The sequence below is a fragment of the Talpa occidentalis genome, unplaced genomic scaffold (genome assembly GCF_014898055.3).
Source record: "Talpa occidentalis isolate TD23 unplaced genomic scaffold, MPIMG_talOcc4v2.1 talOcc4.3, whole genome shotgun sequence".
Lineage (NCBI taxonomy): Eukaryota > Metazoa > Chordata > Mammalia > Eulipotyphla > Talpidae > Talpa > Talpa occidentalis.
Window position 1 is genome coordinate 112,522,470 of NW_023603184.1, and position 144,179 is coordinate 112,666,648.

Consider the following 144,179-nt stretch of genomic DNA (forward strand, 5'->3'; position numbering starts at 1 on the left):
GATAGACTAACCCCTGAGAACTAGTTAAAGTTTTTAAAGGTTATCAGGCGAAGTAAGCAGGGAGTAGGTATAATAATTATATCAGATAAAATGGCTTTAAATACATAGCTCTTTTCATATTTATATGATTTTTCAGCAAAATTGTATTTATTTACTTCTTAATATATATTTATTCATCATAATTTAGAAATTAATGTGAATTAATAATAAAAATTTATGTATACATTATAAATTCATATATATGTGCATTGTAACGCACATACTGTGTTTGTTTGGATGGAAATATATCATACAAATTATGCTTTTTTAAAATTTTATTGTACTTCGTTTGTAAAATATCAAGTCAAATCTTGACAGTGAATCAGCAGGATCAGTCACCATGCAAACCAGAGATGTAAAGAAATAATGTAATAATTTCAAGAAGTCATGTTTAAAACTGCTAGATGTATCTAAATTTTTGCTCAAATCCTCAACTTTTTTGTATTTTGCTGTTTTTTATTTTTCAATATTTTATATCATTTTTTAAATAGAGGTAATATTGATTCACAAAAACTGCACCATTCAGAAATACAGGGTCACAGTTCATCAGATGTATGTTACCACACTGCACCCACCACCAAGACACCCAGACTTGTCAACAGTAGTCCAGTGTGTCCCCTCACCATCTTTCCTCTCCACCCTATACATCATGATGATGCCATGTCACTGATAGACATAATAAAACTTCAGAACAATTATCTTAAAAAGCAGTTTTGATTGATGTTTTGGCTTAACTGATTGCAATAATAGTTGCCTACAGGTAGCTCCCAGCAAATACTCAAATTGTTTTTTCTAATAGTGTACTGAACTAAATATATTTATAAGATTTATGGTCACCATAGTTTCTTGAACTACTCTGTGTGTGTGTGTGTGTATGTGTGTGATTGCATGTAGATAAGTAGGTATGTATGGCCCAGTAAATTCTCACAAAGATTGTCATATTTTCAGGGGATACCTGAAATACCTCCAAGTTGTTTCTGGCATAAAAGCTTCAAATTATATATCCTGCTCTTATGCATTTTAAGTTATAATTACACAAAATGCATGCAAAAATAACATGTTGAGTAAAATGATTTGCTCTCACTTACTAAGAGAAATTGCTTTGCTTCATTCTAAATGCATCCATAAAGATTTAGGACCCATCCAAGCAATAAGCATGTCTTTTTTGATCATTGTGTTGCTCACAATGTTAACATTTACATGAACTAGAAGCTCCCTAAATATTTTTTGATGCCATTGATTATTTTTTATCAACATAGATGTAGATGTAGATGATCTATCATCTAGCTATCCAATCTATCATTTCTTTAATTTTTTTTTACTGTTTATACATTTCTTGAAAACAAAAAAAATTTACAACCTTGAGCTGCACAGGAAGTTTGAGTGTGAATTCAGATGCACTTCACAGCATTTTGTTGGAAACTCATGTGAAAACTGAAAATTAGTTAATATTAAATATAATTCAGGAATAATACTGAAAGGAGAGAAAGATGAAAGGAAAAAAGTAGAAATAATAAAGACACTAGAAATTTGTGGCTTATAAATACATATAAACAAGATGAATTTATTGACACATCAATTGAGAAAAAGGTAATTCTAAAACATTAAAGACATAGAAGCAGGAACTATTGATGATTATAACACCAGAGATCTTCATTCTCTGAATAAACCATTCATTTAAGGTTTGCTTGATAAAGCAAATGTTTTATTGTTAGAGAAAAAGTGAAAATAAATACTCTCTGGTGGTGGCTGATATTCAAATCAATAATTCCCATGGAGCTCTCCATTGAATACTGAGGAATCTAGATCTATTTTTATATATAGGATGAAAAAAGGAAATACATAGTGACAAATGTAGGACTCAAGAGAATTTGAATCACTTATTTCCAGAGCATAGTAAATCAAACTATGTGGGCTAACCCATTCCCCAGAGTGTCTTTTAATTGGAATCATGTCAAAAGTATACTTTGGGGGAGATTAAACATCTTAAGGATATGTAGTCTTGTTCATGAAAAGAAATGTTCCTGTTTTTAGCAAATATTCTCCATTTCAACTCAGAGTTTTATATATCTCTAATATGTATTATTTGGACTTGATTAAGTATACGTAATATAATTTTAAATATGTTGTCTGTTTTAGTAGCATACTATTACTACTGTACTCCCTTCCATGTTAGAGAAATAATTGTCTTTAGTAATTTACTATGTCAAATAATTTTGGTTTTCACATTTAAAGAAAACATTTTCATTTCAGAACAGAATTTTGTGACCTGCTTGCATAAATAAAGATATAGTCTATATTTTTCTCCAGGACTTTATATTATTTTATTTTTCTAAGTCATCATTATAATCCATTTTAATTTAATCTTTGTGTATGCCACTGAATTGAAGGATATCATTTCATTACAGATAAACAACAGTTTGAAAAATGCTTTTTTCCTTAATGAGTTTCTATGGCACCTTTGTAGTAAATTAAGTGACTCTCTATATACATACATACATACATATATATATATATATATATATACACACACACACACATATTTACTCTGTGGCAATAAATAAAATTTATGCTTAAGATTTTTCAACTGTTTTATGTTTATTTTAGAGAAATATTTTAAATAATGTTTTGTAATATTGGTATTTTAAGTAATCTTAAATTTTATATATGTATATATATATATATATATGTCTATCTTCAGAGCTTTTATTCTTTTGTAGCCATCTCTTTGTCTCTCTTTGCACTAATACACAGGTTCACACCTAGTGACCTTAAGTTAATCTTGATTATTTGGTCCTTAAATCCTCCAACTTTATTATATGTCCCATTGTATATTTCCTTGTCTGACCATCTACATTTTGTGTTTGTGTGTGTGTGTAACTCATTTATTTTTTATTAAGTTATATTATTGAGACAATGTTGATTTACATCACAGTATATGTCTTAGGGTTATAGGTTTGTACCTCTGCAATTTTATGTTACTTCACCACACACCACCAAAGTCCCAGTAATCCTCCATCAGAGCCCCTTTCCCCTTTGCTCCCATCCCATTCCCCTTCTTCTGTTAGCCTAGTCATAGTCCAATGGCTCCTCCCCCTCATGTTTTCATCCCTCTGCTTCCCCCCTCTTCTCTGCTGGATATCTCAGATGTATGGTCAGTTTTCCAGGTTTGCCTTTTACTGTTTATTTGGTTTGTCTACATTCCACATATAAGTGAAACCATCATGTATTCATCTCTCCTTTTGACTTATTTTGCTTAGCATACTCCCTTTCCACTCCATTCATTTGTGACAATTGGCATGGATTTATCTTTTGTGATAGCTGAGTTACAGTATATATATATATATATATATATATATATACACAAAATGGAATACTGTATATATATATATCACATCTTCTTGATCCACTTATCTGTTTTGGGACATTTAGGTTGTTCCCATATCTTGGCTATTGTAAATAGGGCTGTAATAAAAACAGGAGTGCAGCTTCCCTTTTGAATTTCTGTTTTTGTGTTCTTTGGGTAGATTTCTAGGAGTGGAATAGTTGGGTCATAAGGCAGACCCACTCTAGTGTTTTAAGGAACCTCCACATAGTGGCTGTACCAGTGTACATCCCTACCAGCAGTGTAAGAATGTTCCTTTTTCTCCATATCCTCACCAGCATTTGTTGTTTCTGTTTTTTTTTTTTTTTTCATTTTTAATATGGGCCATTCTCATTGTAGTTTTGATTTATATTTTCTTGATAATAAGTGGTGGTGAACATTTTTTCATATGCCTATTGGCTATTTGCATTTCTTCTTTGAAGAAGTAACTATTTTTCTCTCCCAGCCATTTAATTTTTTTTTTGGGGGGGGGGTTGTGATTTGATTTGTTTTTGTTGAATTGTGTGAGATCTTGGTAGATCTCCCATATCGATCAGTCCCTTATCAGATGTACGGTGTGTATTTTGAACCCAGCTTTTTGGCAGCAACTGGAAAACCTCTGCAGCTCCTAGAGAAGGCTTCTAAATCTGTATTGAAATCACCAGAGACAAGAGAGGAGGCAGGCATGACTAGAATATGTGGAATGATAATTAAACAATCTAGTACAGTGCTGGAGAGGTTGTGTCGCTTAATAGTAAACACATGTCATGCAACAACAAGCTATTCTCACATCTTCCCCAAAAAGCTACATGCAAGTCTACCCTCTCAAGATTAGAATGTTAGAAAATCCAGAGTAGTCTCCTGTGCTGTAGTGAAAAGGGCATAGTTTTGAATACTTACATATAAGTTCATGAAAAAGATATAGAGAGGGCCTTCCTGGTGGCCAAGGGGGTAAGCACCCCACTATGAAGAAATCCGCAGCCACTGCAGCACAAGTTTGATCCCCTGCCGGCCAGAGAGAAACCCACATGGTAAGGCAGACCTCTCCTGACTTACCCGCTGCCCGCCTCAGCAGTGTATTTCAGTCAGTCGGCCTGTTCTGTTCCCCACTCTGTCTCTGGTAAATCCTCTCACCCCCTGCATCTCTGGCCTGTACCCCAGCTCTTGTATGCATAGATAAACAAATCTTTAAAAAAATATTGAGAAATCAAATTTCTGACTAAAGGAGACAACAATGAAGTTGGTGAGAGCGGCTCATACAAAGAAGGCCAGAACTGTCTCATAAAGAAGGACATGGTGGGAAAAGTCACAGAGTTGTTATTATGTGTTGGCATCATCACTATAATAATGAATGACTATAAAAAATTCAATTACGCTCTTTTGGCTGAGATGGGTGCATATGTGTTACTAAAATGTGAATCCTAAAACGAAAAGCAGTTCCTGACCATACTGAAGTGAATTCTGCTAAAAAAAAAAGTAATAAATTTGAAATGTTTCACTTTCTGTATAAAAGGAAACAATGTGGAGATATTTTTGTCTTGGCTAAACAAACAATTCAACAGCTATATATATATATATATAGCTTAGATAACTATTTATTTTGCTTACATTAAACCCCACAGCCTAATATGGTATTTATCGCAGAAAGGATGGTCAATTAACAAGGGATATCAAATAACATATTATTAATAACACTTGCTTCTTGATTACCAGATAAGTATGCAAAAACTTAGAGATATATATAGATATATAGATATATAGATATATAGATCACAATTCTATGAGTCACACAGTGACATTTGTAAATTGTAAAATTCAGATTAAGATCTTAAATATTACCTATGAGCTGAAAATGAAACTCTGAGGAACAGGTTAAAATCAACAACTCAAAATTGTATACCTTTTCCTTGTATTTCTCTGACATCCTCTAAAACCAAAATCCTCTTTTTTTCAAGAAGATGTATGAGCTTGTGTTAATGCCAAAATCATAGAAAATTACAAAAACATATCTAGAGTGGTATTTGACAATATTGCTGGTGCTTGAGTTCATGTTGATATACTGGCTTTTTAGTTCTGTTCAAGATTTAAAATGTTTGAGATTTCTGGGTAACTGCCAAGAGATACGTGTCATAGAAACGACCAAGAATCTTTTGTAAATAATCAAGTTACCATTAAGCTTTATTGGTTTCCATGGTAACACACCTATTGCTGACACTGACAACTTAGAGACAGGCTGCTGCTTCTAAAAATGATGATATTATTTCATTGCTTTTCAACCCTTTCTGACTCACTTGATCACAAAACTTTCCAAGATTTACTGCATACTAACAATTCATATAACTGCATCTTTCTAATATATATACTTCACCTTATTCATCTTGTGTCTCCAAAAAAATCATTGTCTCTCTTTTTATAAATGAGTATATTCCCACATATTACAATTGGAAATTACTTTCTCCATGATTTTTCTCTAAGTATTTTATTTACCTTTTCTAAACTGTCGATAACAGGAGAATTTGATCCCTGTAGATTGATATGTCCTCATCATTTATTGTATGGAATATTATTCTATAAAAAAGATAGTCTAAATATCTGTCTTACAGGCTCCTCTTATAGGATTTGTAGCTCCACCATTACCTTCACATTTTTTTGTTCCTTATCTCATGAAACTGTTGAATTATTTTAATCTTTATATCATTGTTGTTTTAACTATGAAATTATTGTCATTATAAATTAAGCTTGGGTTTTTTATTATTGTTTCTCACATTGATATTATTTAAGTCCCAAAGTTGAGTTTTTGATATATTTTAAGGCGTACAAATTAAATATAGTTTTGTAAACCTAATTTAATCATCTTAATTAATTGAGAACATCCTAAAGCCCTTGTTCTCATTATACATTTCAGAGAATGATCTTTAATAGAAATATTCTTCTTTATAATTGACATATAACACTGTATACATTTAAACTGTACGATACAGTGATTTGCTATTTGTATATATTGAAGAAGATCACCACAATAAGTTCAGTTCCATCACCTCACATAGTTACAATTTCTTTCCTGTGATAAGAACTTTCAAGACCCACTGTCCCAGCAAGTCATCTATGCAAATCAGTATTAATCATAGTTGCCCTATTTTCTTCTTTGGGATAGGAGTCTTCAGAAGTTGAGAGCATAATTATTGAAAGGTCATTAAAATGGGATGACATTCCACATAATAAGCTTGCTGTTAGTAGCTTGAAATGATTTGTAAGTTCTTCACATTTGGAAGAAAAATTGACTGAGCTTAAAACATTCTTTAAGTATTTAAACCCACCTTATTCATGTATATATGGCTTGCCATGTTATCAGAGTACCTGAGCTGAATTATTGCATGTATTTTTAGTACTGACCTAGGGTAGAATAAGACAAAAGCTGGTTAGGAGTTGAAAACCAGTGCCGAATGGTGGATCACTGAGAGGGAACATAGTTTTTCATCTCTGACAATCACTGTCTTCTATAATTATCCTGGTAGGTGCCTTAGACTGACTGTAAGGCAGAGAATGAGACATGTGCCCCATGAAGAAACAAATGATAAGATCCTCTTACCTCATTGCCCATCTCGGACACTATAATCTCTAATGAAACAGTTAAGCAGAGTCCAACTAGTCCAAATAGCTATTTGTTCCAAGGCCAAGAATTTAAAGCCAAATCCAGCAATTTGCAAGACATGCCTAATTACTCACAGGTGAGGTTGCTAGGCAACCACTTCACCTTCTGATTCCACTGCTTCACCTAAGTGTGGTACTCAGTTTGCTTTATTGTTACTGAATGTTAAAAGAGATGGGGAAGTGCAATATAAAGAATTTATTTTAAATCAGGTGTAGATAGTTAGGAAAAGAGACATTTAAAATTCAGTTCTGAATCACAAGATTATATACGTGCAGTTTCAATTTTGTCCCTTGTTTGAGAGATTATTTTTTAATGTAAAGACATTAGGATGGGATCTCAGTAAGAATGGATTATTTGAAGTTATCAATAGTTTAGAATAGATGTGTCAGACAAGCAGATCAACGAGCTATGCGTTTGGATAGACCAGGGCTTACTGCAGTTGTCGATCCCCACTATTTCAATAGAATTACCAAGAAAAACAGCTCCTAAAGATGGTATCTCAAGCTTTCTCAAACTGAATGTAGCTCTCATGTTGTCCTTAATTTTTAGTCATCAACTGTTGACCTTATGTTTAGAATCTTTCAGTCTTCTTGTTATGAACTCCCTATTTCTTTTTTTTTAAAGATTATTTATGCATGTAAGAACTGAGGTACAGGCCAGAGATGCAAGGGGGTGGTAGGGGTTGAGAGGATTTACCAGAGACAGAGTGGGGTACAGAACAGGCAGACTGACTGAAATAACTGCTGAGGGGAGCAGCAGATGAGACAGGAGAGGTCTGCAGCGCCATGTAGGTTGCTCCCTGGCCAGCTGGGCACTGAACTTGCACTGCAGTGGCTGCGGATTTCTTCCTAGTGCTGTGCTTAACCCCTTGCACCATGAGGGAGGCCTGAACTTCCTATTTCTTGTTGAATAATGAATAATTTACCCATCAACAGGGCCTTGGTTTTATTGATGTGTGCTTTAGTGGTGGGTATCTGTGGACAACATACATCTATGGGTATTTTCCTGTACCTCTGAATCATACACAGTGTTGTAAGCCAATGCTACCTCCATAAAAGAAAAAATATATATAAATTTTTCAAACTATTATGGAGCTATTTCAGCATGCCTTTTCACAAACCAACTTATTATTTTCCCAGATCTTCAACAAAGTTACAATTTACACACTGATACTACTTTTTAAGGTAGCCTAGATTGGAGTGGGCTTCCCCAAATATTTGATATGGTCAGGGTACAAAGGATATCATCCCATACCCTTTTGAGTTATTCCAGGCTGGCAAACAGTCTAATAAGGATCAGACTTCTTGGTAAGAGAAAAAGTGAAAAAGAAGTTTAATAATGACATGTATACATCTTGTATACATGTGCCAATCTCAGAAAGACTATGTGATTAGCCAGATGGCTTCAGATGCCATCTTAAACAGCTAAGGTAAGTGAAGTTGTGGGAAAAAAAATAGGTCAGTAGGGAGTTTATCAAGAAAAGTGTGATAAATAATGGTATGCAGATTTACGTTCCACTTTCTCCATTGAAAAAACTGGAGGAAATCAGGTCTAAACAGTTCTGTGAGTGAGACACCCTTCAGAGATAAGTTTACAAGAAGTATCTTTACAGAACCAACCTCTACCCAGCCTTGGGAACCTTTCCCCTGAAATCAACCTTTTCCTAAAACACTTTGGGAGGCAATTTTTTGCTCCCTTATAAAACCTTGGGGTAGATCCATGTTCATGTTCCCCCAGTTTGATAATGGCACTTATTTGAATTCACCTCTAAATTCCTTCCTGTAGGATAGTTAGATCAGGGAATATAGACATTGAAGATGATTAGCATCTCTCCATTATATTAATAAAATTCATAAATTATCAATATTAAATAAAGCTTTCAATCATTCAGTCTCAGCAGATACTAATTGTCTAATGAGTGTCAAACACTACCTTCAGTCCCTGTAGTTTGTTATCAGATGACTCTGCCTTTATATAATATACCCTGAAAAGTAATGTACCTGCCCATTTCTTACTGATATTTAGATTCTTTGTTACTTAACTAATATTTAACATTATATACCTGTGTTACTGGGCAAAACACTGAACTAATATATTGGAGATTCTCTCTAGACTTCTAGTTACTGGACTTGAAGATTACCCAATGTCTATTTTACTGTAGAATATTATGTGCTATGTCTATTGCACACTAAGCCTTCAGTTTGTAAGTTTACTAGGTCTATACCTGCAGGCATCTACACCTGCTACTTGAAATTTATGCTTACCAAAAATCACATCCTATTTATGCACAAGCTGTTTACTCACAATCTGTTTACAACTATTGCATTTGTACTGAAATTTTATAATATCCTAAGATGTATGAAAATAAGAATAATAAAGGCAAAAAAAAGAGATTGTGCTTACCTATGGCAGAACTATGACTTTTGATTTCATGATTTAGGAAAAGTCTAGGAAAAGGTATGTAACAAATATAAAAGAAAGCAGATCATACTATCTAAAAACACCCTCTAGAAAAACTGTTTCTCAAATATCTGAATCCAAAATCTACATTAAAAAAAATGAAATGACATATCTAAACAATTAACTCTGTGTGATTTATATTTTTGCTGAAAGCACTGCATTGCAAGATGTGCTGGTCATAGGTACATTTTATATTAGAATTTAAAGTTTAACATCAAACAAAAAATACTAATTTTTAAACCATTTTCAATTAACCTAAACTATAAAAATAACCCTCCTGAAAGGTACAATTGGTGTAAAAGTATATTTAAGACTTACTTTTAAGTAGGCTGTTAATCTGGTTAGAAAAAGAAACAAATAATTGTTCAATAAATTTAAGAGCCCTACTTGGCTATTTTTCTCTTAGTTTTTCACAATGCAAGTTAATTGTTATGGATAGTTTTAAAATAATGAAAACTGTTAAACTTTGTTTACAGCTCAACATTTACCCATCATCTTTGACCTTGGCTTTTGGTTTTACATAGAAACTAATTACGCATCAAGAACTAGGGACAGTAAAACATAGTTTTAGAAATGCTGAGGTACAAAATGCCTGTGCATTTACAGATTTTAGTAGTTTATGTAAATCACTGCGGATTTTACACACTGGATGTAAGTGAAAATGTGTAAAGTAACCATATACTTTACATTAACAACCCACTTAACAAAATGAAAATCTTAAAACATCCACTATTTCTCTAAGTTCACAAAACTAAGCAGGTATAGCATATAGGGCATTTGTTTTTTTTTTTTTTTAAGCCTGATTAAAAACATTTCACCTTATTCATTCCTCAGCTTTTAGTTTAAAAAGTATGGTAAACATACAGGTAATGTAATAGAGGAATCCTCATAAAAGGAGGAGGTTCCAGACTCCCTGACCCACATGGAGAAGGTTCCAGATTCCCTGATCAAGTGAAGATCTAGAACACTGAAGGAGACACAGGAGGAGAGACAGGTGAAAAGCAGTCCCACTTCTGTGCCAGGTACTTGAGGGACATGGAAGAAACACATGGAGTCGAGACACGTACACATGCTTGGAAGAGGTGTGGGTGAGAGACGTGGGGAGGCTGATAATGGCAGTTATTACCTTGATTCATACTTTGATTTTGTTCCTTTTGCCCCAGACTTGCCTGTTCCCTTTTCCCTTTCCTATAGTTCCCTGCCAGAAGGTGCCTTAGACTTTTAGCAACCTTTCATGCCTGAGTAGACCTGCTTTGGTCAACCCTGTTTGGCTGGGCATTTACCCTCTAGAGGATGGGTAACTGGGTGTTACCCATCCTATCTCTTCTTCTCTTTCTATGCACAATTATGCTATTAAAGATCTTACACACTAAGAAAATACTTACATATCTTAAATATCTCATACACTAAGAATATACTTGTTAAAGCATCCAAGTCTGGGTGTCCCAGGGTGCCCCTCAGTCTGCTTGCCAACAATAAGAACAAAGAAATACATGTATTTTGCATTGGTATTACAGGGTGTAAATCTGGGAAGATATTATAGTAAAAAAGTATAAAAATGAGTTGGTTTTTTTTCATTAACCCAAAATGCTTTAGATAAGATTTAAGATGTTAGGAGCAAATGTAGGTGAGGCTTTACCAAATAAAGCAATATGAGAAGTATATGGATCAGCGTGTTCAGACAGGAATCAACCGCTTTCATCAATCTTTTCACCCTTCTCTGCATGCAAATGTAATTAATAAATACAATGTACAAAAGAATAGAGGTATGTCTTCCAGACAATAAATATTACATTATCAGTATTCAACAAAAAGAATATAAATATGCCTACTCTTATGTCAGGCAGATCCAGGTTGATGTAAAGTGCTTGCCAGAATAGGCATCCACTTGAACATAACTACTGCTGCTGTCACATAATTCATATTCTTAATGTAGGAGTTGGCACAGGTAGATTTTTCGTTGAAGGAAGAGGGGGTCAGAGCTTATATTCTAGGCAATAGCTTTTTGATGAATAGTATGAAATGAACTACCCTTGGCATGATGGTGCATCATTTAAAATTCCAGGAATGAGCCTGCACAATCATCAGCATATCCCACACTGTGGACTTTTTTAATTTATTCAACAACAAGCCCAAATAATAGGTTGTCATATTAATTCACATTTTCATATTAAAGGTAATTTTATATATCTGATCACATTACTGATAGCTTTTGCCTCACATTTACAGTTATACAGCTTGTGTGGAAATGTTGCAAACACTATTCATAGTGGTGTCACCATAAGCTCTCAAAACTGCTCAATTTAATTAAAGTTAACACACAAAAAAGTTATCTATACTGTAAAATCGCCTATTATAAGAAGCCAGGAGAGGTCAAAGTAGCTCAGACTCAGGAACAACAAATGTGACCCTGGTAGAAGGCATTTTTAGAGGTCTCAGCAGAATCAGTCAGTGAATTTAAGCTTTATTTTTCCTTCACTAATATGAATGACTTACACTATAGGTGTCCATTTATTTTGATTTTTGTAGCAAGGGATTTATTCTCTCCACCAGGACCAGACAAGCAAAGTCTACTAATTGTATAGTATCTACTGGTTTATATTTATTTGTGGGTTAAGATGTTAAAGAGATGTTTTCTAATCACTTTCTTTGCATGTATTTTATAATTTTAACTTGTAATCATTCATATGTATATGAGAAATCTGAGGTACAAAGATACGCTATCTTAAATGACACACCATTGGTGAGAGGTGAAGCCAGACAGTATGATCCAAAAAGTACTGTCATCCACTCTCTTTTACTGCTTTCATTTGGGGACTCATCAACACTCATGGACACATATAAGTGTTTTATGTTGTTTTATGGTGTCATGTCAAATTATAGGTATATTCTTGGGGAAATAAATTGTGAGCTGTAGAGTTACAATAGTGATACTGTGTTTAGCACTAGATTATGAATTACTTCTCATTTAAGGGGCCTCCTTGGTGGCACAAGGGGTTAAGCATCAGCACTATGAAGTAATTCTCAGCTACTGCAGCACAAGTTCGATCCCCGGCCATGAGGTGACCCACATGGCGCAGAAGACCTGTGTCTTGCCCGCTGCTCCCCTCAACAGTGTATTTCAGTCAGTCTGCCTATTCTGCTCCCCACTGTATCTCTGGTGAATCCTCTAACCCCCTGAACCTTTGGCCTGTACCCCAGTTCTTATATGCGTAAATAAATAAATCTTTATTTCTCATGTAAATAGGAAAATGAATCAAGACAACTTTTTTTTTTACCCATAGTATGCTGCACAAATGATTGTTGATTTTTCTTAAAATATTAAAGATTGTGACAATTTATTAATCCTGTTTCTGAATTAATACTAGGAAAGAGGGATATATAATAATAATAATGTAACCACAATGAAAAAATGAACTAGAACCAAATTGAAAAAGTTATAGCTCTGATGAAATTTTAAATATATTATTTGAGAACAATTTTATTTTTATTTATACTAAAATTTAAAATATGTAAAATTCAAGTTACACACAACATGAAATATGTTGTTTTACACAATCTTACTATTATTATCAATGGAAAAGTCAGGACAGTAATTTTAGAAGATTAAAAAAGGTAAGGTAGTCATAAAATAATTTCTAAGACAATGAATTATTCATGATTTCTCACTTGCTATCTATTTTTCAGTTTTTGTATAATTCTAATAAAATATTTATATTTCTGTAAAAAAATAGTTTTTAAATTTGGATTTGTATTCCTCCCTAACTGTGACATTATGAATTCTACCATAATCTGGCCAAATTTTATTACATTTTAATTTTGATTTGTATAGGTTTACAAAAGTTTATCACTTAGTAGAAAATTCAAAATTACTAAACAAAAGAGTGCAACTATTTACATCACCCAAAATTTTAAAAAGAGTTAATTTTTTTCTATGTGGGCAAAGTAAATAATAATCTTTTTAAAATATATGAATCATGCCTATCATATCCTCAGACTGGCTTGACATTTGGTATCCTTAATATTCATTGATCTTAGTGATAAATGGAAGAGAAAAAATTTGCCTTTCTACATTGAATTGATGGGGCCAATAGGCACATTTCCCTGGGTCTCATAAATTCAGCAAATTTATGATAACATCTGAGTATTCACCATTTAGCAAAGTCCTTAGATGATTCCAATTAACCTAACTGCTGCAATCATTAATACATTGGCTCAGTAGTTTCTACTCAAATAACTTGTAGCTTTTTGAAGAAAACAAATTATGGAACTGACCATAGTAAGCATAACTTCTAAAAGATTAAAATTCAGTGTTTAAAATCGTGGTAAAGAAACTGTCTATATAAAGGCTTTTCTTTATGTTTTAAAAAACTGTGTTTATATAAGAGCAAATACAATACTCTGAACCATGTTATCAAAGAACAACTTGGCCATCTGGTTTTCTAGCAGATGGCAAATATTTAATAAGGGAATGCCCCATACAGTCTCTAGTTATTAAATATAAACCATTACATTTTTAATATCCTCCCTGCTTATTCTCAGTATTAGTGTCTAGGCAGTATGCTGTGAGACAGAAAAAAATTTAATACTGTTACTTGCATGTACAATTCAGAAAGATATTTTCCAGAGTAAGATAATTTCATTAGCTAAACAAGATGTTAAATACACAATGACTTGACTTGGGAATTAGATTATTTTTTCTTTGCATGTCAAAAATTTTATCAAACATGACCCATTAGTTAAAATGAACATGGCTAAATTCCAAATTCCTTCTTTTCTCTACCATTAGGGAATGTGGAAATGGTTAAAGTAGAGTGCTGTATCCTTCTGAAAAATCATAATTAATATTATGCTGAAAGGTTTCTTAAGAAAAATGCATTTCATCATTTAAATCTCCAATGCAGCCCAGACATCTTATTTTACCTTACTTTTAAGTTCCATTACTTTTAAGTAACATTTTTAAAATAAATTGATAACTGTTGATGAAAAAAGACATGATCATACTTCCAACTGTGTTGGATCCCTATAAATAAAAAATTCCTAAGCATAAGCATCCATAGAGGAGGCAGATTTCTGTCTTCTCTCAAAAGGTTTAGGATATAAACAATTTAGGTAGTTTTATATCACAACCAATATAATTAAAATAGTCTTGGCTAGTAGGAACATTACATGTAATAATAAAAAATGGGATAGATGACAAGTTGGTTATTTCAAGTATTAGAGGAAGCATGTGGAGATCAGTTAGGATGTGGCCTTACTAATGGCCATCCTTGGCTTCTTAGTGAATAATTGCATGTGAGTGATACCTTAGGTGGAAAATGATTGGGAAGACAAGATGACCTCTTGTGTCATTTATTTAGCAATCATTATAATTTTTAAAATATTTTTAGATACATTCATTATGTATCATTGTGTAAATTTAAAGTGTACAGCATTTTGATTTGATCCACATGTCTACTGTATGTGATAGCCACTGTGGCCATGGTTAGCATCTCTATTACATCATATATTCATTTCTTTTTCTACAGTTTTGTTTTTAATTGGTCCCATCTATCAAGAAGAACTCATGTGTTTCTAGAACAAATTTCTCTAAGAAAATGTTAAAAATCCTCTGTTATGATAAAAAAAAATACAGTGTTTACTTGGAATTTCTCCAAAAGGATAACATAACATTTTGGTATTTTCTATGTTCAAAATCAAGCATAGTTGTTATTTTCTAAGATCTATAAATAAGAATGAACAAGACAACTTGCCAGAATCATGTAAAGTAGTTCTAAGTTTCAGTTTGTTGAAATTCTCCATTTCAGAGAAGTTGGTTTTATTTCAGTACATTCAAAGGTGAGTGCTGGATATGACAAAAAAACAAAAGCACTGTAAGAAATGTGAAGAAAAATATGGGAAAATTTAGCATTTTTTTGTTTTGAAACAACATAAAAACGGTGTTCACATATTCATATATAGTGTTAATTACTTTGAGATTACAGAAAGGGAACAGAGAATAACAATATGCTAACACAAAAGTCGAAATCAAATTGAGATTTGATCTCTAAGCTTGCAATATAAAAACACAGGTTGTTGTCCAATGAGGATCAGAAAAGTGAAAAATAAGCATATTTCTCACAAATATATATTGAAAGAAGATCAGATAATTCTTTTTCTTACAAAGTTTTAGCATTTATTTACATGTTTGGGCTTCACCCTAGAATGCATAACGTATTATGTAGAATAATCAAGAACTGCAAAGTGAGTAGAGAGGATTTGAGTTGAAAGCTATTATTGCTTTGTAAGTAAAGGAGAAAGAAGGTAAAAAACCAAAAAATAAGAAAACTAAAAATAAATAGTGAAAATATGAAAATATTTTTCACATTTTCTATGTGAAAATAATGCACTTTACAAACAAATTCATAATTTTAGCACAGATTTCATTTAATATGGATTGTGGAGGACTGTGGATGACTTGGTGGTAGATAAGGTATGATAACATATATTAAAGGATGGGACACTATACTTCTTTCTGTTTCAGAGAAGCTGGAATTATTTAGGTACATTCAAAGCTGAGTGCTGAAAATGACAAAATAGCAGAAGTGCTATAAGTAATATGAAGTAAAATATAGGGAAATTTAGCATTTTTTATTTTTAAACCATAAAAGTGATATTAAAATAGTCATATATAGTGTTATTTTATTCTATGGAATATTGTAATCAAATAAAGGTGGAGTAGTGCCTACTGTGCTATAATATAGCAGATGAACTTTAAAGAAAGGGGCTACTAAATGGGAAAAATATTTGCACATTATATATATCCAACAAGGGGCAAATATTGAAAAAGAAAGCAAACTAATCAAAAAATGAGCAGAATACTTAGACTCTTCTCCAAAGAAGGCACACAGGTAGTCAACAGGGATATGGGGAAAAATTGCTTATTATTACTTATTCTCAGGGGATGCAAAACCTCAGTGACATATCTTTCTCAAACATATGAGAATGGTTCATTTCAAAAAGTCCAGAAACAAATGTTGGTAATGAAGTGGTAAAAAGGAACAGTCTTTCGCTGTTGGTGGAAATGTAGACTGGCCCAGCTCTTAGGAAAATAGTGTGGATGGTTTTCAAAACATTGAAAACAAACCTACCAAATGATCCTTAATTCTACTCCTAATGCATCTGTCCAAAGAATGCAAAAATACTAATTTAAAGGGATATATGTACCCATATATTCATTGCAATATTTAAATAGCCAATGACACCTAAGCGCCCAAGGATAGATGAGTGGATTAGGAAGATGTAGCATATAGACACAGTGAAATACTACTCAGCAATAAAAATAGATGAACTCTTGCCATTGGTGACAACATGGATGCAACTAGAGCAGATAATGCTAATTAAATCAGAAGAAAAATGATAAATATCAGATGGTTTCACTTATTTGTAGAATATAGAGAAACAAACCAAAGCTTCAGACTAAACTAAAACAACAACAAACTCTAGAAATCTGTCTGTAAAATTAAGCCTACCAGACAAGGGGTGGGTGGGTGTAGAGCAAATTGTGGAAGGGGGGCCCAGTGGATGGTGGGGACTATTTGTGTCTTGGTGTTGGATGTGGTGTGAGATGGTGATATACATATGAATCACATACAGTGTTGTAAACCAGTGTTACCTTTAAAAATACCAAGGTATTATAAATTAAATTTTATCAAAGTAAAATGCTTCTGTTCTTTGAACAACATATTTAAGAAAATGAAATTTAAACCTTAAGTGTGAGAAAGTATTGTGTGTATGTATTTGATGTGATATATGTTTATCAATGTGTAATGGTACTGTATTATTATATCAATATATAAACATTTTGATATATGTTTATCACAGTTTTATATCCAAACCAATAAACTATTGCAGCAATCAGAACAAATAAATGCACTCAATTGAAAATTGACAAAATATTTGAAATGATAGTTCACTTAAGAAATTAATGACAGACTATTTCATAAAAGATACTTAACATAGTTAGCCATCATAAAATACAAAATAAAATCCATGAAATACCAGTTCAACTTGCTTGACTGGTTAAAAGAAAACAATATCAAGTTTTGGTTATACTGTAATGTATCTAGAAAATCAGACATTGCTGATGGAAATTTAAAATAACACAACCACTTTGGGACGCAATTGGACAGTTTCTCACGAGGTTAAGTATAAACACATCATAGGGCTAAACTATTTCAGTACAATGCATTTGTCCAGGGAAGTTATAATCTCTATGTACATTAGATTTGTACAGAAATATTCATAGTAGCTTTATTCATACTTATTCCAAAACTAGTTATAATCTAAACAGCTCATTGTATATACAAATCATGTACAACACAGTCTATACCTAGGAAATAAAAATAAACTACAGATTAATAACCAAAGTACTATAATATATATGAAATTCTAGATTTTGCATAACCAATTTATAGTAAATGAAATATATTAGTGGTAGTCAGGCTCTGGGTAGGAGAGAATGCCTACATAGAGTAAAAAAATAATGCTGTAGATATGTGATATGTCTTAATTTTTTTTCTCTGTCACATGTCCATCTGGGAAAAGCATTGTGAACAAATGCACAAGAGCTAGAGGGATTGAGCTGTTTTCCTTTGAATAATATTTTTTTTCTTTTAATTGGGATAACGTTAGTATTCTCCCCAACAGATATGACTGCCACCTTGAATGGAGAAATTCAGCTGTTTAAATACATGACTCTGGAAATGAGGTTTTGGATATTTCTCCTTTTGACATTGAATGCATAGACATGTAAATTTACGTAAGTTTAAGCTGCTTCCCCTAGGCATAAGAGGCACTTTTCTTCTGAAAATTCTTTTGTAATTAGGTAAATATATTTCTTTGCATCCTCACCACTCTAACAACTCTTTCAAAGTGTGGTTTTTTGATAGTGTGTTCAACCAGTACAATTTAATAATGTTGAACTACAGTCTCTAAAGCTTTTTGAATTAGTGGAAGTTTCCCCTCATTGATATTGCTTATCTTCATGTCCTTTTTACCGTACAAGCACCTTTCTAAGACTTGATATATAACATTAAATATGCACATATTTTGGTAGTGTTTTGTGCATTTGACCTTTAATTTTTATGAATAAAGTGTATTATAAATCATATTCTATTCTTTTTATTCAAATGTGTTTTGAAATCTTTTTCCCTTTAAAGGTTCTTCTCACAAAGTCAATATTTCAGAATAGTTTTCTATAGAATAATAACTTTATAAAACTTTTCCAATGGATTATTTATCATATTGGATTTAGAAAACTCTATATACTTCTATCCTTGGGATTTAGTCACAGTACTAAATTATTAATGTCACAAGGCATTCTTAAAACTCTAATTTACTCAGAAATATTTATAATTATGTATGATAGTATAACCTTTTCTTCCCATATTAATAAAGTTTCCACAGAAAATAAAATCTTTAGAAAACCTTGTCATAGGTACATGTAAGTATACATGTGCTCTAAATATTTCTTGAACTTTATTATTCTTATACAAATTGTACCCTACTTTGAAAACATTGCCCCAGTGAACTGAGTCTGCAAATCTGTCAGTTCTTCTTGGGCACAATAAATATGGAATTTTTATCATTGAACAATGTTTGGCAGTGAATCACTAATTAATTGAAAGTCAAAGTGAGTATTGATTAAAAATTGTGATGTAACTTGTTATGGGATTATGGGACAGACTTTACTTCCTGCCTGGGTTGGAAATTGAGATTCAAACTAAGAGTCAAAACTAAGAACAGAATGGCTTCATGTAACATATTTTAGTATTAGGCCCCACCTCCAGAATTCAATAGGAATAAATCAATCCAAACCAATTTTAATACCAAAACATCAGCACAGCTGTTCATTTTTGGAAATATGATGCTTGAGGAAAAATAGACCCTTGCAGTACAAAATTACTCATCAAAGGATAAATACAGTTGCTTTTGCAATGTTCTGCAAAAAAAGGGAATGGACTTCTCTCTAAACCAGGAAATACGATAGTGTTGTAAGGACATTAAATCTGAACTGTCACAAGAGGAATTGAATACAAAATACCTAAAGTGGAAATAATATTGTTAAATACAAAATTTTAAATGGTGGGGAAACTAATTGTAGAATCATCAAAAAATGTGTTGCCTGATTTTGGGAGTACAAAACTAGGATAGGACTGGTGAAAGTCTGTCGGTTACACTTGTGCTTTGCATTTGTGTCATTCAACATTATCCACTCACATGTATGTTTCTAAGATAAAAATATGCACATATGTGTGTTTAAAAGGAAAGAGCCACAGATTAATGAAGTATAGTCTTAAAGGAAAACTCATCTCTGAGAACAATTTTCTAAATTGTCTTGACATAGATGAGTTTTACACAGTACAACTTATGCTTCCAAGGTTTATAATTATAGGAAGTAGACTTTAAATATACACATATTTGATCTGAGTGCAAAGGAATGTTTCTAGTTACTAAGTCTATAAAATAGTAACATTTAAATTTAAACCTCACAATTTTCTTTTGCAAATTTAAGAATATAATCATTCACTGTATTTGCCAAAGACATATATCCACATTCAATAAATAGTATTGAAAGTTTTGTATTCACAAAATTTAAAAATGCAACCAATTGTCATATTTGAGAAAGAGACTACAGGGAATACTCCATAGAATAAGAAACCTAAATTCAATTGCCAATGTTAGCAAAGCAAAGAGGAAAAAGAACGTAACATTTCTAAATTGTTCCCTCTTCTTCCATCAAGCCAATAGCATATACTGAATCTTTTTCACTATCCTAAAATACAGTTTCTGACTGGCACTTTGTCATTTTTCCATTATTCTAAACAATTCCAATATAAATTTGGTGATAATGGCAGTGCAGTACCTGATGTGTCTAAATGATGAAACACCAATCCTTGCCAAAAATTATAAAATTGCCATTTGAAAAATAATTTTTAACTTATGATTTTATATTCTTACTGGAATGTTTGAATATTGAGAGTCTCTAAAATAAGTAACAATAAGCACCATCTGCAAAAATATTATAAGTTATATTGGGCCTCCCTGGTGGCCCTATGAAGTTATCCCCAGCCACTGCAGCATGAGTTTGATCCCGGCCAGGGAGCTAGCCACATGGCATGGCAGACTTCTCCCTCTCACCTGCTGCTCCCCTCAGCAATGTATTTTCAGTCAATCTGCCTGTTCTGTCCCCTACTCTGTCTCTGGTGAGTCCTCTCATCCCCCCTCACCCTATACTAACCCAGTTCTTATATGCATAAATAAATCTTTTAAAAAGTTATATTTATGGAAAACACATAGGTATTTTATCACTGACTAGTTGATACATATCAAACAGTAAGCTGTCACCTACAAAAGTCCATGTACTTTAGTCTGATGTGTGGCAATGAGATGCTAGACTCCATATGCTTTGTGACTACAAATGGGATTTGGGTTAAATTGTTACACTTTGAAGTCATGCTTTTAGTTTCAGTATTTCACATTAGTATTATATTAGTAAATTTGCCCACTTTATTATGGGATATAAGGAATTAACATTTTTAAAAGGAATACAAGAATAGTGGTATTGGTTAATAAGACCTGAAAATATATTAAAAGTATTATTTACATGATATATGTGGCTTTTGCATATTTGTTATTTTGAGTAACTTGTAATTTATATAAGAGATTTTCTATATGTATAAACCTTTAAATTTTCAATCTAAAGACAGGCATGTAATTATATCTTAGTATCTACTTATACAAATGTCAGTGAAAATACAATTTTAATTGTTGTATAAATAGCATTAACATATGTGAAAAATAAATTCTGCATTTTCTGACTAGATTTAATGTAGAAAAACACAATTCTTAGCATACTAAAAAACTTGCCAATTTCACATACAGCTGAGCTTCCAGTGTTAGTGTCAGGTTTATATGGTTTTAAAACCAAAGTTTTTTTATACCTATGTTTCCAGTTATAAAAGTGATACATTTGTTACTTGTAAAGCAATATAATGAAAAAATATATATAACCATGAAATTTCCAGTTTTGTGTAAGATGAAGTTATTGCATCCCTTTCTCACCTATAGAACTCAATAAAACCTGGGCAGAATGCATGGCACAGCTCTTTGAGGAGTCTGCAATGTAAACAGCAACAGGAGGATTGAAATAGAGCACCATAAATCAAAGTATCTCCAACCTAGTGGTGAGTTTCTATATCCATTAGTATTCCCTGATCTGAACTTTACTCTGTGGGGAATCTCAGATTAGCACTGTGGCACAAACAACAACAAACAAAACAAAACAGGAAAACTGTTTCGCTGTAGCCTGAAAAGTATGTTATTTAAAACTCAGAGGGAGAAAAAGGAAATAAACTTTTTTTTTCTTTATTCATTGGTCACTCATCCTATAGACTCTAGGTAATCCTGCAGACGTAGTAATTGTGGCAGCAAAGCAGCAATGGGAGCCTGCAGAAGCCAAGTCCACGGAGTGGAAACCTTTCTGTCTCTTTTCTCTGGAGCACAGATCCTGATGGTCAGGCCAAAGTCTAGCTGTCTACTTTTTTTCTCTTTCTATACCTTCTCACATTTTGGCTCCAGCTATGGATCAACAATAGCAGCAGTTGCTTTATGTCCTTAGAAAAAAGTCCACAGAAACAGGACAGTGCTGGGAAAATTTTGGAAAAGGGACTGGGAAATTGAAAGAATAAATCAGTATATGACCTGCTGGGCAATTTCAAGATTAAAATCAATTTCAAGATTAAAATCAATCATACAAAAGATCCTAGTTTTGTTAAAAAAAAATCCCTTTTAACTATTAAAATAATCAAATACATAATTTCAACTCTTTTTATTGTTGATCACATGCATCTTTCCCAAGAATAACTGGAATTATGAACAAAATGAAAATGCCATTTTTATTAACTAATTTTACACTAAAACCTCTACACCCACTGACCACATTCACTTATTTGCATGTACAAAATATTAGTTTGATCCAGTTTATCTCTAAGCAAATGGATCATATTAGTGTATAATCTGATGTTATTACAGGAAACTTGAATTTTAATGAGCGCTGTTTGATTTGGATGAGTCAAGACAGGCATAACACAATTGAGTCAATTAGCAAGAATTTTGCAATCAATGTTGATTAAGAAAATGGGATGATGGTATGAGCATAATTTGGAGGAATTCCCTGGCTTGAACATTAATATAATGGGGTAAACATTGGCATTTCAAAGGTAGCACATTGCTCTGAAATGAAATGATACATTATTCTTGATTCATATAAATACTGATCTGTATACCTTTTATTATACATGATTGGAAATCCATTTAAAGCAGTTCTAAGATCAGCAAATTGTTCTGCTTTCATCTTCAGTAAAGATAACCGTAAAGTCTGCTATTGCTAAACATGCAATGAAATAAATCTAGAGTACTGTACATAATTACCGTGATTAGATTTTTATCCAATCATAACCTAGGGGTGTATGTCCTTGCTTTGGCAAATTTTTTTCCATATAATTTGCACATCACATATGGGTTCTATTCTATTGTTGTGCACATATTTTTCTGGTAACAAAACCAATGCACTTACCAGCCTGGGTTTACAAATAAAATACATGTTATCTATTTGTCATGTCATGTGGCTTTCTCTTTTATATATTTACTTTTACTTTGCAGGTTTATTGGGATAATTGCATTTTTCCTTCTCTTTATATTCTTTCAAATAATTTAGATGGCCCATTATCCTATATCATTTAGTATTCTTCTAGTAATGACTTTAAGATAATTAATGATTTCATATGACTTATGGTTGAATACTGCATTTTATGTGAATTTTCTTGTAATAAAGTCTTCAACAAAATAAAACCATTATATTTAAACTTTGAACTCATGTCAGAGAAAAGAGTCACAAATACATTAATCCATATAAAAAGATTTAATAAGTTGATCCAAACCAAACTGTTTTAATTGTTATGGCTTTGTAGTATAGCTTGAAGTTTGGAAGTGTGATACCTCCTTTCTCTTTTGTTCTCATCAGTAGGGCTTTGGCTATTTGTGATTTTTTGTGGTTCCATTTGAATTTCATCAGTATTTGTTCTATTTCTTTGAAGAATGTCATTGAGATTTTTATTGGAATAGCACTGAATCTGTATATTGCTTTTAGTAGGATGAACATTTTAATAATATTAATTCTTCCAATCCATGAGCAGGGGATGTCTCTCCATTTCTTTGTGTCTTCTTCTATTTCTTTTAACAGTGTTTTATAATTTTCTTTGTATAGGTCATTTACTGCTTTTGTTAGGTTTATTCCCAAGTATTTGATTTTTTTTTGTTTCAATTATAAAAGGGATGATTTTCTTGATTTCTTCTTCTTCAGATTGATTGTTTGTGTATAGGAAGGCTACTGATTTTTGCATGTTGATTTTTTATCCTGTTCCTTTATGAACTGGTTGATTATTTCGAGTAGATTTTCTGTGGAGTTCTTAGGGTTGTCTACATATATTATCATATCGTCTGCAAATAGTGATAGTTTTACTTCTTCTTTCCCTATTTGGATTCCTTGTATGTCTTCCTCTTGTCTTATTGCCCTGGCTAGAACCTCCAGTATAATATTGAAGAGCAGTCGTGAGAGAGGACAACCTTGTCTTGTTCCTGATCTTAAAGGAAAGGCCTTCAGCTTTTCGCCATTGAAAATAATATTGGCAGTCAGAGCAATAAGACAAGAGAAAGACATACAAGGAATCCAAATAGGAAAAGAAGAAGTCAAACTATCACTATTTGCAGATGATATGATAATATACATAGAGAACCCCAAAAACTCCACAGAAAAACTAATTCAACTCATCAATCAATTCAGTAAAGTGGCAGGATACAAAATCAACACGCAAAAGTCAGTAGCCTTCCTATACACAAACAATAAATCTGAAGAAGAAGAAATAAAAAAAAAACATCCCTTTTATTATCGAAACAAAAAAAATCAAATATTTGGGAATAAATCTAACAAAAGAGGTAAAGGACCTACACAAAGAAAATTATAAAACACTGTTAAAAGAAATAGAAGAAGACACAAAGAAATGGAAAGACATCCCCTGCTCATGGATTGGAAGAATAAACATTATTAAAATGGCCATCCTACCAAAAGCAATATACCGATTCAATGCTATTCCAATCAAAATTTCAATGTCATTCTTCAAAGAAATAGAACAATTATTGATGAAATTCATATGGAATCACCAAAAACCCCGAATAGCCAAAGCTCTACTGAAAAAAAAAAAGAAGGAAATGGAGGCATCACACTCCCAGACTTCAAACTATACTACAAAGCCATAATCATCAAAACTGCATGGTATTGGAAGAAGAACAGACATACAGACCAATGGAATCGAATAGAAAATCCAGAAATAAACCCACAGATTTATGGTCAACTAATTTTTGACAAAGGAGCAAAGACTATGTATTGGAGCAAAGAAAGTTTGTTCAATAAATGGTGCTGGGAAAACTGGGTTGCTACATGCAAAAGAATGAAGCTTGACCACTACCTCACACCATACACAAAAATCAACTCAAAATGGATTAAAGAACTAGACATAAGACCTGAAACCATAAAATACATAGAAGGAAATATAGGTGAAACACTACGTGATTTGCATATCAAAGACATCTTTACAGACACATCACCCAAAGCATTGATAGTGAAGGCAAAGATAAACAACTGGGACTACATCAAATTAAAGAGCTTCTGCACAGCAAAAGAGACAATAACAAAAACAAAGAGAAACCCCACCAACTGGGAGAACATTTTTGCACCCAACACTAATGATAAAAGACTGATAACAAAAATCTGCAAAGAGCTGATGAGACTCAACAACAACAAAGAAAATAACCCAGTCAAAAAATGGGCAGAAGAGCTAAAAAGAAACTTCTCTGAAGAGGAAATGCAAATGGCCAACAGACATATGAAAAAATGTTCAACATCACTTGTAATCAGGGAAATGCAAATCAAAACTACCATGAGATACCATCTTACACCAGTGAGAATGGCACATATTAAAAAAACTAGCAACAACAAATGTTGGCGAGGGTGTGGAGAAAAAGGAACTCTCCTGCACTGTTGGTGGGAATGCAAACTGGTCCAACCACTATGGAGAGCTGTGTGGAGATTTCTGGACCTACTAAACATAGAGTTTCCATATGATCCAGCAATTCCACTCCTAGGTATTTACCCAAAGGACACAAACATCAATTCCAAAGAACACCTGCACCCCTATGTTTATAGCAGCACTATTTACAATAGCTAAGCTTTGGAAACAGCCCAAATGCCCAAAAATAGATGACTGGATCAAGAAGATGTGGTACATATATACCATGGAATATTACTCAGCATTCAAAAAAGATAAACACATGCAATTTGCAGCAACATGGATGGCGCTGGAAGGGATCATGCTCAGCGAAATAAGCCAAAAAGAAAAAGAAAAATACTGGATGGTCTCACTCATAGCAGGAATCTAGAAAACTTAAATAAGGGATCAGGAAAATGAATAACTATAAGAAAGTGAAAATCAAAATCAACAAAAAACTATGAACCAGAGACACTTTTTGGGGGGTGGGGGCCGGGAGGGGAGGGATTGGGGTCAGAATGGGGCATGTGCAGTTGTATGGGGGAATATAAAAATAAAATTTATTATTTAAAAAAAAAAAGAAAATAATATTGGCAGTGGGTTTGTCGTATATGGCTTTTATCATGTTAAGCTATGTTCCTTCTATTCCGAGAATTTCAAAAACAGACACACAAACCAATGGAACGGAATAGAGAGCCCAGAAATAAAACCACACTTATATGGACAACTTATTTTTGACAAAGTTGCAAAGAACATGCAATGAAACATGGGCAGTTTGTTCAATAAATGGTGCTGGGAAAACTGGACCGCCACATGCAAAAAAATGAAACTAGACCACTACCTCTCACTGTGCATAAAAATCAACTCAAAATGGATAAGAGAATTGGACATAAAACTTGAAACTATAAAATATATAGAAGAAAATATAGGTAAAGCACTACAAGATGTGCATCACAATAACATCTCTTTATTGATTGATTTTATTAATACAAGCACTGTATTAGAAATAATACACTGTATTATTTATAAATAATTTATAAATATTATTTATAAATATTATTTATAAATATTTATAAATAATTTATAAATAATACACTGTATTATTTATAAATAATATAAATAATTATTATTTATAATAATACATTTATTATTTATAAATAATACACTGTATTAGAAATAATACAGTCAGAAGCGCAGGAGGGTGAGAGAATTCACCAGAGCTAGAGTGGGGAACAGAGTAAGCAGACTGACAAAATACGCTGCTGTGGGGAGCAGTGGGCACGGCAGGAGAGGTCGTGCACCATGTGGGACCCTCGCCCGGTGGCCGGGGATCGAACCATAGCTGCAGAGGCTGCGGGCAGCTTCACAGCCCAGCACTCAACCGCTGAACCACCAGGGGAGGCCCCACAATAACATCTTTAAAGACTCATCACCCAGAGCAAAGATAGTCAACCAAAAGATAAACACCTGGGATTACATCAAACTGAAAAGCTTCTGTACAGCAAAAGAGACATTAACCAAAACAGAGAGACACCCCATTAATTGGGAAAAAATCTTTGCATTCCAGTCAACTGATGAAGGACTAATCACAAAGATATACAGAGAACTCATATGACTCCACAAAAACAAAATAAACAATCCATTCAAGAAATGGGCAGAAGAACTTAAAAAACATTTCTCCAAAGAGGAAATGCAAATGGCCAACAGGCATATGAAAAAATGTTCAACATCTCTTATCATCAAGGAAATGCAAATTAAAACCACATTGAGATACCACTTTATACCAGTAATAATGGCACATATCAAAAAAAACAAGCAGCAACAAATGTTGGTGAGGATTTGGTGAAAAAGGAACTTTCCTACATAGCTGGGAGTGCAAACTGGTCCAACCATTGTGGAAAGCTGTCTGGAGGTTCCTCAGTCCACTGAAAATGGAGCTACTATATGACCCGGCATTTCCACTCCTAGGGATCTACCCCAAGGATACAAAAATATTGATTCAAAAGACCACCTGTACCCCTATGTTTATTGCAGCACTATTTACAATAGGTAAAACCTGGAAACAACCCAAATGCCCAAAAATAGATGACTGGATCAAGAAGATGTGGTATATATACACAATGGAATATTATTCAACAATCTAAAAAGATAAAATCATACCATTCGCAGCAACATGGATGAAGCTAGAAGGAATTATGCTCACTGAAATAGGCCAGAAGGAAAAAGAAAAAAAATATCAGATGGTTTCACTTATAGCAGGAATATAGGGGAACAAAATAAGACATCAGTGTAAAAAAATAATACCTGTACAAAACACAACAAAGCAAAAACAGACAATTATAAATCAGAGGCATACTGCAGGGGAGGAGGAGGGAGAGGGATCAGAGAGCGGGAGGGAGGAGCACAGGGTTGCTGGTGAGGTAATGGTGCATGGGTGCCTTGGTGAAGGAAACTCTATGGGGACTTTACCTGAGGGGTTAGGGGGAAGCAAATATTGTTTAAAAATGAACAATGATGTAAAAAAATAAAACAAAAAATAATTAATAAAAAAATTAATAAATTGAAATGTTAGGATTGTAATACTGAGAATATGATTTAGAAACTAAATATGAAAAATAAAAATAGACATCAAAATATAAGCTATTTTTAAGGGAGAATTAAGATCTAGTACATAAATGTTGTATCTGCCAAACTTCAAATCTGTTCTTGAGTAATAGCTCTTGATCTGATTCCACGGTTATATGCAATTTAGAATTCCTAAACCAAAGTAATTGAAAATCCATTAACTTATTTTTTTCTACTTATTATTTGAAATCATATTTGTTTTCCAAAATGTTATAATGTATCAGAAGCCCAATTTGAATATCATTATGTGCGTTCTCCACATCAACTTACAGAGTTATACCGGTATTTTCTTTGCCATATAAAACTATTTTTCCAGATGCTCCTTTGTATATAGTGGTAATCTTTATTTTCATTTATTTGCCTATTCAATGAATAATTACAGTGCATCCTCGTCTGTAAAAATAGTTACTATTGAGGGCCTCCCCGGAGGTGCAGCGGTTGAGCGCTGGGTTGCGAAGCTGCCCGCAGCCTCTGCAGCGCCAGTTCAATCCCTGGCTGCTCCCCGGCCACTGGAGGAGGGTCCCACATGGCACGCAGACCTCTCCTGCCGCCCGCTGCTCCCCTCAGCAGTGTACTTTGGTCCTTCTGCCTGTTCTGCTCCCCGCTCTGGCTCTGGTGAATTCTCTTGCCCTCCCGCGCTTCTGACTGTACCCAGTGCTTGTGTAAATAAATAAATAAATAAATAAATAAATCTTTAAAAAAAAAAACAGTTACTATTGGGCCTCTGTGGTGGCGCAAGGGATTATGCACAGCACTATGGAGCTATCTGCAGCCTCTGCAGCAAGAGTTCAATCCCCAGCTGTCCAGGGAGCTACCCACATGGCACAGCAGACCTCTCCTTTCTTGTCCACTGCTCCCCTCAGCAGCGTACCAGTCGATCTGCCTGTTCTGTTCCACACTGTTCTGTGGTGAATCCTCTCACCTCCTGCATCGCTGGTCTGTACCCCAGTTCTTGCACGCATAAATAAATATTTAAAAAATAATTACTATTATTTATTTTTCTAAAAATTTTTACTGATCTACCATTGTTTATGTAACTATATAATTTTAGGAGTACTGCTTTACACCTAACATCTGAGCAGTATTCTGTGTGTGTGTGTGTGTGTGTGTGTATATATACATATATATATATACACATACACACCACAATTTCTTCATCTGATTGTATGGGCATTTAGATTGATTCCTAATTTTGGCTATATTGTGAATAATATTGTTATAAACTTAGGGTTCATGAATCATTTTGTATTAGTGTTTTCATACTTTTTGAGTAAATATGTAGGATTAGCATTGCTAGATTATATGGCATTTCTATTTTTTTAAGGAATCTCCATTTCATTTCCACACAGACTGCACCAATTTATATTCCTATTAACAATAAATGAATGTTCCTGTTCTCCACATCCTTGCCAACATTTGTTGTTTCTAGTCTTTTTTTGATATAGGCCATTCTCACAGGGATGAGGTGATATTTCATAGCTTTGACTTGCATTTCTCTTTTAATTTGAGATAATAAGAGATATTGAACATTTTTTCATGTGTCTGTATGTGACCTGTGTGCATTCCTTGGAGAAGTGTCTACTTAGGTCTTTTCCCCAGTTTTTGATTGGGCATTTTTTACTATTAAGTTTGATGAGTTTTTTTTTTTTTTAATAAATTTTGGGAAGAAGCCCTTTGTTGGATGTATGATGTGCAAATATTTTCTGCCAGTCCATAGATTTTGTTCTCATGTTGATGATTTTCCCCCCACTGTGCAAAGCCTTGTAGTTTGATGTTATCCTATTTGTTTACTTTGCCTTTTGTCCCCCTTGAAGTTGGAGTATGAGTTCCTAAATACATGCCAGAAGTTGATGTTCAGATTGTATTACCTATTCTTTCTTTTGTATTGTATGGGGTCAGGTCCTGTACTGTTGTCTTTAATCCATTTTTTAAATTTTTTTAAAAAGATTTTTATTTATGCAAGAACTGGGGTACAAGCCAGAGATGCAGGGAGTGAGAGGATTCACCAGAGATAGAGTGGGTAGCAGAACAGGCAGATTGACTGAAATACACTGCTGAGGGGAGGGGAGCAGTGGGTGAGAAAGGAGAGGTCTGCCAACCCATGTAGGTATCTCCCTGGCCAACCGAGAATCGAACCCGCACTGCAGAGGCTGACAGCTTCTCAGCACTGTGCTCAACCTGCTGCACCACTAGGGAGGCCCTCTTTAATCCATTTTGAGTTAATTTTGAACACAGAGTTAAATAAAGGTCTATTTCCTTTTTTTTGTATTTGGTTGTCCAAGTTTCCCAACACCATTTGTTTAAAAAGTTTTCTTTCTCCATTGTATATTATTACGATACCATATTAGAGTAAGGTATAAATTAAGGTTATTTTTAATTTTACTTAATATATTCCTAAATTTAAGATAAATCAGTAGGGTTTAAAAATAAGTTTCAAGGTTTTAAATATTCCTAAAGAACTAAATGCATCAGTAAGTCCTGAGAGGTTTATTTTGTACTGAGACACGCATTTATTTTTTATTTTTTTGTGATGAAGATTTAAGATTTATTCTCTTAGCAACTTTCAAAAATGCAATACAGTATTAACTATAGTCACCATGCTGTTTGTTTTGTCCCATAACTAATTTATTTTATCAATGGGATTTTGTACCCTTTGACCTCCCTTTCACTCATTACAGCAGGGAGACACTCATTTATTTTTAACTGTTGCACTTAACATTGACATGCAAAAGAATTTAGTATCAAGACAGTGCTGTAAAATGTGTTTAATATAATGTTGGGTAATTATTACCAGTGAAGCTAATGTTCAATTTGATATTGTTTTTTCCTTGACAAAGACACCCTTAAAAGTAAAGATTTGACAGAATAGTCTACTAGTTAATTGCGCAGATTCAGAACCCTAACTAGCTGAGCTCTAATATATCTAGCACTCAGTAGCTGCTCAAACTTGGACACATTTCTTTAATATCCTATGTATCACTTTATTTACCTATCAAATTAAAATAATGGTAGTATCTGCTTCATAGGTTTGTGAGAAGGATTAAGTAATTTAATCTCTATCAATGATATACAACAATTATTGGTTCAATTTTCTCAATTCCTTTTAATATTTGATGTTCCATGTGAAAAATTTCAGCATCAAGAGTAAGTATTTTGCTCAAAATTCATGGCAGAATTAAGTGATTGATAGTGACTAAATTCAAACCCAAGTCTTGGGTACCCACAGATTGCCTTTCAATAACAGGGTGTCATTGGGTGAAATGACTGGTGCTGAATCCCACTGTCCTTTATCATTCCCTTCTCTAATTTACCAGCACTGGAATTTAATGAGTCTGAAAGTCCTACAGCTGAAAGTTTGAATCTTCTGTGTGACTTTACTACTTTCCAGATTCAATGACTATGACCTTCCACTTTTCCCTCCTACAATAGAAATATAATTATACAATTATAAATAGGCAGTTTCAATATTATGAAAAATTATTTCTGTGTATGTTTATCCACATATTTCTTTATGAGTTATTTAGGTATGCAGTCTCAAAAAAAATAAAAGTAATTATTTTTGTCTTTGATACTTTGTTTATATGGCATTAGGTCACTCCTCAGAACAGTCATTTGATGCATATTTGTTCATTCAAAATTTTAATTGAATCACTATGCATTAGAATTTAACTATACATTATCGGTTATAAAGATAAAATAAATGATATCTCAAGATATGCATTTTAGGGCCTCCCTGGTGGTACAAGGGGTTAAGCATAGCACTATGAAACAATCCACAGCCTCTGCAACACGAGTTTGATCCCTAGGCAGCCAGGGAGCTACCCACGTGGCACAGCAGACCTTGCCCGCTGCTGTCCTCAGCAGTATATATCAGTCTGCCTGTTCTGTTCCCCCTCTGTCGCTGGTGAATCCTCCCATCCCCCACACCTCTGGCCTGTAACCCAGTTCTTATATGCATAAATCTTTAAAAAAAAGATATGCATTTTATTTTTATAGAATTGAACAAATGGAGGTTTTTCTTTATTTTAAAATAGAGAAAAGTACAGAAAAAATTCAAACACACAAAAAGATAATGGCAAATATCTCATTCTATTTTGTCAGGATTTTAAAATATAACAAATTAATTACCAGCACATTTGAAGATTCATGGGCACAAGTAATATTTATAAATTCCTATATCATTTTCAACAATAAAAAATGCAAATTTGAATTTGTCCCTTTTATTTATACCTTAAATTATAGATCAACTAAAAACTTGTTCACCTTTATGTTTTTTGAGACCTATCTTGATTGTTATCTTGCCTTTGTTGATCTGTGAGTTTCAATATCTGAACTAGTTTCTAAAGCTTCCCTCCTGGCTCTACCTTGAATGGGAAAGCCAGATCTTACACCAGCCTCTCTCATTCCTTTCTCCAACCTGGGCTCAATTTCTTTAATATGCATTTTATTTCAGCATTTGTTTGTTTGTTTATTCACCTAGGTTATGGATTTAAACCTAGCATATTTATTAGCTCCATTTGGTTTTATTTGCATTGAGAGGAAGAATTCCATCTGTAATTATTCTTTCTTACTACATGGAACTGGGGCATCATTTCAAAGTATTGTAGCTCTGTCAGGAATATTGAATAGAAAATTCATGATGTTTGAAATGAGTTTAAAATATCAATTTCAGTATCTGAGAAAAACAACTTTGTATTAGCAGAATCATTTCTATAAGGGAAATGAGAGCTGATCTTGGAAAAATTGTTGACTAACTCTAGAAAGGAAAGGAACTTGATTTTTTATAGAACATGTTACATTATACTTAAAAGTAGAATCTTATCTTGCTTTGTAATTTGCACACAGAAAGCATTAATTTCTCTCTATAGCATATTTGAAGAAAGGAGCATGAGGTCTTCACCTAAAATGATTAACACTAGATCTAATGTCAAAAAACTTTAGTAAATTTATCAAAATATACTAAAAACAATTATAAAATGCTGACAATGTCATATTCATATATTTTAGAAATTGCTGACAATATAAAAAATGCTCATTTTTAAATTCCAGAAAAAGTTCCTGTATGATATGAATGATTCCTATATGGGATTTCATATTTTTAATTTTGATCACATATAAACATATTTCTTTTCTTATACAGGCATATATTAAATATAAAATTGAGGTATACACTCAAGATAAAATATCTGTTATTTATAGTATAAGAAGCGATAAGTGTACAATCTATTGTTGGCTCTGAATAATTTTTTATCTTCATGTTAACAGATAAGTATTAATGTAATACATGATATTACTTAAATATTTTACTTTGTGTTTTCTGTTACTACAAAGTTTTCACAATTATATTTTCCAATTTTAACTTTTTAATATTTCATTTTATTGATTTAATAAATATAAAAAAATGAAATTAATTATTGAGGATTTATCATTTGTTTTTATGAGATGAGGGGTTAAGTGGCCAACTTTTCTAAAATCTTTTAGCAACTTACTTTTACTAGCACTAAAAAAGAACCTAATTGAAATTTTATTTCACATTTCTTTAACAATAAGATTGAACAACCTATCTTTCTTTCCTTTGCTTTTTAAAAGCACAATGTATTTCTAACTCTTGTTATATCAGAAACATATTTACTCTTGACTACTTTATATCTTTCAAATACAAAATTTGCCTACAATCTTGGTAACCTGGCTATGTAATAAATTGTACAGTTATGAAAGTTAGTTAACTAAACAAATATTATAGTAGCATATTTTGAAAATAGTTTTCATATATATCAAGCAGGTGTTTATTTTAGCAGGTTTAAACTACAAATTCTATGTATAGCAATGGGAGATCTAAAATAGTGTGCAATTTCTATAAATATATACGTGATGGAAATAATAGCTAAATTTATAGCTAGTTACTTTTTCTTTACTGTAATGTTAAACTATTTCTATATTATTATATCATTAGTTGTTCACTTTGTTCATATACTTTAAAATAAAACATATTTAAGGTCTATATCATAATTATTTAATATACAAAAACATAGTGAATTGATTACTACAGTCACACTAATTACCATGTTATCTACTCACATAGTTATTACTATTGTGTGTGAGATGAATGTACCTGAAAGTTTAAATATTTCTTAGTATTTAAATATTTCTACTGCTCAATAAAGGGTTATCATCGATTTGTTCTATAGTTTCACTTATCAATAATATTATTAAATAATAATCACACTTCTTTTTTTTAAAGTTTTTTTAATTTTACTTTTAAAATCACATTTTTTTAAAGTTTTATTTATTTATACAAGAACTGGGGTACAAGCTAGAAGCATGGGAGAGTGAGTGGATTCACCAGAGAAAGAGCAGGAAGCAGAACAGGCAGACGGACAGAAGACACTTCTAAGGGTTGCGGTGGGTGAGACAGGAGAGGTCTGCTGTGCCATATGGGTAGCTCCCTAGCAGGTCTGGCATCGAACCTGTGCTGCAGAGATTGTGGACAGCTTCACAGTGCTGCACTCAACCTGCTGAGCCATCAGGGAGGCCCATGACCAGACTTTTAATTTGGGTGAAAAGGTCAAATATTAAAATAACAATATGGACCTGCCTGTCAGTACAAATTGTATTACTTCACTATACTGTAAACTGTCTGGCAATCTAGTTTTTTTCTACGGTATTGCTACTAGGTGTTCAGTAATTATTAGCATAAAAAATGGCTGTAATTTTTCAAGTTGTAATTAGTTATGGTGACTGATTCAAATCAAGCACTGGCCTGTCAGCTGTCTTAGATTATGAATGCAAGACATTACTTGCTCTCTTCCAGTCAAGGCAATTCATTAGTTATGCTGTTTGAAAGCAGCTGTACCCTTTGAGATGTGATTTATTCAGATTCCCTCAATATTACTGCAGAAGCATGGAGAGATAAGTGATTTGATGAGGCTATGTATTTACTGTCAAATACCATTATGTTTTGAATGTGCAGTAGCAGTGATAGGAAGTTTGTGTTTTAAAGGCAAAACATTAAGCCAAATGAAGAAAAACAAAGTTTGAATGTATCACAGATCTCCTATAGTTAGGAATGCATTTTTTGAAGGTTGTTATAGAGGTTATTAAATTTTAACTTGTCATTTGCTTATCAAAAGTAAAGACTAGATATACTGTTTAAAATATAAGCATAGAAAATAAAATTGTTACACGTGTAAATTGCTAAATCATTATCCTCTGAAAAAAAATTGTAATAATCCTCTATTCACTGCCATCATTTAACTTAACTAATGCATATGGATCTCTGAAGAAAATTAATGAAACAGGAAATTTGATTAAAGATGAACTATGCATTTAGGCAATTTGATTTTATAATACAGCCCTGAAATTGTATACTATAGGATAAATAAATACAGAGTTTCCAATCATCAATTCATAAGTCTGCTGGGAAAAATTATTATCAAAAAATTCATACATTATTCTAGTGACTGGAAACATTGAGAATAAGTATTTTAGTGATTTTCAAAATGTTTCATCATTGTCATCTTTATATAAATGTAAATTATAAATATATATGTAGAGAAAATATGTGTGTGTGTGTGTGTGTATCTACAGCAGGTTTTCAAAAAACATCCTTCCCATCAATGATGTTAAACAAGTATTTACTGTGTCTGTGTATATGTGTGTTTGTGTATGTATATGGTAATATGTTTAAAATAATAGATAATGGAAATCCTTGTCTTGCTCTGGAAATCATGATACAATTTTCATTATTTCACAATGAATTACAAAATTTTTGTATTTTTTTAAGACACCCTTATCAGACTAAGGAATACTCAGTCCTATTTTATGGATTGTTTAGTGTCGTTTTGTTCATTTTACTAATTTAATTGCATCAAATATTAATACTGAATAATTGCAATGATCATATAGATTTAAAAATTATGTCTCCATATGTAGGAGTAGATTAATTGACTTTTGCTTTGTTAAACAAACTTTGTATTACTGGAATGAACCTCACTTGGAAATTATGTGAGATCATTTAACTGTTTCTTTACTGCTTTTCCTTCTGCTTTTGTTTGGGAATTCCTTTTGTCTATTTGTGAAAGAGATTGACCTGGAATTCCTGGCATTCTCATTTCTTCAAATGTCCTTTTCGAGTTTATAATCAAGCCATTTATTTTGGAAGAGCTCCTCTCTTTTTCTATTCTCTGATAATTCATGGAATGTTTGTAGTTGATGTTCATCATTGAAAATTTCAGGGCCCAAAATTTACTATGGGTAGTTTTTAATCATAAATTCTATTTTAAAAATTGGTACAGCAGGGCCTCCCCGGTGGTGCAGCAAGTTGAGCGCCGCACTGTGAAGCTGTCCACAGCCTCTGCAGCATGGGTTCGATCCTGGCCGGCCGGTGAGAATCCCATATGGTGCGGCAGACTTCTCCTGTCTCACCCGCTGCTCCCTTCAGCAGTGTGTTTCTGTCGTCTGCCTGTTCTGCTCCCTGCTCTGCCTATGGTGAATTCTCTCACCCTCCATGCCTCTGGCCTATACCCCAGCTCTGGTATAAAAATAAAATAAATCTTCAAAAAAAAATTGGTACAGCATTACTAGCACTTACAATATATTGATGATCATATTCAGTTTGCTGTAGTTTTCCATTTTTTTTAATATTTTAATATTTTTTTAATATCTATTTTAAAGATTTATTTATTTATGTATACAAGAACTGGGGTACAGGCCGGAGTTAGGGATGAGAATATTTACCAGAGACAGAGTGGGGAACAGACAGGCAGACTAACTGAAATACATTGTTTAGGGGAGAAGTGGGTGAGTCAGGAGAGGTCTGGTGCACCATGTGGGTAGCTTCCTGGCCGTGAATCAAACTCATGCTGCAGAGGCTGTGGATAGCTTCATAGGTTGCATCTAAACCCCTTATGCCACCAGGGAGGTCCTTAACATATTTTTTATTTCTTTCTGGGCATTTTCTCTTAACTATCCTCTAGTTAAGTAAGAGCTAATTAGCCAGTTTTAATTTTTCTGTTCATTTTCTAGTTTTCTTGTAAAATGTCCCATCCTGTTCCCTTTCTTAAACAAATTTATTATCAATAATTTTAAAGTCTCTGTAAGTTACTTTCAAAAATTGGACCAATTTTGATTTGTTCCTACTTGGTTTTAAATCATGTATTAATTATTGACTGATGAACATTATGAGTGAAAATAATGAAGGCTATGAAGAGGTTAACATCCTCCTAAAGGATGTAGTTTCCTATGCTTGCAGTTAAAGTGTGGGGCCCTCCCTGGCTCTAATCAAAGACTTGTCTCCTTCAACATGTTTATGTTGCATCTTGGTTTAGCTTGTAAAATTAAAATATTATTTCCTTTTACAGTTCTTTCAATATGGAAAAGATATATGTAAAATGCTTTTACAAGCACCTGGTACATAGAAAGCATTCAATAAATGTTCACTAGAGTGTTGATTATAACTCCCTAGGTTAACTCAACAGCTTCAATAACACTAAAAAAATCTACCCTTGTAATTGGAAAGGTTTGTTCCTTCCAAGAACTTCTGCAACTGGCAGCTCCACCTGAAGCTCAGTAATGGTTAAGCTCAGCTGAGTTGCTGGTAACCCCAGTCACATTCTCCATAGTTACAGGGCCAATGACTAACATTACCTGCCACCACTGATATAGCCTCTTTTCTCTCTACAAAACTCTACTGTTCCATTCCATCAATGATTTAGACACTACACTGAACTCTTGTCTTGTAAGTTGCGAGCCTCACTGTTTCTGTAGTTTTCCCTTCTAAATGAGGTCATCATTGTCACACTAGCTGTGGATTAGTGGGGAATTCATACATACAACAAAAGTGTTACTTACATAAAACACGGGAATAATAAAACTGAATTTATTAGAAATATAGTGGAAAGTTTACAGAATCATATAAAACCCAGACAAGTAGCTTCTGCAAAACAGGAGCAGAAAATACAACTGTGATAGGGCACAGGAATTATTTGGTAGAAACATCCTGTTCCTGCCCTTGTATACTCTTTGTGCTGTTGTTGGACAACAAATGTCAACCCTGATCTGAGTTAGAGATGGTTTTCCTGGTTTCTCTGGTCAAAAACTCTAAATTCAAAGACTGATGTTCCAAGTGGCCAAGACTATTAAAAATAGCCATGCACTAATGTTTTGAAAGAAAAGGCAAAGAACAGTATTGTCCATTTCACTCCCAAAGTTGGAAAACAGACACTTTCACAAAAATGTATTCAAGGAAGGATGCATGGTTACCCAAACAACATGTCCATTCTCTATTCCTTCTCATTAAACATGGGTGGATACACCACTGAGGCTAGATTATTTAACCAAGTCCTCTGAACAATATATTTTTTTCTGTCAAAATTTTAGATAAATGTTGGAGCCTTAACAATGACACCATTATAAATGTCACCTATTAGATATTTATAGAATCCTCCCATTCTCATGGAAGAAGATATGAAAATATCTAAGAAAAACTGTTTAGCTAAAGAACTGAATAAGTTTTTAGAGTTAGCAAACATATTAAGTGGCAGCAAACATAATGCAGAAAATTATGAGTACTAACCTGTAACTGCTCTAATGTACTCAAGATTCTTATTCTAAAAAACTTTTCTTTTTTATTTTTAACTCCTTTCATTATTTCTCTATAAGAATCTCCCATCTAAGATGTTAATATTAATAGAGTACTTGATATCAGCTAGATATTATTCTAAGTGCTCTACATACATTTTTTAGGATAAGTCTCAAAATATTTGATCAGTTATTATTATCTCTTTCTCACAGATTGGGAAATCAAACTATAGATACCTAAATTAATTTAAGAACGCAAGTTAAGTAAGATGTAGATATGTATTTAATTCCAGAAACTAAGCTATGAACCATAAATTACACACAAAAACACATGTGTAGAAGAGGGAGACAGAGACAGAGAGATTGGAAGTCAAACACAACTTGTGATATAATCAAGTGAAAAGTGTTTTTGAACTAAAATAACAGCTCTATATTGTCAAAGTCAAATTTACTTTGCCAAATACCAAGGCAGTATGGAAAAACAGAATGGGCATCTCTGTATGTCCCAGAACTTCAATGTTTGATTGTCTTACAATAATTTTAATAAACAAAACAAAATTTTTAAAAATGGCAGCCTGACATCTTTTGAATTTTGTAGCACTGAAATATTTCTGCCAAGAATGAATTAGATTTAGGGGAAACTCACTATAGGAAATCACTGATGAATGAATTTCATACTAAGATGATTGTTTTTCTGACTTCTCTCTCAAGATGATTCATCGATCAACTGTGCACTTCAAGTATTTCAGAGCAAGTGTCCTCTCATTAGGGATCTCTCCTGTGAAAGCAGAAATGATGGACGCTTGGCAAACAGTTTAAATTTGCTTCTGCTCTTGCTTCTGAAATTGTCTTTGATGCCAAGTTTTTAAAAGTGGATGCAGGTATTCCATTGGGGTATTTGTCATTTCTTTGGTCTACACATATAATGTTTTGAGAGGTCCCTGAGTACAGTGACAGACTGACATTCCACGTAAATGGTAATAAGAAATTCATATCTGATTTGTAATGGCTGCCATTCAAGAAAATGTAAAAAACAACTTACTTTAGTCTGATGCTATTTCAAAGCATAGGAAATCTAAGGATTAAATATTAGTTTAAAATATTGGGCCTCCCTGGTGGCGCAAGGGGTTAAGCACCATACTATGAAGCTATCCGCAGCCACTGCAGCATGAGTTCAATCCCAGCCAGTCAGGGAGAAACCCACATGGTGAAGCAGATCTCTCCTGTCTCACCCACTGCTCCCCTATCAGTGTGTTTCAGTCAGTCTGCCTGTTCTTTTCCCCACTCTGTCTCTGGTGAATCCTCTCACCCCCACATCTCTGGCCTATACTCCAGCTCTTGTATACATAAATAAATAAACATTAAAAAAATAAAGTAAAATACGAAAGACATTGAGGTAATTGATATTTGGGTTGATGGTATGAATGTAAACTATTATATATTTTATTAACTGTCATTTGGTAGAAATGTATTAATATGCTAATTATTTTTAAATAAAAATAATGATATCTGACATCCACTAGAGATATTTATTTTTTATGTGTAAAAGAAGGCATGGGTATAGTTTTTTCAAATAGAAAATCTTTGTAAATTACTGTATATTAATTGAATAGTAAAAATTAATTGATCTATTTAAAGATTTTACTGTAGCTATCAAATATTATTGCTAATATAGAATTAGGGATATGCTAATATAGCACAATAAATTTTAGTCAGTGTCCATGCTAGTGATGCCATTTTCACGTAGATGTTAAGTTTAAGCTCTAGAATATTTAGGAAGCTACAAACCAAAAAATTCCATATATAATTCTCAGATCAGTAACAAGACTCATGCCAAACACTGAATTGCTGTTTCTTTAAATATTGAATTATTGTTATCATTACAAAAGCTTTGGCTGTAGTAGAATTAGGTATTATGTCTGCTAAGAACTTATGTGTACTAACTTAATATTTGATCTATGAATCATTTCTTGAATGCTTATGATCTTTAATGTATCACTAATGTATTGTTTATTCCAAATAACAAGTGTCTATTATCCAAATAATTATGCTTTATATCTTTTCTAAAAGCTGATACTGTAAATATAAATGGTTAAATAAACATTTGTAACTATGTAACACTGTAATAGAAAGAATCAAATAAATGTATAATTAGACTCAGTAGCTGATTTCTATCATTGAATCATTCCATACAATTTCCTTATTAATATTTTATAAACATATTATAAAGTACCTATTAATTTATATATATGAAAATATTTTAAAAATATTACTGCATGAATTCCGCTTAGCTAAAAATAATAAGACACCATGTTAAGTAGAAATATTCTAGTATCAATGTTGTTCAGGGATAGTAAACCTATTAACTCATCATGTTTCATTTTAAACAATACTTGCAATACAATCTCAAGAAAGCAACCCAAAAAATCTATATCACACCGATTCCTCATTACTTTTATTCCTCAGGAGTATAAATGTCAGGGTATTAAATCTATTTTAACAAATAATTCCCAAATATCTGTTGCTTAAAACAAGAAACACCTCAGCCCCACAAATCATTGTAGGAATCAAGTCTTCTTCTATTCAGGATGTTCTATCCAGCCCTCAATTAGATCCCCTGCATGCAGCTGAAAAGAGGAAGCAATGAGAGTGTGTGATAAAGACATAGAGACACATCATGTTTTATGAACATTAGCTCTAGGCCATATACACAAGTGCACTTAATGTGACAGGTATTTTCACAACTCTGTTTAATATGAGGAGCCTGGAAAACATAGTCTTACAGTTGACCAAGACAAAAAGAATGTAGACTAATCAGCAATCAAAAAAGATAAACTAATGCCATCGTGGCAACATAGATGAAGTTGGAAGAGATAATGCTAAGTGAAATAAGTCAAAGGGAAAAAAGATAAACACTGGATGTTGTTCCTAATAAGTGAAATGTAGAGAAACCAAAGTAAGAACCGATAAAGACAACCTTAAAAGCTAATCTCTGGAAAACTGACTATAAAACTGAAGCATGCAAAGTGCGGAAGTGTGAGGGAGGCATAGTAACTATGAGGAAAGGAAGCACCATGGACTATGTTGGTGGATTATGGGTAATTTGGTGGTGGGTGCTACATGAGGTGGTGCGACATGATGGAGAGAATCCTACTATCACAATTAAAAGAATATATAAAACAGTGACCCACCATCATCTAGAAAATTCAATTAGTTATGCCAGTCTATGGTTTGCTAACAACTTAATAAATCTATGTTTAATGTTTTGAAGGCAGAAAAGACATTGCATATTTTAATTTTTTAAATTTAACAACTAAAGGTAATGGATTTACAGAAATCTTTTTCAGCAATTGCTTTATATAAGGTATCATTATTGATCTTTCAATAGATTATAATTTAAGGGTTCTTTTTTCTAGTAACAAATGATCGATTTTTTTCTGATATTAATGAAAAGAACTGTTGATAATTTATTTCCTTAAAGAATATAAAATTTGGGTCAGAATAAACTAGTATGAATAAAAAAAAACATGAATTTAATTTAGAAAAAAATAAATAGATTTCAGAAAATAATTTAGCCAGTTTCTGTCAACTTACGAATTATAGGACTATTACTATAACTACTGTTACTGTAGCTATAACTATATATCTCATATTAGAGTAATTCCCAATAAAGCCATAAAAAATTTTATTGTAACAGTTGCTATTTAACCTTTTTGGAAATTTTTAGGAAAATTTGAATCATTTGAGTGGAAAATATAGCAAATGCAAATACCTACATGAAGGTATTATTTATACATGATATGATTATTTGAACATCTCCAAAAAACTAATAAAAATAATTTTAAAACAAAGAAAACATTAAAAGTGGAAAAGATGTTTTGCTTCTAGACTAGAAATAGCAATAGTATGATAGGTCAACAATTTGCTGTAAATTTTATACACACCCCAAAAACAATGAAAAACTTTACATGGGGTGGTTGAAATTTAACAATAGAAGTTCAAAAACCATGCAAAGAATTAAGTAAATGTGAAATCAAATAGTCATGATGAATATTTATGTTGCAAATATAAAATGAGTGGAAGAAAACATAATTATACCAAAATATTTGTCATGTTATACAACAGAAGTCCTCAAAATGTTAAAGGGTTAGAATGGAAATAGAAAATAGAAACAGTAGGTGATTTTTTTAATTTTTTTTTGTTATTTTTCTATTCTATAGTATATACACACATATAATATTATCTCTAAAATAAATCAGAGTAACAAAATATTTGGAATTTATTGCCAATATTTATATCTTAAATATATTTATACATATCTATTTTATGAATCCAAAAGAAAATATGAAGACAATTTCAAGCAACACGTAATTAGAGATCTAGCTTTTTGTACATTTGTCATGGGAAGAGATAATTTCCATTTTTAAAATATCCTGATGTCATATTTCTACTGTCCATTAAAATCCTTATATTCTCTCTTTCTTAAAGCCTTGATAGTTTATAATATCTAAGAATATTATTTTAATATAAAGCTCAAAACATACTGGTCATATGATAGTATAATTCTAATTTAAACAGTTTTACAAATTTAGAATATTTTAAAGACTGGAGAATTTTGACTTTTAATATTTTTAAATATATTCAAAATATTTCCTCTAAACATCAAGTAATTTTTCAAAACCTTTAATATTGACCACAATTCCAGCAGAGTTATTTTAAGTTGTTTAAGCTCAGCATTTTCATACTCTGTCTTTCAGACAACACACATAATTTGGGTTTTAAATACCACAGGGAAAAAAATTATGAAAACTAGAATGAACTAATATATACAGAAATGCATTGTTAATTTTATCTACAAACAGGCCACTCCATCTGTTCAAACATAATGCTCCAAACTAAGGAATATGTTCCAAACCAAAGAGCATGATATTTGACAGATGGAGAGGTCTGTAAGCCTGTCTGGAGCATGGAATACTATAGAGTTTGTAGCAGGGTCCAATTTTCCACACAAAATGAAATCTAATAGAAATTTCTCCCCAATAAACATCAAAATCAGCACCAACTTTACCATTTGCTATACACCACAGACCAACTCACTTTTATCTATTTTCTTTCTCATACTCAGGAAAGCCACCTCTACTTTCTGAGTTTATTTTCTATTTTCATGGCTATTCTCCTACATAAATAAGTACAAATGTCAAAAATATTTCATACAAGTAAGTCATTAATGGGTCAAACACAGACTATCTTACTCTTCAGCGTAAAAATGTTTCATCATTACTATTTTTAGAAATATTTATCATTTAAGGATCACATCAATATATCCAATATTTGGAAAAATTCTATAATAGAAATTTGATGTCTCTTCATTTGATTAAAATAAACAACAAAACAAGAGGCACAGGATATTTAATAGTCATCCCTACGCGTATGTGGTCAGAAAGGGGCTGAGTAAGATTTCCTTGCCTGTGTTGAGAGTTCTGTTCTAAATTCCAGCCTCCTAATGTGTACTAAAGAACATGGAAGATACTTCATGGTTATTTAAACTTCAGAGCTATTATGGTAGACAACAACTTTGCTGAAAGTATCTATATCATATGCGTCATTAGTGTTAACAACAATCTTACCGGCAAACTGAAATGTTTATTTAGAAATAGCAAAAAATTGCAACCCAGAGAACCCAGAGTTGAGTAGAAACTCATGTAATGTCCTGAGGAAAGACACAGATCAGGGGGTTCTTACTGACAAAAAATAAGAAAAAATTCATGGGTGAGGTAATAGCTGGGTGGAGGAATCATAATGTCTGATGGATGGGTTACAAGCTAAAAGAGGTAATAGTTCATTTATATCAGTCTTTTCAAGCTGGATATTCTCATTCTTGTTGGCTTCTTTGAAGCTGGCAATTGGTCCAGTCCAAAGATCTGGTCCAGTTTAAACAATACAGAAAAGTCAGTTTGAGAAAATAGAGCAGATTAGCAAGAATATAAATTCCTTAGTCAGGAAAGTTCTTATTTATATCTGCACCATCAGGTTGCCCCTATATAGATCTTCCCTCAGAATTCCAGATTCACATATATATGTTCCTGTTTAGCATGCCCACTTGTAAATCTAGTAGTTACCTCAATCAAAATAAAACCCTTGACTACTCCCACCCCAATAAAAAGTCACTCGTTGTGTCCCCATCTCAAAAATGATGCCAAAATCAATTAAAAAAAAAGTGAACCATGATTTATTTATTCTTCTGCACTCTCTACAGTTCTTCACATTCAATTCATTGCCAAGTTCTCTTAATTTCATTTTTGAAGTAGATTTCTAATTGATTTATCCTTTGCAAAACCAATACCCCTAAATCTAGGCAATTATTTTCTTTTTTATTTTAAAATTATTTACATTTTAATTGCAGTAATTTTTATTGAGGGAACTTTAGCTTACAATACATATGATTTAGAGGAATAAGGTCACACTTATTCAAATGTATGTTACTGCACCACCACCACCACCACCACCGTCAAAGCACCATCCTCCTCCTCCATAGTCCATTGCATTTTCTGACCCCTTTATTCTCAACTCCTCTTCAGTGGCTTCCATCTACACTTAGGTTTCTTTATTTTGTTTTATTTTTGTTTGTTCCTTGACTTTATTTCTTTTCTTTTTGGGGGCTACTACAGTAGACTTCTTCCTTACTGATCCTATAGATTATTTTCCATACTGTAGATCGAATATTAATTTTCCATCTGCTTTCTAACAAGGATAAACTCCTATATATTTTACTGTATACAAAGTATATATCTTGAATTAAACATTTATTACATATAAATACACCTTCATGAAACTTGAAGGCAAAGTTTGGGAATAGGAATGACTATTTATCATCATTGTAATGACCTTCTTGGGCAATTTGTGCTTCTCATCCCTACAGCTTTGCATTGTGTAGGATTGGAGGATTTCCTTGTTCACTAAAGCTTCTTCAAAATGTCACTATGTTGGCAGAAGATACTGAACTTAACAGAAGAAGAGATAGTTTTGAAATCAGACACCTTACTATGTATCTTGGTGCCTTATATAAATAATGAGATAAATTACTCTTGTCCTGAGAAGAGCACATTGACAAGGATTCAGATTCCTAGGGGTCTGTGTATATATTAGGCAATTAGAAGGGGTAGCTGTTAGTGAAAGAGCCCTGGAACAAGTAGCAGAAGAGTGAAGTGCCAAGCACTGAAATTTGAGCTCAAAGGCAGTGTGCTGGTAGAATTTTCTCTACCTCAAAGAAGGTCAGTCTTATTCATAAGGAATTTAGCTGATGGATGAGTCCCACCCACATTATGGAGAGAAATCTCTTGGCTCAAAGACTACTTATTTAAGTGCTAGTCTCATGTAAATAAGACTATCACAATTACATCATACATTTTTTATCAAATATCTGAACTATTGATACATAGCCTAATTAACTCAATACATAAAGTTAATTATCAATACATACACAAGTATAACATGGTATCAAAAAAAGTAACATGTTGAAATTTACATTTAAATGAGATAAGTATAATTTTATTATTAAAAGTCAGCCTCAGTAGCAGGAGGCACATTACTCACGTTAACTTTAGAAATGTAAAGGTTTAGGGTTAGGGTTAGGGTTAGAAAAAAGAAAAAAGAGAAATGTAAAGGAAAAGTGATGACAGTTTTCATATGCTGCACATATTTCAGTGTAGGTGTAAATATACATCTAGTTGTAATGCAATTTGGCTTTTGTAGTCTCATGATGCAATTAACTAGGGTCAAAAGAATCTAAATTCCAGGCTTAGTAATGTAAGTAACTATTAGTGTCACGAATATTGTTTAGGACAGAACTGGTCATTCACAATACTGCAAACAGAAATGAATAACTGATGGCTTTAAAAATGTATACCTTCTAGAGATCTTACTCATATAGAGTGATCTTACAGATTTGGCACAGAGCCTAAAATCAAATGATTATATTACTATGCATTGCTAAATGAGAATCATTGAAGGCATGATGTAGAAGAATAAAAAACAAATAATTTAGAATTAATAATAATCTGGAAAATAAAAGTCAGCCTTCATTTGGTGGTTTGAAGGATTAAAATTTTTAAGTTCCCAGATCTATTACTAATACAGGATAGACAGAGCTTCAGGGATTGAAAAGCTGTTTAGTCAGGGGATAAAAAAACAAACAAACAACAATCAGAAAATGGTGCATTATACCTAGAAAGTATGGCAACTAAGCACCAAGTTAGTGGATAAAATTGAAAATCCATGTCCAACCAAATTAGCAGTTAGTATTTATTAAAGTATCTGACAAACATAAATTCTAGACATATCATAGTTTTCAAGATAATTTCAAAGGAAAGAATGAAGCTTGTGAGAAGGGCTTCTGAACTTGAGAGTTAAGATAGAGATTGAGTGAAATGTGGAACAAATGTGAAACAATGAGCAGTTTGTCAAGTTGAAGACATATATAAAAGAACATTCATAGCTTACACAAAATTAACTCAAAATGGATAAAAAGACTTTGGATGTAAATCCTGTAAATACATGAAGAAAACACAGGCAACACATAACATAGCATAGACTTCACTGATGATGTCTTTTGGATTCCTCTCCAACGGCAGGGGAAACAAAAAAGAATATAAATAATGGGGCTTATTTTAAACTAAAAAGAAATTTTCACAGCAAAAGAAACTATCAGTAAGGCAAAAAGATATCCTATTGAAAAGGACAAAATATTTTCATCCCCTGCATCCAACAAGGGGCTGATATCCAAGATATATAAAGAACTCTTACAACTCAACAAAAAGAAAAAAAAAATAACCTAAACAAACAACACCAAAAAAAAAAAATGGACAGAAGAGGTAACAGGTACTTCTCCAAAAAAAACATATTGATGGTCAATAAGCACATGAAAAATGTTCATCATCACTTATCATGAAGGAAAGGTAATTCAAAACCACAATAAAATACCAACTGATACCTCTGAAAATGGCCCATAAAAAAAAAAAAAAAACAAAGAGAAGCAAGTATTAGCAAGGATGTGGAGAAAAAGAACCTTTGTATACCTTGGTGGATATGAAAAGTGATTCACCCGCAAAAGTATACAGAGATTTCTCAAAATATTAAAAATGGATCTACCATATAATGCAGCAATTCCATCCATAGGTATCTAGCCAAATAATACAAAAACACTGATACAAAGGGAAATATGCACTCCTGCCTCACTGCAGCACTATTTATAATATCCAACCTATACATACAACATAAGTGCTCATAAGCAGATGAGTAGAGCAGGAAGATGTGGCATATATATACAACAGAACATTACTCAGCTATTAAAAAAGATAAACTCTTGCCATTTGTAATAAAATGGATGGAATTGCTGGCATTATTCTAATTAAGTCAGAAGGAAAAAGCAAATATTGGATGGTGTCATTTACATTTGGAATATAGAGAAACAAAGTTTCAGATAAACCCAAACCAATATCAAACCCTAGAAATCTGACTGCATAACTGAATCTTCCAGACAGGGAGGTGAAGGAGAGAGAACAAAGTGGAGAGGGATCACAGTGGACTATGGTGGAGGACTATGGGTATTTTGCTGCGAATGTGGTGTGGCAACACCACCTGAAGGGGATGATTCTATACCCTTAAATCATATAAGATGTTGTAAACCAAAGTTTCTTCAACAAAAAGAAATTTAAAAAAGAAAAAAAAAGGCTTATTTGAGACAAAGAAAAGCATGACAATAATGGTAACCCTTTTTTCTATATTCATAAGGGTTTTGGCTTTATTTTCTAAAAAACTTGTTTCTGATTTGGGGGTCTATGTAATGAGTGAGAAAATCCATCATTTCATTTTCTGAAAGTATTTTGTGGAATCAGTATTATTTATTTTGTTTAGATTTCTCTAGTGTAAACATCTGGGGTTATTCTTAGATTATTGTAAAATTTTTAACTATGAATGTACTATCTTTCATAGATACATTACTATTTAGATAATCCATTACTGAAGTTATCGTTGGCAATTTTTAGGCTTTCATGATATGTATCCATTTCACATTATCAAACTAATTGGCATAACGTTGTTCATGAGGCTAATTTTTTTTTAATTAATTTATTTATTTATACAAGCACTGGGTACAGTCAGAAGTGCGGGAGGGTGAGAGAATTCACCAGAGCCAGAGCGGGGAGCAGAGCAGGCAGAAGGACCGAAGTACACTGCTGAGGGGAGCAGCGGGCGGCAGGAGAGGTCTGCGCGCCATGTGGGACCCTCCTCCGGTGGCCGGGGAGCAGCCGGGGATCGAACCGGCGCTGCAGAGGCTGCAGGCAGCGTCGCAACCCAGCGCTCAACCGCTGCGCCACCGGGGAGGCCCCCATGAGGCTAATTTTTATAAAATCAGTTAATTCTGTTATTTCACCACACCCACCACCAAAGTCTCAGTAATAAGACTAATTTCCCCTAACAACAAACTTTTAATTTTACAGACTTTATCTGTTGTTTTCATGTTTACCTTTTACTTTATTTCTGTTTATTTTCACTCAAGTTTTTCTATTTGTCTTAAATTGAATTTAATTTGCACTTGTTTCTCTAGTTTTGTAGGGTGTGACTTTTTTTTAAATTTTGAAAATTGGGCAGAATTCCAGCTATCAAAGCTTAGATATATGTTTCAGTAGTTAACTACATGGATCAGTTTGTTCTGAACTATTTTAATTAAACTTTCTAAGATGAATTACTCCAATCTCTACAGAAGGGGAGTTTGTCCTGAACACGGTCTGAGTAGATCAACTGCCTCCACCTTAGTGTAGGGGACAGGAAATCACCTGATCTTAGTCAAAAGGCCCAGAAGCAATGGGGACAGGGAATCAAACAATGGAACATATATAAATAATAAAACACATAACTTATTAAGTTTATAACTTTCATAAAGTAATTTCTGCATGAGGATATTTTATGTTGCCCTACTGTTACCTTCTATATATGAAAATAAAAATATTTTCCTTCCGGAAGTAGAAGTAACCATTTCTTACTCTTGGAATGAAAAACAGCTAAGATTTAAAGGAAATCTTGGTTGAAAAATCCTAAGACTTCAATCATTTGAGAGCCCAAGTCTACTTGAGTGTGACTTTAAGTTACTCTTAATTCACAGGGGCATTCCTTCACAGATTGATCTTGATAAATAGGCAGTGCAGTGTTGACATTCAAAGACGGTATTTGAGCCATTTGCACCTTGAGCCAAGTGGCACATGATGTTTTCAGTAAATCGGTGGAAATATAGCTTTACTGTGAAGAGAGAATAGGTGTTTCTCTGTGTGAAGTTAATTGGCTCACAGGGGACAGAACTGATGATTTTGCCATGATTTATATAAAGGAAGCCAAGAGTCAATCTGTCTGCTTCATATCTCTAATAGCAAGTGAAAGGTAGATTGAAAGACTGTCTCACTTTGTAATTGCTAATTGAGAAGTACGTGCAAAAAAAGGATGCTTATACAGTCTTTCTTTAAAAGGAAAACTTTACAAGCAGTGGATTTTAAACTTGCAATAGTGATCTTTTCATTAAGAAACAATATTCAGGTATGTAAAATAATTTTTCAAGGGAAACATTTTAAAACTTATGTAGGAAATCAATATACTTGAAGCAAATACTTTTCGATTGTAGATGAACAGAAATACATTTTATTGTTTGTATTGAGATTAAAAGCAGTTATCAGAATAAGCATTTTGAATTCTAAAAGTTTACTAGCTACTCTTTTTGAAAGGTACTGCAACCAATTCATTAAGATTTTATTTTTTAATGTAAAAAAAATGATGTCATGACTCTGAAGACAGTAATGGAAGCTTTGAAATTGAATAGATAACTATTCTGTCCTGAAGCTCTGTATTACTTAAGTCCAAGTATTGCATTATTCTTACTAATGTAGAACATACATATCCAATACTAATATAGAAAAATTAAACCTTTTAACCAGATATACTTTTTTTAAAAAGATTTATTTATTTATTTATACAAGCACTGGGTACAGTCAGAAGCGCGGGAGGGTGAGAGAATTCACCAGAGCCAGAGCGGGGAGCAGAACAGGCAGAAGGACCAAAGCACACTGCTGAGGGGAGCAGTGGGCGGCAGGAGAGGTCTGCGCGCCATGTGGGACCCTCCTCTAGTGGCCGGGGAGCAGCTGGGGATGGAACCAGTGCTAGCAACCCAGCGCTCAACAGCTGCGCCACCAGGGAAGCCCAAGATATACTTTTAATGACAGCTTAAACTGATTATCATGTTATAATAGAAATAGAGTAAAAGCACTTGTATGATTTTAATAAATGTTAAAAATATATAAATGGAAGATTTTATTAACTTGACAACTTTGCATTTGACATTTACTGGATATCATATTAAGATATTTCTAGACAGAAAAAATGCCTGTTGTTTTTTTCAATTGTCCACTAATATCAGAACATCATCATTTGCACTGCTTGTCACACATTTTTGATGTTAAGGAAAAAAATATCTGTGACTTTTTTTGAAAAAGTTGAATAAACATGTGTATATGTACATATATATATATGCAAACACATGTTTCTTTTAAAGAAAGTCTCTGAAAAATAAATAACACCAAAAAACATTTAGTATAAGCACTTCATTGAACAATTCTGCAAATCTTAAATCATAAAAAGTTCTGATTTGAGCTTGGTATTTCTCTAGCATTGTCAAACAAGTTTTTTAAGTCATTAATTTCAGCATATAACTGAATGTATATTTACAAGCTAAAATAAGTTTCTCTTCATTTAATCTAATGTATAGTTTACTTCATTAGATCAGCAGAGAATTTGGCTAATACAACCAAAAAGAATATATGAATTAGCAAATCCCATCACAATATAATAACCAACATTATCTATTGGTTTTGTTTTCTATTGTCACATAGAAATATATGGAAACAAACTATTTAAATTTAGCTAAAATAAAACATTATTATGGAGGTGGTAGACACAAAGCAGAGGCTAATATTCAGTTTAGATTCAGGTAGGTACAACAGTAAGTTTGAAATGAGATCTGGTTTCATTTTCTCACTCCTGCTTCTTTCTTCTTAATCTCATTGTATTGCTCTTCTCCTTTCCATCCCTCATTATCCTTATTTGCCTATAGCAAGATATGATCATTCAGTTATCTCATAGTGTATCAACATATAAAAATTAACTGACTACTACACAGGTCAAAATTCCAAAGAAAGAAAATCATATAGGCTCAGCCAAGATAAGGTAGGGTATAACTTTTTATAAGCAAAATTTCAGGTATTAAAGTTGGATATAGGTCCCAAGAGAACTGTATGATTTCTCCTCACACTAATTGCATGGACAAGTTTGGTTTTTTTCCCTAATTTTCCCAGAAGGGGGGCTTGTCCTGGGCATAGCTGGGTAGATCAAATGACTCTGTGTGTAGTTTTCAGGGAGCCAAACAAGAATCTAGAGTAGTGTTTGGCACAGAGTCAGCAGAATTAACTTCTAATTCATTATTATTAATGTAACCATGTCTACTATTGTCATTTATAAGAATCTAGTCTATAACATTAGGCTACATGAATTCACATGCTAGCATTAGCATTTACATTACTAAAGATCACAGTGTGAGCTTGGAAAAGTTATGTATTCTGTCTAATGTTGACATTTGCATCTGTAAATTGAGGGCAATAATATCATTTTGTGGAATAACTATTATTATCATTCTTCTTATAGTTTCTTATCTTTCTTCTGGAGTAAACTTGTTTTGCACTCCATTCTTATAAATGTGGAGAACCATGCACTAATGTAATTTGCCAGAATTTTCTGGTATATTCAATCTCTAGCTGACCTGATTTATGAAGGTGGAGAAAAAAACAAATGTTGAGGAAACTCAGCACAACTACCATGGAACAAAGCAGCATGTGAGAGGTGGAGCAGCAGAATGGCTCAGGCTGGTTATGTCAAGTCCTGATTCCTGGAGTCAGAGGACACACTAAGAATGCCACAGAGAAATTACCTACCTTTTTTCAGGCTTTCTTTTTCAACATAAAAAACCATAGTTTGTTAACCCTGATTAAGTTTCTCTAAATCTAGATATGATTGCTTTAAAATTACTGTCAATTCCAGCATAATGGTTTCTGTCAATCTTGATTTTCAGTGTTATGAATCTTTGTTTATGCTTTATGTTGTTTTCCTTTTATTAGAAGTTGGAAACATTAGAGATTACTATCAAAATTGCACTTCAATTGCACTTATTTACTTTTAAAAGTCACTATTTCTTCATTAGTAAGTTTACAATAGGCTAATATTAGTGACTACTAAATTTTTAAAACTCAATCAAAAAATGATTCCATAAATGTTGAATATATTTTAAGTTTAACTGAATTTGTATTTCTGTCATCAAATATATTGCCTAAAATGCCTTATGGAAACAGATTCTTTATAACAGTATGATATTGGAAAACTGATCATCAATATTTAGTAAAAAAAATGACTCGATTCTATGTGGAAAAAAATGTGTTTTCTATTCACATGTAAGGAAAGAATCAAGAAAAATCACAACGGCACGTGGCCTAGGTTTGTTTTTGTTTACAGAAAGTTCCACAAATGCCTAATAATTTTGTTGTTGTGAGGATGTATTGGGTGAGTTGGGTCAAAGGTGCTGAGAAGACTAAGTGAACCTCCCAGGGCAGAAGATATTATCTCATCTGTACACATGTCACATTCAACAACATTCTGTGTGACTGCTGCTGAGCTCCCATCTGTTAGATCTCAATAGAAAGAACAAAGACTTTTGAAATTTGAGTAATTCAAGAAAAATTCTTTCACTGGCTGGCAAAAGAAATAAAATTAGGAAGAACTGCTTTCTTCCTACTGTATGTTATTGATAAGTATTCTACCTGATCAAATCACATATGTTACAATGTTTTAACCACTTAATTGCTATTTTCTTAACATACCTTATTTCTATGACCTTCATAATAACTAATGTTTGTTTCAAGTATATACTATGTTCTGTCATTATTCAACAATGTGCATTTTTATTAGTTTTACATCTATCAGTCGTCAGTAAAATATTCAGTCACTAAGAGAGAATTCTTATTTGGGAAGTGCAGCTTTGGCTTTTCATAATGCTTCAAATAAAAGAATAGGTTTTCTTAAGATATGAATTAAATTTAATATTTGCACAGCCAACAAACATGAAAAATACAACTATTTTCTCTGAAAGGACTATTAGAAAGAATTCCACAAAATCTATATCTGGGAAATTAAGCTCGAGGAATTTTCTTCAATTACAACAAAATTAATGATAATATGCTGCAGATATTTGAATTTCACATTTTATCTTCTAATGTCACCTCATCTAACAGTAGACCAATGAGTAGCATAGAAATCTTGTGACTTTAAAACATTTTTTATTCACTGACAGCTAAAGTAGCATTGATTTACTCTTATATCTTAGTTGAACACATGAAATGTTTATACAATGCATACTTTAAGATTGAATATAAAATAGATGTTTTGACATAAATGTGAATAAAACCATAAAAAATATTCACACAGAAAATTAATATACCTATGAGTTATGGCCCATTGTGCTCTAAGAAGTAACTGGCTTGGATTGAATTACTCCTCTACATATGAGACACCAAGAAGTTAATGTTTTATTCAGTAAGTATGAACAATTCGCTATGTCAAACTTAGTAGGATGGCAAAAAATAATAATAAATTAGATAGACATAGATTTTTTTTTTCCTCAAGGAGCTGAAAGGTAGAGGTAAAAGTAACAAGCACAAAGAAATTTACAATAATGGATATGTGGAGGGATAAACATATTACATGACTATGATAATGGTATTTAGGGATTAAAAATAAGTACCTATCTAAGTCTGGGTGTTTCCAATTAGGCATCACAAATGAAGTCATTCCTTACCTGTATGGTAAAAAATGATTATTAATCAATCAAAAGTTGAGGATGAGATTACCAGCATCCTAGACTTGAAAAAGAGAGAGATGTATTTAATATTTACAAACAATTCAATTTTGCTGGAGTAAATATATGAGTCTAATAATTGAGTTATTGCAGCTTCAAGCAGTTTGTGGAAATCCTTGTATAACCTAACAAGAAGTTCAGAATTCATCTTAAATTGAACAGTAGAGATGAAAGGGTTTCAAATAGAAAAGTAAGTGTGTATTATAGCAAATCCTGCTATTTTTCTGTACCACGACCTTAGATCTGAGATAGTGATCTGAGGTGACCTTTATATTCTCTCTTTCGGGCAGCTATCCCTGGATATAGAACTGACCTCAGAGTACACAAGGGACAGATGGAAGTACCAGGAAGTTATCTCAACTTCGGGGTAATCCTCAAGCAATGAGAGGTGTAAGGTAGGGAATGAACTTTTCAGGTTTCTTATCTCTTAGCAGAGTGATTTTGAGGTATGACATACATGTCATTTTATAGGGTCATAACAGGATTGGACCCTAATTTTCAAGCGGATAATGTGTGTTAATGAGCACAAATCCCAACATTTATGAAATGTAGAACTTTAGGTAAGTTACTTCAGTCTTCCAGGGGAAAAAGGTTTATAACACAAATGAAACTCAATAAACCTTTAAAAGTGAATATGAATGCTGAAGAAAGTGTACAGAGAATACGAAATCTGACTGAGAAGAAGAAAGTTTCAGATTGCAGTGAAAACATAACTAATACAGCAGAGTTTAGAGCAGGAGTTAGCAAAATACTTTTTTTGTACAGCACACACTCAAAAATGCATTTTTACTTGTTGGAAAACAGAAGTATAATCTTTTGTGACATGTAAAACTTTATGGCATTCAAATTTTATTGTCCATAAATAAAGTTTTATTAGATTACAACCAGATATATTCACTTATTTACTGGCCATGGCTGCTTTTGTGCTACAAAACAGGTTGAGTATTTACAACAGAAAGAGTACAGTCACAGATCCCTTATTTTTACTCTCTATTCCTTTACACTGAATGATGTCTGAACTCTAGTTTGGAGAAATGCTACACCAAGTGCTGGTCTGCAACAAGTCTGTGGCTTGTGCCAGTGTGTGAATTAATGTACTATTTCCTATGTGTAAAACAAGGCTTGCTATTTTTTTTTTTAAAGGGTGGGAGGAGTAGCAACAAAACCACATATTTAGCATATGGCAGATTAACTTTCTGACTCAAGTTCTCTATCCTATCATAGATGGAGTCTCACAGTTTAAGGACCTCTTGGCAGAACAAAGTTATTTTGAAAATCATTGTTTCGAAACTGGCTAGATTTAAGTACTGGACATATGTTCCAGACAGAACGGATTGTTCATCATATAGCATTATTTGAAAAATAACTAATTATAAAAAATAATTATAATTCTAACAAAAAAAATATAGAATGAGTCTATAAATGGATTTGGTTGTATTTAAAATGTAGAAATAAACACTGGAATACTAAAAACTTTTGCAGGGGCCTGCGTGATGGTGCAAGGGGTTAAGTCTCAGCACAATCAAGCTATGGGCAGCCTGTGCAGCATGAGTTCAATCCCTGGCCAACGACCTAACCCACATGAGCCACAGCAGACCTCTCCTGTCTCACCTACTGCTCCCCTCAGCAATGTATTTCAGTAAATCCGCCTGTTCTGCTCCCCATTCTCTGGTGAATCCTCTCACCCCCATACCTCTGGCCTACACCTCAGCTCTTGTATGCATAAAGAAATAAGTCTTTAAAAAAACTTTTGCATAAAAATAGAATGTTACTTAAATGAAAAAAGAAAATAATTTGCTTTAAGTGTTTTTACTATTTATAGGGACCTTTGGTTCTGACCACAATGACAGTCACATTAAATAACACGTTTTACATTCTCTTTCAGCTTCTCATATATGACTGCTTTTTAAAGAGTATTCATTAATTTTACTAAGTCCTCACTTTATTAGTTTTCCCTTTCAAAATTTTTAATACATTTTCAATGTTATTTTAAATTTCCTTTTCCTACAGTATATGAATAATATAAAATTAATTCATATTTCTGACTTTCTCAATTGTCTGTCTCTTTTAGAATATGACTCATTATCACATCCTTAAAATAAAACATTGCCTGATAAGATAAGAGAAAGAAATACAAGGAATCTAAATAGGGAAGGAAGAAGTTAAACTGCCACTATTCTCAGATGATATGACAATATATAGAGAGAACCCCAAAAATTCCACAGAAAAACTAATCAAACTAATCAAACTAATCAGTTTAGTAAAGTAGCAGATACAAAATCAACACACAAAGATCAGTAGCCTTCCTATACATAAACAATCAATCTGAAGAAGAAATCAAGAAAACCATTCCTATTATTATTGAAACAAAAAAAAAAAAAAACAAATACTTGGGAATAAACCTAACAAAAGAGGTAAAGAACCTATACAAAGAAAACTATAAAACACTGTAAAAGAAATAGAAGAAGACACAAAGAAATGGAAAGACATCCCCTGCTCATAGATTGGAAGAATTAACATTATCAAAATGGCCATCCTACCAAAAGCAATTTACAGATTCAATGCTATTTCAATGACATTCTTCAAAGAAATAGAATAAATATTGATGAAATTCATATGGAGCAACTAAAAACCCCAAATAGCCGAAGCTCTCCGGAAAAAAAAAAAGAGGGAAATGGAGGTATCACCATCCCAGACTTCAAAGTATACTACAAAGCCATAATAATAAAAACTGTATGGTATTAGAACAAGAACAGACACACAGACCAATGGAACCAAATAGAAAATCCAGAAATAAACCCACAAATTTACGGTCAACTAATCTTTGACAAAGGAGCAAAGGCTATACAATGGAGCAAAGAAAGTTTGTTCAATAGATGGGGCTGGGAAAACTTGGTTGCTACATGCAAAAGAATGAAGCTTGACTACTACCTCACACTATGCACAAAACCCAACTCAAAATGGATTAAAGAACTATACATAAGACCTGAAACCATAAAATATATAGAAGGAAATATAGGCGAAACACTACATGACCTATACCTCAGTAACATCTTTAAAGACACATCACCCAAAGCAGTGATAGTGAAGGCAAAGATAAATAGCTGGGACTACATCAAAATAAAGAACTTCTGTTCAGCAAAAGAGACAGTAACCAAAACAGAGACACACCCCACCGATTGGGAGAAAAGTTTTGCACACAACACTAATGATAAAAGATTGATCATGAAAATCTACAAAGAGCTAATGAGACTCAACAAAAACAAAGTAAATAATCCATCAAAAAATAGGCAGAAGAGCTAAAAAGAAACTTCTCCAAAGTGGAAATGCAAGTGGCCAACAGGTATATGAAAAAATGTTCAACATCACTTGTAATCAGGGAAATGCAAATCAAAACTACAATGAGATACCATCTTACACCAGTGAGAATGGCACATATTTAAAAAACTAACAACAACAATGTTGGTGGGTATGTGGAGAAAAAGGAACCCTCCTGCACTGCTGGTGGGAGTGCAAACTGGTCCAATCACTATGGAAAGCTGTGTGGAGATTCAGCTTACTAAAAATAGAGCTTCCATATGATCCAGCAGTTCTACTCCTAGGTATTTACCCAAAGGACACAGCAACATTAATTCCAAAGGGCACCTGCACCGCTGTGCTTATAGCAGCACTATTTATAATAGCTAAGCTTTGGAAACAACACAAATGCCCGAAAATAGATGACTGGATTAGGACTCCCTGGTGGCACAAGGGGTTGAGTGCAGTGCTATAAAGCTATGCTAAGCCTCTGCAGTGTGAGTTCAATCCTCGGCCAGGGAGCTACCCACATGGCACAGCAGACCTCTTCTGACTCGCCTGCTGGTCCCCTCAGCAGTGTATTTCAGTCAATCTGCCTGCTCTGTTCCCTGCTCTGTCTCTGGTGAATCCTCTCACCTCCTGCACCTCTGGCCTGCACCCCAGTTCCTGTAATAATAAGTAAATCTTTAAAAAAATAGATGACTGGATCAAGATGATGTAGTACATATACACAGTGGAATATTACTCAGCAATCAAAAAAGATAAACTCATGCAATTTGCAGCAACATGAATGGAGTTGGAAGGGATCATACTCAGCAAAATAAGCCAGAAAGAAAAAGAAAAATACCTTATGGTCTCACTCACAGCAGGAATTTAGAAAACTTAAATAAGGGACCAGGAATTAACCTAATTATAATAAAGTAAAAAGCAAAATCAATAAGCAACTATAAACCCGAGACACACTATGGCAGGGGAGGAGAAGGAGGGAGTAGGATCAAAACAAGGGGTTGGGAATTCTATGGGGACTATAACAAAGATGAAAATGCATACATTGTGCAAAAAATGAAAAATGTGATGTAATAAATGTATAAAATAAAAAAATAAAAAAATAAAACACTGCCTGAAATGCTTACCTTGCAACAATATTAGTTCCATTACTGCATACTGCTTTCCTGTATCTATGTTCCTATTAATCTTTAAAGGAAATATTTTAAATTTCTGTAGTTATAAAATATCCTTAGATTACAAAATGCTTTATCATTAGCAAGACAAATAATCTGGGGCCAAGTTAACAAATGCATGTGCTAAGTTTAGAAATGATATCAACGATGAGAAGCTGCTGATCTGTATGAAAAATTAGAGTAGATATGTTTCAAAGGTGAAAAAGAGCAGGTGAGCCAGTAGAAGCACTTCTGCCTCAGGGAGCACATTTATCATGTAACTTCTCCAAGATGGATACCAAAAAATGGCCTCTCACCAATTTTTTCTTGCACCCATTTTGTGAATAATGCAGCCTTTGAAATAACATGTTAAATGATATGTCAGTTGAACATAATGGGGAGTGACAGAATGCAGACTCAGAAGAACACATACAATATTTCATTTATCTGTGGCCTAGAAAAGAAACTTAAATCATTAATCTGTGCATAGAAGAGAAAAACTTGAATATGAAAATGTTCTGTGTATTAATTGAGGTATAGTTAAGTGAAGGCTTGAATTTTTCGAAAACACATCAATCTATTCTTAAGATATGTGTATTTCACTGTATGCTAAATTCATCTAAAAACATCTAACTCTAAATCAATATTGAACTCAAAAATTTTGCTTTTTGGTAGTGATTTGGCGTGCATTTATTAAACTACTATCTGCACATTCTAGGTTAAAACAAATGAACAAATATATTAAGAATTGAGAGAGTTGGATTTTCCCCGACAAAGAAGGTAGTTACAAATATGGAAAGTGAAAGGTCTATACTGCAACGTATGGAAATGGGTCAAAATTGGAGAAGAAACAATGACAGATTGTTGGCATTGAGCAAATCCAACTACCATTCTCCACTACATGAGTTGAGGTATTTTGGTGGCGAAGAAGGTAGAAAGGGAAAATTGAATCCAGAATTAAGGATGAAAATTCTTAACCTGTAGAGTTGGAATAGAAGGTGAAATTTAATCTGAGAAATTAAAACAGGATATAAATTAATACCTAAATATCTAGTAAAAATGATAACATTTACCCAGGTCAGAGGCAATAGTATAAAATAAACTTTGTTTATGGAGACTTTCTGGCTTTTTTATTATAAAAGAAACTTTGTTTATGGACTGTTTTCTTTTTTACAATGTAAAGACCTCTGCTCTGGGATACAGTTCTACTGAGCAGGAAGTGATTCAGAACACTATTGTGTCTAAGTCTGTCTACAATGGTGTGAGTATCAGACATTTTAGTATGTTTAAAGAAAAGTGTTAGTTGTTTGGAAGTATTTTAATTTAATAACAATCATAGTGATAGCAGCCATTGATATACATTTAGTACTTATAACAGGCCAACTACATTTCTTAACACATATATATGTTAACCAATATTTTACTTTGACAATAGTCCCCATTAGTCTGGTGCTTTTATAATACCAAAATATAAATGGGAACCTGGTGCATTTATAAATTAATTACCTTGCTTGTGGTCACACAGTAATTGATTTAGGATTTGAATCTAGGCAGTTTGGTGTAGATCTGTATTCAGAACCAATTTATTAGGCTGATGTGAATTTATTCAGGTTTTTTTTTTTTTTTTATAAATTTTATTGTTATATTCCCCATACAATTGCCGCCCCCCATTCTGACCCCAATCCCTCCCCTCCCGCCCCCGCCCCCCTAAAAGTGTCTCTGGTTCATAGTTTTTTGTTGATTTTGATTTTCACTTTCTTATAGTTTTTCATTTTCCTGGTCCATTATTTAAGTTTTCTAGATTCCTGCTATGAGTGAGACCATCCGGTATTTTTCTTTTTCTTTTTGACTTATTTCGCTGAGCATGATCCCTTCCAGCGCCATCCATGTTGCAGCAAATTGCATGTGTTTATCTTTTTTGAATGCTGAGTAATATTCCATGGTATATATGTACCACATCTTCTTGATCCAGTCATCTATTTTTGGGCATTTGGGTTGTTTCCAAAGCTTAGCTATTGTAAACAGTGCTGCTATAAACATAGGGGTGCAGGTGTTCTTTGGAATTGATGTTTCTGTGTCCTTTGGGTAAATACCTAGGAGTGGAATTGCTGGGTCATATGGAAGCTCTATGTTTAGTAGGTCCAGAAATCTCCACACAGCTTTCCACAGTGGTTGGACCAGTTTGCACTCCCACCAACAGTGCAGAAGAGTTCCTTTTTCTCCACACCCTCGCCAACATTTGTTGTTGCTAGTTTTTTTAATATGTGCCATTCTCACTGGTGTAAGATGGTATCTCATGGTAGTTTTGATTTGCATTTCCCTGATGACAAGTGATGTTGAACATTTTTTCATATGCCTGTTGGCCATTTGCATTTCCTCTTCAGAGAAGTTTCTTTTAAGCTCTTCTGCCCATTTTTTGACTGGATTATTTTCTTTGTTGTTGTTGAGTCTCATCAGCTCTTTGCAGATTTTTGTGATCAGTCCTTTATCATTAGTGTTGGGTGCAAAAATGTTCTCCCAGTTGGTGGGGTTTCTCTTTGTTTTTGTTATTGTCTCTTTTGCTGTGCAAAAGCTCTTTAATTTGATATAGTCCCAGCTGTTTATCTTTGCCTTCACTATCACTGCTTTGGGTGATGTGTCTGTAAAGATGTCTTTGATGTGCAAATCACGTAGTGTTTCGCCTATATTTCCTTCTATATATTTTATGGTTTCAGGTCTTATGTCTAGTTCTTTAATCCATTTTGAGTTGATTTTTGTGTATGGTGTGAGGTGGTGGTCAAGCTTCATTCTTTTGCATGTAGCGACCCAGTTTTCCCAGCACCATTTATTGAACAAACTTTCTTTGCTCCAATGCATAGTCTTTGCTCCTTTGTCAAAGATTAGTTGACCATAAATCTGTGGGTTTATTTCTGGATTTTCTATTCGATTCCATTGGTCTGTATGTCTGTTCTTGTTCCAATACCATGCAGTTTTGATGATTATGGCTTTGTAGTATAGTTTGAAGTCTGGGAGTCTGATGCCTCCATTCCCTTCTTTTTTTTTCAGGAGAGCTTTGGCTATTCGGGGTTTTTGTGATTCCATATGAATTTCATCAATAATTTTTCTATTTCTTTGAAGAATGACATTGAAATTTTGATTGGAATAGCATTGAATCTGTATATTGCTTTTGGAAGGATGGCCATTTTAATAATGTTTATTCTTCCAATCCATGAGCAGGGGATGTCTCTCCATTTCTTTGTGTCTTCTTCTATTTCTTTTAACAGTGTTTTATAGTTTTCTTTGTATAGGTCCTTTACCTCTTTTGTTAGATTTATTCCCAAATATTTGATTTTTTTTGTTTCAATAACAAAAGGGATGGTCTTTTCGATTTCTTCTTCTTCAGATTTATTGTTTGTGTATAGGAAGGCTACTGACTTTTGCGTGTTGATTTTGTATCCTGCCACTTTACTGAACTGATTGATGAGTTGAATTAGCTTTTCTGTGGAGTTTTTGGGGTTCTCTATGTATAATATCATATCGTCTGCAAATAGTGATAGTTTGACTTCTTCTTTTCCTATTTGGATTCCTTGGATGTCTTTCTCTTGTCTTATTGCCCTGGCTAGGACTTCCAGTATTATATTGAAAAGCAATGGTGAGAGTGGACATCCTTGTCTTGTTCCAGATCTTAATGGAATTGCTTTCAGCTTTTCACCATTGAGAATGATACTGGCTGTTGGCTTGTCATAGATGGCCTTTATGATGTTGAGGTATGTTCCTTGTATCCCAAGAACTTCAAGGGCTTTTATCATGAATGGGTGTTGCACTTTGTCGAAAGCTTTCTCAGCATCTATTGATATTATCATATGGTTTTTATATTTCTTTTTGTTGATGTGTTGGATAACGTTGATTGATTTTCGGATGTTAAACCATCCTTGTGCCCCTGGAATGAATCCAACTTGGTCGTGGTGAATTATCTTATGGATACATTGTTGGATTCTGATAGCTAAAATTTTATTGAGGATTTTTGCATCAGTGTTCATTAGGGAGATTGGCCTGTAGTTTTCCTTTTTTGTGTTGTCCTTGTTCGGTTTTGGTATTAGTGTAATGTTGGCTTCATAGAACGTGTTTGGTATTGTCCCTTCCTTCTCAATTTTTTGGAAGAGTTTGTGAAGGATAGGCACTAATTCGTCTCTGAATGTTTGGTAGAATTCATTTGTAAATCCATCAGGTCCTGGGCTTTTGTTTTTTGGGAGGTTTTTGATTACCATTTCAATTTCGCTAATTGTAATTGGTCTGTTTAGGTGTTCTATTTCTTCTTTATCTAGCTTTGGGTGATTGTAGAGTTGTAGGAATTTGTCCATCTCCTCTAGATTGTTAAACTTGTTTCCATATAACTGTTCATAGTAGTTACTGATTATTCTTTTGATTTCTGCTGTGTCCGTTGTGATTTCTCCTCTTTCATTGATGATCCTGTTTATTTGTGCTTTCTCCCTTTTTTCCTTTGTGAGCCTGGCTAGGGGTTTGTCTATTTTATTGATTTTTTCAAAGAACCAGCTCTTGGTTTCATTGATCTTTTGGATTGTTTTTTTAGTTTCAATTTCATTTATTTCTGCTTTGGTTTTTATTATTTCTTTTCTTCTACTGGTTTTGGGGTTTTCTTGTTGTTCTTTTTCTAGATCTTTGAGCTTCGAGATTAGGTTGTTTCTTTGCGTTCTTTCTTGTTTCTTGATGTGAGCTTCTATTGCTATATATTTTCCTCTTATTACTGCTTTTGCTGCATCCCATACATTTAGGATATTGGTGTCCTCCTTGTCGTTCAATTCAAAAAATTTTTTAATTTCTTCTTTGATCTCCTCATTAGTCCAATGGTCTTCCAGTAGTGTAGTTTTTAATCTCCATGAGGTAGGAAAGTTCCTTGCCTTCTTTTTATGGTTTATTTCTAGTTTGATGCCTTCATGGTCAGAAAAGATGGTTGATATGATTTCAATCTTGGTGTATCTGTTGATGTTTGTCTTGTTCAGGTTTTTTTAACAAGTTAATTTTTGCTCGTTAGTTTTATGTCAACTGATTGCACTTACAAAAAAATAAAGATATATAGATCTTCATTGCTACTGTCATCTGTTTCTCCCAACAGAATTTGTTCTTCCAATTAATTGGGACAGCCAGTTAGCACTGGCATGAATCAGCACTACAGTTAAGAAGCTTTCCATGAGGAAACATTTTTTTTTAAGTCTGAGATTATGTGGCATAATTTCTTTCCTTGCCACAATACTCTTTTTATAGTACTTTGAGCATCTAATCATTTTTTTGAAAATCAATAAACAAGAAACAGCAAAATGTAGATACATATTTATACAATATTTTTTTCTTATAAAAATGGGGCCAAATTCTTAGATTATCTTTCTTGCTCTCGATACCTACCACAAAGATAAGTCACATACTATAAATTCTTAGTTTATCTTCCCAGTGTTATATTATATTTTAGAGTTTGTGTTTGGAGATGTTATCCTACAACATGTTTATTCCAAAGAATTTTTAATTTTTCCTTAAACTATTCATATACTTTTTAAAAAAATATATAAATATACATACAAATGCTTTTATATGTATTTATAATACTATTATTGTACATTGTAATACTATATATGTACTTACATGCTCATATAAATATTATATATTTATATATGATAGTACTTATTGAGAATTGTTCTGTAGACTTTTCCATAAATATAATGCTGCAGCACATGTCAATGTTAAGAAACTAATTTTTCAGTCTATTTCCCATATGCAGTTTTTTGGAGGTGGTTAACTGATTACTTCTCAGCTGTAATTTTGAGCTCCAGTGAACTGTTATGGATGTTCCATTTCAAAACAGAACATATGTGGACAGAACTGTTTCCGTTATGCTTGACTGATGCCCCTGATTGGGTTCTAAATTCACAACTATGCCTCTAGTTATGAACTAATAACTTTGATTATTTAGGTAAATTCAGATCTTCAAATCCAGTCCTGTTTGTTTAGTTGAAAAGCAACTAAAAATGCATCTGCCAATATGCAAAGCAGGTTTTTTTTTTTTTTTTTTTTTTTTTTTTCAGTTTAGAAAGATCTCATAGTTTAGGTTGCATGGAATGCTTGACATTAACCTAAATTGTATTATCCCAGCACACATTTAAGTCATCAAACAATTATTTGTTGACATGGGAAGACATAAGGCTGTTTTCATGAAAAATTAGATAGTTTGAATAAATGTGATGATGTTTAGAAATAGTTAGAGCTTAATTAGAGAATATCTTAAAAACATTACTCAAAGTCAGATTTGCATCCAATGCTTGTTATGCCTCTATAATACATAATAACTTTATATGGAAAAACATGTTACTGTGGAAAAAAAAAAAAGATGATTTCTCAGGACCTGAATTCTAATTTTAGCTCAATTACCTCTTGCCAGATATATTTGGAAGTTATTTAACCTTTTCATTTTTTGGTGCCCATATTTGTAAAAGGGAATATATTATTGTTTAAACCTAATACCTATGCAAAGATTGTGTAAGATTTAAATAAAACCATATATATGAAAAACTCACAGGATGGAGATAATCAATGTGAATGCTACTGAATCCTACTTAATTATGACAGAAGACTTCTCGCTAATATTATTTTATGTACAAATAATGTATTCTTCCCTTTTGTTATTGGGATGTGCCATGAGAAACATACTGTCTTTACCAGGTAGATTAAGATATTTCCTTAATCAAGGTACCTTTATAAATTCCCTGTCCCTGTATTCATTACCTTCTTCTTTCTTTTCCTTAACACATGTTTTACTATACTTTCCTGTCATTTCTATAGCATATCCCAAAAGCAGTGTCTTTTATTTCATTGGATATTGTAGTCTTTAAGAAACTTTTCACAGTATCAGGTTTTTAAAGCTTACTTAACTTATTACCTCTAATTTCATGATTATGTTTTTAAACTAGTTTAGGGCCTCCCTAGTGGTACAAGGGGTTAAGTAAGCACTCTGAAGCTATCTGCAGCCACTGCAGCACAAGTTCCAATCACAGGCCAAGGAGCTAACTCACATGGTGCAGCAGACCTCTCCTGTCTTGCCTGCTGCTCCCCTCAGTGCTGTATTTCAGTAGATCCATCTGTTCTGCTCCCCAGTCTGTCTCTGGTGAATCCTCTCACTCACACACACACACTATACACACACCCCACCGCTGGACCTCTGGCCTACACTCCAGTTCTTATATGCATAAATAAAAATGTATATTTAAAAAAATAAATAAATAAAACTAGTTTAATGCAATGATTTACTATTGCATTTTACATAGGCCACAATTTCAACAAAGTTCCCATCAGAAAATATAAGAAACATTCAAATCAGGAAACTGAGAGGAGAGTTTAATTACAAAAGACCTGTTTTGAAAAGTGTGTAGAACAGACTTCCTTGAAATAAACAATATTATTATGTTAAAGCACATGAAATGAACTTGTGTAGAAAGTCCACTGTGGGCCTCCCTGGTGGTGCAAGGGGTTAAGACATAACCTATGAAGGTGTCCACGGCTTCTCCAACAGGAGCTCGATTCCCTAGCTGGCCAAGGAGCAACACACATGGCACAGCAGACCTCTCCTGACTCACCTGCTGCTCCCCTCAGCAGTGTACTTTGGTTAAGACATAACCTATGAAGGTGTCCACGGCTTCTCCAACAGGAGCTCGATTCCCTAGCTGGCCAAGGAGCAACACACATGGCACAGCAGATCTCTCCTGACTCACCTGCTGCTCCCCTCAGCAGTGTACTTTGGTCAGTCTGCCTGTTCTGTTCCCCACTCTGTCTCTGGTGAGCCCTATCACCCCCTACACCTCCGGCCTGTACCCAGCTCTTATATGCATAAATAAATAAATCTTTTTTAAAAAAGAAAAGAGAGGGATTGGGGTCAGAAGGGGGGGATTGCAATTGTATGGGGAATATAAAAATAAAATTTATTAATTAAAAAAAAAAAAAAAGAAAAGAAAGTCCATTGTGATCTAACAGGAAATGAACCAGGGGTAAATTCTCTGATTGCACTGTTTTTCTTTCCTTTACTTTCTTTTTTTTTTAATATATATTTTTAAAGATTTATTTATTTATACAAGCACTGGGTACAGTCAGAAGTGTGGGAGGGTGAGAGAATTCACCAGAGCCAGAGCGGGGAGCAGAGCAGGCAGAAGGACCGAAGTACACTGCTGAGGGGAGCAGCAGGCGGCAGGAGAGGTCTGTGCGCCATGCGGGACCCTCCTCTGGTGGCCGGGGAGCAGCCGGGGATTGAACTGGCGCTGCAGAGGCTGTGGGCTCCTTCGCAACCCAGCGCTCAACCGCTGCGCCACCGGGGAGGCCCCTCCTTTTATTTGTTACCCAGGTTTCCTATTGGCCCAACTTAATCAGAAGAAAGAAGAGATATTTTTGCAATCCTTATAGGCTAGATTTGTAATGTAGGGAGCAGGTGTAAGAGGGACAAATAACATGGATTTGTAACAGTCCATCAAAGTTATCCCTCATCCAGTTGTCCCAACTGATACTTTCCCTTCTTCCACCACAAAGTTGTGGAGTAAGGTCAATTCACTCATGTACCTACCTAAATTGAAAATATTAGCCATCACCAGTGTTCTTCATATAATTTATAGGAGAAAATAAGAAGGAAATACTGATTTTAAAATGACAGACAAGATCACCTTATTACTGATGTAGTCAGTTATCATGACTGCCTCTTTTCGCTGCCCATTCTTTATTTCCCTCACCTTCTGCCAACATCTCAGATGCATGGAACTTCTGTTCAACTCTTAACTAGTGCACAATCTGAGTGCTTCAAACTACTCTGGGTTATTATAGTTTGCTATTTAACCATATATTTGAGAAATATATTACAAATAAAAGCACATCAACTAATTTCCTTAGTTCCAAATACAGTTGGCCATTGAACAATACAGAGATTAGGAGTGATTTCCCTCACATAACTTTTCAGTTTGCCAAAAATGGACAACTGGAAGCCTGCTCAGGACTGGTACCTTTATCAATGGCATAAACAATTAGCACATTGAATATGTTAAGTGTTAAGTGTATATTGCATCATATTCATACAACAAAGTAAGTTAGAGAACAGAAAATGTTATGAAATCCATGCTTAACTGGATCCATGCAATTCAATCCAGTGTCATTCAAGGGTCAGCTCTATAGGGCTCTTTACCATCATTTTAATGCAGCAATCTAATTTATGAGTAGGAATAAGTAAAACTCACATTGACATTAACCTGAATTGTATTGTACCCTGCCACATTTAAGTCAACAAACAATTATTTATTGACATGGAAAACATGCAAACCTATTGGTTCAAGGTCAGAAAAGACACATAACGGCCCAGTGGCAGATTGTGTTGCTTAGTGGAATCATCTTTGGCTCTTGGACAGAGGGAAAATTGTGCTAGTGCCACAGTGCTGAAAGAAGCATCCTATAAATCTTCTCATAATGGAGCTAGCTGGCAGAATATTCTAGTCAGGAAATACAAATCCATACCTGGAATATATAGTTGTTCTGTGAGTATAAAAATTTACCTGGTCTATTTTATAGGAGTTTTATAGTAAAATTTATCTGCTACCAGGTAGCCATATGCCCCACCAGGAAATAGTGCCACATTAGCATTTATTGGCAGGAATAGCTAGGTTAGCTATGATTTGGGGAAAAACAAGTAATTGAGCCCCTGCTTAGCCAACACCACATTCACCATGACTACTTTATATGTTTTCATTGAGTAAATGCTAGAAGAGCTGAGAAAAATACTGGTCAATATTTCTAGGACCGACCATCTTCTCCATTTAAATATTAAGAAAGCTTTTCGCCAAGGATGTGCTCTGGTGGGCATTTACAGCAGACATAAAAATCTTTATACTCTGTATATTGTGGAAAGTTCACTCACATAATCAGTCACATTTATGTCTCAAATACCTGAGAGGATCAACCCTTTAGCTCCTACCTGTAGGTCATTTCAAATCCATACCTCAGGCTACCTGAAGCAGACAATGAGATGTACTATCAAATGGATGTCAAAAGCCATCTTCTCGATTGATTGTGACCTAAACCTACAAGCCCAAACATGACTAGGGTTGCATTTTTTCCCTTTATTAAGGGATCACTATAAACTCACAAAAAAAGATAAAGATGAGGTTAGTTAGAAGCAGGAAAAGAACAGGACCACATTTTATAAAGATTTTAAGAAATAGGCCTCATCTGGAATATACTACTTCCTTTTTGTCATAACATAACCTTTGCAAGTCCAGTATTATGATTTAGTGGTCCCACAGTCAAAATGCTAGGCCTTTACCAGGGCCTAGCATCTATCCCAGAACCACTTTTTAAAACTTTTTAGCAGAAAACAGATTTCTCAACTATCATAGTCATCTGAAGAGAGAGTCCCTGCTACAATGGAGCTTCCCCAGGGACTGTGCAGCATCTCTGCCTGCCAGTCACTTCTGACCCCATGGGTATGCTGGGTCATGAAGTCAAAGCTGCAAGGAAGCTCATGCAATGTCAGTGATACAAAACCTTTTCTTGCTTTAGTTAACACCTGAAATTTGCAGTTCTAAGAGTTACCAGTAAATAAGTTAAAGCAGCCTTACTAAATACTGTATTTGTTACTTCTGAAATCCAAAGAGGTCACTAGTGTGTTTTGTTCCTTTTCATGGTGAGCAGTGCGATATGCGGTATTTTGTCTATTACTTGAAAAGGGGTATCTCTTCATGCCCCAAAGCAGGCATTATAATGTAAGGTTCACATAAAGATTAAAAGAATTTTAGAATATTAAATCTTTTTAAGTATTTCCCAGTATAAAAATGTCTTTGAGTAGATATAATTTTGGTTTTTCAGTCTTAAACAATTTCTTGTAGTCAATTACAACTTTTTCTGATCTTTAAAATGAATAAATTTAGAAAATTAAAGGAAAATATACCTTAATCTTATACAAATTAAAAAAACTGCAGGCCTCCCTGGTGTTGCAGGGCTTAAAGACAGCTCTATCAAGCTATTGCCAACTGTTACAGCACAAGTTCGATCCCCTGGCAGCCAGGGAGCAACTCACATGGCACAGCAGAACTCTCCTACCTCTCCTGCTGCTCCCCTCAGCAGTGTAATTCAGTGGATCTGCCTGTTCTGGTCCCCACTCTGTCTCTGGTAAAACCTCTCACCCACCGCCCCCGCACCTCTGGCCTACACCCCAGTTCTTGTATGCATAAATAAATAAATCTATAAAAATAAATAAATAAAAACTGCAGTCTTATACAAAAGCACTAATTCAATCGTAAATATGCACTCCCTATGTTCACTGAAGTATTCTTTACATTAGCAAAGTTGTGGATACAACCTAAGTGCCCAAAGACAGATGAGTGAATCAAAAAGATGTGGTATATATACACTTTGAAATATTATTAAACTATTAAAAAAAAGATAAGTTCTTCCCATTTACAACATAGATTGAAATGTAAGCAAAGTCAGTGAGAAAGAAAAAGAAAAATGTCATGAGGTATCGATTTTATATGGAATTTAGAGAAACAAAACAGTCAGATAGAGCCAAAATTATAACAAGCCCTAGAAATCTGACTATAAAATTGTGAATACCAGGAAGGGGAGAGGTGGAGAACAAAGCAGGTAGGAGCCCAATGGACTAAGTTGGAGGATGACTATGGTGGGTGTGGTGTGGCAACATACCTTTGAACATTTGTATTGTGAACCTATACCTCTGAATTATATACAATGCTATAAACCAATGTTATCTAAAGAAGAAAGAGAAAAAAATTAGAGAAACATTTGAAGCCAAGTTGCAGGATAGAGTGGGAAGGGATTATGCAAAGCAAAATAAGTCAGGAGGAGAAAGAAATACCAGACAGCGTCACTTACACGTGGTATTTAGAGAAACCAAAGGAAGCGTCACATAAAGTCTAAGAACTAACACTAGAAAGCTGCCTATAGAACTGAAGCAATCAGAGGGGCCTCCCTGGTGGCACAAGGGGTTAAGAGGCAGCACTATGAAGCAATCTGCAGCCACTGCAGCACAAGTTCGATCTGTGGACGGCCAGGGAGCTACCCACATGGCACAGCAGACCTCTCCTGTCTCGCCTGCTACTCCCTACTCCCCTCAGCAGTGCATTTCAGTCAATCCACCAGTTCTGTTCCCCATTCTGTCTCTGGTGAATCCTCTCACCCCCCACCCCCAGCACCTCTGGCCTGTACCCCAGCTCTTGTATGAATAAGTAAATCTTAAAAAAAAAAAAAGAACTGAAGCAATCAGAGGGGGAGCAAAGGGGGAGGGTGAGAACAAAACAGGGTGGGAGTGCAATGGACAATAGGTAGGACTGTAGGTGTCTTGGTGGTGGGTATGAGGTGATAGAAACACCTGAGGGAGAGAGCCTATACTTCTAATACATAAGCAATGATGTAAATCGATGTTACCTCAATTTAAAAAAATAAAATAGATATACTTTTTAAATCTATTATAAAATCTTATGCCACTATATTGTGGAGAATTTTATCCTATCAGCTGTCCCCTCTTTCATACTAGATTTATTTGACTGCTGAGATATGCTTAGAATGTGTACATTTTTATGATGAATTAATTTCCAAAGTAAAGAAGGAAATTGGGAGGAGGAGAAAAGGGAGGAGGAGAAAGAAGAAAATGGAAATTAGAGTGAGTTAGCTATATGCAGACATGAAGAGAATTAAAGTTCAACATCACAGGCTAATTGTGTCCCCTTTGAAAGGTGGCAGAGGCATATATGAAACCAAATTAACTTTCGTGAGAGAGACTGCCACTGTAGAACATTCAAACAATAATTTGGGTCCTTCACAAATTCACCAAAATTTCATGATTAAAAGTTGGTACATATTAATCCTTACAGTATAGAAAAGGAAAAGGAGGGGGGTCTTCATTACTATTTATTTGTATTAACTTAATATAAATGAGGCATTTATTACTCTGCTTTTTTTTTTTCATGTTTTGCTCCAAAATGCATTTCAAATACACAGTTTTGGTTTTATCAAAGTTTCCCTAAAGTGATTACTGCAATTTAAATGGTCCTTGTTCCAGTCACATCCATTAGAAAGATAAATGCAAGAAGTATAATACAAAAGCAAGTGCCAAGAAGGTGACAAATTTACCAGTGTGAAATCCATTAGAAATTGGCTGACGCGCAGTCTAAAGCAGAAGTTTCTCTTGTCATATCTTTTATTCTCAGCCTTAAGGTCAAGCTATTTTGCCTGCTAACCTAAAAAATGGGTAGTCCTCCTGATAGGTGGAATTTGTGGAGGAAAAAAATATCCTTAAAAACCAACTTTGTATACACAAGCAACAAAAACAATGTCCTGATAATGTGTTGATTGATGACACAAAGCAAATTTTGTCCCATAAAAAGATAATGTAAGGAGTGCTTTCGTTCTGCAAATTCACTTGGAAAAACATTTATTAGGCCTAAAGGAATCTTGAGCTTTCTCTAATAAAATAGCAATATCAAATTAAAAAAAAAAAACAATACAGAGAGGATGGTTAGTGGTCAATGAGTGATCTGTTAGTCCTTCATTAAGGAAAATGGGTACAAACAGATCAGATAAACAGATTCTTAGGTCCTTTATTCTTAAAGAAATGAAAAGGGCTTTGAAAGGCTCAATTAACTATGTGGAGCACAGATTCAAGGTCACCCTCCTTTAATATCATTGACGAGTTTGCCTCTAGTAGGTTTAGACATGGGTGAAAACCCTACTTAAGGATATCAGTCTGTGGCAACACATGTCTCAACATAATTACAGTGGAAACTCCAGAAATGTCAACGCCCACCAACAAAGACCATCAAGAATATACTTTTTTTAGATAAAATAAAAAATTAAATTTAGCTTTATGTTAGAAAAGAAGATAGCACCCAAGGGGAACTTTAGGAGCAAAACAATTAGGGGGAAAGAGGCACTCCTTAAAGGACTTAGTTTTCTTTCTTTTCTTTTTTTTTTTTTATAATTTGTTTATTTATTTATACAAGCACTGGGTACAGTCAGAAGTGCGGGAGGGTGAGAGAATTCACCAGAGCCAGAGCTGGGAGCAGAGCAGGCAGAAGGACCAAAGTACACTGCTGAGGGGAGCAGCGGGCGGCAGGAGAGGTCTGCGCGCCATGTGGGACCCTCCTCTGGTGGCCGGGGAGCAGCCAGGGATCGAACCGGTGCTGCAGAGGCTGCGGGCAGCTTCGCAACCCAGCGCTCAACCTCTGCGCCACCGGGGAGGCCCAGGACTTAGTTTTCTATGGATGATTCCTATGAACATTATGAAAACTAGGGCCAGCCATAAATTGATTGCTTTTGGTAAGTGGGGGCAACTTGGTGATTGGCTATTTCAGAAATATAATAGGATTCTGCTGCTTTAGATATAGTGCCTTGTTTACCAGCTTTTATTACATTAGTCTATCCCCATGTTTCACTCCAAGAAACTCCAGCAATGTAGGGAAGCGTCATTTTATTTTTCTTTATTCACAAAGTAAATGAGACTAATGCTAAAATGCAATAAATATAAGTTTCTTTTATATATGAAAAGAAATGGCTCAAAAGAGAAGTCATCACATTGTTTTACTTTCTTTATCAATTATATTTAATATGGATGTTATGGCATCCTGAGGGTAAAACCTTAGGTAACATGCCATGAATTGTCTACAACTTGAGAAATTTTCTCCCTCCTGGGAATGGGCTGGTTTCTGGAAAGTGCTGTATTCATCTATTTTTTTCACTTAGTGTCAAAGACTCACCAAAAGCAGGCACAGAAGAGCAAGCAGTTGGCAAAATATGATACAGTGGAAAAAACACTTTTAGTAGAGTCATTCCAAATTATAAGGAAAGGCAAGGAGCGTGGGCTTTTTCTGCAAGTATAGATGTGAGTCTCTTAGAAACACAACTATAAATAATCACATATATATGGCTTCTATAATATTTCAGAAGAAAGCACATCTATATGTGAACAAAATATATTCTACACTTTAAAAATCATATATAATATGATTTAGCAGTGTTTGAATTTTAACACATGGGATTAATGCTGTTGTAGTGTCCAAACATCTTTTAAAAAACTCACTTATGTATCACTGTGCACTATGTCCATATATTTAAATATTTTATTTGAAGTTAGTGTGTTTAGGAATAGTCAAAATGTGAAAGTGAGAAAATAATCTGGTTAATTATGCCATTACAGGATTCTAATGTGCTGCCAGTGCTGATCTGAGAGAAAAAAATAAAATTACCTACTGCATATGCTCAGCAATAAATTTTGATGTTTAAAAGTATGAACAGATTTTGGGACCACTTTTACTTCAATATACCAACATTAAAACCTAAATATATACAAAATTATGTTTTTCATAAACCAGTTCCTATCTAGAGAATACTAAAAATCAACTAAAGCTAGGAGGTTTCATTTCATTGATCTCTAAATCAAAGTCAGACATGTAAATTTAAATAATTTATAAATACAATATTCATAAAAACAAACCCATGAGCCAAGTTTTAATCTGAAGCAAACAGACATAAGTAAGATTATATCCTGAAAGTTACTGTAAATGAAATGCAGATGAATATATTACTCAAAACCCAAGACAACAATATTTCACTACTTGTTCTTAATAAGGATTTTTCAAGTTGTTTAGCACTGAAGTTGATGGAATATATGCACAGTCAGACATACTTACTAATAGAAATACGATAGTATTGAAAAGATTGTTTTCCCTTTACTGACTATCCACGTCCAAACATTTTAAATGCATCTTATCTAGATTTAAAAATGTTATTTCTCATCACTTTGCTATGTGAGGTCAAATATATTACAAAATATTAGACACTGGTATATATTCACAATTAACTTTTAACACATAGGTAATGTCATCTTCATATTACAAAGGTGTATGGGGTTATCCAAAATATAGGATGCATCTATTGCTAATGGTTTATACCACTATAACATGTGCCTCAATATATAATATAACATGTGCCTCAATCTCAGCATTTGTAATGTTAAAAAAGAAACAATGGATTCAAGCCTGTGTCTCCAAACCATTATTTAACAGCAACTTAACTGAAGTTTCAACCACTCATGGTACGTAATCCTGGCCAATCCTAGACAACAATAATCCACATAAGAAACCCCTATCAACCATCCAACAAGGAAAAATATGCTTACGTAAAATAATCTTTTCTTTTGCTCAAAAACCTTTATAAGTCTATTTTTTTTTTTTTCACTATAAAACGTTCCATTTGTTGTGACTTCTCTTGGAATGTTTCCAAGTGCTAGAGGGGACACTATCAAATTTGTGAATCTGACCACTTGATATAGCCAATTAGATATAAAATTATTTGGATAAATCTTGTTTTTTAACAACACTTACTTGATATATAAAAATGTTTAAATCGGGCCTCCCTGGTGGCGCAAGGGGTTAAATTAAGCCTCAGCACTCTGAAACTATTGGCAGCCACTGCAGCTAACCCACATGGCACAGCAAAACTCTCCTGTCTCTCCTGCTGCACCCTTCAGTAGATCCCCCACCTGTTCTGCTCCCCACTCTGTCTCTGGTGAATTGTCTCACTCCTCTCCCCACCTCTGGCCTATGCCCCAGCTCTTGTATGTATAAATAAATACAATAAATATTAAAAAAATAAAATTAAAAATGTGTAAATCTTTTTTATCATAGTAAAGTAAATATGTATTTACACTTTTGTATACATATTTCAATATGCAATTACATACCTATGTGGAGACAAAAGTATTTTAAACACTGAAAAATGAATGAATGTATAGGAGTCAATTTCTCACAAGAACATAGCAATCCTAAATGTTTTCCATCTAATTACTTCTAAACAAATAAACTAATAAAATGAAAATAAATAAGTCCAAAATTATATTCAGAGATTTTCATGTTCTTCTCTCAATAATTGATAGTTTAGTTAGAAAAAAAGTCAGTAATGGTATAAAATATCTAAAAGACACTATCAACTAACTTGTTCTAATTGAGATGTTAGAATGGGGGGGAATAGCAGCAGAAAACACATTCATTTAAATGTACAAAAAATATTTACTAACATAGAGTATATTCTTGTCCATAAAACTAATGTGTATATATACATATATTTACATGGTGTATATTTATATATTTCAACTCAATATATATGTATCTATACATATATACAACACAGTATATGATTTAGAGGTATAGGATCACGACCCTCAAGTCTGTTACCATACCACATCCACCACTAAGACATCCAGAGTCCACCACAGTCCATTGTACTCCCTCCTGACTCATCTTCTCTAACCCCGCCCTCATGTCCTCTCACCCTCTGATAAGCTCAAAACTAAGGTCAGATCTAGGGTTTGTTATTGGTTTGCTTTTATCTGACCCTTTCTTGGGTTTCCCTATATTCCACATAAAAGTTACACCATTCAGCATTTGTTTTCTCTTGCTAACTTGTTTAGCAAATCCCTTCTAGTTCTATCCATATTGTTGCAAATGGCAAAAGATTTTATTTTTTATCTTATTTTAACAGCTGAGCAGTATTCAACTGTGTATATATACCACATCTTCCTAATCCACTGATCTGTCTTGTAGCACATTTCCATAGCTTGGCTATTGTAAACAGTGCTGCAATGAACACAGGGATGCATACAATCCTTCAAATTGGGGTTTTTACATTGTTTGAGAATTTACCTAGAAGAGGAATTGATGGATAATATGGTTGACATATATTCAGTGTTTTGAGAAACCTTTATATGTTTTCCACAGAGGCTGGGAGAATCTACATTTCCATTAACAGTGTACAGTCTTTTTTCCACATTCTTACCAATAATTGTCTTTTACATATGGGCCATTCTCACAGGTGTCCAGACTTCAAATTACACTACAAAGCTATAATAATAATTTTTAAAGGTCAGCATGGTACTACAACAAAAAGCAGACAAATCAATGGAATAGAATTGATATCCCAGGAAATAACAACAACAACAACAACAAAAAAACAAAACAAAACAGAAAACACACAATGATAGTTAATCCCCAAGAAAGGAATCAAGAGTATATGTTGAAGAAAGGAAAGTCTCTTCAATGAATGGCATTGGGAAAACTGGGTAGCCAAATGCAAAGGAACGGGACTACACCACTATTTTATACCACACACAGAAATTAACTCAAAATGGATTGTAGACTTAGATGTAAGGTCTGAAATCATAAAATATAGAGAAGAAAACTTCAGCAAAAAACTCTACATCATAGGATGCAGCGATGTCTTTGTGGATTTGACTCCAATAATAAGAGAAACAAAAGAGAACATAAACCTTTAGGACTATATCAAACTAAAAAGCTTTGTAAGCAAAAGCAACTATCACAAAAACAAAGACATCCTATTGAATGGAGACAAGGAGTAATATCAAGATCTACAAAGAGTTAATACAACTCAACAACAACAAAAAAAAAAAATCAAAAAAAAAAAATAAAGGGCAGATGTGCTAAGTAGGTACTTCGCCAAAGAAGACAGACACACTACAAACAAGTGTATGAAAAGGGTCCTTCATCACTTTTCATCAAAGAAATTCAAATCACATCAATGAGATAACAGCTCACACCTGTGAGTATGGCTCCTCTCAAAAAAAGACCAGTGTCTATAATTTTTATAAGAATCAACTCATATAATTTTTATTCCCTTATCACAATAATTTTAATTTTATCAAAAATTAGAGTATAATCAATCACATATTGCTAATTTGGAAAAAAAAAGTACCAAAAATTCTGAATAATCTATTAGTCAAAAAGGAATTAGCAATTATTTTCTACTGAATAAAAATGATATCAGTATGTAAGAATATGTGGGTTATCTTAACATTACTTTGGAAGGAATATAATGGCTTGAATGGGTACATAAATTGCCTAAATGAGTATTTTCACAAATGGAAGCCAATATAGAAGAGATTCTATTGGACATGTTTTGTTTTTTTAATTTGGGCATAAGGTGGTGGGGAGATGCCTCAATGGAACAATACAACCTTATAATTTTCTACCTCCCAAAAGGTTTCTTTTATCTTACTTGATTCATACATATTTGAGACAGAAATATCAGTTCACAAGACATGACATCTATACACCTGAATTTGACTGCATGCATGTGTTTCTAGGGGATTATCAGGGTAGAGTGTAACTTTTCCATGCAGTTAAATTAGAACTAAATTTGAATATGATCATGATCCAAAATGGCAACATCAGACTTTTCCCTTTCACTTGTTACATCTTCCTAATATTAGATTAGAGGGGAAAGCTGATGAAACTAAAACATCTGTTTACTCTTTAAGCCAGCAAATGTCACCAGTAGAGGAAGGTTACAAGTTAAAGCAGGTAGTAACTGGACACGAGATTTTAGTGAGTGGTGAGAAGTCACAAAAAGCAGGTTATAACCAGTTAGGAATGAAAGGAGTACAATAACTTTATTCTAATGAAATGTCCCAAGGAAGAAAAGAAAAATAGTACTCTGAGCTATTTCTCCCAACCTATAGCTGATGGACAGCTGATGCTAATCGAAGGAAAATAAGACTTTTGAAGATTTATGGGCTTAGCCTAAGACTGACTCTAGATAATTTGGAAAGGAATTTGACAAGCAATACTCTGATCTCTCTCAAATAACAGATAGCAAATAAGATCTACTGTTTAGTTCACAATTTCTGGACTATATTTAATAATTTGTTTCTTTTTCTGATAATCTGAAAGAGATGTTGCCATTGATTTTGATTTTACAGGTGGAAATTTCTGAACCGTGAGTCATCTACAACTTGTATGACTATGAATCAAGATGACACATTGCTAAGACAGCTGTCTGTGTATGATGGGTAGCAGATTGCTACCATATACTTGAAATATCATTTGATTTACTGTTTCATCTCCACTGAATACAAATCGATGGAATTTTTTTCAGGAAATTGCTAGTAGAACCTGGTTAGTTTGAGAGTAGTGGACACAGTTGGAGGGTTGATATGGTTGCCTTATTCCACCAACTGTCCCTTGACACCTCAGAGAACATTTGCCAGGAAATTTAAAACATACACAGAGTGAACTTTGGGATAAAATAGGACCCATTGCTGGTTTCATCAAACACACAATATTTTGGTTCAGATTGTGTGCCTAACCTGAATCTGTACAATGAATGGCTAGTGCAAACAATATATGCCATGGCTTGATTAACACTAGTAACACTAGCTCTACCAGATCATATGAAAATGGAGAATTTTATGAGGCAGTCTAGAATTACTCTGCCAAATAAAACAATTATTTTGAAAAGAATTTGCTAAACATTTACGATACCACCTGGGAGCCTATATCCTAAGTGCCTTGTAGGTTGCTTCAAAAGTATGCCTTAAGCTTTAAAGCAGTTACTATACAGGGGCCTCCTTTTCATACACTCACAATAGATAGATCTAGGAATTAAAGTGTGGGAGTTGTACTTCTTCCTAACAGACCTAAACATTCAATGAAATAATCTTTATTCTTTTGTCTGAGACTTTGGATCCTGGTGAGAATGATCTAATATTCACATTGAATTAGAAGGAGAAATTTTTCCACTTTACTGTTTTGGGCATCTTACTAAAATAAAACAAGTAGAGAATGGGGTTGCTGTAATGGCTGTGATAGATGATTCTAATAGCAAGTGGAAACTGCTACATAAAGGGGGTAGGAAGTATACTATGTCTGGAACCCAGAGGATTCACTGTTTGTCTAGAAATATCTAGTCACCACTGTCTTCAGTTTTTATGAGTTAGGTATTTTTTAAAGGGAGGTTAAGAATGTTGTAACACTTATGTAAGTGTATGTAAGTAGAGAAAATTAAAACAAAACATTTTACTCTTATCTCTACCCAAAGGATAACAAAGATTCACAGGAGGAAACAAATTTCCCATTCTTTAAATTTTAAAGCCAAATATGACCATAGAATAGAAGCTATTATTTCAATATAGGTTAGTATTAAAGGGCTGGCTATTGGCATCATATAGAGGTCTTCCAAATGTTACATTCTATATGTTATTGCATCCACTTTAAAACACTTTATCCCTGAAAAATCTAATTTGTATATTAACTTATATAGCTATAGTAAGTATTAAAGAGTATAATACAGAGTGCTTATCCCAGTGTCTGACAAAGTTCTTAGTAAATCATAGCTTTTATACCTATTATTATATTATCAGTAGACCATTATTTTGCATATGGGGCTTCAAAAACTAGATTTGGAAGGAAACTTAATGATAACTCATATATATTCCTTAATTTTACAGAAGAGGAAACTGAGTGACAAAGAGAGAAAGAATTCTGACAAAGGTCAGAATACTTGCTTGTCAGTCACAAATTTCAAAAATGTCATAAATCTATATACTTCTCATCACAAACCAGTTTGGCATAAAAAACGAAAATGATATTCTCTCTTGAATTTTAATGTAGAGATCTAGAAAACAGTGACTGTCTTGTTACATTGTATCCTACTAGTTGACATTATTATTTAGAGTTAAAGGATTCTTAGATAAGTGTATTACGTGTACAGTAGTCCTAGAGCATATGTCAATGATTAGTTACATTTATATTATCTTTGTGTAAGCTTAGAAACATGTATAAATCTGTATGTGAATGTGTGTGTTTGCATTCTCCTTGGGAATAAGATGGAATCTAATTAGATAGCTATTTTAAAAATATAATTACATAATTACAAGATATAAACTAGAAAAAAGAATTTTCTCTCTCTCTTTTTTTTTTTTGAAACAGCTTGGACCACTCACATTTAGATTGCACCTCTTATATCCTAAGAAGAATCCCTAGACTGGTTTGTCATGCGTAGAAACTAATATAAGACATTTGGGGAAATATAATTAGAATTAAACAAGAAAAACAGTCCATGACTGAAAATACAAAGAAGGAATTCCATACTCAGAAAAATATGACACAATGTAATACACTATTAGATTAATGTGAGAACAAAATAAATTAAATATTTCAAACTAGGTGGCAATTATGAGCACAAGACACGTTGTTAATAGTTAAAATAATCCTAAATATAGTGCAAACTTCACAAAACCCTGTTCAAGCTTAAGAAATAAACATTAAAAGATAAAGCTGCATCAATGCTGAAGATGTTTGTTTGATTTTTCTTGCCTTGAGGACAGCTTTATCCGGGAAGATATCTAAGCTCTTTGGTGGGTATTTTGCCTGTGTTGGTCCTTTAAAAGGAAAACTGACTACCTCAGCTTCTTACTTTGGAAACACCTTCAAAATAAGCTGTGAAACCTAGATCTTAATTTAGTCTTTGTAATAGGACTTTTATTTGGTGGTAGAGAAAGTCACAGGGTGATTTATTAAAGACCGTTGACTTTTTCTTGTTCTCTTATGAATTCTTTAGCCCTACTGCTTGAGACTGAAAGTTTAAATATAATACAACTCCTAATCTATGATTTTCGGTATTGGACTTCCTGAAATAGACTCTACTTCTCATTACCAGTTTAGGTATTGATCCTATAAAGGGCATGTCTACATGCCCTCACTACTTCATTTCAAAAGCCCAGTGCTGTTGCTTCTCTCTTGAAGTCAGACAAATCTTTGTTTAAGGAGTCAACAAAGAACTTCATGCTTGCTATGTCTTGAATAAAACGTCTGCATTTATTCTGATTTGACTTCACTGCAGAACAAGAGCATACAACATTTTTACTCTTGAGAGGTCCTTTCCTCTAACTTCTAAATGTCAATTTTGTTACCCTCCATTACATGCTGATGAAGTTCATTCTTGGCTCCAGCTAAAAGGAATTTTATGTGATAAAATGAACAAAATACTTTTAAAAATGTTAATCCCAATATCATCTTTTTTATTGACTCTTAAGGAGAATCATACTCCCTGCCCCTCCACACCACACACACACCATTTCTTCTAGTAGACAGAAAACAGTAGTGAATACCAAATTCACGTGAACCAAAAACACTTAAACAGATTCCTAGGGCTTATGATTGGTTCTATCTGACTCGGTTCCCCCTTTTTTCCTCCATATTTCACATATAGGTGATATCATCCTATACTGTCTTTCTCCTTGTGACTGATTTCACTTAGCATAATTCCCCACCAGAGGATTGGGGTGAGGAAAGAGAACAAAGTCGGGAGGGAGCACAGTGGACTATGTTGGAGGACTATACGTGTTTGGTGGTGGTGTGGTGTGGTGTCCACACCTGAAGGGCAAGATCCTGTACCTCTAAATAATATACAATGTTGTAAGCCCATATTACCTCAATTAAAAACAATTTAAACAGCTAAAAATGGCAGTAAAAAAAATCAAATATTATTGCAAAGTGACCTACTAACATGAATCAACATCTCCTCATTATAAAGATTTAACATTACGTTGTATATTTCTGGAGGTCACTGTCATAAGGCAAGAAATGACTAAAATTTTAATCAAATGTCAAAATTCTAGAGAATGCAGTTGAGAAATATTTAGAAGGTGGTAAAAACTTGAAGGAGTTAGTATGTCTGAATGAATATTGGTTATAAAAGGGGAAGGAATAACTGATGCTGGTAAAGCTTGAAATCATAATCATTAAATGATATCCTCCATGGGGTTCACAGACAGAGCACCAAGAAATGCAAATATAAAATGGAGGTTATTTGGGAAAACTTGAATCAGATAATAGTAGAAAACATGCAACCCTGAAAATATTTATTATCTACCAGATTAAGCAAACAAAGAGTTGCAGACAGCATGCAATGTGTTCTTTTTCATTTCTGGCATCATTTATTCTATCTACCGCTTATAGATAGAAAATTGATCAAAACCATTTATTAAAAAAAAATTCACGAGGGCCTACCCGGTGGTGCAGCAGTTGAGTGCTGGGTTGCGAAGCTGCCCGCAGCCTCTGCAGCACTGGTTCGATCCCCGGCCGCTGGGCGAGGGTCCCACATGGTGCGCAGACCTCTCCTGCCACCAGCTGCTCCCCTCAGAAGTGTACTTTGTCAGTCTGCCTGTTCTGCTCCCTGTTCTGGCTCTGTTGAATTCTCTCACCCTCCCACGCCTCTGACTGTACCCAGTGCTTGTATAAATAAATAAATCTTTAAAAAAAAAAATTCACCATTTCCCAAGTCCCACAGGATGAAAGTATGTCATTTAACAAAGCATAAGATGCCCCTTGTGAGCCTCTTCTTTTTTTTTTTTTTTTTTTTTTTAAATATTAAATTTTATTTTTATATTCCCCCATACAATTGCAAACGCCCCATTCTGACCCCAATCCTTCCCCTCCCGCCCCCCCACCCCCCAAAAAGTGTCTCTGGTTCATAGTTTTTTTGTTGATTTTGATTTTCACTTTCTTATATTCATTTTCCTGGTCCCTTATTTAAGTTTTCTAGATTCCTGCTATGAGTGAGACCATCCGGTATTTTTCTTTTTCTTTTTGGCTTATTTCGCTGAGCATGATCCCTTCCAGTGCCATCCATGTTGCTGCAAATAGCATGTGTTTATCTTTTTTGAATGCTGAGTAATATTCCATGGTATATATGTACCACATCTTCTTGATCCAGTCATCTATTTTTGGGCATTTGGGTTGTTTCCAAAGCTTAGCTATTGTAAACAGTGCTGCTATAAACATAGGAGTGCAGGTGCTCTTTGGAATTGATGTTTCTGTGTCCTTTGGGTAAATACCTAGGAGTGGAATTGCTGGATCATATGGAAGCTCTATGTTTAGTAGGTCCAGAAATCTCCACACAGCTCTCCATAGTGGTTGGACCAGTTTGCACTCCCACCAACAGTGCACAAGAGTTCCTTTTTCTCCACATCCTCGCCAACATTTGTTGTTGCTAGTTTTTTTAATATGTGCCATTCTCACTGGTGTGAGATGGTATCTCATGGTAGTTTTGATTTGCATTTCCCTGATTACAAGTGATGTTGAACATTTTTTCATATGTCTGTTGGCCATTTTCATTTCCTCTTCAGAGAAGTTTCTTTTTAGCTCTTCTGCCCATTTTTTGACTGGATTATTTTCTTTGTTGTTGCTGAGTCTCATCAGCTCTTTGCAGATTTTTGTGATCAGTCCTTTATCATTAGTGTTGGGTGCAAAAATGTTCTCCCAGTTGGTGGGGTTTCTCTTTGTTTTTGTTATTGTCTCTTTTGCTGTGCAGAAGCTCTTTAATTTGATGTAGTCCCAGCTGTTTATCTTTCTCTTCACTATCACTGCTTTGGGTGATGTGTCTGTAAAGATGTCTTTGATGTGCAAATCCCGTAGTGTTTCGCCTATATTTCCTTCTATGTATTTTATGGTTTCAGGTCTTATGTCTAGTTCTTTAATCCATTTTGAGTTGATTTTTGTGTATGGTGTGAGGTAGTGGTCAAGCTTCATTCTTTTGCATGTAGCGACCCAGTTTTCCCAGCACCATTTATTGAACAAACTTTCTTTGCTCCAATGCATAGTCTTTGCTCCTTTGTCAAAGATTAGTTGACCATAAATCTGTGGGTTTATTTCTGGATTTTCTATTCGATTCCATTGGTCTGTATGTCTGTTCTTGTTCCAATACCATGCAGTTTTGATGATTATGGCTTTGTAGTATAGTTTGAAGTCTGGGAGTGTGATGCCTCCATTTCCTTCTTTTTTTTTCAGTAGAGCTTTGGCTATTCGGGGTTTTTGGTGATTCCATATGAATTTCATCAATAATTGTTCTATTTCTTTGAAGAATGCCATTGAGATTTTGATTGGAATAGCATTGAATCTGTATATTGCTTTTGGTAGGATGGCCATTTTAATAATGTTTATTCTTCCAATCCATGAGCAGGGGATGTCTTTCCATTTCTTTGTGTCTTCTTCTATTTCTTTTAACAGCGTTTTATAGTTTTCTTTGTATAGGTCCTTTACCTCTTTTGTTAGATTTATTCCAAATATTTGATTTTTTTTGTTTCGATAATAAAAGGGGTGGTTTTTTTGATTTCTTCTTCTTCAGATTTATTGTTTGTGTATAGGAAGGCCACTGACTTTTGCGTGTTGATTTTGTATCCTGCCACTTTACTGAATTGATTGATGAGTTGAATTAGTTTTTCTGTGGAGATTTTGGGGTTCTCTATGTATATTATCATATCATCTGCAAATAGTGATAGTTTGACTTCTTCTTTTCCTATTTGGATTCCTTGGATGTCTTTCTCTTGTCTTATTGCTCTGGCTAGGACTTCCAGTATTATATTGAAAAGCAGTGGTGAGAGTGGACATCCTTGTCTTGTTCCAGATCTTAATGGAATTGCTTTCAGCTTTTCACCATTGAGAATGATACTGGCTGTTGGCTTGTCATAGATGGCCTTTATGATGTTGAGGTATGTTCCTTGTATCCCAAGAATTTCAAGGGCTTTTATCATGAATGGGTGTTGCACTTTGTCGAAAGCTTTCTCAGCATCTATTGATATTATCATATGGTTTTTATATTTCTTTTTGTTGATGTGTTGGATAACGTTGATTGATTTTCGGATGTTAAACCATCCTTGTGCCCCTGGAATGAATCCAACTTGGTCGTGGTGAATTATCTTATGGATACATTGTTGGATTCTGATAGCTAAAATTTTATTGAGGATTTTTGCATCAGTGTTCATTAGGGAGATTGGCCTATAGTTTTCCTTTTTTGTGTTGTCCTTATTCGGTTTTGGTATTAGTGTAATATTGGCTTCATAGAACGTGTTTGGTATTGTCCCTTCCTTCTCAATTTTTTGGAAGAGTTTGTGAAGGATAGGCACTAATTCGTCTCTGAATGTTTGGTAGAATTCATTTGTAAATCCATCAGGTCCTGGGCTTTTGTTTTTGGGGAGGTTTTTAATTACCATTTCAATTTCGCTGCTTGTAATTGGTCTGTTTAGGTGTTCTATTTCTTCTTTATCTAGCTTTGGGTGATTGTAGAGTTGTAGGAATTTGTCCATCTCCTCTAGATTGTTGAACTTGTTTCCATATAACTGTTCATAGTAGTTACTGATTATTCTTTTGATTTCTGCTGTGTCCGTTGTGATTTCTCCTCTTTCATTTATGATTCTGTGTATTTGTGCTTTCTCCCTTTTTTCCTTTGTGAGCCTGGCTAGGGGTTTGTCTATTTTATTTATTTTTTCAAAGAACCAGCTCTTGGTTTCATTGATCTTTTGGATTGTTTTTTTAGTTTCAATTTCATTTATTTCTGCTTTGGTTTTTATTATTTCTTTTCTTCTACTGGTTCTGGGGTTTTTTTGTTGTTGTTCTTTTTCTAGATCTTTGAGCTTCGAGATTAGGTTGTTTCTTTGAGTTCTTTCTTGTTTCTTGATGTGAGCTTCTATTGCTATATATTTTCCTCTTATTACTGCTTTTGCTGCATCCCATACATTTAGGATATTGGTGTCCTCCTTGTCATTCAATTCAAAGAATTTTTTAATTTCTTCTTTGATCTCCTCGTTAGTCCAGTGGTCTTCCAGTAGTGTGGCTTTTAATCTCCATGAGGTAGGATAGTTCCTTGCCTTCTTTTTATGATTTATTTCTAGTTTGATGCCTTCGTGGTCAGAAAAGATGGTTGGTATGATTTCAATCTTGGTGTATCTGTTGATGTTTGTCTTGTGCCCCAGTATGTGATCGATCCTGGAGAATGATCCGTGTGCGCTTGAGAAAAATGTGTACTCCGTTTTTTTTGGTTTAGTGTTCTATAGATGTCTGTTAAGCCCAAATGCTCTAGGTCCTTATTTAGAGCTTTAGTTTCTTTACTTATTTTTTGTCTTGTTGATCTATCCATTGTTGATAGTGGTGTGTTGAAGTCTCCCACTACATATGTGTTTTCTCTGATGTCTGTTTTCAGAGAGGACAACAGTTGTCTGATATATTTTGGTGCTCTTTCGTTTGGTGAGTATATGTTAATGAGTGTTATTTCTTCTTGAAGTATTGTCCCCTTAATCATAATGTAGTGACCATTGGGGTCTCTTTTTATTTTTTGAGTTTGAAGTCTGTTTTATCTGATATAAGTATAGCTGTTCCTGCTTTCTTTTTTGGCCCATTTGCTTGTAGGATTGTTTTCCATCCTTTGACTTTGAGCCTATTTTTATCTTTTGTAGCTAAATGTGTTTCCTGGAGACAGCAAAAGGTTGGGTTTTGTTTCTTAATCCAGGCTGCAACTCTGTGTCTTTTTATTGAAGAGTTTAGTCCATTTACATTTAGAGTTAATATTGATATGTTAGCATCTGTATTTGCCATTATGTTTGTCTTTCCTTTGATTTTATTTATTTATTCTTTTAATAACTTTTTTTTTTTTTTTGGTCTTCTTTCGTTGTTATTCGTCCCTCTGAGGTTCTGGCTTTAGGATTCCTTGTAGTATTTTTTGGAGTGGGGGTTTAGTCGCAATGAAATTCCGGAGTTTCTCTTTGTCTGGGAAGGTCCATATTCTTTCTTCATGGAGGAAAGAGAGCTTTGCGGGATAGAGTATTCTTGGTTGGCATCTGTTTTCTTGGAGTCTGTTGACTATGTCCCTCCACTCTCTCCTTGCCCGTAGTGTTTCTTCAGAGAAGTCTGATGTCAGCCTGATTGGTTTTCCTTTGAATGTTATCTGTTTCTTCCCTCTTGTCAGCTTCATTATTTTTTCCTTGTCCTGGATTCTTGGGAGCTTTACTATTATGTGTCTTGCTGTGTTTTTCCTTTCGTCGTGGAAGTTTGGTGTTCTTCTTGCTTCTTGTATATCAATTTTCAGCTCCTTCTTCGCATTTGGGAAGTTCTCTTCAATTATATCCATGAATATTTTCTCTGTTCCTACATCTCTCTCCTCTCCTTCTGGAATTCCTATAACTCTTATATTTCCTTTCCTCATGGAGTCAGATAGTTCCCGAAGTCTTTCTTCATTCTTTTTCCTTCGTACTTCTCTTTCCTTTTCTGTTTTGGTTCTTTTTATTTCTGTGTCTTCAAGATTACTTATTCGTTCTTCCATTTCATCTATTCTGCTTTCATTGCTTTTCCCAGAGTTCTTTAGTTCCTCCATTAATTCTTTGATCTCCTGCATTTCTCTTACTTCCCTCTTTAGGGACTCAATTTCCTTCTTCTGATCTATCACTTTTTTAATCATGGCAATTTTAAATTCTCTTTCTGGAAGGCTCAGAAGTTCTTCCAAGTTGCTGTCGTTGCAATCTGGGGAGTGGTTTTCTTTTTGTGGTGTGCTTCTTTCCTGAGGAGTTTTTAGGTTGCGTGTGGTTCTTCTACTCCCTACTGTCTGTTTTCTAATTTGTCGTATGCGTTGGGACACTGTGTTGCTCGGACTGACTGACATCTTGGGTGAACTTCTCCGCTCCCCTCTGGCTCTTCCAGGAGCCATCTCTGTCTTCTGGGGGAGCTTTCTGCTGGTTTTAGGCAGTTTTTACTGAAGAAATGTCCCTGTTCTCAAATGGCGAAGCGGGATGCAGTCCTGCGCCTCCGGTTCAGGCACACTCTTCTGCGCACCCGGTCTGCCCCGGACGTGGGTGCCTGCTCCCTCTGTGGGCTCAGACTGCTGGTCGGAAGGGGCCTGGCGTGGAATAACTTCCCGGCTGGCCACTGGGTCCTCCAGAAACCTTCTGCCCTTTTCAAGCAGTCTTAAGAAATGTCCTGTTTTATAGGGTGTTAGTGACTTTTTTTTTCCTGGTCGCTAGGTGGCGCCAGAGATCTCTCCTATTGTCCTTGGGGGGCTGTTTTTCACCTCCCCCACCCCGTGGGACAGAGAACAGAGCGGGAATGGTAGGGTACACCTCAACAGCTTTGGGGTGCTGTGTCTGCCTTGTGCCCCACCGTCGTGGAGAAACCACGCCCCGAATTTTCGTGCCCCGGGTCTCAGTTCAAAGCCCTCAGTTCCAGGACGCGGGCTGTAGCCCAGTTCAGTGGCGCGGGAATGGGGCCTTTTGCACCGCTCCCGTGCCTGGGTGCCTGGATCCTGCTCACTCAGGGAGGGACCTTCACCTCAGTGAGGACCTCCGCGCGTCTCCCCGCAAGCCTAGGTCGTCTCCCCGCAAGCCTAGGTCGCAGGCGCGGGGACCTGGGCAGCCGCGATCCAGGTCTGCACTTGCTTTTCAAGCGCGCTGAGCACTCCGCGTTTCCGCGCCAGCTTACCGGCAGCCCGGGCTGTGTGCGCGTCTCCCGGGGTCTTTGTTCTTCTCTAATGGCGCCCGGAGCCGTTCGCTCACCGCCGCGGCGGATCCTGCAGGGTTCGCCTCAGCTCCCGTTCACGGGGTGTGGTGGCTGCAATAGTTCCTTTCCGCTCACAGTCCCGCTTGCTGTGTCGTTTGTTCTTGTGGGCCGTTTTGGTTTGTTGTTTCCTCCTCTCTGCCGGTCGGAGAGTGCCGCCTCTGTGGGCGGGGGAGGGGAGCAGGGTTCTGTGCTTCCCTCCCTTCTAGTCCTCTTTTATGGCCAGTTTCTTCTTCGGGTAGTTTGCTGGCGTCACCCGTTTATCTTCCGTGTCCCAGTTCTCACTGGGACCTGCCGCTTTTCCTCCCTATTAACTTTTTTTAATGGGAGATCTTACTCGCAGCGTCTCCTCGCCGCCATGTTGCTCCGCCCCCCCCTCCTACCTCCCCTTGTGAGCCTCTTATCCTAGCACTCTAAGTTTACCTTTTTATTCACATTAATCTCCAGCACTTAAGCCATTTATTGGGTTCTCTACACATGGTTGATTTTTTTTCAACTGGCTCAGCTCAGTGTTTTCTTTCACAAGAATATTGCTATTGTTGTTGATTTCCTCTAGTGTATCTGAGGTAATTTAAACAAAAAACTCTCTTCCCCAAAATCAACCTTTTATACAATCTTCTGCACTTTCATATTACCAAACCACTCCATGTTAGAACATTGGATGCATTTTTAAATCTGTTTTATATAGTCTGTCCTATTAAAGCAAGCTTGTGTACCCATTAGCAAACCCTGGTTTGGTGGATCCTCACCAAATTGCTTCAGAATGCAGGACAAGATCCAAACAAGATCCACACAATGGGATTCACTCACACAGGAAGAGAAAAAAATGGAGAGTATTTACAGGCTGGCACATAGCCAGATGCCATCTGTACTATACCAAATATTATCTGTTATAGGGCAACCCCGATATAAAACGGGTTGCCTGGCTGTGGGTCCTCACCCGCACGCTTAAAAGAGACTTATTAATACTACACTACAGGCCCACACAAAAGGTTAATAAAAGGTTTATTTACAAGGGAAAGGGAATTAAGGAAATGTACAACTCAGGGAGAAAATAGGAAAATAAAGTCTTTAATGCGTCCTACCCAATCCGCCGACCGACCTGGAAACCCAAAGGCACTCTCAGAGTTGGCTGGTGACTGAGAGCTGGCGGGGAGCCAAAATGGGAGACACCCCCCCCCCCCCCCCCAGCAAAAGCCCATGTGTCTGTCTTTATACTCACTTGGCTGCTTAACCCCACCCTCAGGTCCCAGCAACCTTCCCTTTGGCGGTGATGGGATTTGGAGTTCCCAGTGTCTTTTGGCTTTGGTCTGGAGTGGGGGTGGAGTCCACAAAGCCTGTATGGACTTAGCTTTAGGCCATCCTTTTCCCCCTAACATATCCACTGAGCAGAGACCAAGGTCCAAGCTGAAGCCATATGTGGCAAAGTGGAGGCTTCTCCACAAACACTTCTCACCAGTGGTTTAACTACCAAAGTCCCAGCAGCTAACTGCCTAAAAGCTTCACGTTGTTCCTTTTTTCCATAAGCCATCGCCATCCCCATGTCCTTGCTCAGGGAGTACAGTCTGAAAAGCTCTACCTTCTACAGTCAAGTTAGCAATGAGCACCACCCACTGGCTCAGAGGTTGTTCCTCACTGTTCCTCTTATGTTGCCATCAAATGAAAGCAGCAGAATACCCAAGTAAAATTCCTGAATGAAAAAAGGTATGTAAATATCTTCATATAATACTTCTATAATTAGGAGATTCAAAGTTGGTTTCAGGAAATCACTCAAAATCACCAAAGACAGATTGTTTCTATAATTGGGAGATTCAAAGTTGGTTTCAGGAAATCTCTCAAAATCACCAAAGATAGATTGTCATGATATCACCCCACTCCACCATCCTTGACATGTTGGTATTAAATGTGTTCCCTTAGGATTCCAATATTTACTGAATAGCTGTAGAACATGCTGTGTGAACAATAATTTAGTTTCATTTTTCAGATGTGCTTCATTGTATCACAAAATTATAGGGTATTTAATTGGTTATAATTATAGCTAAATTAGTACGTTGAGATCCAAAATAAAATATTTTTGAATTTAAAGTAGTAAAGCCTGAAAATGAGAAGGAAAGATATCTAGTTTTAAAATAACATTCTCTATGATAGGACACACAACCAGATCTAAATTAAGTAAATTTTGTCAATATCTCTTACTCTATTAATTGGAAACCAGCAAAACTTCCATGGAACTATATAATTATATCAGGAGTGAACTATTAATAAAAGAAAAAGAAAGAGAGGAAGGAAAGAAGGGAGGGAGGGAGACACTTTATTTCATAGTTCATCAAAAATAAGATTTCATGTTCTAATATCTAATGCTTAATTTTAAATATTTTTACTGAAAATGACCAAATATTCAATAACAAAATAACCTACCAACACTTTGACTTGCAATCTCCCCACACTACGATGACTAACTTTCTCAATAATTCTAACCTTATGGGGCCTCCTTTTCTATTTTCCATGCTCCTCTGACCTGCCTTGTGCTCTGGAAGGCTGATCTTTATAGTCTGTATCTCAGACTTTGCTGTGTTGTTTCCAGTTGAGATTACATGTTACTCTCAGGAGATAAGGAAATAGAAGAAAGAGGTCAGAGTATTCATTGCTCAACCCTCTTTTGACAGTAGTGCATTTTTTATTATAAGGCTACAGATTTCTATATTCGCATGGGTATAGAGCCTACTGAGTTAGCTTTATGACTCTCTCCCCTGCCACTTCAGGTCTTAGAATAGGAAAGACTTTCCTTTTTGCTAGTTGTTACATGCTTCCATACCTATGGCCATTCTTTTGTAATAGCCCATTTATTCATTTTGCTTTAGCCATATGTTTGAGTAAGACATTTTCTCTTCTGCTGGTTTTCTACCTAATACATTCTTCTTTACTTTTTAATTATCACATGTATTAACTTAAGTAACATAAAGTCTATATATTTATTGTACATAGTATTTATTATCTGTTTTTTCTACTATATAAAGTACATAAGGGACAGTATCCCCAGACCAATTTTGATGTGTAAAGGGGGTTCACCACACCGACAACCAGCCACTGGACATCTGCACAGTAAAGAGAATTGAACTCAATTCTCATAGTATCTGCCCAGAGATAGCCATTCCAGTGATGAAGGGCTCAATCTTCCTAGATCACCCCCAGTTCAGACAACAATCTCAAGCCGAGGTTATTACCTGTGCTTCTTGGAAAGACTGCCTATATAAGTCAGAAGCTCTGGGGCCTCTCTGGTGGCACAAGGGATTAAGTGTCAGCACTATGAAGCTATCTGCAGCCACTACAGCATGAGTTCAATGCCCAGCCAGGGAAAAACCCACATGGCACAGCAGACCTCTCCTGTCTTGCCCACTGCTCCCCTTAGCAGTGTATTTCAGTCAATCCACCTGTTCTGTTCCCCACTCTGTCTCTGGTGAATCCTCACCCCCTACACCTCTGGCCTATACCCCAGTTCTTGTATGCATAAATAAATCTTTAAAAAAATTAAATAAATCAGAAGCCCAAGATTCTCTCTTCAGGTTTGAAATAATTTGCTAGACCAACTCACAAACTCAGTAATATTATATTTATTAGATCACTGGTGTATTATAGAAGGTAATGATTCAGAAATAGTCAAATGGAAGAGATGCATGTGGCAGATATGGGGAAAAGGTACACAGATTCCATGACCTCTCCAAGTTCACCTTTCCATCCAGATCTCCGTAAGTTCACCATACTGGAACTATTCAAACACCATCCTTCTGGGTTTATATGGAGGCTTTATTACATAGGCATAATTGATTAACTTATTGGCAATTGCCAACTGATTCAATCTTCTGCCTCTGTCTCTGGAATGAAAAGTTCCAACCCTCTAATCATGCAGTTGCCATGGCAACCAGTTCCCATTTAGAGCTGCTTCCAAAAGTCACCTCATTTATATAACAAAAAACACCTATCACTGTCAACAATTAGAAAATTCTGAGTATTTTGGGAAACTATGAGTCAGAAATTGTAGAAAAAGATTCAATATATATGTGAAGTATATATTTGGACCAATGTATATTTAACTCACTGAATTACAACTCTTGTGTTCATTAACATAAAAATAAGCACTTAAGGGCCTCCCTAGTGGCGCAGGGGTTTAAGCACAGCACTGTGAAGTTATCTGCAGCCTCTGCAGCACCAGTTTGATCCTGGCTGGCCAGGGAGCTACCCACATGGCGCAGCAGACCTCTCCTGTCTTGCCTGTTACTCCCCTCAGCAGTGTATTTCAGTAGATCTGCCTGTTCTGCAAGTGGGGCCATCTAAGGAACTGTGTAGACTGCTTTTAGAGCTGTCCCACAGACATGCTGAGGAGGAGAGTATCTGTCCCTAGCTCCTGTCTGCATTGGTTAAAACCCTCCTTGCAGGGCCTCCCTGGTGGTGCAAGGGCTTAAGACGCAACCTAAGAAGTTGTCCATAGACACTGCAGCACAAGTTCCATCTCTGGCCAGGGAGCTACCCACATGGCACAGCAGACCTCTCCTGTCTCACCCTCTGTTCCCCTCAGCAGTGTATTTCAGTAGATCCGCCTATTCTGCTCCCTCCTCTGTCTCTGGTGAATCCTCTCACCACCCCCACCTCTGGTCTGTACCCCCATTCTTGTATGCATAAATAATCTTTTTTAAAAAGCACTTAAAAAGACTTGTTAAATAAACAATTAGGATATTGCTTTATGAACTTCAATTTGATATACTAAGAATTCATCTCCATTTATTGTGTGAATATTAATATACCAAAACCCAATTTAAAAGAAGACTAGAAAGAAAATGCTCACAAATGTGTAAATCAACAAACACCAGGATCCAAGATAGCTTGCATCTCCCAAGGGAGGTGATGCTATTTCCCCCGCCAGTGAAACTGAAAGGGGTGCATCCAGAGATTATATAGGGTGTTGTTGGCCTTGGATTGGGTAAGCACTTTTAGGTCTCACCATCAATTACACTTTTCCAATCTGCTCTCCCTTCTGTTGTTGCTTCGGAATACACTTTTTTTTTTTTTAAATAATTGATTGTTTTTGTTGGAGCTCAAAAATTGCTAACTTGATGAAAGGGCCAGAAACTCCTGTAGCCATTTTTTACTAGAATGTAGGAGCAGATATTATTTTGTATCCAGAGCAATGTTATTTATTTATGTATTTATTTTGGTCAACAAAAGCAGCTTAGACAGAGTAGGGTGAGTTCACTAAGATTATGAATAGATCTGTTGGAGTTGTGTTGAAAGGGATACAACTGTGTTTTCAACAGGGACAAATCCTCAAGCTGTCCTTATCCTCAAGCTGTCCTTAATGCTGCTGAAAAAAAGAAAAGGATTTCCTTCCCTTTTAGCCACAGCAGCTTCAGTTTTAATCAGACCCTATGTGTTTCGCACTATAAATACACCTTTAATTTCTATTTCCATTATCAGCTACTCCATCACTTAAATGAAGAGGAGAAAACAAGGTTGAAAAAATAATAAAGAATCAGAAATTCTGAAGGCAGATAGAATAAGCACCTTTTTCCTAAGTGGAGCCCATCAAGTAGGTATGACCATAAAGTACAAAGAAAAGCACTATATCCAGGAAGGGTGTAAGCTAGAAAGGGATATGAGCCTATAATTTCTTTTCCAAATACCACAAGCATTTGCTACAAATTTAGTGGCTTAAAATAGTAAAATTTTATTATTACTCTAGAGATCAAAAGTCTGAAATGGATCTCACAGAAGTAAATTCAAGGTGATAACAGGGTTGAATTGCTTTCTGGGGGGCTCTGGACCTTTTTACTTTTTTTTTTTTCCAGTATTCTAGCGAACACTCTCATTCCCTAGCCATAGGCACCCTTCCTTGTCAAAATAGTTAAGCAAGTCTTTCTTACATTGCATAATTATCATTCTGACTCTGTAGTCTCCCTCTTTTACTTAAAAGAACCTTTGAGACTACATTGGACCCATTCCGATAATTTAAAATGGCATTACCATTTCAAGACCCTCAAAGTAGTCACATCTAAGAAGTCTCTTTTGCCATATAAGGTAACATATTTACAGGTTTTAAGAACTAGTAAGTGAATTATTTGAGAAGGTAATTTTTCTACCTACTCCATGTAGAAATAAATTTTTAATTGTTTTCATATAATTTATATTGTAAAAATTAAACATCTGTGTAAAGAATATAGCAACATTTCCAGATAGAAAGCAAAGTATTACAAAAGCAAGTGTACCTTTTTTCCCTAGAAATTAATAAATAGCCAATAAGATGTCACTTTATCATTTTTTAGCACAGTAAAAAAATCAAAATAGAGAGATTGTATAAGATGAATAGAACTTTTGGAGACGTAAAGCACCCCAGATGGATGGATGATCCTAAAAGCAGAGAGCAAGTAAATTTGTACACTCATGTACAAATGTTTATGAATACTACTGATTATATACCTGAAATGATAAAAATGAATCCAAACAAGAGAGACTTAAAATACTTACAGCTTATAAGGAACAATATTTTGTCAAAATCATACCCCATCTCCTTAATATAAAAAAAAGGAAAACATTAATCTGAATCCTCAATCACATTTCCCTCATTTCTACATAGAGACAAGTATTTTGTGATTGAGATATAGTTTTAAATTTTAACTGTTTTGTATTATTTTATTCCAATTATTTTTGTGTATTTTAAAATATAAATCATACAGTGCAATGCTTTTTGTTTGCTTTCCCTGATCTGGGTTTTTACTAAAAGAAAACAAAAGAAAAAACAAGCAAAAAATAAGCTATATTCTAAATTATTCAACAAGTTATTCAACAAGTAAGTTTACTGTATTAGGAGAGTAAAATAACATAAAAGTAAGCTTTTTAAAGCAAACTTACTATTCCACATGTATTTCCCAGAGTTTTAAAAGTGTGTGTCATAAGAGGTATGATTGAGTGTAGGGCGAGACCAAATTAACACATTAGATTAAAAATCTAATGAGGAGTGTTTCTGTTCAGTCTGATCCTGCTGTTTCCAGAAAGATATTGATTTCTTATTTCTTGCTTGCATTTATTGTTCACTTGGGGCTGCTTACTGAGATATTTATAAAGAAAAACTGAGGGAAGTTTAGGAAGATTTTTATCAAAAGGGTAATTGAAAGCTACCATAGTCCCAGGAAGGAGATGGTACATTACAGAATAGAGGACAAAGTGTCAAGAATAAAATTAGAAATCAGGGCAATCATGACAATAACCTGAGCTGAAACTGGAGATGAATGGCAAAAGAGAAAGAAAAGAAAAGTTAAAGGTAGATAGCAAATTATGACAAGGCCAAAACCCTAAGTGACATCTTATAAGTTGAACTATAATCTTTTTAGCAAGTATAGCTTTCTTTAGCCATTTTTAGTTTAGAATTGCTAATGGAGGAGGAAGGAACTGAATTTAACTCTTTCAAGTTCCTCTGTACTTAGGCAGCTGTGGAAATTACAGGGGTGGTGACCAAATGTCCCATTTTGTGCTCTCAGTTACCTAGGTTATTATTTGGCAGAGTCATGTGACTGGTTTTGACTAGTGATCTGGACTCTAAACCCCCCAAGGGATACAGGAAAAGATCACATGTGGTTTTTCAGTTCCCCTTTCCTGCTGCAAGTATTGAGGAGGTTGTGTCACAAGTTGCAATATCAGGGAAAAGTAAATCAAAACTACAGTGAGATACTACTTCACATCTGTGATAACAGCCCATATCAAGAAGAATGATCTTTCTGGTCTCAAATGTTGGCTGTGAGGATGTGGAGGAAAAGGAACACTCATATACTCTTGGTGGGCATGTAGACTGCGCCAGCCCCTATGAAGAATAGTATGGAGGTTTCTCAAAATATTAAAAATAGGTCTGTCATCTGATCCAGCAAGTCCACTCCTAGGTAGCTATCCAAAGAATGCAGAAACACTAATACAAAGGGATATATATTCTCCTATGTATATGTAGCACTATTTATAATAGTCAAGTTATGGAAACAAATTAAGTGCCCAAAGACAGATGAGTGGATCGGGAATATATGGTATACACAATAGAATACAACTCAGATAATATAAAATTCTTTGCCATTTGTGACAATATGGATGAAAACTGAAGAGATTATGCTAACTGAAATAAATCAGGAGTAAGAAAATTACCGGATGGTGTCACTCACTTATAAGTTGAATATAGAAAAACAAAAAAAAAAATTGTCAGATAAAACCAAACCATTAACAAACTTTAGAAATATGAGTGTAGAATTGAGGCTACCAGAAGGGGAGAAGAAGAGGGAAAGCAAAGTAGACTATAGTGAACAGCTAGGGAGGTCTTGGTGGTAGGTGTGTTGTGGTAACAAAACCTGAAGTTGGTCTTATAACTCTAAATCATATACAATGTGGTAAGCAAATATTACCTCAATAAAAACAAAATTTTTATAATTAAAAATATGGAAAGTATGCTAACAAACACAAAAATGGGTAAAGCCTATGTCAGTTGGATCACTGAGTAATTGTGTGTAGCAAAACCTTGCCAATCATAAGGAGGAATGCAACCTTTGATGTAAGAACTCATAGAGCTTGTAAAAAATCATTTTCCTATTATTTAGCTTATTTTAATTAATACTGTACCTATCCTAATCATATTTTCTCTTTAACATAATTTCTTAACTATTCTTCTTTCAATTTATTCTATTTAAATTCCATATTCCACACTTTAATCTTGTGTCAAATGCTATTGATTACTTCCTAATTATCTTGCTTATTTTTGACTCATTGACTAACCTTCTAGAAATTGTTTCTTTTTATATCTATAATGTTGTAATTCCTAGCTCTCCCTCACACATGAGAGTTTTATTGATTACCCCAAACACTTTAAAGTTCCTTTCAGACTTTAGTACAGAGTGTGAGAAATAGTATCTATGGAGATACAATTGATTTTCATTTTGAAATGTCATCCTTTTTGGGTTATATTATTGTGCAAAAGAAAAAAACCAATATTGACTTGAATATGATGATAATGTTATAAATTTACATGCATGTTTCTCCCTTCCACCTCACACAAACACAAAAGATTACATTAAGATGGTCATGGCTTGGTTTAGATAATGATATTTTTCCTTTAATATGCCAATTTGTCCTGAAGCATTCACAATACAAACCTTATTTACAAATTAAGAGGAATTTTGATTCATTTTACTTTGTAGCCATGGAATTTTTAAGCAATTAACAATTTTTAAAAGTTCTATCAATTATGCATAGCGGGCCTCCCAGGTTAAGTCTCCACACTATGAAGCAATTGGCAGCCACTGCAGAATGAGTCTGATCCCTGGCCAGGGAGCTAACCCACAAGGCTCAGCAGACCTCTCCTGTCTTGCCCGCTGCTCCCCTCAGCAGTGTATTTCAGTCCATCTGCCTGTTCTGCTCCCCACTCTGTCTCTGGTGAATCTTCTCACCTTTCTGCACCTCTGACCTTTCTGCAGCTCTGTATGCATAAATATTGGATCTCTTAATTGTCTGCTGGGCATTTCTTATCAAATTTAATACATATAAAAGCTGTTTCTTCATTCTTCTGAAAAATCAACTTTAACTCCTCTTTCTGTCATTTGTACACTGATGTCTTTTCCTTGATTATTTCCTCTTACTCATTTTCTTATATTCAAGTATTTTGTCTACCTTTAAATAACCATGCAGTCTCCAATTAATCATTAAACTTTACAGAACTGTTTCTTTACCTGTTTGGAGTATATGACCTATACATTCTTCCCCTAAACTAATTTTGCTTGACTCTAGAAGCTGAAAAAAAAAAAAAAAAAAAGAAAGAAAAGAAAGAAAGAAACTCAGTTGAAGCATTGCAGTAAGGAGTGTCTAATTTCATGGATCTATTATATGAATGTAAAAAAAAAATAGGTAATTAAAGCGGCAACTTCTCTCTCCCTAAGGGAACATAAAGGAGAAATTTCATTTTCTGCTTTGTCTTAGTTCTTATGAATTAGCAATGTATGGTATATATGGACTGTTTTTTTGATATTTGATCTAACTGAAATACAACGTAAAGATTTTCTGATGAGAAAATCACTGATAATTTAGCCATTAGGTCAGAGAATATTCACCAAATCATGCACAATGAGCTCCCTTAAGGATGAGTTTCCTGCTGAATTAATTCATTTGATAAAGTATCCTAAAGCAATTAAGTAGCAATATATTGAAATTATGAAGTTAGTTGAGATTATGACTAAAAATGCCTCAAAGCAATTTTCATTTAATTAAGAAAAGACAGTATGTCTCATGTTGGTAATGGAGTAAAGATGTGACCTAGAGTCTTCAATTCATTCTGAAGATCTTTTGGTCACCTGTTGGTAGCCTATGCCATAGGACTGAAAGTTCAATTGCCAGCTGTTGTGATAAGATTATTATAAAATCAAAATGATCAACAAGTTTTGATCATTTACTTTACCACTTACATCATTTTACATAAAATGATTTACTTTACCACTTGCATCATTTTACATAAAATCACATTTGCCCACCACATACAACCTTGGTCTTGTTAATTTTTACACTATCTAAAATATCTGATTATTTTTAAATATGCTCAAATATTTATAATGTCTTTGATTTTATTCATGTTTTAGTGATTTTAGAAAATCCACTTAAGAAAACATGACTTGAAAAATTAGAAAATATATCTGACTAGAAATTATTCTTCCAAATAATATATATCTGCTCATTATTTAAATAAGGAAAAACCTAAAAATAAAGCAATAGATTATAAATAATATATTTGCCCTTAAAAAACTTAAGTTTAATAAATTATTTCTTTTAACCTACTCTTTTTTTTTATTTTTAATAGAGGCATGTTTTATTTATTTGTTTGTTTGTTTTTTGTTTACACATGCACTGGGTACAGTCAGAAGCACGGGAGGGTGAGAGAATTCACCAGAGCCAGAGCGGGGAGCAGAGCAGGCAGAAGACCGAAGTACACTGCTGAGGGGAGCAGCGGGCGGCAGGAGAGGTCTGCGCGCCATGTGGGACCCTCCTTCAGTGGCTGGGGAGCAGCCGGGGATCGAACCGGTGCCGCGGAGGCTTCGGGCAGCTTCGCAACCCAGCACTCAACCGCTGAGCCACCGGGGAGGCCCTCTTTTAACCTACTCTTAAAGGTAATCTACAAATAGTTGCTTGATAAGTCAACAACGGAGTGATTTTAACAATGGAAGAAATTAGCTACTTTATATAATCAGTTATTATATGTCATTATTATTGAATTTTAAAACCCTCTGAGCAATTTTTAATGTTGCCTTTTTATCTTGTTATTTGAGTTCACTTGAGATGAAGGAAGCCATGAAAAATAATCTATTCTAACATAAAATTGCTATACTGATCCTTTCATTATAACCCAGTAGACACTGGCTACCATTTTATTAGAAAGGAATGTTTGTTAATCAACGTCTCTATTTGAGGAAAAAGTGTAATTGAGCTTTATCTTTAATAAATGACTTTCATTCTATGTCTAATATCAATATCATGTCACAAAGATAATTTAATAATACCAAAACACAAAATAATGAATGCGATAACTGCTTTTTTTTTTTTTTTTTTTTTTTTTTTTTTATAGAGGCATGCTTTTATCTATTTGTTTGCTGGTTTGTTTGTTTTGCTTTTGTTTATACATGCACTGGGTACAGTCAGAAGCGCAGGAGGGTGAGAGAATTCACCAGAGCCAGAGCGGGGAGCAGAGCAGGCAGAAGGACCGAAGTACACTGCTGAGGGGAGCAGCGGGCGGCAGGAGAGGTCTGCGCGCCATGTGGGACCCTCCTCCGGTGGCCGGGGAGCAGCCGGGGATCGAACCGGCGCCGCAGAGGCCGCAGGCAGCTTCGCAACCCAGCGCTCAACCACTGCGCCACCGGGGAGGCCGATAACTGCTTTTTTAATAAAAAAGTTGCTTTGTGTTTTTACATCATTAGAAAGTTAATATCGACTCTTAAGTAAATTATCACTCAGTACAAATTCTCATATTAAGACAGTAATACTAAGTAGATCCCTTGTTTCACTTTTTTAAAAAACGCTGCTCTCATTACTTTTCAAAAAGTATTAAGCAACTTTACAAATCGAAGTGACACATGGGTGTTGAAGTAAACTTTTAGTTAATAAGTTCTATTAGTAAGTAAGGCCATTTTTTTTTTTCTGCTCACCATTCAATCACACTTAACTACATGAATAACTAGCCTAAACCTGATATTTCCAGTCAGTTATCTCTTTAATAATTACAATTGCAGCATTACTTATGGAACAGAATAACCTTAAGGAATATTTCATTTAGCGAGAAGTTTTGAGGTAATGTGCATATGAAATTAAATTTCCATGATGATATTTTTCCTAATCTTTGTTTTGTGTATGCATTAGTAGCATTCTACTTTTTTCTTTGAATTAATTGTTGGATATATTTAAAAATCATAATATGATTGGTGATTATGAGTTCCAATTTGAGCCCTGTATATTTGAAATAATTTATATTTAAAAATCCAGCTGTAACATGTGTTAAGATCGAATATTTTGTTTTGGCCACTGAAGACATAATAAAATGTCATCTCAATAACTTTTGAGAGATTTTTTTTTTTTTTAACTTACCAGTGACTATTGAAATGAATGTTAAAGTTTGCTTAATTGCACTTTGAAAATCCATGGTTAGAAATGGAGAAACCAAATGTGTCTTTGAAACATTGCAATAATAGGCTTACTGCAATCATACTGCTTTAGATACTTTAAATTCCATGAAGTCATATAATTCATAACTCTATAAGCATTCCTGGGTGTTAACTTTCATTTTCAGATGAGAAATCTGAGACTTGCAGAGAAATGTAAGTTAGCAAAGTCATGGCTAGAGACTAAATACATACACAGACTCCAACAATAATTTAACATATATACTTTTACCCAGACCCTCAAACTTTATGTTCTTAGGGGGAAAATAAATATATTTTTAAAAGCATGAATATATCATAATTGCTTTAGTAATGAAAAGTAAGGACTCATCAACTCTACACCAGAGTTTGGAACACTTTAGAGAGGCAGTATGATATTTTAGTTAATGCTTGAAATGTCCACTTTTATTCAAGTAGCAAATGGCTTGGGGTCATTTCAAACAGGTGTAATAATGGGATATATTTCATAGAATAGAAAAAATTAGACATTTTCAGGGAATTGTGAATAGTCAATGTAAAAGGTTTAGGCTACATGAGTGGAAGTTAAGAATACAAATGAGGATGTAATATCCTTGGGAAATTGAGCTATCAATTATTTAGCTCAAATAAATCTCCAATCAAATTTCTCTGAAAGTAAACAATAGCTAAAGGATTATTGCTATGATCAAAGAGGTTCTTATTTTTATAAAATTTCTTTTAGCGTATACAACCACCATAACTTTCAACTCCAACATATCACTTCTATAGACTTGACTCAATATGGCAGAAAACAAATGTTCTATAAGTCAACAAAATTTAAAAGAATTTTCTGTATGTACAGAAGTAGTGTTAATTTAGAATCTTGAGATCATAATTTTCAGAACATTAACAAGCATAAGATATTTATAATTTTTTATTATTTTCATATCATCAGGAAATAGCTACTACAAGTTTAACTCAAGTAGTTGCTAAAATACCTGGAAGGGGCCTCCCTGGTGGTGCAAGGGATCAAGTCTCAGCATTATCAAGCTATCACCAGCCACTGCAGCATGAGTAATGTTCTGAAAATTATGATCTCAAGCTTCTAAATCATTTTTTTTTTTTTTTTGCTATCCCATCCTCTTCTATGTATAACATTTTCCATTTTGTGTAAGTCTTTGCAGTGTCTAGACAGGATTCTGGCCATTACACGAATCCTTTAATAGAGTCTTATACTTAATATCTATCTCTCTTATACTTAATATCTATCTATGTATCATCCATCTACTGTGAGAAAAAATTCAGTTCCCAAAGAATACAGGATATAGTATTTTATTAATGTGTCATTCTAGATCTGGTAAACTTACAATTGGTGAATGACATTGAGTGAGGTTCAGATTGACAGGAAAGCCAAGAAAGCACTCAGGATGATAGTTTCCTATGACTATATAAGGACTGCACAAACTACTCTATGTAAATTGAACCTCAATAAAAACTATACAATTGTATATAATATTATACACCCTTTATTTTATGAAACTCAGAGACCCTGCATCTAAAATTGTCAAAGTAATAAATAGTTCATCTTCACTATATAAAAAATAATTTCCAAATTATATTTGTTCAATAATGAATTATAACTTGATGGCTATTTGGCAATCTATTTTAACTTTACATATCAAATACATTCTTCATATAAATGTACCTTAATTATAAATTTCTTTATAAAATGATTTAGGAAATGATAGTTGGACTTAACTATCAATTATAAAGAAAAACTAAATACAAGAACTTTAGTGATGACCACATTTGAGTTTTTATTATTCCTATTTGCAACTGTTAGATTTTCTGGAATATGCACCAAATTTTGTATTCCTACTTTGGTAAAATCTTTAGAACTGGCTTTCAATAGTGAAATTCCCCTGTGAATTATTATTTAAGCCTGAAGCATTAATGTTAGAAATGTAGTCAATGAAACCTGGGATTAAAACTAACAAAAAAAGATATAGTCATCCAAATTTCTCAATGACTGATTCATATTTCATTCAGCAAAAACAGAGTGAAAGACAAAGTAACGTATTCGTTCAGCTACAAAATCCCATCAGCATTTTGATTATTCAGGGAAAATTTGTACTTGGCTACAAATTGGTCTTCTTTTAAAGGGTAAACAATCATTTTCTTATATAATATCTACATGTTTATTCCTTGATAGCTCTACATGATGAGTGAGAGAGAGAGAGAGAGAGAGAGAGAGAGAGAGAGGAAGGAAGACACATTAATTAACTGAAAACTATATTCATTTCTATTAGTGTACTAACAAATTGGCTGCAGCTGGCAACAATTGCTTTTGAAAAGGGTTCTAGATTATTTCAAATACAAGTGCAAACAATTTACCAATGATTATACAACTACACTACTCCACCCATTCAAAACAGTATATATACACATATACTAAAATTCTGAGTATCACCTCTACTATTTAGTACATAGGTAGTAATTTTGCAGCCTCTGTATATTAATGAATGGTAATACTTGTTTAAAACTTCAGCCTGATATGTATATAACTTCTGTAAAAATAAACATAACTTTCCTTTCAAAGAGTTGTCCTCCTCTTTCTTGCTGACATGTTGATGGAAAGTGGGTGAGGGATCTTCTATGATTTTATGATTACATCTCTTTTCATGGGCCTGTGCCCCAGACCTATTCTCTTCACCAGTGTTTCTGGTCCTTCTCCAGTGAAAGCAGAAGCACTTTTGCTCTTGTCTATCAGTCCTTTTGTTAGGGGGAAAAGGATGTCCTAAAGCTAATTCCATACAGGCTTTGTGGACTCCACCCCCACCCCAGGCCAAAGCCAAAGACAATGGGAACTCCAAATCCCATCACCACCAAACGGAAGGTGGCTGGGACCTGAGGGTGGGGTTAAGCAGCCAGGTTTGGTATAAAACCAGACACGTGGGCTTGCCCCCCCCCCCCTTTTTTGGCTCTCCACCAGCTGGCAGTGCTCAGCCGGCTCTTGGAGTGCCTTTGGGTTTCCAGGTCGGCGGATAGGGTAGGACGCATTAAAGACTTTATTTCCCTATTTTCTCCCTGAGTTGTACATTTCCTCATTTCCCTTTCCCTTGTAAATAAACCTTTTATTAACCTTTTGTGTGTGCCTGTAGTGGAGTATTAATAAGTCCCTTTTTAGCGCGCAGGTGAGGACCCACAGCCAGGCAACCCGTTTTATATCGGGGGCTGCTCCATAACATTTTCACTGGCTACACTTTTTTCAGCCTATTTCCTTGAAGCCTTGTTCCCTGTTAACAAAATTCCTCCAACCTCCTTATATGAGAAACATTGGAGTGTCAAGAAAGGAAGAATACCTTCAACCAGCTGAATAGGGTTTCAGGATTGAGTTCTAGTGAAGTGCGTTCCCCTGGAAAGTGTTGTGTTTTTTGTTTTTGTTTCTATGGGGAAGGCCGTATGTTTGCTTCACCACGGTTGTTTCTCCGTGGCCCATCTCCCAGAATTGGGACAGGCTCTTTCTCAGATACTTATCTGATGAAATTCATAGAGAAATCATTCCCAAAAGCCTTGCAACTTCCAGGAATTACTATCACTAGTCCACATGCAGTTTTCCAGTAATTTGTCAAAACTGCTGTTTATTTGTTCCTACTGGTTTCTGACTTCAGTGGCTTTGACTTCAAATAACGGATCTAAGTTTGTCGCTCTGGATATGCCTGACTTTTTCGATTTCAGAGTAGTGGCTTGTCCTGTGCGGCAGGCTGCGCCTCCCATGCTGTCTCTTGACAAGGTCCGGGCATTGGAGGAGACTCCGGAGAAGCGGGGAGTTCCTGTGCTCCCCCGAAGAGGGAAAGTTGTACTTCCCAGAAGAAGGAAGTTCTTGCACTTCCCAAAGAAGATCTGAACTAGGGAGTCTCCATGGCAATGCCTGCTACTGCTCTCCTCTTTGCTCTTGGTTAATGCTGAAGTAAGTTAGTTATTAACTGGCATGTGAAAACCTAATTCAGACCCAGGTGACAATTGGCTTACTGTTCTTACGCATGAACTATCACAAAAGAAGTAAAAAATTGTTTAAGGTAGTTAGGAAAGAAGTGTTTTGGCCCTAAGAACTATGGAGAACAAGCTGCCCTGAACCAGCTGTGCTTGGAAAACATAGCTTAATCTGGGAGGTACCTTTTTGCGGCAACAATGCATTTCCTGGTGTATGAGGTCAATAATTCGCAGGCTGTGTGGGGGTTAGGAATTTCTAGTTAAGAGTTAGACTTCAGTAGAACTTACGTAGAGTTGATGAATTGTTTTAAACCACTGTGAAGTAATTAATATATTAACCAAGTTATTTGAGTGCTAGGAAATAGATTGATTTTAGTAATTGAATAAAGAATAGGAACTTTACACCCACGTTTGTAACTGGGAAAGTTTAAATGTTGCCAAATGTTATACTGTTGATCATGCTAGTAAATGAGCTGTACCTAGAAAACTAATTGTTCTTAGGTTACCAAAAAATGACCTACAGGTGTAAGGCCAAGGGAGTCTTCACATGATCATGAGAAAATATGTATTGTCTTTGCTCTGCTTCAATGCTTACGCTGATGTAATCCCACCACTCGCCTTAAGGTATGAATAAAGACCCACTGAGACCCTCAGTAGGAGATACTTGCACGAACTAAAGTGTTTGTGTCTTCCTCACTCCTACCTCGCTCCACTTCCCCTCAGTCCTCCGAGAGAAAACTTTCACCAACTCTGTTCTCTCCTTTCTGAGATCCCTGACACGACTTCTAGCTGGGGCTGGTCTCCAGCAGTCCTGGTATCTCAGTTCCCTGGTTGGCCTGAAAACATCTTTGACTTTTTCCTTTGTTCAACATTTTCTCATTCTAAGAGTATGGATGACAATTTCCAAACTCTACCAAAGACAGGATGAAACAAGCTTCAATCCTCTTTTATTAGGTATTAAATGTGGTGACATTGGTTCACAACACTGTATATGAGTCAAGATATTGGGATCACACCACACCACACCACAGCCTTGACCAAGGCAACACCCCCATTAGTCTTTGTGATAATTTTTTACAGATAATTCTTAGAGTTGCCAATTTTTCCCCCAATGGGTATTTTTTTTAAAGATTTATTTATTTATTTATTTATACAAGAACCAGGGTACAGGCCAGATGCATGGGAGGGTGAGAGCATTCACCAGAGACAGAGTGGAGAGCAGAACAGGCAGAGTGACGAAATACACTGCTGAGGGGAGCAGCACCCAATGGATATATTTTTAAATTTCACTTTCTGCACTGCATTTTTTAAAATTTTAAACAAAATTTAAGATTAAATTAACAGCTATAAAATTCACCCTTGTGAGTGTAAAATTCAGTGATTTATTCTAATTTTACAAGTTCATACAGCCATTATCATTATCTGATTATCAAACATTTCATCACCCCAAAAGGTATTCTACTCATTACCAGTCACTCCCCATTCCCATATCCTCAGTCTTTTGGCAAACAATCTAATTTCTGGCTTGATGGATTTTCTCTTCTAGAAATTTCAGAGATTGAATCATAGAATACACAAATTTTTGTTATTTGGCTTCTTTTGCATTCCATTATAAATTTTATACATGCATGTGTGTGTGTTTATATCTATATATCTATATAGAGTGCCATAGTTTTTTTTTTTTTTTTAATTCATTCATCCATTGATTGACTTTTGATTTGTTTCTTCCTTTTGGCTACCATAAATAGATCTACTATGAGCCTGAACTAATTCAAATGTCTGTTTTCAATTATTTGGATGATATAATCAAAAAAGTGGAATTTTTAGGGTAAGTATGTTTAACTTTTTGAAGAACTATTTTCCAAAGTGACTGCAACATTTTACATTACCACAAGTAATGAATGTGTTTTCCAGTCTCTCTATCCTTGTTAATAATTTTTTTATTGTAGGTATTGTTATCTAATCATGGTTTTGACTTACAACATTAAAGATTTTGACATCTTTAAAGTGCTTATTGACCATTCGTATATCTTCTGTGCAGAACTATCTAAAGTCTTTGCCTATTTTTTAAATTGTACTATTTACTCTTTTATTATTGAGTTGCAAGAATTTTTAATATATTCTAGCTGTAAGTCCATTATATATGTTTTGCAAGTAATCTTTCCTATTTTTTAGGTTGTCTTTTCTTTTTTCTCAAAGGTATCTGAAAGCACAAAACTATTCATTTTGATGAAATTCGAAGTATCTTTTTCTCTGCAGCTTTTGCTTTTGGTTTGTCAACTTAAGTAAAAAGGTAAACTAGATAAATTTGAATGAACAGAAATTGAGTTTATTTGGGAAAGGCAGTGGAATTAGAATTCAAAACATATAAACCATAGCAGACTACAGACAAGTCTATTGAGAGTTTGGAGCAAACTGGTTTTATGTGGAAAGAATGCACAGGGGAATTTTGCCAGGGTCCAAGCAGCAAGTTCATTGGCTTAAGAATGGGGAGAGTTTCTTAGCAGATTTTGATTGGTCAAGGGATTGATTTTTCTTTAAATCAAATCTTTTCAGGAAAACAGTCTCTCAGTCATTGAATTTCATTTTCTTCAGGGAACATGTATTTGATTCTCCATTTCATATTTTTCAGTTCCATTTTAGATTTCATATCTAAGAAAGCTTGCCTAATGCCACAGATATCTATCTGCTCCTTATATTCTTTTTTTTTTTTTTAAGATTTATTTATGCATGTAAGAACTGGGGTATAAGCCAAAGGTGGTGTGGGGTGAGAGGATTCACCAGAGAGAGTGGGGAGCAGAACAGGCAGATCTACTGAAATACACTGCTGAGGGGAAGCAATGGACGAGATAGGTCTGCTGTGCCATGTGGGTTAGCTCCCTGGCCTGCTGTAGTGGCTGGCAATAGTTGATAGTGCTGTATTTAACCCCTGTGCACCAGGGAGGCCCCTTATATTCTTTTGAGATTTTTATAGCTTTTGCTCTTATGTTTAGGTTTATGATTCATTGTGGTTTAGTTTTCCTATATGACGTAAGAAAATGTCCAAATTTGTTCCTTTGCATGTTGACATATATAATTGACCCAACATTATTTGTTGAAAAGTGAGTTTTTTCTCTTATCATATTATCTTTGAATCCTTGCCAAAAAGCAATTGACTATAAATGCAACAGTATATTTCTGAACTCTCGATTTTTTTCAATGTTCTATATTTCTAGCCTATGTCAGTACCACACTGTCTTGTTCATTGAATCTTTGTACTAATTTTGAAATGAGGACATGTGAGTTCTTCAACTTTATTATGTTTTTCATTATTTTTGACCATTTGTTCATGTTTTTATATGTAACACTTCTCTTTGTTTAGCTTACATCTCATGACCTAAAACCTTAAGGTTATGTGTATTTTTTTAATTTAGAAGCTTTTAGATTTCCACTTATGTAACACTCCTAACAAATTCTGAGCCAACATACATATTCAAAATGGTAATTTTCTTAGTAATATATGTAAATATTCACACTAAGTGAGATAAATAAAGGCTATAAATAACTTCACATCATTTCAGATAAAATTTTTCTGCCAAATGAATTGGCTAAAATCTTTGGAATTCACAAGCATTCTTTCATACAAAGATCTTTGGTTTTTGAAGTTACAACTGATATACTCCTTTCTTATGGATTGCATTACTCATACTGCATCAGTATTACCAAACAATATGAGTCCTAACAGCATCCAATTATCTCATAAATTTAACTAAAATACTAATTATATAATTCATTGTATAATGTCTGTCACAACCACTTGATTTTAACTCCAGGAGTTCAAAAGACAGACTTTTGTATCTCCTACTGGATGTTGAGGGTCTTGCAGAGTGTACATAAATAGTGATTTCTCACCACAGCAGCTTTGGGCTTACTTGTCTGGAACAATCGTGTGTCAGTTCTTAATATGACTAGTTCCTCTTTTTCTTGTCTCAGTTTTAAGCCTATTTTCTCCAAGAGTTGTCCACAGTAAGATTCATAATATTCATCACAATATTATATTTCCTTTTTATCACTAAAAACAGTATATAACTAAATTTTATTGTCATGTGAGTATGGAGGCTGAGAGACAATAACCTTCTGCAATTAAGAAAAAGTCTTTATCAGATCCTTACCATGCTGGCACCCTAATCTTGGACTTCTAGTCTCAAGAACTGTACAGAAATAAATTTCTGTTATTTAAGTCACCCAGTTGTGATATTTTGTTATGGCAGCCTGAGCTAACTAGTACAGCAGTCCACTCAAATACTGAAATATAAGGCCGTAGTTCTCACTGACATTGCATAAGACAGAGTTCTCCAGCTATGTCCTGATAGCCCACAGAATTGCAAAAATAAAATTGTTGTTTTTAAAGTTACTGAGTTTTAGAGTAATCTAAATATTAGATAACTAAAATAAATTATTGATGTTCTTCTCCACTTACCTCCAAAACTTTCACTTCACACAATGACTTTAACATTGCACACTAGGCAATAACTACTTATTGAAAAAATGAATGAAAGAACATGAATATATTTGAGGTGGTCAAAATTATATATGTAACATTATAAAATGTATATTTGGAATAAAAATAAGATATATGTATGTATACACACAATAAAATCATTTGGTAAAATAAAAACATCCATACTTTAAGCCAGCTATTGAATTGCAATACATATTAATGCAGAGACATTTTCTTTACCAAGATTCTAAATGATATTTATACATAACAGTTTGAAAGCCATTATTCTTTAATTTGTTAATATGTATATATACTAACATGTATGCATGTAGAGCCAACATAAATAGACACATATAGAGTATGAAAGGCAGCATCATTACTTATTTGATTCACAAAAGTAAACCTAGTTACAACCTCAATGATCATTTTCGTTGAAACATTTTAATAGTCTAGGTTGCATATGGCATATTCTCATATGTAAATAAATTACCTTTGGATCTGTTGAATCATTCCTTCCCGATTAATTTAATTAACTTAGTACTAAGTTTAGAGTAAGATTTTTTTTTAGACAAACTGTAAACTATTGTTTTTAATGGAAGGCTACTAAAAAGAAAAAAAAAATTACCAACACTTTTTTTTGCTGTTTCATTTTTTAAAAGATTTGGCAGTTACTGACAAGCATTTAATTATCCAATTTTCTACTGCTTTCCTGGTCCAGAAATAACCACTCCCCAATTTATGAAAGTGATTATAACATTCTTTTGAATGTGTGTAATGAGGTGCCACTCACTTAAGTTTACTTGTTTTCTATCAACTAATGATAGACAAATGCTTTCTTTACCTTTAAAACAGTAAACAAACGTAAGGGGTAGTCTGTCTAGGTCTTTGGAACAATAGAATTAGAAATAATTTTATTAAATCTATTCTATAAAAGAGATGAGAATGAAATAAACCAATGGTATTGGTTAATCAACATTGTAAAAATGCTTTAATTAGTTATGATACATTGTTTATTCAAGAAAATGTACTTTTCTGTTTATTCAAGAAAATGTACATGCTTTTTTAAAGCATGTTTTTTTAAATATTTATTTATTTATACAAGATCTGGGGTACAGACCAGAGATGCGGGAGGGTGAGAGAATTCACAAGAGACAGAGCAGGGAGCAGAACAGGCAGATAGACCAAAGACACTGCTGAGGGGAGCAGTGGGTGAGGCAGGAGAGGTCTGCTGCGCCATGTGGGTTTCTCCCTGGCTGGCCGGGAATTGAACCCGTGCTGCTGAGGCTGCGGACAGCTTCACAGCGCAGCGCTCAACCCGCTGCGCCACAAAGGAGGCCCAGAAAATGTACTTTAAATGCAAACGGATTCTCTTGCAATTAAATGAAATGTTATTATGTATTATAGCTTATAAGTGCATCTTTAAAATTTAGTTGAATGAATAAGAATCATTGGTTTTATCTATTTTTATCATGACCTGAAATATAAATTGAATTCCAAATTTGATCAGAAATAGAGAAAAATAGTTCAACTGATTTTGTTTATTCCATCGCCCATTTACCTAAATTGCTGCGAAAAATGGGAATGTTACAAACATGTTTTCCCAATGAACTGCAGCTAATTCTTCAATGGCTAACATTAAAAAAAATAAAACTATTATCTACTTAAAATTAAATTTAGTAAAATTAAATTTAGTGTAAATTTAGTGTAAATTAAAATTATATTATTTTATATATATTATAAAAAATTAAAAATATATTATGTTCTCAATAACCCTCTCAAGACTCTTTATATCAACGGATATATCTGACTGTATGAATAGACAAAAATTAGTGAATTGTGGCAATTTCTCAACTGACTTAATATACTGGCACTAAACACTTTATTTTGGAATATATGTTGGTTATTTTATGTATTTCTTTTAAAGATTTATTTATGCATACAAGAACTGGGGTATAGGCCAGAGGTGTGGGGGGGTGAGAGGATTCACCAAAGACAGAGTGGGGAACAGAACAGGCAGACTGACCAAAATACACTGCTGAGGAGAGCAGCAGGCGAGACAGGAGAGGGCTGCTCTGCCATGTGGGTAGCTTCCTGGCTGGGGATCGAACTCATGTTGCAGTGGCTGCGGCTAGCTTCATAGGTTGCATCGTAACCCCTTGCACCACGAGGGAGGCCCTATGTTGTTTTATTTTTTAATGTAACTAAATTATTAATTTTCTGACAACACTGTTATTAAATAAAGGCTAATATTACAATGGAAGCAAACTGAAGAATATGTAGCATGTAATAGCCACTAAATGGAGATTTAGCACACACTGTGTGTACATTATAATATATACATATTACAATGTTTTTAAAATATTTTATATAATGCATGTAATTTAGCTTCCTAATAAAATATATCCCAAAAATAAAATAACAAAAGCTGATTTTTCACTTCTTTTGTGTATACATTTCCTTAAAACTAGCCCTAAAAACCTTACATCAATAAATACTTCCAATTTGTAAGCACTTAATATCAAGATCAATAAAAAATGGCAGTTAGCATTAACACTTCAAAATATTTTCCGATAACACATATTCAATGAAACTAATAAATTTTTATTATAAAACTGGATTAATGAATCATAGAAATCTCAAACATACAAAAGCTAAATATCTTATTCAGACTTTCACAGGGCTAATACTTAAAATGTGTTGCTTTCTTTTAAATCAGCCCAGTGGGTTCTCTAATATAATATATGCTCACTAGGAAACTGCAAGTAATTACAATAATATAAAAACATAAGAAAATATTTAGTTCAGTTCATGTGACTGTATACTCTCAGATGCTCAGGAATTTAAAAACAAAGGTATTAAGTTATAAGATGAGGTTGGTAAACATATAAACTACATGTATGTTTGTCAATGATTCTCAAAACTGGTGTCAACCATAAAATTACTGTAAGAAAAATAAAGTCATTAAGCTACTAATTCTGGCAGGAAATTTAATATTAGAGAGTCTGAATTTGACAACTGTGTATTTATTTTGACTTTTGTTAAGAATAGGTTATTACCTAAGGACTAATTCAGCTTATGAATGACAGTCAGAAATATAAGAACACAATTAAGAGAAACTATTTTTTTTCTCCTACCATGCTCAGGATAAAGATGAATGAGTCATTCTTTCTATCTTTAAAGGATTATTTACTTGCTATAGAAGCAAATATGTAAAAAATTAACACAGAACTATTCACTACTCTAAAGCACATGACAGAATTGAAGAGATCTTAATTTGCTTACATCTAGAAATTATGAGAACCAAGTTTCCAAATTTAAATATTGGTATTGTGCGAAAAATGGCAATTTTTCAATATTTTCAATTTTTGAATGATGACTTCTTAGGGGCAGGTAAAGAATCATGGGTATGGGAACCACACAAACAGGTTGAAAAGAAAGCTTCACTCCTTTTTTATTTTTTGATTAGCAAAGGAAATGATTAAGCACTCTTTATTACTAATACAATGCAGAGTAGATCTTGTAATTTCTCATTGATCTGTAGTTATGAAAAGAGATAGAAACATAAGCTCTTATATTATTTAAATAATTTAAATATTTTTAACTTCCTGGGTGAAAGTGTTATTTATAAAAAACGTGGGTGAAGTTTAATATGGTATGCATTTGGAAAAAAAGGGGGATGGCTTAATGAAGTTGTGGCCAAATGCTTCCAAAATTTGTAAAGACATAAAAATTAGATGCTACAAAGTCTAGACATATGGGCATGATAAAAATAATGTGAAACCCTTAGAAATATGAAAGAAAAAATAATAGTTTCTTTGAGAACAAATTATTGTGGCAAAATTCCTGGTCCGGAGAGAATGCTAAAACATGTGTTATTTAATTTTTCATTAAGACAATCCATGAAGAAAATGGGAGGTATGGGCTACATGAAAACAGTCTTGCATAATAAAAAAATTTTAGTAGTTGATTATCATCTGTATGAAGATATAGCTTTAAATTATATCATGAAAGCACATTATTTCTATTATCAGTAATTTAAGAAACATTAGAAGTAATGGTTATCATATTTTCAGATGACAAGTTTCTAGAACGCCTTGATTACTACTGCAAAATACAGTATCACTAAATTCATTATCTGGTAAAGAAGACAGTTCATCAAGCTTAAATACACACAGAGGCTTTCTTACAGTCAGAAAATGACCCACTTTGGGTATGATGGTGAATTTTTTATAATGAGAGTTATCTGAGTCTAAGAAATTCTGATTCCATAAAATTAAAAGTATTATTTAATGAACTGAATTACATAGGACGATGAAAAATAATAATAGATAGTATGTGGGTAAAGAAGTTTTTGAGATGCCTGACAGTATATATTGCTATTATGTTTCCAAAAATATGGGACTATTCATAACAAAACAAAAACATTATTAAAATATAAAGCCATATATTCTTGAGACTAAAAAATAATTTCTGTTAACTTTTATGAATTCTACAAACCACTTTGGTTATTATATGATGTGTATTCACTGAATACAGGTGTTGAAAACTCTAATGCAAGTCCAATAGATAGTTGGTAGGTAAGACTTTGTATATCAATCTGTAAACATTTTTTGCTGACTTTGGTATATATCTAGTATGTTTTCAATACGAAAATATATGTTCAAATGCTATTTAAGTAATAACCCAGCATCTGTATGTGTGCATGTGTGTGTATTTGGAGAATATTTTACCTCAATCTGAACTTATGTGAATGAATTAAGACTATGCTACAAAATTGAAAGATTCTTTTTTTCCTAATATATGAAAACATAGTAAAATTTCTTTTGTTTGTGTATATTACAGTACCCAAAAGCCATAGCACCACAGATATGAGAGTACATCTCACCAGAAACTGGAAGCATATGCTTCCTCATACACTCATTTACACCCTCACAAAGGCAGTCATATCGTACAGCTGTCATCTTAGCCTCTATCTAGCTTGATCTGAAATAGCTGGCAAAAACTCAAGTAGACAACAACAAAATAAAAGTCCTGTCAATACTGTCAAATTGAAAGGTATGTCTTTGACTGTATTCTGATTCTCTTTGTTACATTTGGTTGAATAGACTAGAAATTTAACCCTAACTTTACTTGATTAGTAGGCAAACTCTAGAGTGGGTCTTACTTCCAAAGAATATAAACTCCACCCATGAATTTGAAAATCTAGACTTTCATTACCAATGAAGAGACATAGCTTTGTTAGAAATAGATTTAATTGCAGCCTCAGAGTTGTAAATATTGTCCGAACTATGTTGTTTTAAAATTTTTAGAGTTTGCAGATTCTGTTAGTTCTACAAAAGTTGGGGTAGGGGAGTTTACTTCAGGAAGTAGGCAAAGGTTTCTTCCTCTAAGAAAAAATAGAACAAATACCAGATGAGAAGATATTCCACATATATGTTACATACAACACATTCAGAACATATTCTGCACATGTGCTCTTGTAGTGACTGTACTAGTAAGAGCATGAGCTCTGGATACAGACAAACTTGAACAGCTCCTTACTAACTCTGGTGAGTAAATGACTTAGTGCAGTTAATGACAACTACTGTTATCCTAAATGATTTGGGTTAGAAAAGAGTAATCAAAAGTACGTCTTTGTAACTCTATGCATAGTGCAGGAAATAGTAAAAGAAGTTTTGAAAAACAATTCAGGCATCAATGTGTTAGTATGTTCAGTTGAAAAACAATCCGTATTTTGAGTATGTCGATTTAATCATTTGTTTGAATAGCATCTGTAGAAATATAAATTATGGATACTTTTTTTTTGCTTTAAAATTTTCCAATTTACAACTACTGTGCTTCTGACAATTTTATAAATTGTTGACAGAAAACAGACGTGAATCTATAACGTTAATCCTTTTCCCTCAACTTTTCTGATTTCATTCTGATATATGTGCTAGGGACTGTGGCATATTCTTGTGTTGCTACTGAGTGACAAACTAACCTTGACCTACTTATAATGAAATGTTATGTTGTCACTCAGGCTCAAGAAGTCATTAAAACTTGACAGAATTTCCTCCTGTCACTTTTTCCCAAATCCTGATTGAGCAAAACATCCACTAGACTTATAACTTTCACTTTTTTTTTTTTCCTGCAAAATGACATTTTAACTAATTAAATGTAACTTGTTGGATTTCCTTCTAGTCTTCCCAGCAAAAGGTCATTCCATTTAGGATTTTATTGACAAGGCAGCTTTGTGCCTTATGGAAACATCCTCATATAAAAATTGGATAGCTTCAAAATAGCTTTAAAAAGAAACAATTTATCATGAATCCTGAACTTTGATTTATTACTATTAAATAATGTGGTTTCAAGATCAATAACCCATTAAGTATAAAGGGATAAGCAGATACAAACTATAACATGACTCTAGAAAAAATATTTAAAGAAATTTATTTATGCTTATAACATATATTCTAAAATTTTTATGCATTTAAAATTAGAGTCTATAAAATACAATGCTGCAAACTTGTTCTTAAATCTAAATTTTGGAAAATATTTAAGCAAGATATGTATATCAAAGAAAAAATAAGTCAAAACAATAAAAAGTGTTTCAAAAAAGAGCAGTTTAACTAAATTTGCCATTTTTAAGGATCAAAGAAAGATGAAGAAGGTCACACTCAGGGACGAGAATCATAGGCTGAGCTACAATTTTCATCCATTAGCTTTTTCTCATTTTTTAAACATAAAAGAGCTAGAGAGAGAAACAAAGGGTATTTGAATTAATGCCCCAAGAAGCACTTTAAAATGCTTTGCCTGTGAAAATTTCAAATTTAACTTAATATTATCTGTGCTGGCCTTTGGATATGGCAAAATGGTACAAATAAGTAAAACAATAAATGAAGGGAAACATTAAGATGTATTTCTTTTAAAACTATGCAATAAATCAAATATCCACCATATAAACTATTACATTATTTTACAACCCATTTATATTTATAGACCAGAGGATATCTGAAATAACATTTGGAGAGGCCTCTCTGGTGGCCTAGGGGTTAAATCTCAGCATTATTACCCCTTTGGTCTGAGATTGATCCCCAGCCAGGGAGCTGATCCACATATGGCACACAGACCTCTCCTGTCTTACCCTCTACTCGTTTTAGCACTATATTTCAGTAAATCTGCCTGTTCTGCTCCCCTCTCTGTCTCTGGTGAATCCTCTCACCATCCCCTTCCCCTGGCATCTGTGGCTATATCCCAGTTCTTATATGCAAAAATAACTAAATAAATCTTAAAAAACAAAATACCATATTTGGGAAGAGATAATGACATCACTAGTCAAAATTAGTTTGGACCCAAAGCTAAAGAGAAAAATATTTCTTTGATAATAAATATTAAGTTATTATAGTCTTGGCATCTGATTTGGAATGCGATTTCAAATTCTCAAATAAACACAAGAAAGCTTTTAGATATTGCTTACCATGAGTTTTATATTCTTAAGAGCCGAGATTTTCAGTTTCTAAGTTCTTGATTTTTATAAAATGTTTGTCTTATCCAGATACCTTTTTAAAGTACACTTTTCTGCTAAGTACATATACATCTGATGTTCTTGTTAACTATTCCTATATCATAGGTATTATGCAAGGTACAATGAATATTCAGATGGGAAAAACCTAGTCCTGACAAAGGATTAACAAGAACTGATAGGATGAGTCATTTCTTTATTTGAGGTAATATTTTTTACATCTGTGTTTTTTTAGAGGTATAGGATCTGTCCCTTCAGGTATTATTACTATACCACACTCACCACCAATGAACTCACAGTCCATTCCCATGGTCCATTGTGTGCCCTCCAAACTTTGATTCATCCCTTCCCCATTATTTCTCTGTTAGACTCCATTCTGTAGTCAGTTTTCTAGGGTTTGTTGTTAGTTTTGCTCTTATTAGACCCTTTGGTTGCTTTCTCTGTATTCTGTATTCTGTATGTAAAATGGAATGGTGTCAAAAGACCAATTAGTATCTGTCTTTTGCATTCTAACTTATTTACATATAAATGGAAAAGTTTATGATTTTTGATAGCTGAGTATTATTCCATTGTGTATGTATACCACATCTTCCTGCTCCACTCAACTGTATTTCAGTACTTAGGTTGTTTCCATAACTGGCTTCATCAGCGTGAAAAATGAATGTGTGTAAATAGATTATAGCAAGAGAATAGTAATTAGCAGTGAGAAATATGAAGAAGAGGACTAAAAGACTACTAACTAAATTTGAGGAGAATTTTATTCCTTGATTCCTCTCTCATTTATGCATTTGTTCATACTAGTTTCAGGTACAAGGGCATAAGAAGTATTATAAAAATGAAATGTGTGCATTGTGTTCACATAATTATATAGAATGTAATAATCATTAAGGTAGGAGAAAGCATTTAAAATCTGTAGGAGATATGGTGATGTCTTGCTTCTACTGTATTTTATATTTTTGTCTTAGAGAATCTGTTATTAACATTTACTTGAAATCCAATTAACATGAAAATATGATATTCCATTGATTTTATCAATTACAAGGTTTTATTCTTACATGCATAGGTATAGCATAGGTATGCATAGGTATAGCCCATGAAAGAATTTCATTGTAATTGTTTTGTTGTGGTCAGTTTTGCTTTTAGTAGGGAATATGAGTAAGATCTATAAAAACTGAATGCTAAACAAGAAAAATGACAATTTTCAACAAACACATACTATTTGTCAGGCTCCGTTTAACCACTTAATATTTGTGTTACTGTGAAAATAATGGAGATATTAAATGAGTTATTTACATTTAAGTTTTAAACTTGGGGAAATTGAAACTTTAGAAAGATTGAGAAGCTTTTCACAGACCATCTTGTTAGGAGATGATGATAGACTGAGACTTCTAACACAGAAAACACTTCAGAGATTATAAAACTGATAATATTATGTTGCCTCCTATAAAACAAGACAGTACATTTGTTAGTTTGTTTACGATGACTTTCTGTGCAAATACACTAAAAGTTTAGTGCAAATATACTAAAAGCACCATCTCCTTTTCTGTGCTTAGCTGGACACTGAGGCTTGCAGTCTGTCCACCCAATGTAGTGCTATTTAGTGTCAAAGCTCTTGTTGCCTACAAGGCTTGTTGTCTTCCCAGGCTCTCTTAATTCCTGGGAAGTCTGGGAATAGAACTGAAAGTTACAATTCTAACCCTATGGTTGATTTCCCTGGCAATCATACCCAGTTCTTAGTCAGCTTGCCAAGTCACCTCATAAATATAAACTCAGGTGTGGTTAACAGAGATTTGTTATTAAAACACCTTTATTGCTCTTATCGCTTCAAAAATTCCAAGGGCTTTAGGCATTCTAGTTAAGAAATGGGACAAAGACAAAATACATCTAAGTCAAAATAATATAATAGTACAGGCCATTGGCAGGAAAACTCAGTTTCTTCCACGGATATTTTTACAGCAATGCTTAAACTTATTCATGATAATCAAGATGGTATATCTCCCCACAATGTGGATGTTAAAGGCTTTAAAAATCATGTTTCATCACTTCTGTCACATTCTGTTGGTCAAAAATGCCATGCATTTATTTTATCTGAGTAGTAATCCATGTGTATACATACCACATTGTCCTATCCTAATCCACTCATAGGTCCTTGGGCACTCAGGTTTACATGACTTGGCTATTTTAAATAGTGCTGTAATGAACAGAAGAGAGCATGTTTCCCTGCAAAATAGTGTTTTTACTTTCTTGTGTAGATACCTAGGAGTACAATTGGTGCATTATATGGCAGATCTATTTTTAATATTGTGAGAAGCCTCCATACTGTTTTCCATAGGGATTGGACCAGTCTACATTCACACCAAAAGCATACAGGGTCCACATCCTCATCAAAGACCATTGGTCTTTTATATTGACCATTCTTACAAGTGTGAGATAATATATCATTGTGGTATTGATTTGCTTTTCCTTGATAACTGATGAACATTTTTTCTTGTGCCTGTTGTCCATCTATTTGTCTTCTTTAAGTGTCTATTTAGCTCCTCTGCCCATTTTCCATTTTTTATTGGCTTATTTGCTCTGGTTATACATAACTTTCATGGAGAAAAGGTTACTTTTTAAAAATGTGATAACTATCATTCAAAATGGCCCCCAATGATTCTCATCTTATGATAGTTTCTTTTGAAGCTACTTCTATATTAGGTCAATACTTTATCTTCCTTGGAAATTCCAACAGATTTTGGAGTTCTATGGCTGGATTCAGGGTCAAGGAACACATATACACTTTATATACAACAATAGCTCAAGAAATTCCAGTTTTCCTTTATGGTCTGCTTTTAAATAGTATTTATATGACAATATCAAATGATTACAATTAATTAACCACTATAATGCTATTAAGTTTTGGTTCTAGATTCCTGAATACAGAAGATAAAAGATAAAATACAAAAGATAAAAAACTGACTAGATATTCATTTCCTCATAATTCTTCAGTTTTAGGAAAAAGGGCTACATATATTTGAAGCTTGTTTATTTTCCTTTGCTTATATGTAAACATGCAAATTCCAGTAAAATATTTTTTTTCAGAAATCAACTGACATAATTCATTTATAAATGGGAATATTGTGTTATTTAGGTGATGAGTAAGTTATACTTTCTGAATAGGATATATCTAAAATATATCAACTTTTCATCAAAAGACTTATCATAGCATATTCAGTTGGTAAAAATGTTAAATGGTAACCTGAATCCTTTATATTTATTGATGTTGGGAATTCTTAGACTAAAGTAGGATATAAAAATAACTCAAAAGCTATTTTAATGTAGTCAAAGGTTTTTATTTTTAAAAAGTCATGTCTTGCCTTCCTCTGGACTTCAATTCACAATGATCTTCTTTTAGCTAGAAGTCAATCCTGCATAATACAGGAATTGAATATGCCCTTTAATGACACTTCCAAACCTGAAGCTCTTTGATTTTAAAATATAAATGTAGTGTTGTTTAGTGTCAGAGCTACTTGTTTTCTTCCAGGTGCCCTATCTTACAAAAGATACCAATTTTACCCTTATTCAACACCCTGGCTCCACAAAGGTCTGGTTCAAATTCTAGCTCTTGGAAAGGAGTCTTTCATATTTCTTTAAATCTGATTTAACTCAGTGTTGCTGTTTATTTCATCTGACTTTTGTGTTCTAAATTCCCAGAGGCTGGGTTTGTGACATTTGTAGTCTTGTTTCTGAATTCCTACTCCACTAACAGCACTGTTATTGTTTAATTTTATTTTTATATTCCCCATACAATTACAACACCCTTATTTTGACCCCAAGCCTTTCTTTCCCCGCCCCCCAACCCCCATAGAGTGTCTCTGGTTCATAGTTGTTTATTGATTTTGATATTTTCTTTCTTATATTCTTTTTCCTTGCCCCATATTTAAGTTTTCTAGATTCCTGCTATGAGTGAGACCATCCGGTATTTTTCTTTTCCTTTCTGGCTTATTTCACTGAGCACGATCCCTTCCAGCGCCATCCATGTTGCTGCAAATTGCATGTGTTTATCTTTTTTGATTGCTGAGTATTATTCCATGGTGTATATGTACCACATCTTCTTGATCCAGTCATCTATTTTGGGGCATTTGGGTTGTTTCCAAAGCTTAGCTATTGTAAATAGTGCTGCTATAAACATAGGGGTGCAGGTGCTCTTTGGAATTGATGTTTCTGTGTCCTTTGAGTAAATACCTAGGAGTGGAATTGCTGGATCATATGGAATCTCTATGTTTAGTAGGTCCAGAAATCTCCACACAGCTCTCCATAGTGGTTGGACCAGTTTGCACTCCCACCAACAGTGCAGGAGAGTTCCTTTTTCTCCACATCCTCGCCAACATTTGTTGTTGCTTTTTTTTTAATATGTGCCATTCTCACTGGTGTAAGATGGTATCTCATGGTAGTTTTGATTTGCATTTCCCTGATTACAAGTGATGCTGAACATTTTTTTCATATGCCTGTTGGCCATTTGCATTTCCTCTTCAGAGAAGTTTCTTTTTAGCTCTTCTGCCCATTTTTTGACTGGATTATTTTCTTTGTTTTTGTTGAGTCTCATCAGCTCTTTGTAGATTTTTGTAATCAGTCCTTTATCATTAGTGTTGTAGCACTGTTAGATTTTATGTTTTCAAATTCTTATTGCATGCTGCAATTACTCACCAACCCCAGCTACAATGAAAATACTTTTCCATTAGGAGAGTTATTTGTATCTTTATTTAGTAACTCACCATAGTATTAACAGTTCACATCTCTTCTGTGAAATTTACCTCTTTCTTTAGTTTAATTTTCCCTCTCTTGCTCTTCCATCAATGACTGTGCTGACTGTGTTGACATCAGCTTGGGTTTAACTAGATCTTGGTTCTCGATTCTAATGTCATTTTCCTTCACTCAGTTCTTCTGTTTTACTGTTATTTAATATGCATCATGTTTCATTTCATTTTGCAGTGCTGACCTGATTCTTAAAGATGTGACGTGACATAATTTTTCCCATCATTTAATAGTTGGTGTGCTGATTCCTCCATTGCTGCATTTTCCTTTGACGTGAAGGAAGGAAACAACTTTTCTGGTTGTTGAATGAGGGAAAATTCAGCCTGACCTGGTCAGGCTCCTTTTTCTTCTTCTCTTTATTTAGAGGGAGTAAGCATCTCTTTTCTCCAGCAAGTACATTCTCTAGGTTACTTTAATTCTTTTGGTGAAGGCAGAGTTTCCTTTGTCTAGAATTAACAGTGATTGGCTATTTGATGACATATTCAGATCTTTCAAATTCAATTACTATACAAGTACCAGTCTTCCATACTTCATGTTGAGGATTTTCATCTCAAAATATAATTTCTTTAAGGCAGTGACCATGTTTTCCCTTCCCTCTCTAAACCTTCAGAGTACTTGCACAGAAAATCATCATAAACAAACAAAAAAAAAAACTCTAATAATGCTTTCTTTAATCTAATCTTCACAACATTTTGGAAAAGGGTTATATTATCTTCAATTTGCAAATAAGGTTCAAGGTATACATATAATTAAATGAATTATCTAGGATATTTTAAGGATATTTTATCACATATAAAACTCCACACCTACTATACCAGCTATGGCAAGGAAATCCTTCTGCTAACCTGGGTCATGTCAGCTTTCACATTGATTAGCCAAGTCACTTTAGACAAATGTTGAATTTTCTTTTTTTCTTCTGTTAATAAGCAATAAAACCTATATATATATATATATATATATAAAATCTTTAAAGTTGTATATTATAGAGGATGGGAAATCTCTCCTACCCCTCTTGGTTCTTCTAATTCATGGAATAATCAAAATAACATCAGATAGATTAACAGTGAAAAATAAAATTTAGTTTTATATGTACAAAGAGTTCCCATAGACACGACGAATCTGAAGATAGAAAGGTAAAGTCTGGTATATGTGCCATCCTGAGCTAACATATGGGCTAGGAGTCTGAGATTTCAAAGTGAAGAGAGAAATTCATGATTATTTCTGGCAACAACCCTAATATCAGGTAAAACCCCTAATTTACATTCTTCTAGGTAGTTAAAGGATTAGTAGAAGTTTCCTTGAACCTGTAGGGTCTTGATTGATTTTGTAACAGGGTGGTCCCCAGGAAAGGGGGAGGTTCCCTGCCCCACCCAAGGAAGGGTGGAGCTGAGCAGGAAGAGGAGAAGCTGCAGAAGAGACTGAGGAAGGAAGCAGGATGGAGCCAGGAGACCTGGAGGAGGCGCATGGAGCCTAGAGACATGTGAAGAAACTGCGCTTGTCTTTTGGTCGTGGACTGGGTGACACAGATGTGGGTGAGACCCGTGGGGAGGTGACAATGGCAGCTTTTATCTGGATGTTGATTTTGCTGTTTTCCTTCCGGGCTTGTCCGGTTGTTTGTGACCCTTTTCTGTGGGTCCCCACTGGAAGATGTTTTAGACTTGTGGCAGGCTTTGGGGCCTTGCTCTGGGCCGACCCCATATGGATGGAGTTTTACCCACGAGGGGATGGGTAACTTTGGGTGCTTCATTTAGAAACTAGACTCTTTGCCTCACCTGTATTGTTTCCTAGTTTTTATTAAAGATCCTTCCCATTAAAGTCTCATATGTTTTGTGTTGATGCGGCGGATGGCAGAACCCATTTAGAATAGGCAGGTTTGCAGGGTTTGGGCTGACCCTCTCCCTGTCCTATAACAATTTCAGCTCAAAATAACCTACATGCCATTTGACACATCTTAGGGAAGCCTATTCTGAACCCCTCCAATATACTTACAAAGTTATAGAGACACAATTGCATATATGATCAATGACACTTCAAGGAATTACCAGTGCCCTTTTAAAAATTGTCTCCATTCTAAAAATTGTCTTGGAAAGAGTAGTGCTATTTATTTAATAGGATTAAAGTTAATGTCAACTCATGATGGATGGACTTTGCCACAGGAATAGGGGATGGGGAGAGTGAAATTAAGGATGAAGGGAGAAATACACATATCTGAACAATGATGCTCAATTCCTCTAGAATGTTCTGGTGATTCATCTGTAAATATGCATCTCCTATTGGCCAAGCAGCTTTGTAACTTTTAACCCCTGAACACTTCCAGATGTTTCATGAAAGAGAGTCCAGTGACTGTACAGGAATTCAGAGATGTTGAGCAGTTAACTAAACTTCTCTAAAATATTGTTGCTATGGCATTCATTGTTGTGAAAGCAAGAAGCCTGAGGAGACTTGAACTAACACTACCCTCTCCCAGGCATCCTAGATAATGTGCCTCTGGATAACAGTCCACTGTCTCAAGTAAATACAAGTTACTATTGTGACACCCTTGATGTTTCTGGTATAAACAGCCTCTCTTTGGTTTGAGTTGACAAATCCGTCCTTAGCCTAGGAACCCCAAAGCCCTGTAGGGAGTGTCAGGAGCACAGACCTGAAGGTGAAGATATGGAGATTAAGGAACAAACCATCCACCCACAAAGATGAGCCTCTCTCTACCGAAAGAAAAAACTTAACACTGCCCCCACAAAGGGCAGCATTCCTTCTGCCCCACTGTACCTATGCAGGTGCTCCTTTTTCAACATCTTTCTGTCCCTCTGCAGGGCAGCAGCCTTCCTGCCTGCCCGTGACCTGTTCCATGCCGGGGCTTCTCTTCACTGACTTTCTTCAGCAGAGGCAGCTCTCCTGAAGTCCTCCTGACTGCAACCATGCAGGCCTCTCAGCAAACCTGTCCCTTTCAGGGCAGCTCTTCCTGCTCGCTTGTGTCTATGCAAGTGTCCTTTATTCTTCTGTCCCTTTCCCTAATAAACCTGCCCTTTAACTACAACTAACATCTGCGTCTCGTGGAGAAACTCGCCTGGGAAACTCACTGCATGCTGCTGAAAGAGGAGCTCTGGTCAAACTGTTATAGGGCAGCCAACATTTCCCAAATGAACCCAAAGCCCCCCGACACCCCCCTTCTCAAAACCTATCAACTCAAGAAAAAAAAAACAAACCCATCAATAAGAGCAACTTACTGGGAAACCAGTATCTGCAGAAAGCAGCAGGCAGATAATTTGAATAGTGATAATGTGCTTTGACTAGCAGGAACAATGGACTCCCCCAGGCAATAGCCCCTGGTCCCTCCACCCTAGCTTATACTCCTGATAATGCATCTCCCATGCATGTATGCTCCTTACTGCTTGCCCCACCTTTGTACTTGATTCTAATATATATGAGACTGCCTTTGGGTGGGGCTGACATTACTTCCCAGTATAGTCCCTCTAGGCCTCTCACTGCTCCACAAAGACTCAGTAATCCCTGTCATCCTGCTCCCTCCCAACGTTGTGGCTCTGCAAGTTGACAACCCCTGAAATCAACATTTTGCCAAAGACATATTTTGGGATGGCAGATTTTTCTCTACTACACTTGCTAACCAAGGGAGATTATCAGCTACAGACATACTGTTTCAGAGCTAAACATGAGGTAAGTACAATTGCCTCCCACATATGAAAATAAATGTTTCTATTTGATTTCCTTGGTAGATTATAGGAAATAATATAACTTTTCAAGAAATTGATGTGTCATAATGCAACAGGGTGGTCCCCAGGAAAGGGGGAGTTTCCCTGCCCCACCCAAGGGAGGGTGGAGCTGAGCAGGAAGAGGAGAAGCTGCAGAAGAGACTGAGGAAGGAAGGAAGCAGGATGGAGCCAGGAGACCTGGAGGAGGCGCATGGAGCCTAGAGACACGTAAAGAAACTGTGCTTGTCTTTTGGTCGTGGACTGGGTGACACAGATGTGGGTGAGACCTGTGGGGAGGTGACAATGGCAGCTTTTATCTTGATGTTGATTTTGCTCTTTTCCTTCCGGGCTTGTCCGGTTGTTTGTGACCCTTTGCTGTGGGTCCCCACTGGAAGATGCTTTAGACTTGTAGCAAGCTTTGGGGCCTTGTTCTGGGCCGATCCCATATGGATGGACTTTTACCCACGAGGGGACGGGTAACTTTGGGTGCTTCATTTAGAAACTAGACTCTTTGCCTTACCTGTATTGTTTCCTAGTTTTATTAAAGTTCCTTCCCATTAAAGTCTCCTATGTTTTGTGTTGATGCAGCGGATGGCAGAACCCATTTAGAATAGGCAGGTTTGCGGGGTTTGGGCTGCCCCTCTCCCTGTCCTATAACAATAAGACTATTTAAGTATTTTTGTGTATTATTTTGCTCAATTGATTGAAAAGTGATTTCATGTCCAAATACAGACATTGGCAGACATAAATATATCCAAAAATTACTAAACTACTATGGTCCAAAATAATGGAAAAGTGAATTTTCAGCATATCATTTCTGTTCACAACAGTTTTATTTTGGTCATTTTTTACTTGAAACACATAAGTTGCATCATGCACACACTATTGCAATCTATTCCATTTTTTTGCCCTCTGATTTTTGAGAAGTCAATATTTTAATACTATTTCAAAATGGCCTATCAAAATGTGATTATATATACACACACACATATATACTAACATTTACTTAACATTTCCATATGTCATTTTCTCTATTTTTGATGTTAGTCTATTTCTATCAGAGCGGTGAAAAAGCTGGGAAAATGACCAGGTATTTTTTATTCAATTCTGAAAAAAAGTTATTATTGTAATAATGAGATAATTTGCTATTTCTTAGATGAATTCACTAGAGGAGATTTTTACCCATTGGGAAAGCCCTGCCCATTCCTTACCATCAGATTTAAAGTGAAAATTACACAGAACAACTAGAGTTTACGGATAATTACACCATTTAAAGCAATAATTTAGTATCTGACCTGTTATTGAACAGCAGGTAGGAGTTAACTGAAGGAAACAAGGAATACCAAATAACAACAAAGGATACTTGCTGATTTTTCACATGTAAAATCCTAACTCTGCTACTCCCAGTATAGTCTTTTTCTTTTTTTTTTAATATTTATTTATTTATTCATACAAGCACTGGGAACAGTCAGAAGTGCAGAAGGGTGAGAGAATTCACCAGAGCCAGAGGGGAGAGCAGAGCAGACAGAAGGACCAAAGTACACTGCTGAGGGGAGCAGCGGGCGGGGCAGAAGGAGAGGTCTGTGTGTCATGTGGGACCCTCGCCTGGTGGCCGGGATCGAACCAGCGCTGCAGAGGCTGCGGGCAGCCTCGCAACCCAGCGCTCAATTGCTGCGCCACCGGAGAGGCCCTCCCGGTATAGTCTTAGGCACACATCAAAGAAAAGGTGAACTCAACTGCAGAAATGTAAAGCTCATAGGAGTATCTATATTGCTACTACTACAAAATATGCATTTTATATTTTGTATTTCAGGTATGTTCAGATGCATCTATATTCACATATACACACAAGTTATATATCTATGGTTATGTTTCTTTTATGTAGTTATTCTATGAAACAAGTCAAATCAAGTTATTGCTTCAATTTTAGAATTTCAAATTATAATATCTCTATTTAAATCTACATGGAATATTATAAACTTTTTACTTCATCACAAATCTTTAGCAAATTTTTGTTCAGAACTTTGGACTTCATTAATCACTATGTGTCTTAATATTATATTTTCACTTTACATGTACTTATGAACATGATATTGGAAGATATTTGTACCTTAGAAATTGACATTTAAAATGCCCAGTTTAATGGCTGTCCTCACTGTAATAACTGGTTTATAGAAAAAAGCCTCCGAAGAATTTTTCCAGGATACTAACACTTGCATCATAAATTTATTTCTCATAGCTTTGGTAAAGAGAATGGTCTCTGCACTTTCTCAGAACATAAAGAAAAGGGATGGATGATACTCACCTACTCTAGTTTTCCAGTCTCCTCAATTCTTTGAATGATTTTTATGGTATACTGTTGTGCAGGCAATCAGTAGGGCAGAGTGGGCAAAGGAGATTCCTGGAACCCTCAGTGACTTTTTCAGGTTTTTAATGATCTTTCTACACCATTTGTAGAGAGGCAACCAGGTGCAGGGCAGGCAAGGGTGCTGGAGGGCAAACAGGCCTCCTGGTACCCTGAGAATCTTCATCCTCTCTGGGATCACTCTAATGTTCTCTCATTGTCTCTCCCTCTTGTAGCCATTCTCTGCCACTCACCACAACACTCTGTGCTGCCCTTATATGCTCAGCCTCAGCTCAGGCATGCCCACTTACATATGCCCACACCAATCTCAGATGTCCAACACCATGCATGTGTACCCTCAGCCCAGGCTCCCTAGTGCCTCCTGCATTAAAGGCCACAGGTGATAGCCACAGAGGCCAACAGCGTGCAAAAGCCTGAACAAACAATCATCATTTACCCTACAGATACCAAGGAAATTATAACTGCTGTATTTTTTTTTTTTAATTTGGACCACCTTTGGATCTGTATTTCAGTTAGATGGACAAAGTTAGATGCCCTCTTGGACTAAGAGCATTAAAGTTGTTCCCAGACTTACAAGCTAACGGAAAAAAAAAATTATAAATCTCTCAGTGAGACATCACAATAAATTCAGTTTGATATAATTTTAAATTCTTTCCACTCTGATCTCACGCCATTATGTTGATTTCTACCCATATTTTCCAGGTTTCTGTTGGTATTGATTTGCAAAATCATGTAGCTTTTTTTTTTGATATGTATCATATTTCCTCATGAGTTAAATTTTGTATCTCACCTGGAGTCTCTTGGTCATGAGTTTACTTATAGGTTAAAAGGACAGAGAGGAGGTAGAGAGATATCCTAAAGAAGATCCATAGTTCTGATGTAGATCAGGAATTGAACACAATGGTTGCCACCCACACCTCCTCCATCCTGTATTTTTGAAAAACAGCTGTGTACATTTCAGAACAAAGTGATTCAAACCCTATTAGTTTGAAATCCTAATAGTTTATCCATACCAGGTGCCACTAGTTGTAAAACCATCTTACCTAACAAGAGGTTAAGGGTTAGGTGCTTTTAATAAACAAAATTGGTTAAATCTCATTATCCCAATCTGTAAATTCCTGCCCCCTTTTATTAAACAAAAGTATTCAAAACCCATTCAGGATCCCATGTGTGAGCCCCTGTTCCCTTAAACTAAGCAAGACTTTATATCAGCAGTCTTTAAGACCCAAAGTGGGATTCTCCTCTGAATCTGCACACACTCACTCCTGAATGTCTACTATCATCTACAGTAAAGCTTCATTTTAACTCACTGACTCCAGCATGATTTTTTTTCTACATAGAAGTTAAGAACCACAGGGGCCCTCAGCACCCCTGTACCCCAATTCCCTTAAACTAGCTACAACAAGTGAAACCATTAAAATCTTTATTGAAGAAGGGATTGAAATTCTCAGAAAGGGGTGAAAGGGCTGTTTTAGGAACTTAAGAATTTAACAATTACCAGCTTCATCAGAATCTGTTTTCTCCTCAACCTAATTTCTAGAATTCCACTTATTCTCAATAAATATCTTAATTTTGATAAAGTAACTTTTTGAATTTGAGATCAATTTGGATTGTATGTAATTCAGTCACTTACAGAATTAAATTTTAGCCTGTTTTCAAAAATCCAGACCTTATGGCTATAGGAGATTGGGGTTTCTTAGGGCTGTCATCTCTACTTCCATTTCCCTTATTTCAGGTGGGAAATTAAAGCCCTGAATTGAGTGTATTTATTCCACAAGTTCTGAAAACACTTAGAAACTACTAAGCAACCATCTATGTTCCTTATTTTAACAAAATAAGTTGTACATCAACAAAAGCTTGATTCCTAAGTTTTGTCCTCTACAGGCATTTGATTACAGATATTTACAAATAATTTACATAACTGTTTTGTCGCTACATGTTGTGGACTACCAACATCCATTGTAGATTAAAAGTGAAATTATGTGTGTAGGGTAAATGGACATTATCAGCCCCCCCCCCATTAGCACCTATGATTGACACCTGTGGTCATACACACAGGCCTGATGGCTGGCATTAGTATGTGGCCACACCTGAGCTGAGGGACTGTGCAAGTAAGTGCAGGAGAGGACCGTGCTGCAGAGTGCAGTGGATAGTATCTGAGAACAGCTACAATAGGAAATTGTAGGGATTTGCAGGGATGCCCAGGCTGCTGTCTCTCTGCTGGCTTGTTTCCCCTAACCTGTGAGGATGATGCCAAGGGCTCCAAGGTTGGCTTTCAAGTGCCTAAATCAAAGCTGAACCTACCCGGCCGGGATGATTGCAGAACAGTGTGCATTAGTGCTTTTATATCTAATAAAATCAGAGACCCAATTACAGGTAACATCACATCAATTCAAAGAAGGCTCCTCAGGATTAAGTTTCTTTGGAAAGTTTCTTTTTTCATATCAAATTCTGTACTAGTCATGGTTCAATCAGAGAAACAGAAACACTAAGGTTAATACTTATGTATTTATGGGAATATGTTTCAGAGATTTGACCTCATAATTCTCAGAGCTATTCAATCTTTTACTTTGTTTCATACGTGTTACAGGGCAACCCCAGAGGAAAATAGGATGACCTGGGTGTGAGTCCTCACCAGCTTGCTTAAAAAAACTCAGAACAGGAACCAAGGGCAGGCACACATAGGAAAGTTAATAAAAGGCTTACAAGGGGAATGAAAAGAGGAGGAGCACAGAGAGTGAGGAGCCATACATAGAGGTAAGTTGGTTAATATATCTTACCTGTAATGCTGCCTGAGCTGGGACCCTGGGTGCATGCTGAAGGCAGGCAAAACCAAGTGCTCCCCACTTCACATATCCTCCCTTTGTTATCAAGCATGGTTGATTAACTCCATCCTTCATTCTCAGAAATACCCTTCAACAAGTCAGGGGTTATGGCAGATCCATGGCATGATGGGAGTTGTAATCCTAGGCACCTGGGAGCTCTTTGGCATGGAGGTGGGGTAGAGTTCATTCAGGGCATACTGTTCTCCCAACATATGTGCTCAATGTTGGAGGATCATTTAATAAGGCTGAAAACTAGGTCCCCAATCCTTGTCCAGCAGGTATGTTTGGGAGGCTTGAATAGATAAATATAGCAGCAGGAAAAGACGGAGCAGGATCTCTATGATCCTATGCAGACGGGTAAAGAGCATCCTGGAGTCCTCAGTGGCTTTTTCAGGGTTTTACTGGGATTTTACCAGGTACACAGCAGGCAGGGGGGCTGGGGCACCAGGAGGCTGACACACCTCCCAGCCCCCCACAAATCTTCACTCTTCCTGGGCTCTCTGGCGTTCTCTCGTGGCCTCTGCTTCTCTGTTGGTTCTCTTCCTGCCTCTCACTTGTTCTCCTTCTCATGATACTGTTCCTCTGGCATCCCCCGACACCGCCTTATATGAGCCCAGTCTCAGCCCAGGTGTACCCACCTACGTATGCCCACACCCCACCGCAGGTGCCTGCCATCAGGCAAGCATTCAGGGCTGCAGGGATCCATCATTAATCCTTATATGGCGGGAGGGCAGAAAACCCTGTCAATCATTTGCCCTACAGTAAGGGAATTGATAAGGTTGCCACGGGAATCTAGCTATCAGACTGACCACCAGGACCAGATAAGACAGCCCAGATCCATGAATGTGGAAGCAGAACCAAAACATGATTCTGTGTGAAAGGCCAGCGCCTGAGACCAGACATCCCAGCAGATGACTGGTCAAACTGGGACCCCAAGTAAGGAAGTCCTGAAAAAGGGAGCATAAAAGAGAACCTCAAATCCTCCTTCATGCACAGACCTGTCTTGCCCCTTGGTCTCTTGCAAGGTATTTCAATAAAGTCACCTTTTCTGTTCTTCACTCTGTCTCTGGTGAATTCTTTCACTATCGCAACTCTGGTTTCACCCTGACATTTCTCCCTACTACACTTAAGACAGTAAAAATCTGCTGTCTGCCACCAGAAAATTAATTTAATGATAAAAATTTTACAAAGAATAAACCCCTCCCCCCAAAAGGAACAATATCAGAACAACTCCTGCCATAGTAAAATGCAGCTCTGTCCTCTGTCCAAGACTGCCAGCCTATGTCTATTCAGGGGTCTCTTTTAAGAAACCTGTCCCTTTAAGTGCAGCTCCTTTGGCTCACTTGTGGCTATACGAGTGTCTAACCTTCACCTGTTTGTGCAAAGGTCTTCCTTTCCAAAGTAAACCCACTGTGTGCCACTGAAATTTCCTCATAGATAACCCAAGGACCCCACTTAGTGAACCCACCATCTCATCAAAAGCCTATCAAAGGCACCTGAAGCTGACACATATGCAAATTATTCACGTTGGTTCTCTCCCAAGTATACAAGAGGTATACATGCTATCATTAAATTTTTCTATTTAAATTTTATCAAGCTGTCTGATTCTTTGCCAGTCTCAAAGAAACCAGAGGGATAGGAAATGAGTTATTTTACATCCTAAAGGTACTTGAAGTTCCCAGTGCAGACAGTCAGAAATTGAAAATGGACGCAATATAGGTGAGAGCAAGGATAAGCTGGTACTCACAAATAGCAGAAAATTCCTTGGGGACAGAATGGAACCCAAGTTAGTTCTCACTAATTTCCTTATTGACAGAGAGAATACTAAAGGAGACACAGATAATCTTTTTTCATGTATCTAAATATGAACACTATCCCAAAGAAGGAAAGTTAAAGGTACAGTCAAGGAAAATGTATTTAATTGTACATTACACAGCTACTACACATTGAGGAAAGTCAATAAGCTAGGAGAAATGTGAATAGTCAAATTCTCTGTCCTGACCCCCTGAATGTAAAAATTAAAAGACATCTGTCCCTCAAATCTTGTGGGAAAATATTCCTGTGCTCATTCAGAAGCATATCAAGAAGAGGGTTCCGGGAAAAATAGGTCAGTCTGTTATAGGAAAAATCCCAGAGGGAATGGGAGTGACTTTGGTTGTAAGAACTCACAAAAAGACCCAAAAGCAGACATGCAGAGAGAAATATTTTAAAAGCTTTTTTTTTTTTTAATATAAGGAGAGTTAGAAGAGGAAGGCAAGAGATTAATTGGCAAGGATGTGACTGATGCTGTCTCTCTTACTGGCAAGTATTGTTAGAAGCTAAGAAGTCAAGAGAGCAAGAGCACACACATGTTGGGTTAAAAGCCCTACTGGCTGCCTAACTAACTCCCAGTACCCACTCCCACCAGCCCCATTCAGGAAGTCAGGTAATCCAAGAACCCCACTTAGTGAACCCGACATCTCATCAAACATGCTGAGAGTTTATAACCTCCCACACCTAAGATCCTGTTGGTGTGAAAATGGGGTAGAGTCCATTCAGGACATCATCATTCACTGGCTTAGAGCTTGCCCCTCATTATTCTTCTGACAAGACAGGCCAAATTGTCAAATTGTAAAACCAACACAAATACATTAAATTTGTGCAGCAAAAGATGTAAATAGCTGGGCCTTCCCTGGTGGCACAGGCGGTTGAGCGCAGCGCTGTGAAGCTGTCCGTCAGCCTCTGTAGTGTGGGTTCCATCCCGCCCAGCTAGCGAGGGTCTCACATGGCGCAGCAGACCTCTCCTGTCTCACCCGCTGCTCCCCTCAGCAGTGTATTTCATCAGTCTGCCTGTTCTGTTCCCCGCTCTGTCTCTGGTGAATCCTCTCACCCTCCCGTGCATCTGACCTATATCCCAGTTCTTGTGTAAATGAATAAATAAATCTTAAAAAAAAAAAAGATGTAAATAGCTGTTATGGGGCAAACCCAAGAAAGGTGGATGATCCTGTCTGTGAGTCCTCACTTGCATGCTTAAGAATATAGGACAAAACCCCAAAGAAGTTGCACAGAGAGAAAAAAACAAACAATGCATGTAAAAGTATTTGCTTACATATGGGGTGAAAAAAGAGAGAGAAAGAAACGAAAGTTTATTGGCTGACATGTAGCTGGATGCCGTCTGTCCTACCCTTAGATAGTGCATGATGAGCCAAGACCAAGGTGTATCCAGTAGCCAGTCAACAAACAGAGCAGTACCTGTTCAGGAAGCTAGGCGACGGAGTCTGGAGAGCTCCACTGCTTACTACTGAGTTGACTATGAATGTTACCCACTGGCTCAGAGGTTGTTTTTCACTGTTCCTCTTAAATTTCCCCACTTTCAATTTTTGTGACCATTTCATTGGTGATCAAAGTCAGAGTATGACCTCAAAATAGTGTCTTCTACAGTTGCCATGTTTTAAAAGGAAATGGCAAATAGTCGTGAGGCATTTTCCATGCTCAACCAGAATGGCAAAGTCCTCCATTTCTCTCAAAATGGAGAAAAGAAGAAAAACTTTCAACAATGGTTGAGAGGTATTATTAATATCATTTTTGCTCCACCTTCATCCCAATTCTATAAAATAGTACAACAAAAGTGCCTATTATGTAGATAAGCACATCTTACCACAAATGACATCAAAATAAATGAAAATAAAAAGACATATCAGTAATTCCACACCTAGGCATTGATCCAAAAAGTTCAAAAACACTAACTGAAAAGGAAACTTGCACTCCCATGTTTATTGCAGTACTATTTACTGTAGCTAAACTACAAAAACTAAGTGCCCTAGACAGATGACTGGATCAAGATGGGGTGGTGTAAATACACAGCAGAAAAATACTCAGTGATCAAAAAAGATGAACTCACACTCTTTGCAGGATGGAGTTTGAAAGGATAATGCAAAGTGAAATAAGTCAGAAGGAAAAAAATAAATACTGGATGGTGTCACTGATATGTGGAATGTACAGAAACTAAATTAAATAAAGGTAAGCTGTACAATTAACTCTTGATAGCTGACTACAGAACTGAAACACCAAGGACAGAAGAGATGGGGGAGAAGAAAAAACAGGGAGTGAGGCATAATGGTCTGCGGTGGTGAGTATGGGCAAGGTGATGCTGGACATACTATGGTGATAATAAATGATGGGGATACCCCAACATTATCTCTGTAAAAAAATGATTAATTAATTATTAAAAACGCAATAAAATATATGCAAATGATGAAAAAAATCAAGTTTTACCATCAAAAGATTTAACATTATTCAAACAGAAACACCTTATATCTTTAAAGTTTTTTGAATTTTTAATTGTCAAGATATCCAGGACATATATCTTTCCTCATATATCCAAATTAAAAAAAAATTAAATATTTGGTCTTGGGCAAAAAGAGTGTTGGCAGGGCCTTCCCTAGTGGCACAGCTGTTGAGCGCTGAGCTGCGAGGCTGCCCGCAGCCTCTGCAGCGCCGGTTAGGTTCTATCCCCGGTTGCTGGGCGAGGGTCCCACATGGCACACAGACCTCTCCTGCCGCCCGCTGCTCCCCTCAGCAGTGTACTTAGGTCCTTCTGCCTGCTCTGCTCCCCGCTCTGGCTCTGGTGAATTCTCTCACCCTCCTGCGCTTCTGACTGTACCCAGTGCTTGTATAATTAAATAAATAAATAAGTAAATATGTAAATAAGTAAGTAAATAAATAGATAAATAAATCTTTTTTAAAAAAGTGTTGGCAAAAATTGATAATCAAAAATCTATTGATTTGCAATAGCATCTAATAAAACAAAAACTCTCCTTGACTTTACAGAGTGATTTCCAAGTAACTTTTCTCTTCTTAGTGGACATCTATAATACATATGAACAATGAACTAAGCCTCCTTAGGCATAAATATTCTTTGGACCAACATTTTTGTTTTAATCACATCTTAAAAATACCTGGCAATGAGAATAACCAACATTAGGAAAACCAGATTCCTCAACCTAAAAATATATAGATATTATAAAGGATTATCCCAAGTCGTATAGAAAATTAATGCGAGGGACCCAAGGATATGCCTCGTAGATCTTGACTGCAGCAAATGTCATTGATCAAATTTCTATTAAATCTATCATCAGGTTTGTGCCTGGAACAGACTTCCTATATTCTATTGTAAGCCAATGAATGAGCATGGTAAGAATTCTAGGGCACTCCTGGCTCAGAAAAAGCCGAGATTCCACTGTGACCCTGTTGAAATTTCCTCGGAAATTTACAGCAATGTAAGATGCTTGTAACCCAGATTTCCTTTCATCTTTCAATCAATTGCTACTGCACTTGAGATCAGACTTGTATCCCAGAATGTAGCTATACAAGCTCCCTTCTTTTTTTTCACTGAATTTTTTGCACACTTAATTTCATTTTGGTGTTTGTTTCTTGAAGGTGCTGAAGTAACACAATGCTGTGTGTGTGTACACACATACACATGTGCACGTACACTGTAAGAGCAAACACAAACATAATATAGATTAATTCTCTTAATCATAAATAAGAAGTGATTTCTCCCATCCTTTATTCTTAGCTATTTACTTTAGAAAATTTGTAAGATATTTTTTCTCTCTGAAATATATGTAAATTTTGTAAAAGCTAATTTAGTCTTTCACCAGTTTTAAGACACAGAAATATATTTCTTAAGAACCTGGTAATGATCTCTTTGAAATCTGATCAGCAAGGAAGATAGCACCCCTATTTCTCGGTTTCTATAGGAAGGAAGGAGCCTAACTTGGGTGAATGTCTCTCTCTAAACTGCAAAGCTAATGCATCATTAAGACACAAGAAGTTTATTTTTCTTCGTATAAAGCCAATTCCCAACACAAATGGCCCTTCCAATAACCAAGTGAACTTATTTTTTTTACCAAATGAATTTATGATGAACTATGCATCACACACACACATACACACACACACACTCTGCTGTTAAGTCCTCTTAGGACTATATATTACTTATTTTGAGAACATGAATGTATTGGGTTGAATCTGCTTAATTGTAGAGATTCTTTTTTTTCTTTGCATCCTTACTGGATTGCCTGTGATGGGTATCACATTCTGGCTTATTACTTATTCACTAATAAAACTGTTTTCTTTCTCTTCTCCCTATGTGGAAGAGGTTTTCTGGTTTGAGAGGAGATTTAGATTTAATTATATGAACAGAGTGTATGTATGTATATGTGTGTGTGTGTGTAAGCATATATATAAAATATGTTAATATTGTCTTCAAAAATCACCATATAATATAGAGGTGTTCATAAGTAATTGCATACTTCTTGACCTTGTAAACACAAATATTATAACAAATTATATAGCAAAATAAAACATATCATATTTTATAACAATACAAAACAAGTACAATTATGCCTATAGAATTTGTAAAGACTTCCTACAATAAACCCTCTTGGGGCCTCGCCTGGTGGCGCAGGCGGTTGAGCGCAGCACTGTGAAGCTGTCTGCAGCTTCTGCAGCGTGGGTTCGATCCCGGCTGGCCTGCAAGAATCCCACATGGCGCGGCAGATCTCTCCTGTCTCACCCGCTGCTCCCCTTAGCAGTTATTTCAGTCAGTTTGCCTGTTCTGTTCCCCACTCTGTCTCTGGTGAGTCCTCTCACTCTCCCGCACATCTGGCCTGTACCCCAGTTCTTGTATGCATGAATAAATAAATCTTAAAAAAAAAAAAAACTTCTTGGTTTTGTTGTCAAAATACTTATAGTGCCTCTACTTATCATCTTCCTCATCCTATCTAAAATATCTCTTTTTGAAGGATAGGGAACTTTGATTTTCTTAATAACATCCTAATTTTTCATGCCCTTAATTCTTCTATCTGCCTCCCTTTCCCCAAAGAATCATAAATGTGCTTGTGTGATCCCTTAAATATATAACTCAGAGAACTTCACTCCTTTGCACATATCCACACATTTGCTATCATTTCACTTGTAGTATGGGGTTTGTACGCCATATTGCCAGCTTCTATTATTAGGGCCTTTAGGAACTAACTCTACTCTACTCTAGCATCATTGGCCTACAGGCCGTTTCTTGCACATTCCAGGCATTCTCCCTCCTCATGGCCTTTGCTCTAGCTGAGTCCTCAGTCTCTCTTCTAATATCCTCATTTTCTCCTGTATTTTATCTGTGCCTTATTTTCAATGATGCCTGCCCCAAATATCCAGATTTAATACTTCATTCTGATCCTACTCTGCCAGCACACCTTCCTGTCCATTCTTTTCCCATTTAAAAAAAAAAAAAAAAGTAGCATTTTCAATCCCTTACAACTTTGACTTGTCACTTCTATGACTATACTAGCCTGAATCTAAACTGTTCAGATATAGACATCTTTGTAATATTGTTCTGATGCATTTAGAATGTGGTCTGACACATAGTTGGCACTCAACAAGCATTTCTGTGATGAATGAACACATGTATTATTTATAGAAGCCATGTTAGGCTTCAAGTGAAGAGAAAATGGATTTCAATTGGACAATGTAGGATTTTATATAAATTATTGTGAGTTATAGGAAAGCAGCAAATCTGGGGATTGAAGGGTATGTTTGTGGACATTAACTAATGCAAGGAAGAACAGAGTTCAAAGAAATTGAAGAACTATGTGCTGGAAAAGTAAGTTGTTGCTATATCCTTTTTTTTCCTAACTGTATTTTTGCAATTAGATATTGATCACTAGAGAACCATTAAACATCTACAACACTCAGTGGCAATAATGTGCGCTGATTTCAAAAGAGAGTACATAAAATGTACTGAATTAGGAAAAGGCACATGGAAACCACTTAAATTATCACTTAATAATCTTAAGGGGCTAAGATTGAATGTCTTAAAATCTAAACATCACTAGTTGTTACGTTTTTGTGATAACTGCCAATTTCATTTCACTAGTATCATTCTCTTGTCTAACAATTTTGTATTTTTGCTCTCCGATGAGTATTTTTTTATAGCTTTAACAAAGGATTTGTTAGTTATATACCTGTCAAACTCCCCATTCAATTTATATTCTATAATGACAATCTGAAGAAAGGATAACTGAATTCAAAGTTAAAACTTGACTTAGTTTTTTTTAATTTGTCTTAGCTAGAAGTTTTCAAATTATTTAAAAGTAATACTTATAAAATTACTATTCCATTGTATTTTAAATGTCTCTTAAGTACACCTTAACAATGTTTAGATACCTGTGATGAGACATAACAATATATCAACAGAAATATTGAAAATATCTATCTATCTATCTTTAAAACAGACAAATTATGGTCAGTACTCAACTGCTCATATTAATGAAAAAGAAAAGAAAGGTGGTTTCATTTGATGGAAAGTGATGAAAACTAATTTTCAGACTTGAGCATGAGTGTTTTGTATCTACAAAATAATGTATTCATTTCATGAATACCAAACTAATGGGTGTCTGGAAATTCTTTACTGATATTTGCTTATCTGTGAAAGCCATTTCATGTGAATGTGTGAGAGAATCATCTCTCATATTGATGCAGAGCCTGCAAATTGAACTCACCATCAAATCTCCTTAAAAAGCTATAGTTAGGTGCTTTGGTTTAGGACAAATAAAACAAACAAATGACTTAACTGATAAAGTACTTAAACCCAGTAAATTTGAAGCAAATAATTTGGAAAATAAAATGCCCCTGTGACCATTTACCTGGAAATAATAATTAGACTCAAACATAAGAAATGTCTTATGCTTTCACAGAATAATTTACAAGAGCATTTAAATGTTAAAACCTGTAAAAGTATCTAATAATGGAATTATTAGATGAATAATAATGAATCCACTTATACTTGCAATTTAGAAATGACATAATATTGTAATAAGACTTGCTGTTAATAATATCTTAAAATAACTTTTGCTTTGATACACATACTACTCCAACCATAATTAGCAATTTGAATTTGAGATGACTAAATCTCACAAGCTTTGATTGGTAACCTTAAATTTTGCCCATAATATTATTTAAGGCATTATTTAATATTGAAATACACCTAGATACCAATATCTCAACAAATTTAATACCACTGATTCTGATGCTGAAATAGAAGTTTTCTATATTAGGTGTTTTCATAATAGAATTTGACGCAAATCAACAATAATTTTAAAACATCATCACTTTTAAGATGCACTGCTATTTTAAATGATATAGATGTAAAAAAGTGTACTTTAAAAATTGATAAACTAGAATAATATATAGATGTATGTAAGTTTGGGAAATAACCTTGTAAAGATCTGTATTTTAAAATAATAAATGTCACATAATTTCTAAAACATAAATATAAATTATGAAAATCATTACAAGACACATTTTTGTAATTTTGGATTTTTCCATTATATTCACTTGGTACTGCTTTTATGCTTTTAACTATTAAATTATTCAAATTTTCTTATTATTGACTAAGCTACTATTTTATATAATTCTCAACATTGCTAATGTGTGGGTATTTCTAGAAAGATTACACCATATTACAAGTGATAAGTTTAAACATTTATAGTAATTGATTAAGTTATTTCTGGGGATAAATTTCTTTAAGACCATTGAGAACTAAAAGCTTAGTGTTCGCATTAACATAACCCACTATTCAACATTCTGCATTAACATTATGTTATGTACCCTTCTAATAAATTCTTACCCAGGAAGGTAAAATTACAAATAGGCTTGTTCCAGTAATTTCATAAGAATCCAGATGTCCAAACAATAGAATTTTTTTTTTTTTTTGGTGGGACCCTCACTGGTGGCCGGGAAATGAACCAGCGCTGCAGAGGCTGCGGGCAGCCTCGCAGCCCAGCGCTCAACCGCTGGGCCACCAGGGGAGGCCCCAAACAATAGAATTTTTTACTGATTCTCTTGAAGTATTGCTCCCTTCTCATCAACATTGACTGCTGAATTAGGTTAATTAATGCTCACTTCAAAACCCTACCTCACTTAAGGACTATATTTGACTCAATTTCAAACCAATTCTCCATTGAATGATCCACTTTAAATCAGATCCCCCAAATCATATAAATACCCTACCTTTGACCTTTTGTTGCAAGAAAATAGGACTGTCAAAGTAGCTCACTTACTGCAGTAAGCGATACCCCTGTTCTTACTTAAGCAATGGGTTATTTTGTTAGTCTTTCTGGAGAAGTTGCAGGAGACACCCTCACTACTTAAAAAAAAAAAAAAAAAAGCTTAAGATTATTTTTGATTTATTTACTATGAGATTTCTATAAAGTAAAAGAGCATTAGCATCACTGTTTTGTTATACTCAGCAGCTTGCCATATGGTAAACATACATTACAAGACAATTAAGGGTGAAAAGGGACTGCTTTTCTCACATAACACAATTACATAGTGTGAAAACATTCTGGGGGTGTTTATGAACTCAGTGGATGCTGAAACATAAGCTATTTCTTCACAAGACATAAGGAATTTTGCAAGGAAAATATAACCAGTATTCTAGTTCTTTTTTGGAGATCTAATTAGTTTGTTTTTTAAAGAAAAACAACCTAGGACAGATTATTTTTATGTGATTTTTTAACTACATAAAATCTTCAGATTATAAATCAGACACGGTCTTTTAACTCTCAATACTTTTATATAGGGCCATGTATTTTTTAAGTTAGGTTAAAAGATCAGTGTTTATATTAAAATTTACCTCTTCAGTTAGTTGAATGTGCATGTACATAAGGCTATTATAATGTCTGAGTATTTTGTATCTTTATTAATAAATGTGTGAAAAATATTTTGTACAGGAAAGAACTTCACCAAAGAGGCATTAAGATTCAAGTAATGAAAAGCACAGGGGATTTGATACAAATCAAAGTGATTTTTTTATTATTCAAATACAGTATGCATTAAAATACACAAATTAGCAATATATAGCTCAATGAAATTCTACAAAGACAATTGTGTAATAAATAATAAGATGAAGAGAGTATTACTACCCATACTTGGAAGCTCCCTGCATGTTCCCTCTTCACTACTATTTCTTTCAGAGATGATGTTTTAATAAAGTCATTTTTGTGTTTGCAGTTATATACTTATGTTAGAAGCTGCATATTAAGTATGAGAAGACTCTTTTTTGCCAACTACACCTCAGTAAACTACAAACAAAAAGCAAAAATGCAATATGATTTCCAATAATGATAAGCACTGTAAATAAGGGAAGGAGAAGGAAGAACATAAAACCATCTCCTTTGCGGAGGTCATAATTTTACCTGACAGATCACAATGATAAGTAAGAATGGATCAAGTATGAAGAGCATAATATTTGTATTATAAATACAAAGAACAATAATTATTCATTATTGTACAAAAAGGGCTGAATTTAATCTCTACTGCTAGAAGACAAAGTACTAATTACCTGTGTGAGGGAGGTTAGGTGATGGGTAGGGAGAGGTGGTTCAAGCGAGGCTTCTAGGAACCAGTTATTTTTTATTTTGTGCTTCTTGTCTGGTATTTGTGAAAATTCTGTAAGTTATTACATGAACACTAACAAAGTTAAGTTATATAAAACCTTACACGAGGCATATAACTTTATGAAGTATAACTTCATTTGAAGTGTGAAGTTCTTTTTTGGGTAATTTCCATAATGTTTTATAGTTTGTTCAGACTGCATATCATTTACTTGATTGGGTTAGAAAGAGAACTGTCTTTCACATATTTATTTTCCCCATGAATTATATTCTCCTATATTTCTTATAAAACATGGATAAAATCAACCATATATGAAAAGGTGGATCTCAATGATAAGTAAAAGCAGGTGAAACTGATGGTGTCAGACTCCATCAGCCTGGAGTCTGATAGACTCCAAGAAGTCAGACTTCAAGAAAATAAGATAGTTAAAAGCTGAGTGTGGCGAGTTAGGGTGTCAGGTGACCTAATAATTAACCTAGTAATTAATAGCAGCACATGAAAGAGTATAGCGATGAATTATATGAATTGTGTTCCCAAAATAGGAAACCATAACTCACAGGAAAAAAATAAGAGGTCTAGGAAAAGAAACTCAGACATAAGGATATTTTCAGAAAATTAGGGGATAGTGGACAAGAGAAGTAGATAACTCTTACAACTAAGACAAAGTGGGGAAGGGCACAATGGACTATGGTGGGGATCTTTGGGTGCTACATGGTGGATGTGGTGTGGTGACTGCTTTTGAGGAGGTTATCCTGTGCATCTGATTCACATACAGGCTTATATACCAATGTTACCTCAATTGAAGAAAGAAAAAAAAGGAACACTTCTTTTTACATTTATCTCTAGATGTCTAATTTCAATGAGTATAAACGGTGCTCATTTAATTCAAATGATGTACA

At 34.8% G+C, this 144,179-nt stretch overlaps 1 long non-coding RNA gene across 3 annotated transcripts; it reads left to right on the top strand.

Annotated features, from left to right (window-relative positions):
• Positions 1-10,480: 10,480 nt before the first annotated feature.
• LOC119254800 (uncharacterized) lies at positions 10,481-64,542 on the top strand. Of its 3 annotated transcripts, XR_005127357.2 has the most exons (7): positions 10,481-10,537; positions 18,204-18,315; positions 21,627-21,742; positions 39,575-39,744; positions 55,151-55,255; positions 60,501-60,578; positions 64,431-64,542. It is a non-coding gene; the product is annotated as an uncharacterized LOC119254800 (long non-coding RNA). The 3 variants fall into 3 exon arrangements; XR_008553609.1 differs by lacking the exon at positions 18,204-18,315 and having other exon boundaries at positions 10,481-10,597; XR_005127358.2 differs by lacking the exon at positions 18,204-18,315.
• The last annotated feature ends 79,637 nt before the right edge of the window (positions 64,543-144,179 follow it).